The following is a 112015-nucleotide window of genomic DNA, read 5'->3' as shown; positions in this document are numbered from 1 at the left end:
GGCCAAACTAAAAAAGAAGCTGTCATCCAACAGAGACCGAGTCATCAAACTAATGACTTAGGGTGGGAGTGTCAAGCTCATTATATCAAACTATTTATACAGTCTTCAAGTTAGAGTTATGCAGTCCTACAATTACATTTGGCCATTTGAAGGCAGTCATGAGGCTTATGCACCCCTGGTGAACATGAGTTCGACACCCCCCTCTTAGGGGGAATCTCCTCCCCTCTTCTATCACACACACGGTTCCATAGAGATGCAAATCCTACTTGAGGTCATGTTTACATCTATTCCCCACCCACAATAACAGAAAAGAAAGGTACTCTCACATCTGCCTTCATTCACTGCAGCATGAACAAGAGGCACGCACACTTGACACATTGCTAGATGAAGCTATGTTGATAATTACAAGTAAAGCTAAATACATCACTACAAGCATTGAAATCCATTCCTGAGAGCACCTAAAAGTCACTGAGGCCTCAGGCTGGAAGTGTAACCCTAAAGACTCACTCTGGACTATAATATAGGGGGTTTCATTTTAAGAAACAGTCATCACCTCTCAGCAATTCTTCTAATATGTGGCCTACTCATCTCCCACAGATAGGACACCATATGTATAAACACCTTATCATTGTTCTCTAGCTATGACTTCTGAGAAAGAAGAACAGATTCTCTTTTAGCTTCTACTTCATTTTCCTTACAACTAAAACTGTCTGAGATGGTTGAAGGAAGTATTTGCTGCAAAACAACATTCACACTTTCAAATGCAACAACACCATCCAGAAATGGGGAAAACAAACCACAACCTCCAGGAAATGAAGACCTGAAAGAAAGTCTAATTGCAACTATGAACTAAGTCTACATTGCAAACTTACAGGGAGATACAGATGGATAAAGATTTCACACTGGAATTATAAGCTATTCTACACATGGATCACCATTCTACATGCAAACAGTTTAGGATTACAGAACTATCATTGCCTTTCAGGACAGGGAATCCAGAATCACAGCAAACACAGCGCGGGCCTTGTCACCAGCCATGAAATCAAACCATTGCTCAGGCAAAGCCACACTGACCCATCTATTTTCCTGGTTAGAACCCATCCTCACACCCTCCTTGCTCTACACTCACAGCCTCTAGTTGAATCATAGACAATATCCAGTGTTCTGACTGTGTGACAGCCTGAGGTGAAAGAGCATTTCATTTAGTGACACTGTATGGAAACCTAAACATATCAAAGTCTCTGTCCTGGCAGTTGAACTCCTTCAAGGTGCGGGTGGAAACCACTTCCCCAGCTCAACAATTAAAGAGATTGTTTAATCTTTTCAGGGCCACTACACACAACGAGGCCCAGCTCTAGACCTGGACAACAAACAAGGCAAGAATGGGAAACTTAGACAAGGGAAGGAATCATAGCTTAATATTTCAGATTATGTCAACTGTAGCAGGTGCAAAAGAAAGACATCTAGTTGGTAAAAAGTCCACAGAAGCCTCACACAGGATCTCATATCACAGATGGTAGGCACAGTTCCTCAGCTCTTTGAAGAATAAAAAAGGGGAAATACATGAAACCAGTATTGTGGGCCCCATCTAATGACTAGAAAAAACAGAACCTTTAAACCTGTCTTTCAGACACTTTGAACTATACCATAGCAAATGTTTTCACCTGCCCTGTCTCTGGACAGACAGAATTTTTCTCCCTACCCAAGCATCTTGCAGTAGAAAAGACACCTTTACACACAGACACCATTGAAAGAAACGTTGCACATACGGCTTCTCCTGATCTGAGAATAAGGGTCACAATATTGATGCCTGCAGAGACATTCAAGGAAACAGTTAATGTTCTCACACGCATAAGTGACATGCAGGTCAAATAAAGAGCCTGTCATCCAAATATCAGCTCAAAGACACCATCATCCCTATTCAGCACGTGAGTAACTTGGAAGGCTCACGATGCTCAAATTTTAACATATAGTATGTGTGCAATAACTGCCATTCACAGGAAACATCATGCAATAAGAAAGCAAACCAGTGAACCCACAACTTGGCCAGATGGAATGTGAGGAGCATGATATCCAAAAGCAAGACACCTTCAGACTCATTCAAAAGGCCAGCAATAAACCCGGGGAATTGAAAAAACATGCCATCCATACGTTACCAGGTACAAAGGCCCACCTTCCAATCATTATAATAAGCAAGGCAAGAAGATAACACCTCCAGAGGGAAGGGATGACAACAGACTCTTCTATATTATGGCACTTAGAGTAGGTACATAGTTCAGGTATTTAGTAGGTAGTGAATACACAGTTTGCTCCTCCCATTATGACGTTTGTAATAAGTCCCGAATTAAGCTCTTAGTTAAGAAATGATAACGACATGTCAACACACAGGAAGAACATCCCAGGGCTCTCAACAGAGTTGGAGTAAATCCATTCTGTTCTTCAAAAGCCCCTCTCACACAGCTCACACAAGTCTCATCTCCAGCCCTTCACAACTTGTATAGTGTTCTTTGACCCTCTTAATTTACAAGCACATGTCATCAAAAGGCCAGTTGCCCAGACTATTTATCTTCAACACACACCACTATCATACTGTTGCCCCAAATCAGGCTCCTTACCCGGTGTGTAGCAGCACAATATAAACACAAAGTCTTCACAACTGTGGGCGTGATTTTTACTATGAGAATAAGCTAATGATCATTTTTATGTTAAACTCAAATAATTAGACATGTTCCAGGATGTTCAAACTGCAGATCGTTCTTATCTTGTTTAAGGAGAACAATGAGCCCGGACTGGTCCAATCCTTGTATATTCTTAAGTTAGTAATTGCTGATAGGATACATCTCTTTATGTCGGGAAGAGAACCGACGATGCTAATAAAGCAAATTTCAATTTGAAAATAACACAACAGAATCGACGAACCAATAATGAGAGGAAAACACTACTACATATCGCAGGGGAAAGGATGAGAAACGATCAGGCATGTGATAAAAAACCAGTGTCCTGCTCAAACGAAACTCCAGCCAATAGCTGCACCACTTCTCCTGCCTCCAACACAAACTCTGACACTGAGCAACGATCCAACGTTCAACTCCCCGACGCAAGAACCACCAGCACACAGCGCATTGCCGAACAAAGATTTTACCTTCCCTGTAACCAAACCTCACTACGCGGGACGCAGCAGAAGGCGGAAGGAAAAAAGCACAGAAGTAGTAAAAGGGAAGCGTCGCAGAAAAAGGGCGGCCATTGGAACTCACCGGGGGAGCGGCGGGGTCCTCCCCGAGCAGCGGCGCGGGCTCGTCGGGCGGCGGGCGGGCCGGGAGGGTGTCGCAGCAGCTGTCGCCCGAGAAGCGGAGCTGGCTCTTGCGCGAGTCGGCCGTGAGCGACACCTCGTGCGAGTAGGAGTGCAGGAAGGCGCGGACGCCGTCGATGCCCACGAAGTGCGAGGCCGGCACGCCGCGCAAGGCGCCGCTGCCCGCCGCCGGCAGCTGCGAGCGGCGCCAGCGCCGCAGGCGCAGCGCCAGCAGCAGCAGCAGGAAGGCGAGGAAGAGGCAGGACACGGCCGCCACGGCCAGCACCAGCCAGCGCGTCAGGCTGCCGGCCGGCTCGCCCGGCGCCGCCGCCGATGCCGCGCTGCCCAGCTCGGCCAGCAGCTCGGCCACGCTCTCGGCCAGCACCACGGTCAGCGTGGCCGTGACCGACAGCGCCGGCCGCCCGTGGTCCTTCACCACCACCACCAGGCTCTGCCGCGCCGCGTCGCGGGCCAGCGGGAAACGCGCCGTGCGCACCTCGCCGCTGTGCAGCCCCACGCGGAACAACCCCGGCTCCGTCGCCTTGGCCAGCTCGTACGACAGCCACGCGTTCTGCCCCGCGTCCGCGTCCACCGCCACCACCTTGGCCACCAGCGCGCCGGGCTCCGCCGAGCGCGGCGCCAGCTCCACGCCCGCCCAGCCCGCGCCCGCCGCAAGCGGCGCCGCCGGCGGGTACAGCACCTGCGGCGCGTTGTCGTTCTCGTCCACGATCACCAGCCGCACCGACACGTTGCTGCTCAGCGCCGGCGCGCCGCCGTCCTCCGCCCGCACCCACAGCCCCACCTCGCGCACCTCCTCGTAGTCGAACGAGCGCAGCGCGTACAGCGCGCCCGTCTCCGCCTCCACCGACACGTACGACGACAGCGGCGCGCCCCGCACACGCCCCTCCCCCAGCCGGTACCGCACGCGCGCGTTCTGCCCCCAGTCCGCGTCCCACGCCCGCACCCTCAGCACCAGCGCGCCCGCCGCGTTGTTCTCGGGCACACGGGCGCTGTAGCGCGCCTCCGCGAACACCGGCGCGTTGTCGTTCACGTCCAGCACGCGCAGCCACAGCACCGCGCTGCTCCACAGCGCCGGCGACCCGCCGTCCACCGCCCGCACCGTCACATTGTACTCCGACACCTGCTCCCGGTCCAGCTCCCGAGCCGTCACCACGCTGTAGTAGCTGCTCCGCGAGCTGTGCAGCCGGAATGGGACGTCCCCATCCAGAGAGCACCGAACCTTGCCGTTAGGTCCCGAGTCCCGGTCTTGCACGTGCAGCAGGGCCACCACGGTCCCCGACGGGGAATCCTCAGAGACCTCGCTCAGCTGAGACATCACTGTCAGTTCAGGTGGGTTATCGTTAACGTCAGTCACTGTGATCGCAACTTTAGCTGTGTCGAAAAGCTCTCCTCCGTCTCGTGCCTGCACCTCCAGTTCATAAGAGTCACCTTCCTCAAAGTCCAGGCTCCGCACCAGCGTGATCGCTCCCGTTTCAGAGTCTAACTGAAAAATCTGGGAGGCTATCTCTGTGATTTTCTTCAGTGAGTATTTCACGTGCCCGTTCAGTCCCTCGTCGGCGTCGGTGGCGATGACGGTGACGAGGGTGGAACCCACGGGCACGTCCTCCGGCACACGCACCGTGTACTCCGCCTGGCTGAACACGGGAGCGTTGTCGTTGGCGTCCAGCACCGCCACGCGGATCCGCGCCGTGCCCGTCCGCGCCGGCTCGCCGCCGTCGCTCGCCCTCAGCACCAGCTCGTGAAACGCCGCCTCCTCCCGGTCCAGGGCCTTCGCCAGCACCAGCTCAGGACGCTGATCCCCGCTGGGACCCGTCTGCACGGCCAGCGAGAAGTGCTCGTCGCCGCTTAGCTCGTAGCTCTGCACAGAATTCGGTCCCGAGTCCGGGTCGTGAGCCCCAACCAGGGGAAATCTCGATCCTGGGGCTGTCATCTCGCTTATTCTCTCTTCCAGCACAACTTCCTTGAAGCTGGGGGCGTTGTCGTTAATGTCCGTGATCTCCACTTCGATTTCGTAAATCTGCATTTCTCCTTCCACTATCACCTCACAGCGCAGCACGCATTGCTGCACACTCGCGCAGAGCTGCTCTCTGTCTATCCTCTCCGCCGTCACTAAATGTCCCGTCTTCCCGTGCAGGGCGAAATATTGCGTCCTTCCTCTGTCTATGATGCGGACGCCGCGGTCTTGGAGTGTCGGCAGCTGCAGTCCCAGGTCCTTGGCCACATCACCCACGAACGAGCCCTTCGGGACCTCCTCAGGAACCGAGTATCGCAGCTGCCCCCACGCAGCCTCCCACGCCGCCACCAGAACGCCCCATAGCAGGGCTCGCTCCCGCCGGCCCCATCGCCTCCCCCCCGCCCACATCTCCGCCGCGGACCCGCCGGCACCGCACCAACAACGGCAGTTCCCCGCCACCGCCTCCTGCTTCCGACCCCTGTTTCGCTGCTCCCGGCCGCCGCCGCCGGTCCCTCCGCCTCGCTGCAGCACGGCTCCGCACCGCGGGGACACTCGCAGACCGCCCGGACGCCGAGCCAGCCAGAGAGCGAGCGAGCGAGCCGGGCCGTATCGGGCGGGGCTGCCTGCAGCGCTCCGGCCTTCCTCTCGCTCCTCCTCGGTCAACAGCGGCGCCCGCAGCCTCCTCCCGGCACTGCAGCCACCGAGCGCTGCCCAGCGCTGCCCGCCGGGCCTGTCCCACCCACAGCTCGAGGCCACGGGACAGTGGCCACGGTGACATCGCCTTTCTCCAGCAGAGATCTCCTGCTTCGGGTTTTCTCCGAGCTATTTTTTGATAATCGATGTGATTACAAAGAGGAAATAGGAGACCTCCTATGGTTATGTTATTTCCACCGCATGGGAAAAACGCATCTGTGAGGGCCATTTATGTAAAGCAAAATATGACGTGTAGAATATTACGAGTTTTATCCCAGTAGCGTGAAAGCATAATATCTTCCACGAGTCGCAGTTTTTTGTAGCAGTCGTGCTTGCATTATGTTTTTCTCACTCATACTGCAGATGATTCTGTGTGTCATACAGCCCCATTAGTTCCCCCACACCCCGATCAATCGCAGTAATGAAGATACTCCCTTAAATAGACACCTGCGATTTCGGGTTTTCCCTAAGCCGTGCTTTTCAACGGTGCCTGTTAGATTACTTTAGTTTGGAAAAGACCTTCAAGATCATTGTGTCCAACCATTAACCTAATACTGCCAGGTCCACCACTAAACCACGTCCCTAATCAGCATATCTACACGTCTTTTTAATATGTCCAGAGATGGTGACTCCAGCACTTCCCTGGGCAGCCTGTTCCCATGCCTGAGCACTTTTTTCAGTGAATAACTTTTTCCTAATATCCAATATAAACCTCCCCTGGCAAACCTTGGGGTATTTCCTCTTTTCCTAGCTCTTGTACTTCGGAAAAAAGACGCTACAACCTCCTTTCAGGTAGTCGTAGAGAACGATATGATCTTCCCTCAGCTTCATTTTCTCTAAGCTAAACAACCCAAGTTTCCTCAGCTGTTCCTCAGCAGACCTGTGCGCCAGACCCGTTACCAGCTTCGTTGCTCTTCTTTGGACATGCTTCAGCACATCAATGTCTTTACTGCAGTGAGAGGCCCAAAACTGAACACAGTATTATTATATGACACAATATTGTTACGTTATGGTACTGAATAAAGTGTTATTTCTTCTGCGTGGGGAAAGTTACTTGTTAATTATGTTAAATATAAAAAGTAAACTATTTTTTCAGTTCTTATTTTAAGCTACCGAATATTATGGTCTTTTTCTATTTGTACAAAACCATAATTCCCACCATGAATGCTTGTAGTGATTATGTTTGAATGGCTGACACAGGGACAGCAAAAGAAAACTGGTTCTGAAATACAAAATGTGATAGTCACAGCCCCGGAGAACAAGATATATCAGACTCATTAGCCCAAATTACAGGAACTCTTCCTTAAATACTTCACTTTGTACGGAAAACGATCGAAAGTTTCCACCCCATCACTTCGCCAGAACCACTGCTCTCCTAAACATGCAGTGGAAATGGCATTGCGAGTACAGCAAGAAGAATAGCACATATATCTGCCTTGGCTTCTGTACCTATTCTATATCTCGCATTACCCAATGGGGAGTCATGTCAACCATACGACAAACTGATTGTGTCCAACTTCTTCTTACACGCCTGTTAACTGGACGAGAGCAACTGAATTGTACTGAACTGTTGGTGCAGCTACAGATAAAAGGAACAACAGTGTGGGAGACAAATACAGCTGCATAACATAAAATACGCAGACCATGTTCAAGATAATAAGGATGGAAACAATTCCCAAAAACAAACCGTCCACCAGGTTTTTCATCATGCAGGATCATTAATTTAACGCGTGACTACCCAATACAAGCGTTGTAATCAACACCTATCAGCTGAACCCGAACCTGTAAACACCGAAGAAACAAAAAGTGACGCCACGAGATGCTTGCTGTGAGTGGGACACGAATACACCGACCTTTCATTTCTTCACAGAGAGAAGGACTAGTACTCCCCATTCACAGTATTCGGAAAAACCCAGGGGAAACGGGACGAAAATGAAGAAAAGCTCAAGGGAAAACGCGAAAGAGCACGGGCTTACAGACCTGTGGTGCGTCGGGGTCGGCGGGCGGCTCTCCCGCGCCAGCTTTGCTGTTCGGGCTTCTCTTCCCACTGGGCTCCCCGCCCAGAAGCTCCTCCGCGGGCAGGCTGGGCAGCGGCGGTGGCAGCCAAGCGGCCTCGGCCACGGCGCGGCCCGGCGCCACGCACAGGTTGTAGGAGTAGGGCAAGGTGCCCTCGCAGAAGTCGGCCGGGAAGGCGGCGCCGGCCACGGACAAGCGCTGCGAACCCAGGCAGCGCAGGACGGCGGGCGGCCCGGCCCGGCGCAGCCGCGCCAGCACGGCCAGCGCCACGCTCAGCAGGAACAGCGCGGACAGCAGCGCCAGCGCCAGCACCAGGTAGAACTGCAGCTCCGCCGCCGACTCGCCGCCCGCCGCCCGCTCGCTCAGCTCCGGCAGCGCCTCCTGCAAGCTCTCGGCCAGCACCACGTGCAGCGTGGCCGTGGCCGACAGCGCCGGCTGCCCGTGGTCCTTCACCACGGCCACCAGCCGCTGCTTGGCCGCGTCCCTCTCCGACACGGCCCGCGCCGTGCGCACCTCGCCGCTGTGCAGCCCCACGCGGAACAGCGCCGGCTCCGCCGCCTGCACCAGCTCGTACGACAGCCACGCGTTGCGCCCCGCGTCCGAATCCACCGCCACCACCTTGGCCACCAGGTACCCGGCCTCGGCCGAACGCGGCACCACCTCGAACGGCTCCAACGCCGGCGCCGACCCCGGCACTCTCTCTCCCGCTTCCGCCGCCGGCCAGAGCACTCGCGGCGCGTTGTCGTTGCGGTCCAGCACGAAGACGCGCACCGTCGCCGTCGAGCTCCGCGCCGGCTCCCCGCCGTCCTGTGCCCGCACGACCACGGCGAACTCGCGGCACTGCTCGTAGTCGAAGGAGCGCTGCGCGTACAGCGCGCCGCTCCGCGCCTCCACCGACACGTACGCCGCCGCGTCCGCGCTGCCGCCCGCCAGCCAGTAGCTCACGCGCCCGTTGGCGCCCGCGTCAGGGTCCAGCGCGAGTACGCGCAGTACTGGCGTGCCCGCCGCGTTGTTCTCCGCCACGTAGGCGCTGTAGGCGGCCTCCTCGAACACCGGCGCGTTGTCGTTCACGTCCAACACCTCCAGCTCCAGCGCCGTGCTGCTTGACAGAGACGGCCGGCCCCGGTCCCTGGCCACCACCGTTACGCGGTGCTTGGCCGCCTGCTCCCGATCCAGTGCGCTCGCCGTCACCACCTTGTACGAGCCGCCCGACGACGACACGAGTGACAACGGCGCCTCGCCGGACAGCTCGCACAGCACCTCCCCGTTCTCCCTGGAGTCCGGGTCCTTCACGTTCAGCAGGGCCACCACCGTACCGGCCGTCGCGTCCTCGGGCACCGGGCTCGACACCGACAGTATCGTGATTTCGGGAGCGTTGTCGTTCTCGTCCGTGATGTTTATCTGCACTTCGCAGTGACCGGTGAGCCCGCCGCCATCCCTCGCCTCCAGACCGAAGCTGTATTTGCTCTTCTCCTCGAAGTCGAGGGGACCCACCGTCCTGACCTCGCCGCTCTCGCTGTCGACACTGAACAACGCGCGGACGCCGTCTGGGACGTTGCCGAAGGAGTAGGACACCCGCCCATTGGAGCCCGCGTCCGCATCCGTGGCCCGCACCCGCAGCACCGGCGATCCCGCCGGCACATTCTCCCGCACTCGCGCCTCGTAGACGCTTTTAGTGAACACGGGCGCGTTGTCGTTGGCGTCTGTCACGTTGATGCGAACCTGAACAGTCCCGGACCTCACGGGGTTCCCGCTATCCACCGCTGTCAGCACCAACTGGAAGGAGCTCTGCTTCTCCCGGTCCAGCGCGCTCTCCAACACTAATTCCGGATGCTTCTTTCCCCCCGGGTTCTCCTTCACGGCCAGAGTGAAGGCCGGGTTGTCAGTGAGCTGGTAAGTCAGCAGTGAGTTGCTGCCCACGTCCGCGTCTCGGGCCATCTCCAGAGGAAAACGTGCCCCGGGAGACGTGAACTCATTGATCTCGAGGTCCAGAACAGCCTTGCTGAAGGCCGGGGAGTTGTCGTTGACGTCCTGGATGGCCACCTCGACGTGGAAAACGTTGAGTGGGTTCTGCACCAGCGCCTCGAAGCTGACGGAGCAGGACGCCGCCTCGCCGCACATCTCCTCCCGGTCCAGCCGCTCGCCCACGTACAGGTTCCCGTTCTCCCCGCTCACCGTGAAGTATTGTAGCTGCCTTTTCGCGGCAGACGCCAGCCGCAGCTTGCGTGTCGGCAGGTCCGCCGGGCTCAGCCCCAGGTCCCGCGCCAGCGGCCCCACCAGCGAACCTCTGCTCAGCTCCTCGGGGATGGTGTAACGGAGCCGCTCGGCCGCCGCTCGCCAGCACAAGCCCAGCAGCAAAGCAGACAGCAGCACTCGCCCGCCTGCTCGCCGCCGCCTCTGTCCGCTCACCATTCTCGGTAGCACTTGCCACGCTCCTCCCTCCTGCCGGTGTCCTCTCTCCTTTCAGCCCCTTTCCCAATAAGCGCGGGGGCAGCGAGCGATGTGGGCGCCGGCTCGGACGCCGCTGCTCGCCAATCCGCGCCTCCTCACGCCGCTGCTGCCCGTGCCGCTGCCGCTCTGGCCGGCGCCGGGCGAGCCAGCAGCCTGCGGGGGCAGGACGCTGCGGCGGCTCCGGCTGCGGCTCCGGCTCCAGCGCCGCTCCGCCTCGGCCAACAGCGGCACCCGGAGGCGCCGCGACGACACCGCAGCCGCCTGATGCCGGCCGGGGCTTCTGTCCCTGCGCTCCGAGCCGCGCTCTCAGCAGCTGCCGCGAGTCGGTGCCATCGGCTACTGAAAAGCGAGATTCGGATTTCAGTTTGGCGACTTTGATCATATCCCTGTCAAGGCGAACCAGGCAGCTCTGTTCATCGTGGAAGTGAAGAGTCTGGCGGGGAACGTGTTCCCCAGCGGTGGAGGAGTGAGCAGATTTCATACAGCAGAGCACAGGTGCACTGTGCAGTAAATGTCCGACATATATCAACAGCTTCTACTCTTGCTGCAACTCATCTTTCCAACTCTCTTCTTTCAACTGTACGAGCTGTGAGGAGCAGTAGCTGTAGCGTACTTCAGAGGAGAAGCTCTTGTAGAAAGGAAAATCCAGACCTACGTCTTAAAGCAGTTATTCAGAATTACCTCCTTTAGTGAACAAGGTAATTATGCACATCTAGTAACATGGACTTCCAGCAGAAACGTTCCCACCTGCCCAGCATACTACAATTACCAGTCAGAAGGGCAGCACTAGAGAAGGCAGTTTGCTTATGATACCAGTACAACGATTTGCACCCATAATACAAAGGGGTTGTCAGAAAATGGAAAGGGTAAAACCTTTCATCACCTATGAAAAGTACTCGATCCTCCTCCGTACCTCTTTGTACGATAAGAACATCTCTTCTCAACAACCAAAGGAAATCACAGAATGCAAGAGTCTCTTGAAAACCAGCAAATCTTGGTTCATGGCCATGGAGACAGCAGGGCACATTAAGACCAGCTGCACTGTTTCAAGTTCTAGAGAGACCACAAATTTGGAAACTACAGGTACAGTAGACTTCCCTAAACTCTGGTTGATCCAAACAAGAGATGACTCCATGGATGACTACTGTGCTCATTCAGAGGTTCCTGGTGGTAACTCAGTTCCTCATTATGCCACTCTTGCTGCTCCCTCGAAATATACAAATACATGGCCTACAGGACTCAGTTTCTCCTTCACAAGCTTCTTCCACTGTAGCAGTGTAAACTATTGCACAGACATAACATGGCTGTGAAAACAGGCTTTTCATCAGCAACAAGGCTATTCTCACAAAGAACTAGTCACAGTCTACTTCAGATGGAGAGACACAGAAAAGAGGGTCACTTACCCATTGTGTGAGCCAGCACAGGCAGATTGCAAGAACAACCAAAGGCCATGAATGCAACTGCAAAGAGCAGATTTATTCTAGTTAACCCTCTACCAGGGTTCTCCAAAACAGCATCTAAGGTCCTAGCATCTAAAGACATAAGCACAGACACAGGTGCTACAGAATTCAGCCCTGGTAGATCACTGGGCCTGCTGTGTTCGCCTGTATTTCAAGGCCTCAAGCAGGTGCAGTCTTCTGTGCTCTGCTCCTTCTCACAAGAAAGCAGGAATCGCAGGCATAAGAGTAAGGTGCCTTAGAGTTTCTCACATGCCTATGTTGTCTAACAGAGATGGTCTACTTGTCAAGCACATAAGATCCGTAAAACGATGTGTGAATTTATGTGTTTTTTCTCTACTCCAGTCACAGTTGCTTGAGCTTATTTACAATTCTCTTCCTTGCCATTCTTCCACAATTCCCATACACCCATACTAAACAGGTATTTATGAACAATCTCATCCTTCCTCAGAAATTTTGTGGTTGCACTACTAAGGTACTGCTTATATGCATTTCAAATAATTAACAGTAAATCAAAACAAGACAATAGTGTTGTAAGATAATAGTGATAAATAAAGCAACAAACAACAGACTTTTATTAAAATCTTGAATTAATAAGCCATTCACAATGAAAATACCTGTATATATCTAATAGTGCAATCCTGTGAGTAATTCTACCAGGTAAGAAACAAACATTTTGTCAGCATTAGGACATACTGTCGCTACATACTTGGCTACAGACCTCCTCTAACTACACCTCTCTGTAAAAGACATTATGATGAACAGTAAAGCAAATGAAAAGTACACACAGGAGAGTGATGATGCATTGGAGATTAACCCTCCACCGACTGAGGAGGCCACAAGGTGCTCTGTGTGAACAGGCTTCTCGTGGTCAGCAAGTTTGTCCTCACAAAATCCTTCTGTGTGCAGTAAGACTCCAAATGTTCTCACTGGCTGGTAAGGAGCACAGAAGGATAAAACAACCTTTCTAACCAGTAACACTGTTAGGAATGCTTGCTACTCTCTTCCTCACAAATCATTTGCATCAATTTTAAACACTTACCATTGAAAGATCAAGCACTGCTACACGAGGGACAACAATACCAGACAAGCTGTAAGCTGACATAAAAAGCACAAATGAATAACCCTTCACAGCACAAATATCTTGACCTTTCATGAAGTGCCATGCTGTTTGTAATGCCCCCCAGCAGAAACTGTGACAACACTCTCTTCTTTATAACACTTCACCCATAGTTCAAAGGCCAAATAAAAGGTTTATAGAGTCTATAAGAAGAACATTTGGTCTGGAAACATCCAGTTCTCCAACTCCACTCTGTCTTTGGAAGAACACAGTGGTGGATCACCACCAAGGTGACCAACCAGTGGTCATGTGCACACATGTATTTCACAATTCAACACTCAGCAACAAGGAATTGCAAGGAATTGCTCTCCTCCCACCTTCTTCCTCAACAGAATGCTTGGAGCTCACTTGGACTCAACCAAGGAAATTCCCACAAGCAACAGGGAATTTGCAGGGACATGTGGGAATGGCCTCCTAGTTGAGGAAGTAGTACCTCCAATGTGGAAAACACACACTTCATTCTGGTACACAACATTGACACTGCTGTCACTGCTGGCTGAGGAACAGACTGTGTGAGGAACTCTGACACATGAGACAAGTACAAGACCCACCCCAAAACAGGCACAGATGACTCTACCTTGCATTTCCAATAATAGCTTACATTCATCCTAAATAAAAACATTTTAATGAAAAAGCTGTCTTACAAGGGAAGAATGAGAACTAAGTGAAGCAAAGATGGACTTGAGAAAAACATTTCAACTAGCATGCCATTCAAGATATAAATATTTTTGTATTTGTAAAAGGCCCACCTTATAAGTAACACAGCTCACTACCTGGTAAGTAGCACAGAAAAAGAAGAGGACCTCTCTAACCAGTACCTTTATTAAGAATATGTAGTAGTCTTTTTCTCATGCACTACTTTCAACTATAATAGATAATAAACAATATAAGATCAAGTGCTATTATATGGACAGGCAGGTAAGGACATGAAACAAGCAATAAAGCTGCATAAAATTACAAATTATTAACCTGTCAAGGCAAGTTATACATGGGGCCATTAACATTCCATTTCAAGAGCATCTGACCCTACTCAAGAATATGTGTGGCTGGGAAGACATGTGACCCTGCTAAAAACGTAATCTTCCATTTGCTAATAATGCAAGATGTCAATTCAGAAGGGATAATACTGACAGGAAAAACAGTAACCCATGTCATAGAACAAAATGAAAAACAAAGTGACAATAGAATAAGTGCAACAAAACTCAAGTCAGCAGTAGCTCCACTTCTCCTGCCTCCCACACCAGCTGTAACGCTGAGCAGCAGTCCCACAATCACCTCCTTGGACAAAAAGCCACCAGGACACAGGGCGTTGCTGAATGAAGCTTTGCCTTGTCCATAACCAAACCTCCAGGATGCAGAATATGGCAGGGAAAAGGCAGAGAAGCAGCAGAGAGAAGGTGTGTACAGGAATTGCACCTGCACTCAGACATCTAGAACAGAAGTGACCTTCCCCATTTGATCAGACACCTTGGGGTCAAGTTGTAGCTCATGACAACAAGTAAGGGAACAGTTAGAAATATACAAAAGTGAATGGATTCAGGTGGAATAACATTTCTTAGGACAAAGTTATTGAGCAGAAGCCACTCAAATTGAATGGTACACCATATAGGCCCATGCTTGTGTTAAACATGACAAGCAAGGAAACGACCATCTGTTCTTCTATAACACACTACGATCACACCAAGAAGACAGGTACATTTCTCTGCTCACCACCATTCTGAGGAGAAACAAAAATGTTCTAAACCACATGGATGTTAAATGGCCATAGTAAAAGAGGAGTGGTCATCCAACAGAGGCTGGGTCATCATACTAACGGTGTAGGGAGAATCTCTCCCCTCTTCTATCACACACACAGTTCCTCAGAGATGTGACTTCTGCTAAGTCGTGTTTACAATAACAGAAAATAAAGGTGCTCTCACATCTCCTGCCTTTCACATTCACTGTAGCAAGAGCAAGAGACATGGATGCATGACACATAGCTAGATGAAGCTATGTTGATAGTCACACGTAAATCTAAATATATAGGAGACCAGGTACAGAAAAAACAAAAACATTAATCAAACAAGCAATGCAAGGAATCATTACACCAGAAAGTGTAGTCAGACAAACTCACTGGGTGGACTTATAAGACTTCACTACAGGAATTTAAATTCATCCTTGAGGGCACCTGGATGTCACTGAGGCCTCAGACTGGAAGTGGAGCCCCCTGGACTACATTGTTGGGGATTTCATTGTAAGAAATAGTCATCAGCTCTCAGCAGTTCTTCTAATATGTGGCCTACTCATCTCCCACAGACAGGATGCCATATGTGTAATCATCTTATCATGGGCATCGTTCTCAAGCTCAGTCTTCTGATAAAGTAAAATAGATTATCTTTTAGATTCTGCTTCATTTTCCTCACAACTCTGTCTGAGGTGGTTGAAGGAAGTATTTGCTGCAAAACAACACTCACACTCTCAAATGCAAGAGCACTCACCAGATATGGGGAAAACTAATCACAACTTCCAGGAAACAAAGGCCTGAAAGAAAGTCAAATTACAACTATGAATTAACTCTACATCACAATGATCCAGGGAGACAGAGGTGAATAAAGGAGATATTACACAGGAAGTATAAGCTGTGCTACCCATGCATCATCATTCTACATGCACAGCTATTGCATAAACACTGAAAAGTAGAGAACTACCATTGCCTCTCAGGACAAGGAATCCGGAATCACAGCAAACACGGTACAGGCCTTGGCACCAGCCATGAAATCAAATAATTGCTCAGCCAAAAACACACTGACCCACCAATTTTCCTGGTGTTAGTAACAGAACCAGTTTTACAAAATGTTCATGAAAGGATGAATCAGTTTTGTAAACTGTCCCTGAAAGGATGTTCAAGCATATCGTGTTCGAGTATACTCCTGTCTTAACAACCTAGCTTTTATCTTAGCCTAAATACGCATAGAGTGAAGAGAAGTACATGCAGTATCTCCGGAGGTTGAGCAAGTCAGCAGTTATCTAGCTATAGAAGAAGTACGCCTGTGCAGTACCCAAAGGTGAAAGGGACAGAAGTGATGAAGACTACTTACTTCATCCTGAAGACCCCCTGAAAGACCACCAGAGGACACTGCACATGATCAAAATAGTTCCAAGATGTTGCACTCGATGTTGCAATCAATGTTGAGTAACTCTTACGTATCTTAATGAATATACGAATATGTATGTGAATGGACTGTATAAATACTGTGTAACTTAAACTGACCAGCGAAGCCAGCTTTGGGTGCGAACCCCTGGTTTCCCAGCACTGAAATAAAGCACCGCATATAACTACGCCCGTGGTTATGTGTCCTGATTGCTAACACTGGTTGGAATCCATCCTCACACCCTCCTTGCTCTGCATTCACAGCTTGTAGTTGCACCATGGACCACATCCAGTATTTGACTGCATGGCAGCCACAGGTGGGAGACATGTCATTCAGTGATATTTTTGGGAAACAGAAGTATATCAAAGTGTTTGTCCTGGCAGGTGGACTCATTGAAGATATGGAAACTGCCCCCCCTGCTCAACAATTTAAGAGATCTTCTAATGTTTTCAGGGTTACCAGCCACAATGAGACCCAGCTCTAGACCTGGACAACAAACAAGGCAAGAATGGAAACTTGCACAAGTGAAGGAATCATAGCTTAACATTTCAGATTATGTCAACTGTAGTCAGTACACAAGAAAGACATCCAGTTGTCAAAAAGAACACAGGAGACCCAAACAGAATCTCACATCACAGACTGTAGCCACAGTTCCTCAATGTAATTTCTTTGGACAATAAAAATGGAAGGCACATTGAACCACTACAGTGTGCCCCATCTAACAGCTAGGAGAAAGTGAACATTTAAACCTGTCTCTGACATTTTGAATTGCATCACAGCAAACTCTTTCACCTGCCCTGTCTATGGACAGACAGAATTTTTCTTCCTACCCAAACTTCATGCAATAGAAATGTGCCTTTGCAGACAGATACCATTGAAAGAAAGGTTGTATGCACAACTTCTCCTGATCTGAGAGCAAGCATCACAACATGGATGCCTACAAAGAGATTTCTCTGCTCATAACCATAATTTGAAGAAAGTAGAATGTTCTCACATGCGTAAGTCATCCATATATCAGCTCAAAGACACCATCACCCCTATTCAGCACATGAGTAACTTCAAAGGCTCATGATGCTCGAATTTTAACATGAAGTGAATGTGGATGCTCAATAACTGCAAAAAGAAAACAAAATGACGAAACCACAACTTGTTCAGTTGGAATCTGACCACTCTGATAACCAAAAATAAGACACCTTCAAAAGGCCAGCAATAGAGCCGTGGAATGAAAAATACACAGAGCATCAACACATAACCAGAGACAAAGACCCACCTTCAGATCATTACAACAAGTAAGGTAAGTTAACACTTGCTGAAAGGAAGGGATCACAGCATACTTTCCTACATTATGGCACTTAGAGTAGGTACATAGTTCAGGTATTTAGTAGGTAGTGAATACACAGTTTGCTCTTCCCAAAGCTCCCATTATGACGTTTGTCATAAGCCCCAAATTAAGCTATTAGTTAAGAATTGATGACAATATGACAACACAAAGGAAGAACCTCCCAGGGCTCTCAGTACAGCTGGAGTAACATGTATTCTAGCCAAGCTTCTTTGTGAAGATGGAACTCACATTGCAGAGTCTAAAATTCCCTTCCACTCTTATAACAAGCAAGCAAACATGAACAAGGGACCACTCGTTGCCAGCCCATTCCTCCACCCACCGAAAAACATGGCAATATGGAACAAAAAAGAGACATTTCGTTTCTCATCCACATTATCATAGAGAAACAAAAAGGCTGAGAAAAACTGAAACGATTAGCAGTTCTACACGGGGGTCTTATGTTCCGTTTCAAGACACTTTCATCCTACTCAAGCACGTATGCTGTTGGGAAGACAGATGACCGTGCTAATAACGCAAACTTCAATTTGCTACTAACGCAAGACGATTGTTCAGAAGAGCTAACAATGACAGGAAAAACGGTATGACACGTCAGGGGACAAAATGAGAAATGACCTGACGCCTACTAGAGACAGAAAGCCCAGGTCTACCGAAATTCAAGATAACAGCGGCCCCAGTTCTCCTGCCTCCCACACAAACTGTAACGCTGAGCAACGATCACGCGTTCACCTCCCCGGAACAAAAGCCACCGGGACATGGTCTGCTCACTACACTTCCCAAAAGAAACATCAAGATACATCGGTCGTCCAGTAGACTGGGTCAGTGAAAAATGCATAACACGGTGACAACGTGATAAAAAACCCAAAGTCTACTCAAACGAAACTCAAGCCAACAGCAGCCCCACTTCTCCTGCCTCCCACGTTCACCTTCCCGGAACAAGAGCCTCCAGCACACAGCCCGTTGCTGAACGAAGCTTTTCCTTCCCTGTAACCAAACCTCTCTAGCATGTCTTAGGCCAAAATGATTTGGGAAGAAGAAACACACGACAAACCATACTACAGATTGGTACTGAACAGAGCCCCGGCCAAACGAAGCTCGAGCCAGCAACAGTACCGGTTCTTCCCCTTCCCACGCCTATGATAACTCTGAGCAACGATCACACGTTCACCTCCCGAGTGCAAGAGCCACCAGCACACAGCGCGTTGCTGTACGAAGCTTGGCCTTCCCTGTAACCAAACCTCCCTACATGGGACAGAGCAGAACGCAGAGCGGAAAGGGCAGCGAAGCATCAGAGGAAACCGTCTTGGAGAAAGGGCGGTCACTGGAACTCACCGGGGGAGCGGCGGGGTCCTCCCCGAGCAGCGGCGCGGGCTCGTCGGGCGGCGGGCGGGCCGGGAGGGTCTCGCAGCAGCTGGCGCCCGAGAAGCGGAGCTGGCTCTTGCGCGAGTCGGCCGTGAGCGACACCTCGTGCGAGTAGGAGTGCAGGAAGGCGCGGACGCCGTCGATGCCCACGAAGTGCGAGGCCGGCACGCCGCGCAAAGCGCCGCTGTCCGCCGGCAGCAGCTGCGAGCGGCGCCAGCGCCGCAGGCGCAGCGCCAGCAGCAGCAGCAGGAAGGCGAGGAAGAGGCAGGACACGGCCGCCACGGCCAGCACCAGCCAGCGCGTCAGGCTGCCGGCCGGCTCGCCCGGCGCCGCCGCCGACGCCGCGCTGCCCAGCTCGGCCAGCAGCTCGGCCACGCTCTCGGCCAGCACCACCGTCAGCGTGGCCGTGGCCGACAGCGCCGGCCGCCCGTGGTCCTTCACCACCACCACCAGGCTCTGCCGCGCCGCGTCGCGGGCCAGCGGGAAACGCGCCGTGCGCACCTCGCCGCTGTGCAGCCCCACGCGGAACAGCCCCGGCTCCGTCGCCTTGGCCAGCTCGTACGACAGCCACGCGTTCTGCCCCGCGTCCGCGTCCACCGCCACCACCTTGGCCACCAGCGCGCCGGGCTCCGCCGAGCGCGGCGCCAGCTCCACGCCCGCCCAGCCCGCGCCCGCCGCAAGCGGCGCCGCCGGCGGGTACAGCACCTGCGGCGCGTTGTCGTTCTCGTCCACGATCACCAGCCGCACCGACACGTTGCTGCTCAGCGCCGGCGCGCCGCCGTCCTCCGCCCGCACCCACAGCCCCACTTCGCGCACCTCCTCGTAGTCGAACGAGCGCAGCGCGTACAGCGCGCCCGTCTCCGCCTCCACCGACACGTACGACGACAGCGGCGCGCCCCGCACACGCCCCTCCCCCAGCCGGTACCGCACGCGCGCGTTCTGCCCCCAGTCCGCGTCCCACGCCCGCACCCTCAGCACCAGCGCGCCCGCCGCGTTGTTCTCGGGCACACGGGCGCTGTAGCGCGCCTCCGCGAACACCGGCGCGTTGTCGTTCACGTCCAGCACCCGCAGCCACAGCACCGCGCTGCTCCACAGCGCCGGCGACCCGCCGTCCACCGCCCTCACAGTCACGTTGTACTCCGACACCTGCTCCCGGTCCAGCTCCCGAGCCGTCACCACGCTGTAGTAGCTGCCCCGCGAGCTCTGCAGCCGGAATGGGATGTCCCCATCCAGAGAGCACCGAACCTCGCCGTTAGGTCCCGAGTCCCGGTCCTGCACGTACAGCAGGGCCACCATGGTCTCAGGCGGGGCGTCCTCAGAAATCTCGCTCAGTACAGACGACACTGTGATTTCGGGTGGATTATCGTTGACGTCTGTCACGGTGATCGCCACTTTCGTTTTGTCGAAGAGGCCCCCGCCATCGTGTGTCTGCACCTCCATTTCGTAGGAATCGCCCTTCTCGAAGTCCAGGCTCCCTACCAGCGTGATCGCTCCCGTTTCATCGTCCAGCCGGAAAATGTCCAATGCCAAGTCCGTCGCCTTCTTCAGTGAGTATTTCACGTGCCCGTTGGGACCCTCGTCGGCGTCTGTGGCCGTAACAATGACGAGGGTGGAGCCCACGGGCACGTCCTCCGGCACACGCACCGTGTACTCCGCCTGGCTGAACACGGGAGCGTTGTCGTTGGCGTCCAGCACCGCCACGCGGATCCGCGCCGTGCCCGTCCGCGCCGGCTCGCCGCCGTCGCTCGCCCTCAGCACCAGCTCGTGAAACGCCGCCTCCTCCCGGTCCAGGGCCTTCGTCAGCACCAGCTCGGGACGCTGATCCCCGCCGGGACCCGCCTGCACGGCCAGCGAGAAGTGCTCGTCGCCGCTTAGCTCGTAGCTCTGCACAGAATTCGGTCCCGAGTCCGGGTCGTGAGCCTCGTCCAGGGGAAACCGCGATCCTGGTGCTGTCATCTCGCTCATTCTCAGTTCTGTTTCTCCCTCTCGGAAGGTGGGGACGTTGTCGTTAATGTCCGTGATCTCCACTTCGATTTCGTAAACCTGCATTTCTCTCTCCACTATCACCTCACAGCGCAGCACGCATTGCTGCACAAGCCGGCACAGCTGCTCTCTGTCTATCCTCTCCGCCGTCACTAAATGTCCCGTCTTCCCGTGCAGGGCGAAATACTGCGTCCTACCTTTGTCCAAGATGCGGAGTGCGCGGTCACCGAACGCCGGCAGCTGCAGCCCCAGGTCCTTGGCCACGTCACCCACGAACGAGCCCTTGGGCAGCTCCTCGGGAATCGAGTAGCGCAGCTGCCCCCACGCCGCCTCCCACGCCACCACCAGCACGCCCCACAGCAGGGCTCGCTCCCGCCGGCCCCAGCGCCTCCCCGCCGCCCACATCTCCGCCGCGTCCCGTCGACACCGCACCAACTATGGCAGCTCCCCGCCTTCCGACCACGGCTCGTCGCTCCCGGCCGCCGCCGCCGGCCCTTCCGCCTCGCTGCAGCACGGCTCCGCACCGCGGGGACGCTCGCAGACCGCCCGGACGCCGAGCCAGCCAGCCAGCGAGCGAGCCGGGCCGCAGCGGGCGGGGCTGCCTGCAGCTCTCCGGCCTTCCTCTCGCTCCTCCTCGGTCAACAGCGGCGCCCGCAGCCTCCTCACGGCACTGCAGGCACCGAGCGCTGCCCAGCGCTGCCCGCCCGGCCTGTCCCACCCACAGCTCGCGGCCACGGGACAGTGGACACAGAGATGTCGCCTCTCTCCAGTGATCTCCTGCGTTGGCTCTTCTCTAGCCGAGCCGTTGTTGTGTGAATTTTATCGCAGGGGAAAAATATTTTTGAAATGGTGGCCATGATACATAGATTTAAGCTTTCTTAGTGTAATGTGTAGAATATTACAGGGCGTATCCCCTTTTTCTGAAAGCACAATCTCCTCTGCGGATTTCACAGCTTTTTGTAGCACTCGTCTGTGGATGACTTTTCTCTCACCCTTTCTGCAGAGTAATACAGCCTCGTACTGGAACACCACCAGCCACATTTTTCAAATCCTGGCCAAGACAAGACAGCATAACGCATCAATCCTCCTTTAGAAGGAGTCCCTTCACTGTTGGTCTGCTCTAAATCAGCCTCAATTTCTCCCCCTTCTCCAACAGGTTTCTGTATAATCTTACACTACAAGCCGTGCTTTCAGTGAGGAATTAATATTCCATTCCATTAATTCTATTCCATTAATATTCCATTCCATTGATACACACAAAAAGAGAACAGAAAATCAACGAACAAACTAGCATAAAGACAGTGCTTCTTATTAAACAAAGGAAAACCTTTTGAGAAAAAAAAAAAGTGGATACAAAGACATCTGTAGGAAAAGACAGATCAGAAATAGAAAAAATAAATTAAAAAAAAAACACAAACAAACAAAAAAACCAAACAAACAAAAAAGAAGGTACTGCACAGACAACTCAGAGAAATCATGCCTGGAAAAAATCAGTCAGAAGTTACACGACAAAGGAATAAACTGTAACTTCTCCATTCACGGAATCCCATGCACTTTCCCTTGGGAGTCCAAAACCAAAACAGCATCGAACAAATGGGTTTGTTCAGGTCCAAAAGGTCAAGCAGGCCCAAATACGTAACTTCGGGGAAAAAAGCAATCAGGAAAGAAAAATGTCACACACCAAACATCAACCCCATTTCCCTGACCCCAATTGTGTAGAGTTAATGGATCTCATTATAGACTCAGGGTTCACCATTCACCATTGTTGACCCTTCAGACAACACAGGCTTTGTAATCAAAACTGAACCTGAACCTGTGACTGCCAGTGAACCCAGAAGTGTCAACACCTAGTGCGTACTCTGAAGGGAATGCGGAAACCCAGGAGAAACAGGATGGACGTTCAGAAAGGCCCAGAGACATCATTCAGCACAGAAAAGAGAGTTCTCAACCAATATTAACGCATACTATTTTATATAGCACAAGTTGTGGAGCCAAAACTTCTCAGCTGGACCTGAATGCATGATGAACCAAGAGTGACACCAATAACTGCCTGCTCTGAACTCTGAGTGAAAAATGAAAAAAGTCTTTCTTTTTTTATTTTCCCCTTGTGGACGACTAACATCAGCAGAGCTCATTACACTTAAGAGTTTCACCATGCATCGTCAATTTTGGCCAACAAATAATAATTAATACACATATCTCAATAATCGATGCACAAGGTAAATTGCTCATGAGCACCACTCCCATGCAACTGATTTCAGAGTAGAGATACGGAATTAACTATTCTGCCACAAATGACTGAGATTAGTTATTTAAAGGCGGAAGAAGGTAGGGTTAATCCGCTGAAACCGAGTATCTCACTCTCAGTCAACAGGGAGGGAGTAGTAAATGTAGACCATGTTCCATATAACAACTCCTGAGGAGGGGAGGTTGCTCAGGCAACATCACTAAAATTCTTGGAATACCTGAAAATGCAACTAATACTAAGAAAGGAAAGTTAACCGACAGGATTTCCCTTTTCATTATGATATGGAAAATCAGGGTGTGTATAGTTTATATGCAATTACTCAGAAAAATCATGCTTGGATAATATTTATCCATCCCATTAATGCTGCAATTACTACAGCAGCCATCTACCAAAAAAAAAAAAAAAGAGAGCACAAGGAGGAAGGCTAGAACATTAAATAGGAAGGAACTATCTTTAATTTCTCCATTCATGGACCTATATGCACCTTTCCTTTAAGAAGCCAACGGTATTGTATGCAGTTTTCAAGCAAGATCAAGTGCAATTTGGGAAAAAAGTGACGTAGAAGGAAAATTCTCTAATATAGTGGATCCATCACAATTCTCATGGTGTACAATCATTCAGTTTCCACGTTCCTAACTCAAATGAGATTTCTAGTCAACACCTCTCAGATGAAATTGTATTTTTGATCAATGAAGAAACATGAATTGAAGCCATTACCTGCCTGCTATGAGTCAGAGAAGAACACATCGATATTTCATTTTTTTCACGGAGACGAGGAGAAGCACTCCCTATTCTCACCACTCGGGTAAAAAACAGGGGAAAAGGGAAGAAAGTTCAGAAATGCTCATGGAAAAAAACGGGAGACCGCGGCCTTACAGACCTGTGGTGCGTCGGAGTCGGCGGGCGGCTCTCCCGCGCCAGCGCTGCTGCTCGGGCTCCGTTTCCCGTTGGGCTCCCCGCCCAGAAGCTCCTCCGCGGGCAGGCTGGGCAGCGGCGGCGGCAGCCAAGCGGCCTCGGCCACGGCGCGGCCCGGCGCCACGCACAGGTTGTAGGAGTAGGGCAAGGTGCCCTCGCAGAAGTCGGCCGGGAAGGCGGCGCCGGCCACGGACAAGCGCTGCGCGCCCAGGCAGCGCAGGACGGCGGGCGGCCCGGCCCGGCGCAGCCGCGCCAGCACGGCCAGCGCCACGCTCAGCAGGAACAGCGCGGACAGCAGCGCCAGCGCCAGCACTAGGTAGAACTGCAGCTCCGCCGCCGACTCGGCGCCCGCCGCCCGCTCGCTCAGCTCCGGCAGCGCCTCCTGCAAGCTCTCGGCCAGCACCACGTGCAGTGTGGCCGTGGCCGACAGCGCCGGCTGCCCGTGGTCCTTCACCACGGCCACCAGCCGCTGCTTGGCCGCGTCCCTCTCCGACACGGCCCGCGCCGTGCGCACCTCGCCGCTGTGCAGCCCCACGCGGAACAGCGCCGGCTCCGCCGCCTGCACCAGCTCGTACGACAGCCACGCGTTGCGCCCCGCGTCCGCGTCCACCGCCACCACCTTGGCCACCAGGTACCCGGCCTCGGCCGAACGCGGCACCACCTCGAACGGCTCCAACGCCGGCGCCGACCCCCGCACTCTCTCTCCCGCTTCCGGCGCCGGCCAGAGCACCCGCGGCGCGTTGTCGTTGCGGTCCAGCACGAAGACGCGCACCGTCGCCGTCGAGCTCCGCGCCGGCTCTCCGCCATCCTGCGCCCGCACGACCACGGCGAACTCGCGGCACTGCTCGTAGTCGAAGGAGCGCTGCGCGTACAGCGCGCCGCTCCGCGCCTCCACCGACACGTACGCCGCCGCGTCAGCGCTGCCGCCCGCCAGCCAGTAGCTCACGCGCCCGTTGGCGCCCACATCCGCATCCTGCGCGAGTACCCGCAGTACTGGCGCGCCCGCCGCGTTGTTCTCTGCCACGTAGGCGCTGTAGGCGGCCTCCTCGAACACCGGCGCGTTGTCGTTCACGTCCGACACCTCCAGTACCAGCGCCGTGCTGCTCGACAGCGCCGGCCGGCCCCGGTCCCTGGCCACCACCCTTACGCGGTGCTTGGCCGCCTGCTCCCGGTCCAGCACGCTCGCCGTCACCACCTTGTACGAGCCACCCGACGACTTTATAAGCGACAGCGGCGCCTCATTCGACAGTTCACACGACACCTCCCCGTTCTCGCCGGAGTCCCGATCCCGCACTTTCAGAAGCGCCACCACCGTGCCAGCTGGCGCGTCCTCGGACACCGGGCTCGACACCGACAGCATCGTGATTTCGGGAGCGTTGTCATTCGCGTCCGTGATGTTTATCTGCACCTTGCAGTGACCAGTGAGCCCACCGCCGTCCCTCGCCTCCAGGCCGAAGCTGTATTTGCTCTTCTCCTCGAAATCGAGGGATCCCACCGTCTTGACCTCGCCGCTCTCGCTGTCGACACTGAACAACGCGCGGACGCCGTCTGGGACGTTGCCGAAGGAGTAGGACACCCACCCATTGGAGCCCGCGTCCGCATCCGTGGCACGGACCCGCAGCACCAGCGATCCTGCAGGCACATTCTCCCGCACTCGCGCCACGTAGACGCTCTTACTGAACACGGGCGCGTTGTCGTTGGCGTCAGTCACGTTGATGCGAACCTGGACAGTCCCGGACCTCACGGGTTCACCTTCATCCACCGCCGTCAGCACCAGCTGGAAGGAGCTCTGCTTCTCCCGGTCCAACGCTCTCTCCAACATTAATTCTGGCTGTTTGCTTCCATCTGGACTCTCTTTCACGGCCAGAGTGAAGGCCGGGTTGTCAGTGAGCTGGTAAGTCAGCAGTGAGTTGCTGCCCACGTCCGCGTCTCGGGCCATCTCCAGAGGAAAACGTGCCCCGGGCGGGATCCATTCACCGATCTCGAGGTCCAGAGCCGCCTTGCTGAAGGTCGGAGAGTTGTCGTTGACGTCCTGGATGGCCACCTCGACGTGGAAAACGTTGAGTGGGTTCTGCACCAGCGCCTCGAAGCTGACGGAGCAGGACGCCGCCTCGCCGCACATCTCCTCCCGGTCCAGCCGCTCGCTCACGTACAGGTTCCCGTTCTCCCCGCTCACCGTGAAGTATTGCTTGTCCGCGCTGAGCTGCAGCTTGCGTGCCGGCAGGTCTGCCGGGCTCAGCCCCAGGTCCCGCGCCAGGGGCCCCACCAGCGAACCTCTGCCCAGCTCCTCGGGGATGGTGTAGCGGAGCCGCTCGGCCGCCGCCCGCCAGCACAATCCCAGCAGCAAAACGGGCAGCAGCACTCGCCCGCCTGCTTGCCGCCGCCTCTGCCTCTGCCCGCCCGCCATTCTCGGCAGCGCTCGCCGCGCTTCTCCCTCCTACCGCTGCTCTCCCTCCTTCCAGCCCCACTCCGCAAAAAGCGCAGGGGCCGCCGGAGGTCAGCGAGCGATGTGGACGCCGGCTCGGACGCCGCTGCTCCCCAATCCGCGCCGCCTCTCGCTCCTGCTGCCTGTGCCGCTGCCGCTCTGGCCGGCGCCGGGCGAGCGAGCAGCCTGCGGGGGCAGGACGCTGCGGCGGATCCGGCTGCGGCTCCAGCTCCAGCGCCGCTCCGCCTCGGCCAACAGCGGCACCCGGAGGCGCCGCGACGCCACCGCAGCCGCCTGATGGCCGGGCTCCTGGGGACTCGGGCTCCTCAACAAGGATCGGTGCCTACACTCGCCTTCGGGGTCTCACTTTCATTAGAACTAGAAAGCTCAAAAGCTTTCGCTTGCTGCAACTCCAAGGTCGGTTAGGACAGAGTGACGTTGTCGATCGCTGTTAGGCTATCTCCTTGAGTCGCAATGGTCAGCTGTAAATATTTGCAGCAGAGCAAGCAATAAAGGAACTCATCTATGTTTATTAAAAATCAAGATGGAACCGTATAGTATAGCTAGGGAAGAGCTTTTTATCACTGTCAGGTATTTTGAATTCTGCTTTCCTTACCTAGGATAAATACCGAGAACAAACATTCATAATAGACAAATTAATATGCAGTCAGAAACAGAATGAAGCAAAGGGTTGCAAGGCCTGCAAAGGGTTTCCATCTTCTCTGGTTTTTTGTTTGTTTTTGTTTGTTTTTCCATAAGTCAGAGACTTATGTGGTGATTTCTATTTTAGGGAGAAGAAAATCTATTGCGTTTTGTCACATGCACTGTTGTACAGAGATGTGACTTCTACTTAAGGTTATGCTTTCATACATTCCCTACCAAAAACCAGGACACATAGGTACCCTCAAATGTCCTGCTTTCCACACCTGCTGGACCATGAGCAAGAGGCACTAGACCACAATGGATTTATAAACGAGGATACACTGCTACTTAAAAATAAACCTACATAGATAGGAGAACAGGAAAAAGACCAAAATCAGACAAGTAACTCAACAAAATCTTAAAAAGAAAGTGTTCAGAGTAACTCACTGAGAGGATGTCTTGGTCTTCACTGCAGACAAGGAATTGATCTCTGAGAGCACCTGGACGCTGTCTATCTCTAAAGCTGCAAGTGGACTACATGCTAAGAAGTAATTATCAGCTCTCACTAATTTTTTAATACCATGTGCCCTCCTCCTCTCCAACAAATATGAAGCTGTAAGTTTAAATGTCTTATCACCTCTTCCTCAAGCTCAGTCTTCTGAGAAAGGGTAACAGAATCTCTTTTAGCTTCTGCTTCATTCTCCTTACACCTAAAATTCTGTCTTGGATGGCTGAAGGAAGTATTTGCTGCAAAGCAACACTACACTTTCAAATGCAAAAGCACTGTGAAGAAATGGCGAAAATGAACCACAACCTCCCAGAAAACAGAGGCCTAAAAGAAAGTGTAACTACAAATATGAAGAAATTCTACACCACAAAGCTTTCACACAAGAATCATAAGCTGTCCTACCCATGAATCACAGTTCTGTGTACACACTGAAGCTCAAATAGTTTATTATGAGAGGACTACCATTGCCTTTCAGGACAGCAAAGCTAGGACCACAGCATGAATCATAGTATCATAGAATCATTTCACTTGGAAGAGACCCTGTAACCTAACTCTAGCCCTAAACCATGTGCGTAAGAACTTTGTCTATGCACCTTTTAAACACCTCCAGGGATGGTGACTCCACCACTGCCCTGGGCAGCCAGTTCCAATGCCTGACAACCCTTTCTGGGAAGAATATTTTCCTAATATCCAATCTGAACCTTTCCTGGTGCAACCTGAGGCCATTTCCACTTGTCCTATCACATGCTACTTTGGAGAAAAGACCAATGCATTCCATGCTACAACCTTTCTGGTAGTTGAAGACAGCGATAAGGTCTCCCCTCAGCCTCCTTTTCTCCAGGCTAAACAGCTCCACTTCTCTCAACCACTCCTCATAACACTTGTGCTCTAGGCCCCTCAATAGCTTTGTCACCTTCCTCTGAACTCTCTCTAGTACCTCAATGCGTTTCTTATAATGAGGGCCCCAAAACTGAACACAGTATTCAAGGTGAGGCCTCACCAGTGCAGAGTACAGTGGCACACTCACTCCTCTAGTTCTGCTGGCCACACAATTCCTGATACAAGCCAGGATGCTGTTGGCCTTTTTGGCCACCTGGTCACACTGCTGGCTCATATTCAGCTGCTGTCAATCAACATCCCCAAGTCCTTTTCCATCAGGCAGTTTTCCAGCCACTCTTCCCCAAGACTGTATCATTGCAGGGGGTTGTTGTGACCTAAATGCAGGACCTGGCACTTGGTCTCATTAAATCTCGTATAATTGGCCTCAGCCCAATGATCCAGCTGGTCCAGGTCCCTCTGTGGAGCCTTCCTACCCTCCAGCAGATCGACGTTCCCACCCACGGTGTCATCTGCGTAGTTATTAAGTGTGCACTCAATGCCCTCATCCAGATCATTGATAAAGATACTAAACAGAAGTATTGATCCCTGGGGAACACCACTCATGATCAGCCACCAACTGCATTTGACTCCGTTCACCACAACTCTTTGGGCCTGGCCCTCCAACTAATTATTTTATCCATGACAGAGTACTCCCATAGAGGCCATGAGCTGCAGCTTATCCAGGAGAATGCTGTGGGATACAGCCTCAAACGCTTTACTGAAGTCTAGGTACACAACGTCCACAGTCTTTACATCATCTGCCTTTCATAAACCCATGCTGACTGGGCCTGATTGTTATCTCATATGTGCCACGTGACAGCACTCAGGATGATCAGCTCCATGACCTTCCCTGGCACTGAGGTCAGACTGACAGGCCTGTATTTCCCTGGATCCTCCTTCTGGCCCTCTTGTAGATTGGTGTCATGTTTGCCAACTTCCAGTCAACGGAGACCTCCCCAGTTGGACAGGATTGCTGATAGATAATGGAAAGTGACTTCATCACCTTCTCTGCCAGCTCCCTCAACACCCTTGGATGGATCCCATCTGGCCCCATAGATTTGTGGGTGCCTAACTAGTGTAGCAGATCGCATTTCCCCTTGGATTACTGGGTCTTCATTCTGCTGCCCATCCTTGCCTTCTGGCTCAGGGGGCTGGGTACCTGAAGCACAACTGGTCTTAAATACTAAGGCAAATAAGGCATTTAGTACCTCAGACTTGCCCTCATCTTCTGTCACTGTGTTTCTCCCTGCATTCACCAGAGGATGGAGACTCCCCTTAGCTCTTCTTTTGTTGGTGATATATTTATAGAAACATTTCTTGTTGTCTTTTGCAACAATATCCAGGCTCAGATCTCATTGAGCTTTGGCCATTTTAATTTTCCCCCTTCATAACTTCACAGCATTCTTTAATCCCTCTTGAGCAGCCTGCCCCTCCAAACAACCATTCTCCTTTTATTCCTAGGTTCCAGCGACAGTTCTCTATTCAGCGAGGCTGGCCTCCTTCCCTGCTGGCTTGCCTTTCAGCACATGGGAACAGCATGTTACTGTTCCTTTTGTATTTCCACCTTGAAGAGAGACCAGCCTCCCTAGACTCCTTTGTCCTTCAGGACTGCCTCCCACGGGACTCTGCCAACCAACCTCCTAAACAGACGAAAGTCTGCCCTTCAGAAGTCCAAAGTAGCAGTTCTGCTGGCCACCCTCCTTACTTCTCCAAGGATGGTAAACTCAATAATTTTGTGATCACTATGCCAAATGCAACCTCCAACAAACATGTTACCCATGAGTCCTTCTCTTGGCAGCAGGCATGAAATCAAACCATTGCCCAGCCAAAACCACATTGGTCCACCTATTTTCCTGGTTGGAATACAGCCTCTCACCCTCCTTGCTCTGCATTCACAGCATTTGGTTGCACCATGATTGTCCGAATTTTGTCTCTATGTCGGTCACAGGTGAACAAGCACTTCATTCAGCAACATTTCTGAGAAACAGTGGTGTAGGAAGTCTTTGTCTTGACAGCTGAACATCTTCAAGGTATGGGTGGAAACTGCTCCTGCAGCTTGATAATTTTAACAGATCACTACTTTAAGAACTATCAGCCAGAATGGGGTCCAGTTTCAGAACATGAGAAGAAACATAGAAGGAATAGGAAACCTAGAGAAGCAAAGGACTCGTAGGTTAATATTTCAGATTATATCGGCTGTAGCTGGTACACAAGAAGGGTTTCTAGTTACTAAAAAGCAGATGGGAGGATCACACAGGAGTTTGCACCAAACACTATAGCCACGGTTGTCCAAAGAATTTCTTTGGACAAAAAGAAAAGGAAAATGCACAGGAGCAGAACTATGGGTCCCATTTAACAAGCAGGAGAACATTAGCATTTATACCACCGCTTTTAGACATTCCAAACTATAGCAGAGTGAGTTGTGGCACTTGCCCTGTCTCTTTACAGACTGAATGCTTCAGTGTGCTCCATCATGACACAACAAGGAAGAAAACTTTGCAGACAAACACCACTGACACAGATGTTGCACATGCAGCTCCTCCTTATGGAGAACAAGGCTCACAACATGAATGCATGCATAGAAACTTCTCTGCTCACCACACTCATTTCAAAAAATAGAAAAATGTTCTCAGGGCACTAGAAACACTTCAGTTCAAGTAGTTCAGTTAAAGGCTCAGTCATCAGTATAAGATCAAAACACCATCATGAACATAAGTAGCTTGGAAGAGATGTGACCCTGCAACCAATACTGCAATGTCTTTCTCTATGCCAAATGATTACCGTTCACAAGAAAAGTTGTACTGGACATGACAGTGCATAAAATTAATTCCTTCCTTGCACCAACTTCAAATAATATAATAAGACTGAACCCAGAAATTCCTGAAGAAAATACACTCCCATCCCCTACATTCACAACACTTTTAATGCTGATGAAACATCAGCAGTTACTTCGTAGGAGCAAGAGCCATTAATAATATCTGAAGGCTAGTCAAAGCTGGGGATAGTTTAATACAACCAGGATGAAAATGCACATCACAATCTTATAAGCACATATATCTGGAAAAGGGACATTTCACACAAAAATTACTAGAAACAGTACCTCTGAGTCATGTACCATTGAGTACTCCCGTATCTATTACTTACAGAACAACTTGTCACAAGATTGTCATCCTCTTTCAGAAGGCAGGAGAAGGGCTGTAGTGTAAGTGGCAGAGGCCTCGGCACTGGGCGTGACATTAAAGCACTGCCCAGACAGATGGAGCACACAACCCTCTCTTCTCCAGATTCCAGGTCACTGTCTTGCTGATCCCGCACTGACTTCTTGCCATGTGTATGTGACAAGCAAGGGCAGTAACTCCAGTGATTTTTTCAGGTGCATGATCAGACACAAAGAGCCCCACCTCTACCTCATCACAACAAGCAAGGCAAGCCTTCAAATACCATTCACAGGGAACAACATGCCATAAGAAAGAACAATGATGAACCTACAGGAGGTCAGTCTGACCAAGATGATAATAAGACACCTTCAGACACATTTTCAGAAGGTCAGAAACAATTCTTGGGAATCGACAAAACACATGTCAGATCTCCATACTTCCTCACACACAGCACCCTCAAAACTCTCCTCAAACACTTCACAGCTCACATGGTTATAAATGGTGTTCATCATTTGCACATGCACTCCACCTAATGGAAAGCTGCACAGAAATCTTCTCCATTCCATGGATGATATTTGACATGTATGTGACAAGCAAGGGCATTTTTTCTAGTAACATTTTAAAGAAAAAGGTCTATGGAAGTCTTTCTCTTTACAGCTGTAAACATGAAAGATACACAGGTGACACTCAAGCAAACTCTTTTTCCCTTTAACAGCTCCCACGACTATTGTTTCCAAACCTTCCCAACTTTTCACATACGTATCTTTTACATCTATGCAAAGATGAGTTGTCTCTTCACTGCACTTCAGAGAAGAAATATTGATAGTATAAAAGTAATCAAGAAGGGATCCTCCATGAGAAAACTGGGTCAGTCAACAACATGTAAGACCGTAACCACGTGATAAAAACAGAATGCCCTGAACTAATGAAACTTAAGCCAGCAGTAGCCCCACTTCTCCTGCTTCTCACATCAACTGTGACCCTGAGCAATGATCCCACATTCACCTCCACAAAGCAAGGGCCACAAGTATGCAGTGTGTTGCAGAAAAAAATACATGTGAAGTATAAAGGCCAAACTAACCTGGGAAAAACAAACTCACGTGGAAACATACTATACATGGCCAATGAACACAGAAAGAAGCAAACTGTCTCACTTCTGTCCTGTCAAGAACAGCTGCAGGACTCTGTCATCCAGCCTTTCACAACTGGAATAATATACTTTGACCATGATGATTTGCAAACACTTTTCCTCAAACGGGCTGTTGTCCACATCCTTACTCTTCTGAATGCGTCAGGATCATGCCATGGGTTTCACATTAATATTTTTACATCTCTATGCAATGAAAGCGATACATTGTCTTCTCCCTACAATTCAGAGAAGAAACAACAAGACACATCGATCTTCCAGTAGACTGGGTCAGTGAAAAATGTGTAACACAATGACAACGTGATAAAAAAACCAAAGTCCTACTCAAACAAAACTCAAGCCAACAGCAGGCCCACTTCTCCTGCCTCCCACACGAATGGAAACTCTGAGCAAGGATCACACATTCACCTCCCCGGAGCAAGACCACCAGAACACAGCACGTTGCCGAACGAAGTTTTTCCTTCCCTATAACCAAACCTCCCTAGGCAGGACGCAGCAGAACGCGGCAGGGAAAGGGCAGAGAAGCAGCAGAGGGAAATGTGGCGGAGAAAGGGCGGTCACTGGAACTCACCGGGGGAGCGGCGGGGTCCTCCCCCAGCAGGGGCGCGGGCTCGTCGGGCGGCGGGCGGGCCGGGAGGGTGTCGCAGCAGCTGGCGCCCGAGAAGCGGAGCTGGCTCTTGCGCGAGTCGGCCGTGAGCGACACCTCGTGCGAGTAGGAGTGCAGGAAGGCGCGGACGCCGTCGATGCCCACGAAGTGCGAGGCCGGCACGCCGCGCAAGGCGCCGCTGCCCGCCGCCGGCAGCTGCGAGCGGCGCCAGCGCCGCAGGCGCAGCGCCAGCAGCAGCAGCAGGAAGGCGAGGAAGAGGCAGGACACGGCCGCCACGGCCAGCACCAGCCAGCGCGTCAGGCTGCCGGCCGGCTCGCCCGGCGCCGCCGCCGATGCCGCACTGCCCAGCTCGGCCAGCAGCTCGGCCACGCTCTCGGCCAGCACCACCGTCAGCGTGGCCGTGGCTGACAGCGCCGGCCGCCCGTGGTCCTTCACCACCACCACCAGGCTCTGCCGCGCCGCGTCGCGGGCCAGCGGGAAGCGCGCCGTGCGCACCTCGCCGCTGTGCAGCCCCACGCGGAACAGCCCCGGCTCCGTCGCCTTGGCCAGCTCGTACGACAGCCACGCGTTCTGCCCCGCGTCCGCGTCCACCGCCACCACCTTGGCCACCAGCGCGCCGGGCTCCGCCGAGCGCGGCGCCAGCTCCACGCCCGCCCAGCCCGCGCCCGCCGCAAGCGGCGCCGCCGGCGGGTACAGCACCTGCGGCGCGTTGTCGTTCTCGTCCACGATCACCAGCCGCACCGACACGTTGCTGCTCAGCGCCGGCGCGCCGCCGTCCTCCGCCCGCACCCACAGCCCCACCTCGCGCACCTCCTCGTAGTCGAACGAGCGCAGCGCGTACAGCGCGCCCGTCTCCGCCTCCACCGACACGTACGACGACAGCGGCGCGCCCCGCACACGCCCCTCCCCCAGCCGGTACCGCACGCGCGCGTTCTGCCCCCAGTCCGCGTCCCACGCCCGCACCCTCAGCACCAGCGCGCCCGCCGCGTTGTTCTCGGGCACGCGGGCGCTGTAGCGCGCCTCCGCGAACACCGGCGCGTTGTCGTTCACGTCCAGCACCCGCAGCCACAGCACCGCGCTGCTCCACAGCGCCGGTGACCCGCCGTCCGCCGCCCGCACCGTCACATTGTACTCCGACACCTGCTCCCGGTCCAGCTCTCGAGTCGTCACTGCGCGGTAGTACTTATCAAACGACTTCTCCAAGCGGAACGGGAGACTCTCGGCGATGCTGCACCGCACCTCGCCGTTGACTCCCGAGTCACGGTCTTGCACGTGGAGAAGGGCCACCACGGTCCCCGACGGGGCATCCTCAGAGATCTCGCTCAGTACAGACGACACTGTGATTTCAGGCGCGTTGTCGTTGACGTCTGTCACGGCGATCGCGACTTTTGCCGTGTCAAAAAGTTCTCCCCCGTCATGTGCTTGCACCTCCATTTTATACGAGTCGCCTTCCTCGAAGTCCAGGCTACGCACCAGTGTGATCGCTCCCGTTTCACCCTGCAGCTGGAAAATTTCTATCTCCGACATTTTCTTCAAGGAGTACTTCACATGCCCGTTAAGTCCCTCGTCGGCATCCGTGGCCGTGACGGTAACGAGAATGGAGCCCACGGGCACGTCCTCCGGCACACGCACCGTGTACTCCGCCTGGCTGAACACGGGCGCGTTGTCGTTGGCGTCCAGCACCGCCACGCGGATCCGCGCCGTGCCCGTCCGCGCCGGCTCGCCGCCGTCGCTCGCCCTCAGCACCAGCTCGTGAAACGCCGCCTCCTCCCGGTCCAGCGCCTTCGCCAGCACCAGCTCGGGACGCTGATCCCCGTCGGGACCCGTCTGCACGGCCAGCGAGAAGTGCTCGTCGCCGCTTAGCTCGTAGCTCTGCACAGAATTCGGTCCTGAGTCCAGGTCAAGGGCGCGGGCCAGAGGAAACCGCGACCCTTCTGTTGTCATCTCGCTCATTCTCAGTTCTTTTTCTGTCTCTCGGAAGCTGGGGGCGTTGTCGTTAATGTCCGTGATTTCCACTTCGATTCCGTAAACCTGCATTTCTCCCTCTACTATTACTTCACAGCGCAGCACGCATTTATCCACCAGCCGGCACAGCTGCTCTCTGTCTATTCTCTCCGCTGTCACTAAATGTCCCGTCTTTCCATGCAGAGCGAAATATTGCGTCCTACCTTTGTCCAGGATGCGGACGCTGCGGTCGCGAATCCCAGGCAGCTGCAGCCCCAGGTCCTTGGCCACGTCGCCCACGAACGAGCCTTTGGGCATCTCCTCGGGAACCGAGTAGTGCAGCTGCCCCCACGCCGCCTCCCACGCCGCCACCAGCACGCCCCACAGCAGGGCTCGCTCCCGCCGGCCCCAGTGCCTCCCCGCCTCCCACATCTCCGCCGCGTCCCGCCGGCACCGCACCAACAGCAGCTCCCCGCCACCGCCCGCTCCGGCTCTTTTCGCCGCTCCCGGCCGCCGCCGCCGGCCCCGCTCCGCCTCGCTGCAGCACGGCTCCGCACCGCGGGGACGCTCGCAGACCGCCCGGACGCCGAGCCAGCCAGCGAGCGAGCGAGCCGGGCCGCAGCGGGCGGGGCTGCCTGCAGCGCTCCGGCCTTCCTCTCGCTCCTCCTCGGTCAACAGCGGCGCCCGCAGCCTCCTCCCGGCACTGCAGACACCGAGCGCTGCCCAGCGCTGCCCGCCGGGCCTGTCCCACCCACAGCTCGCGGCCACGGGTCAATCTCCACGGAGAAATCGCTTCTCTCCAGCGGTGATCTCCTGCGTCGGCTTTTCTCCACCCGAGCTTTTCTTTGTTCCTCTATCCACAACCAGGGAGAAGGCAGATTCTTCCCGTACCTCTGTTACTTTTACCGCACGGGTAAAATAGAGGTTGGCTTTAACTGTTTTGTTGGGGGCGGGGAGGGGAAAGGTTTTAAATGGTAGTATAATTTAGAGGAAGAAATTTTCTTATTCTGTCTTGTAGAATAATACGAGGTGTATCCCCTTATTCTGAAAGCACAATATCCTCCACGGTTTGCACAGTTTTTTGTAGCAGTCGTCCTTGAATTATTTTTCTTTCGCCCTTTCTGCAGACTAATACAGCCTCATAATGGGCCATCAAGAACCACATTTCCCAAATCTTGACCAACATCACAAGGCAGCAGTGAAATCCTCCTTCAAAAAGAGCCCTCCTTAGGGACGGCCCTTCACATTTGAACTTATTACTTTCCGGCTGCATATCAAAGGCTACTCTAAATCAGACTCCATCTCTCCCCCTTCTCCAAGAGGTTTCGTTGTAAGCTTATACTACAGGCCATGCTTACACTTAGGACTAATTCTAGACTAATTAAGCAGCAGGCAGAGATACACATACAAAGAGAAAAGAAAACAATTAGTCATCCTCAGTAGTGCTACCATTTAACAATGGCTTTCCTTCAAAAGACCTGAGGGTACTCGTCCGAGAAATAATCGGTATCTTTTCCTTTCACGGAGCCACATGCACTTTCTTTTGAGAGTCCAAAAGTCCACGAAGCAGCAATAAAAAGGGTGTTTGTTCAGCAGTCCACCAGGTCCAAGTACATAATTTCGGGAAAAAGAGATCAGAAAGGAAAAGTCAAGCGTCAACCCCATTTTCCCGACTCCGCTGTGTAAGATTAGTGGATTTCATTGTAGAGTCAGGATCCACTACCATTACCACTACGTGCGACTGCCAATGAAGCAAGAAGTGCTCCGAAGGGAACAGGGTTATCCTGTTCCGTCTTTAACGCCCTCCACTACTAGCGCATACCATCTATAAAGCACGAGTTGTGGAGCCAAAACTTCCCAGCTGAATCTGAAGGCTCAATAGCTTTCTGCTCTGAGTGGATTTTTTTTTTTTTAACTTGTGGAAGACCAGCATCAGCAAGAGCTCCTTAGTTCAAACAGCTTTACCACACCTTTAAATTTTGTCCAGCACAAGTTGAATGGCAAAAACCTCCCCATGGACCCCATGTGAGGCACAGCTGAAGAAGCAGAAAGTACTAGTCCACACTGCCTGCTGCCAAAAAAGCAGTGGTATAGGATTAGCTCATTCCTTCACGGAAACACGGATTGACATCAACCGCCAGAGCAGATAAACCGAAAGCAAACAGCCCACTGCCTTCAGCATGAAGAAAACCCCAGGGAAATATGGACGAAGCTACAGAAAAGTTCACGTGAAAGAGCGAGAGCTCATAGACCTAGAATTTTTTTCAGACACATGATCAGACATCGCAGCAATCAAGGCAAACCCCTTGACAGGGAAATGCAATAAAGAAACACACTGAGGAACTTTCAGGGGGCCAGTACAAGCAAGGTGGTGTTCAAATATAAGACACTTCAGACCCATTTTTAGAATGCCAACAACAAAACCTGGCTATCATACACAGCACACCCAACGGTCTCCCCAAACACTTCCCAGTTCATGTTGCTGTCAACGATGGTCATAATTTCCTCATAGGCTCAGCGTGTTATACAGTAACGGCGTGATAAAAACACTAAGTCCCGTAACAGAAAGTGGAGAAGGAGATCAGCACTCCCCATGCTCACCACTCGTGAAAACCACGGAAACAGGGAAAAAGGTTCAGAAAAGCTCAAGGGAAACGCGAGAAAGTGCGAGCCTACAGACCTGCGAGGCGTCGGGGTCGGCGGGCGGCTCTCCCGCGCCGGCGCTGCTGCTCGGGCTTCTCTTCCCGCTGGGCTCCCCGCCCAGAAGCTCCTCCGCGGGCAGGCTGGGCAGCGGCGACGGCAGCCAAGCGGCCTCGGCCACGGCGCGGCCCGGCGCCACGCACAGGTTGTAGGAGTAGGGCAAGGTGCCCTCGCAGAAGTCGGCCGGGAAGGCGGCGCCGGCCACGGACAAGCGCTGCGCGCCCAGGCAGCGCAGGACGGCGGGCGGCCCGGCCCGGCGCAGCCGCGCCAGCACGGCCAGCGCCACGCTCAGCAGGAACAGCGCGGACAGCAGCGCCAGCGCCAGCACCAGGTAGAACTGCAGCTCCGCCGCCGACTCGCCGCCCGCCGCCCGCTCGCTCAGCTCCGGCAGCGCCTCCTGCAAGCTCTCGGCCAGCACCACGTGCAGCGTGGCCGTGGCCGACAGCGCCGGCTGCCCGTGGTCCTTCACCACGGCCACCAGCCGCTGCTTGGCCGCGTCCCTCTCCGACACGGCCCGCGCCGTGCGCACCTCGCCGCTGTGCAGCCCCACGCGGAACAGCGCCGGCTCCGCCGCCTGCACCAGCTCGTACGACAGCCACGCGTTGCGCCCCGCGTCCGCGTCCACCGCCACCACCTTGGCCACCAGGTACCCGGCCTCGGCCGAACGCGGCACCACCTCGAACGGCTCCAACGCCGGCGCCGACCCCCGCACTCTCTCTCCCGCTTCCGCCGCCGGCCAGAGCACCCGCGGCGCGTTGTCGTTGCGGTCCAGCACGAAGACGCGCACCGTCGCCGTCGAGCTCCGCGCCGGCTCCCCGCCGTCCTGTGCCCGCACGACCACGGCGAACTCGCGGCACTGCTCGTAGTCGAAGGAGCGCTGCGCGTACAGCGCGCCGCTCCGCGCCTCCACCGACACGTACGCCGCCGCGTCAGCGCTGCCGCCCGCCAGCCAGTAGCTCACGCGCCCGTTGGCGCCCGCATCCGCGTCCCGCGCGAGCACGCGCAGCACCGGCGCGCCCGCCGCGTTGTTCTCCGCCACGTAGGCGCTGTAGGCGGCCTCCTCGAACACCGGCGCGTTGTCGTTCACGTCCGACACCTCCAGCACCAGCGCCGTGCTGCTCGACAGCGACGGCCGGCCCCGGTCCCTGGCCACCACCGTCACCCGGTGCTCGGCCGCCTGCTCCCGGTCCAGTGCGCTCGCCGTCACCACCTTGTACGAGCCGCCCGACGACGACACGAGTGACAGCGGCGCCTCGCCCGACAGCTCGCACGACACCTCCCCGTTCTCCCCGGAGTCTCGGTCCCGCACTTTCATCAGCGCCACCACCGTGCCGACCGGCGCGTCCTCGGGCACCGGGCTCGACACCGACGTCAGTGTCACCTCGGGCCCGTTGTCATTCACGTCCAGCACCTCCACATCCACTTCGCAGTGTGCCACCAGACCACCCCCGTCCCTTGCCTCCACCAACAGCGTGTATCCTCGCGTGTCCTCGAAGTCCAGCGTTTCTTTCAGTGTGATCGTCCCCCTTTCCACGTCCACCACGAATTTCTTAAGCACCTTGGCCGGCATTTTTCCGAAGCCATACGTGATGCGGGCGTTGGTCCCGGCATCCGCATCAGAGGCGGAGACGTTCAATACCGTCGACCCCGGCGGCGCGTCCTCCCGCAGGCTCGCGCGGTACCGGTCCTGCGTGAACACGGGCGCGTTATCGTTGGCGTCGGTGACGTTGATGCAGAGCTGGGCGGTGCCGCTCCGGGGCGGGTCACCGCCGTCCAGCGCCGTCAGCACCAGACGCAGGTTCGGCTCGCGCTCCCGGTCCAGCGCGCGGCGAAGCACCAGCTCCGCGAACTTGCTGCCATCCGGACTCTCCTTCACCTCCACCGCGAAGTACCCGTTGGTCTCCAGCTCGTAGCCCTGCAGCGAGTTGCTGCCCACGTCCGCATCTTCCGCCTTGCCCAGGGCAAAACGGGCGCCAGGAGAAGTCAATTCGTTGATCTCCAGCTGGAAACTGTCTTGAAGGAAGTGCGGCGCGTTGTCGTTGACGTCCTGGATGGCCACCTCGACGTGGAAAACATTGAGTGGGTTCTGCACCAGCGCCTCGAAGCTGACGGAGCAGGACGCCGCCTCGCCGCACATCTCCTCCCGGTCCAGCCTCTCGCTCACGTACAGGTTCCCGTTCTCCCCGCTCACCGTGAAGTATTGCTTGTCCGCGCTGAGCCGCAGCTTGCGTGCCGGTAGGTCCGCCGGGCTCAGCCCCAGGTCCCGCGCCAGCGGCCCCACCAGCGAACCTCTGCTCAGCTCCTCGGGGATGGTGTAGCGGAGCCGCTCCGCCGCCGCCCGCCAGCACAAGCCCAGCAGCAAAGCGGGCAGCAGCACTCGCCCGCCTGCTCGCCGCTGCCTCTGCCCGCCCGCCATTCTCGGCAGCGCTCGCCGCGCTCCTCTATCCTGTTGCTGCCCTCCCTCCTTCCAGCCTCTCTCCGCAAAAAGCGGAGGGGCCGCCGGAGCAATGTGGGCGCTGGCTCGGACGCCGCTGCTCCCCAGTCCGCGCTGCCTCTCGCTCCTGCTGCCTGTGCCGCTGCCGTTCTGGTCGGCGCCGGGCGAGCGAGCAGCCTGCGGGGGCAGGACGCTGCGGCGGCTGCGGCTCCGGCTCCAGCGCCGCTCCGCGTCGGCCAACAGCGGCACCCGGAGGCGCCGCGACGCCACCGCAGCCGCCTGATGCCCGCGCTCCCTGGGACCCGGGCTCCAGTGTTTGGTGCCTGCATCCAGCTGCGGGGTATCGCTTTCATTAGAATCACTTAGTGCAGAAACTCTCGCTTGCTGCGACTCCAAAGTCGTTTAAAACTAAGGGACGCTGTCAGGTGATTTTAGGCCATCTCCTTGAGGTTCAGTGAATACTAATCTGTAAATATTCACGGCAGAGCAAGAAATAAAGCTGCTCATTATAATCCAGATGACACCGTTTTAGCACTCTGTAAGGTATTTTAAATTCTACTTTCCTTACCTGCGAGAAATAGCTAGGAAAAAATATATATATATTGGAGTAATCAATACACAATCAAAAGCAGAAGAAAGCAAAATTAATTTCAATCTTTTCAGCCAAGGCCTGACAAGGGTTTCCTCTTCCTTTTGGTCATCTAAGTCTCTGTTTTGTTGTGTTGTGTGTTTTTTTTTTCTGTTGTAAATTTTTATTTTAGGGAGAAGAAAATTATATTGAGAACTATAGAACTCAGTGTTGTGTAAAGCTCTAGGCTGAAATAGCAGAATAATTTTCCTATTTTTTTCTGACACACAAAGTTTCTTGTTTTCCATCTCCATAGTACAGTTGCTGACAATGGGAAAGTGCAGAGTTATGTTGAGTGTTTCACAGAATCATGGAATCATCTGGGTATGAGGGGACCTTTGAAGATCATCTAGTCCAACTCTTTTACCATGGCAGAGGCATCCATCAAATGATCAGGTTGCTCAAAGCCCCATCCAACCTGACTTCGAACCTTTCCAAAGACAACACATCCGTAACTTCACTGGGCAACTGATTTCAGTGTCTCGCCACCTTTATCATAAACATTTCACCTTATGTTCAATTGAAACCTCAACTCTTTAAGTTTAAAACCATTGCCCCTTGTCCTTTTATGACAGGCCCTGCTAAAAACTCTTTGTCTTTCTTACAAGCCCCCTTTGTATATTGAAAGGCCACCATAGGTCTCCTCAGAGCCTTCCCTTCTCCAGGCACCTCAACAACTCTTTTACAGTTCAATGAATTTTCTGGCCCTCCTCTGTACTCACATGTTTTTCTTCTATAGGCCCAGAGATGGATGCAGTACTTCAAGCAACATTGCCAGCTTGTGTCCCGTTTGTCTCCCACACGTACTTCCAAGTCCTTCTCTGCAAGGATGCCCTAAATGTGTGCCTAAGGGAGTAACCATGACTAGCAGGAAAATGACCATTTCTTTCTCTACACACTGCTCCTGCCAAAAGAGCTCCCCCAAATTTTCTCTCCAACCCTACACAACTTGCATGTTTGTTTCTGACTCTCAGAAGACACAGAAATATACCAGGAGAGGATAATATACTAGCATCACACCAAGAAGGGAGATGTATTCATCTGCTTCCCACCATGCTGAAGAAAAACAGAAGGATTCTAAAGCACATGAATGATAAATGGCTGAAGTAAAACAAGAGCAGTCATCTAAGAGAGACTGGATCATCAAAAAAATGCCTTAGGGACAATCTCTCCTCTTTTATCACATGCACTGTTCTACAGAAATGCAACTTCTACTTGAGGTTACACTATCATCTACTCTTCCTACCAAAAAACAGAACACATCTCCTGCTTTCCACCCCTGCTGTACCATAAGCAAGAGGCACTAAAACCCAATAAATTGATAAATGAGGATATGTACCTACTTAAAAATAAACCTGCATACACAGAAGACCAGGGAAAAGACCAAAATCAGAGAACCAACTCAAGAAAGTTTTAAAAGGAAAGTATTGACAGAGAAACTCACTGGGAGGATGTCTTAGTGTTCACTGCAGACATGGAAATTTGTCCCTGAGAGCACCTGTAAATTGTTAATCTCTAAAGCTGCAAGTGCAACCCTAACATTTTACTCTGGCCTACATAGGAAGAAATACTCATCAGCTCTCCGTAATTATTTTATACTAAGTAGCCTCCTTATCTCCTGTAAATATGAAGCTGTAAGTTTAAATATCTTATCATGGCCCTCTTTCTCAAGCTAATAAAGTGTCAAAAATTATCGTTCAGCTTCTGCTTCCTTCTCCTTACACCTAACAGTCTGTCTGAGGTGGCTGAAGGAAGTATTTGCTGCAAAACAACACCCACAGTGTCAAAAGCAATAGTACTGTCCAGAAATGAGGAAAATGAGCCACAACCTTCCAGGAAACAAAGGCCCAAAGAAAGTGTAACTACAAATGTGAAGGAACTCTACATCTCAAAGATACAGGGAGATACAGATGGATAAAGAGGTTTTACACAGGACTCATAAGCTCTTCTACCCATGCATCATAGTTCTAGGTACATACTTAAATAGCTTATTATCAAAGGACTACCATTGCCTTGCAGGACAGGGAATCCAGGATAAAAGCATGAATAGTACGGGCATGAAAATCACACCATAGGCTAGGCAAAAACATATGGACCCATTCCTTTTCCTGGTTGGAATCCAATCTCTCACTCTTCTTACTCTGCATTCACAACATTTGGGTGCACCATGGATAATATGCAACTTTTGTCTCTGTGTTGGCCACAGGTGAAAGAGCATTTAATTCAGCAACATTTTGGGGAACCAGTGGTCTAAGAAAGTCTTTGCCTTGACAGCCAAACATTTTCACTGTATAGGTGAAAAGTACCTTCCCAACCTGACAATTTTAACAGATCTCTACTTTTAAAGACTGTCAGTCACAATGTAGGCCTGGTTTTAGAACATGAGAAGAAATAAGGAGGAAATGGGAAATAGACAGAAGTGAGGGAATCATAGCTTATTGTTTCACACTATGTCAATGGTAGTAGGTACATGAGAAGGATATCTAGTTGGTTAAAATGTACATGGGAGGATAACACAGGAGTTCACACCAAAGACCATAACCACAGTTCCCCAAGTAATTTATGAGGATGATAGGAAAAGGAAAATGCACAGGACCACAACTGTGGTTCCCATTTAACAAGTAGGAGAAATGGAACACTTATACCTCCCTTTTAGACATTTCAGTCTATGCCACAGTGAGCTCTTCCACCTGCCCTGTCTCTGCACAGGCCAAATGCTTTAACATGCTTCAACTTCACACAACAAGGAAGAAAACTTTGCAGACAGACACCATCAAATAAATGTTGCACCTACAACTTCTCCTGATGCAGAATAAGGATCACAACATGGATGCACACATGAAGACTACTCTGCTCATTGTGCTCATTAAAAGAAACATAAAATGCTTTGAAGGGCATAAGCGATACATAGGCTTAGTCATCAGTATCAGCTCAAAACATCACCATTCTTCCTCAGCCATGGGCAATTTGAAAGAGATGTGACTCTGTAACTGTTAATACAATATTTACCTCTATGCCATTCGTAGGAAAATCTGTACTGATCATGATAGTGCAAGAAAATTAGTATCTTCCTTGTACATACTTCAAATATGAAGCCCCACACCCACAAATTCCTAACAAAAATACCCTCCCATCCCCTACACTCACAGCAATTTTAAGGCAAAAAAAACAGCAACAGTTACTTCATTAGACCAAGAGCCATTATAACATTGGAAGGCTGGTCAAGGCTTGGAAAGGCTTAATAAAAAGAATGTGAAACTCTACATCTCAGTCTTATAAGCTCATGTATCCAGAAAAATTACATTTCACACAGCAGTTACTACAAATAGTATCCCTGATTCATGTTTGCACTTTCTTGGCTATTACTTGCAAACCAGTTTCTCAGAAAACTGTCATCCCTTTTCAGGACATGGGAAAAGGTGTCTCAGCATAAGTGGCAGGAAAGCGTTCAGAGAAACTCACTGAGAGGGTGCTTTGGTCTTCATTGCAGGCCTTGAAATTCAACCCTGAGAGCACCTGGAAATCGTTCACCTCTAAAGCTGAAAGTGCAACCCTAAAGGCCTCTGGATTACATAGGAAGAAATACTCATCAGCTCTCAGTATTTTTTTTCAGTATCTGGCCTCCTCATCTCCCACAAAAATGACGCCATGAGTGTAAAGGCCTTAAAATGGGCCTTGTTCTCAAGCTCATTCTTCTGAGAAATTACAGCAGAATCTCTTTCAGCTTCTGCTTCATCTTCCTAATAACTAAAATTCTGTCTTAAGTGGTCGAAGGAAGTATTTGCTGCAAAACAACACCCACAGTTTCAAAAGCAAAAACACTGTCCAGAAACTGAGAAAAAGAAGCACAGCCTTCAAGGAAACAATGGTCTGAAGAAAGTGTAACTACAAATATGAAGGAACTCTACACCTCAAAGTTAAAGGGAGATAGAGATGGATAAAGAGGTTTCACACAGCAATCGTAAGCTGTTCTCCTCATGTTCCGTATTTCTAGGTACATACTTAGACTACAAATATGAATAAATTCTACATCAAAAAGTTACAGGGAGATACAAATGTGTAAACTAGGTTTCCAAGAGGAATCACAAGCTGTTTTACCCATGCATCATAGTTCTAGGTACACACTTAAGCTCAAATATTTTCTTACCAGAGGACTACCATTGCCTTGCAGGACAGCAAAGCTAGGATCACAACACGAATGTCAAAGGCACAAAATCAAACCATTGCCCAGTCAAAACCACATAGAACCACATCTTTTCATAACTGGAGCCCACTATCTTAGCCTTCTTGCTCGGCATTCCAAAACTTGGGTTGCACTGTGGACAATATCCAACTTTTGCCTCTATGTTGGCCAAAGAGCATTTCACTCAGCAACATTTTTGGGAAACAGTGGTCTATCAAAATCTTGGCAGCTGAACACCTTCAGGTTATGGGTGGAAACTGCTCCTGCAGTCTGATAATTTTAACAGATCTGTACTTTAAGGACTATCAGTCAACTGAGGTCCAGTTCTAGAATATGAGAAGAAACACAGAAGAAATGTGAAACCTATAGAAATGAAGGAATGAAAGGTTAGGATTTCAGATTATGTCAGCTGTAGCAGACACACAAGAAGGGTTTCTAATTGGTAAAATGTACATGGGAGGATCACAGAGGAGTTTATACCAAAGACGATAGCCACAGCTCTCCAGGTCATTTCTTTGGGCAATAAGAAATGGAAAATGCCCAGGAACACAACTATGGGCCCCATTTAACAACTAGGAGAAAATGCATATTTACACCTCACTTTTAGACATTACAAACTATACCACAGCAAGCTGTGCCACTTACCTTGTCTCTCTGCAGACTGAATGTTCCAGTGTGCTCCAACATAATACAAAAAAGGGAAGATAACTTTGCAAATAGAAACCACTGAAATAAATGTTGTACATGCAGCTTCTCCTTGTGGAGACCAAGAATCACAATGTGGATGTATGCATGGAGACTTCCCTGCTCATCACAAGAAAATAAAATGCTCTAAAGGGCATATACAACATGCAGCTCAATTAAAGACTCAGTCATCAGTGTCAGCTCAAAACACGATCATGCACATGGGCAATTTGGACAAGATGTGACTCTGCAACTGTTATTGAAATGTTGGCCTCTATACCCCAATGATTACCATTCACAGGAAAATCTGGATTGGACATGACATTGGACAGTGTATAAAATGAGTACCTTCCTCACACCTACTTTAAATTACAAGGCCCAAAACCAGAAATTCCAGACAAAAATACACTCCCATCCCCTACATTCACACCACTTCTAAGGCTGAAAAAACATCAGCAGTTACTTCATAGCAGCAAGAGCAATTAATAACATCAGAGGGTTGGTTTATGCTGGGAAAAGCAACCAGGATGAAACCCAACATCAATCTCACAAGCACATGTATCCAGAAAAAGGACATTTCACACAGCAATTAGGAGAAATAGTCTCCCTCATTCATGTTTGCACTTCCATGGTTATTACTTGCAGACTAGTTTGTCAGAAGATTGTCATCCCCTTTAAGGGTGGGGGAAAAAGCCTCTAGCGTAAGTGGCAGAGGTCTTGGCACTAGGTACGATACTAAAGCACTGTCCAGAAACATGGAACACACAACCCCCTCTTTACCTGCTTCCAGGCCAGTCTCTTGCTGATCCTGTGCTGACTTCCCACCATGTGTATGTGACAAATAAGGGCATTACTTCCCGTGATTTTTCAGACACATGATCAGACACACAGAGGCCCATCTTTGCCTCATCATGGTAAGCAATCCAAGCCTTTAAATACTATTGACAGGGAACATTGTGCAACAAGAAGGAACACTGATGAAACAAGATGGGGCCAGTCCAAACGATGTGATATTCAAAACTAAGCCATCTTCAGACCCGTTTCCAGAAGGCCAGTAATAACCCTAGGAGTCAACAAAACACATACCAGGTATCCAGCAGTCTCCTCAAACACTTCACAGCATGCGAGTCTCTCACTTCTGTTCATCATTTGCACGTAGACTCCACCTAATGAAAATTTACTAAGACATTTTCTCCTTACTATGGATAACATTTGACTTTAAAGGATGTGTAAAATACAAACAAGAGTATTTCTTCCAGTGTCATTTGCGGGAAACAGGTCTATGGAAGTCTTTATCTTTACAGCTGTAAACACGAAAGACACGTAGGGGAAACTCAGGCAAATGTAACAGATGGGATCTTCCACTCGCTATTTAGTAAAGAATGAAAAGCCATTCGCTTCTACACATTTATGATTAATACTTAACTAAACCATTCGCACCTGCAATATATAATTAGTACATAATTAAGATATTCGTTAACTGCAACACGGTAACATGCAGGAAGAATAAATTCACGTTGCGAGATACTGCAGATTGGCACTGAACAGGAAAAGGAACAAAACAGATTTCTTGTGTCCTTCAAGAGCCCCTAACATATAGCTATCATGACTTTTGTCTCCAGCAACTTCTATAGTGTGCTTTGACCGAGATAATTTTCATGCACTTCTCATTAAACAGCCAGCTGCTCAGACCATTTCTCTCTAAAGTGCACCAGGATCACCCCACAGGCTACACACACGTAAAATGTCAAAGCTCCTTTGACTTCTCACTACAGTTCACAAAATAAACAACAAGGGTCTAAAAGTAAACGACAAGCTGTCATACAGAAGAAAACTCGGTCAGTCAACAGCGTATAACAGAGTAAAGACGGGATAAAAACATATACGCCCGCTCTGAAGAAATTCAAGATAAGAGCAGACCCACTTATGCTGCCAACCACACCAACGGTAACACTGAGCAACGATCCCAAGTTCACCTCCCTGAGGCAAGAGCCACCAGCACACAGCGCGCTGCCGAATGAAGCTTTGCTCTCCCTGTAACCAAACCTCCCTAGCCAGGACACAGCGGAACGTGGCGGTAAAATGGCGGAGAAGCAGCAGAGGGAAGCATCGTGATCACTGCAAAGGGCGGTCATTGGAACTCACCGGGGGAGCGGCGGAGTCCTCCCCGAGCAGCGGCGCGGGCTCGTCGGGCGGCGGGCGGGCCGGGAGGGTGTCGCAGCAGCTGGCGCCCGAGAAGCGGAGCTGGCTCCTGCGCGAGTCGGCCGTGAGCGACACCTCGTGCGAGTAGGAGTGCAGGAAGGCGCGGACGCCGTCGATGCCCACGAAGTGCGAGGCCGGCACGCCGCGCAAGGCGCCGCTGCCCGCCGGCAGCAGCTGCGAGCGGCGCCAGCGCCGCAGGCGCAGCGCCAGCAGCAGCAGCAGGAAGGCGAGGAAGAGGCAGGACACGGCCGCCACGGCCAGCACCAGCCAGCGCGTCAGGCTGCCGGCCGGCTCGCCCGGCGCCGCCGCCGATGCCGCGCTGCCCAGCTCGGCCAGCAGCTCGCCCACGCTCTCGGCCAGCACCACCGTCAGCGTGGCCGTGGCCGACAGCGCCGGCCGCCCGTGGTCCTTCACCACCACCACCAGGCTCTGCCGCGCCGCGTCGCGGGCCAGCGGGAAGCGCGCCGTGCGCACCTCGCCGCTGTGCAGCCCCACGCGGAACAGCCCCGGCTCCGTCGCCTTGGCCAGCTCGTACGACAGCCACGCGTTCTGCCCCGCGTCCGCGTCCACCGCCACCACCTTGGCCACCAGCGCGCCGGGCTCCGCCGAGCGCGGCGCCAGCTCCACGCCCGCCCAGCCCGCGCCCGCCGCAAGCGGCGCCGCCGGCGGGTACAGAACCTGCGGCGCGTTGTCGTTCTTGTCCACGATCACCAGCCGCACCGACACGTTGCTGCTCAGCGCCGGCGCGCCGCCGTCCTCCGCCCGCACCCACAGCCCCACCTCGCGCACCTCCTCGTAGTCGAACGAGCGCAGCGCGTACAGCGCGCCCGTCTCCGCCTCCACCGACACGTACGACGACAGCGGCGCGCCCCGCACACGCCCCTCCCCCAGCCGGTACCGCACGCGCGCGTTCTGCCCCCAGTCCGCGTCCCACGCCCGCACCCTCAGCACCAGCGCGCCCGCCGCGTTGTTCTCGGGCACGCGGGCGCTGTAGCGCGCCTCCGCGAACACCGGCGCGTTGTCATTCACGTCCAGCACCCGCAGCCATAGCACCGCGCTGCTCCACAGCGCCGGCGACCCGCCGTCCACCGCCCGCACCGTCACGTTGTACTCTGACACCTGTTCCCGGTCCAGCTCTCGAGTCGTCACTAAGCGATAATAATTATCAAACGACTTCTCCAAGCGGAACGGGAGGCTCTCGGCGATGCTGCACCGCACCTCGCCGTTCCCTCCCGAGTCGCGGTCTTGCACGTGGAGAAGGGCCACCACGGTTCCCAACGGGGCGTCCTCAGAGATCTCGTTCAGCACCGATCTAATCGATATCTTGGGCACATTGTCGTTGACGTCTGTCACTGTGATCGTGACTTTCGCCGTGTCGAAAAGCTCTCCTCCGTCTCGTGCCTGCACCTCCAGTTCATAAGAGTCACCTTCCTCAAAGTCCAGGCTCCGCACCAGAGCGATCCCTCCCGTCTCGACGTCCAGCTGGAAAATCTCTGATATCATGTCCGTTGCCTTCTTCAGTGAGTATTTCACGTGCCCGTTCAGTCCCTCGTCGGCGTCGGTGGCAGTGACGGTGACGAGGGTGGAGCCCACGGGCACGTCCTCCGGCACACGCACCGTGTACTCCGCCTGGCTGAACACGGGCGCGTTGTCGTTGGCGTCCAGCACCGCCACGCGGATCCGCGCCGTGCCCGTCCGCGCCGGCTCGCCGCCGTCGCTCGCCCTCAGCACCAGCTCGTGAAACGCCGCCTCCTCCCGGTCCAGCGCCTTCGCCAGCACCAGCTCGGGACGCTGATCCCCGCCGGGACCCGTCTGCACGGCCAGCGAGAAGTGTTCATCACCGCTTAGCTCGTAGCTCTGCACGGAATTCTGTCCCGAGTCCGGGTCGAGAGCCTCGGGCAGGGGAAACCGCGACCCTGGGGCTGTCGTCTCGCTCATTCGCTCTTCCACCTCTGCTTCCTTAAAGCTGGGGGAATTATCGTTAATGTCCGTGATCTTCACTTGAATTCCGTGAACTTGCATTTTTCCCTCCACTAGCAATTCACAGCGGAGCACACATTTCTCCACCAGCCGACACAGCTGCTCTCTGTCTATCCTCTCCGCTGTCACCAAATGTCCCTTCTTCCCGTGCAGGGCGAAATACTGCGTCCCACCATCGGAGACAACGCGGACTCCGCCTTCTCCGAGTGCTGGTAGCTGCAGCCCCAGGTCCTTGGCCACGTCGCCCACGAACGAGCCCTTGGGCAGCTCCTCGGGAATCGAGTAGCTCAGATGCCCCCACGCCACCTCCCACGCTGCCACCAGCACGCCCCACAGCAGGGCTCGCTCTCGCCGACCCCAGCACCTCCCCACCGCCCACATCTCCGCGGCGGTCCCACCGGCACCGCACCAACAACGGCAGCTCCTCGTCGCCGCCTCTTGCTTCGGTACCTTTCGGACGCTCCCGGCCGCTGCCGCCGGCCGCTCCGCCTCGCTGCAGCACGGCTCCGCACCGCTCGGCCGCCGAGACCGCGAGCGAGCCGGGCCGCAGCGGGCGGGGCTGCCTGCAGCGCTCCGGCGTTCTTCTCGCTCCTCCTCGGTCAACAGCGGCGCCCGCAGCCTCCTCCCGGCACTGCAGACACCGAGCGCTGCCCAGCGGTTCACAACCAGAAGAAAGGCAGATGCCTCCTGTTTTGTTATTTCTAGTGGAGGGAAAAGATTTTCTTTTAAATGCCGGTCTTCTCTAATATAGAGGTAGAATCTTTCTCAGTGTGACGTTTAGACTGTTATGAGGCTCAACCCATTAGTCTGAAATCACAATCTCCTGCACTGATTTCACAGCTTTTTGTAGCAGTCATCTTCGAATGATTTTTCTCTCACCTTTTACGCAGACTTATACAGCATCATATTGGAACGTTTCCAGCTAGATTTTTCAAATCCTGACCAACAAAAGGCAGTGCAAGGCAGTGATTAATATCCTTCTTCAAAAGCAGTCCCTTCTCTCTTGATCTTGTCACTTTACAGCTGTATATCGGAGGCTGCTCTGTATCAGCCTCAATTGCTCCCCGTATTCCAACGGGTTTTGTTATAATTTTATACTATAGGCCGCGCTTACAGTTGGGAGTTGTTGTTCCATTCTAGAGTAATTAATCATCAGGCAGCAATACATAGGCAAAGACAAGAGAAAATTAATAAACAAATAAATAAAACTAGCATAAAGCAAATGCTTCTTGTTAAACAAAGTAAAACCATTTGAGAATAAGAGGATACAAAAACCTCTCTAGGAAAAGACATCTCAGAAACAGAAAAAAAAAAAAGAGGGAACAGAAATTAAGTTGACAGCCTAACCTAATGTTAACATTCCTCCAATGGCCTTCCCTCAAAAGATGGGAAGGTACACAGCAGAGGCAAACGAATAATCTGTAACTTCTCCACCACTGGAGTCACATGCACTTTCCTTTGGTAGTCCATCACTGAAAAAGCATTAAAACAAAGGGCTTTTGTTTAGCTCTCAACCAGCTCCAAGTACATAACTTCGGGAAAAACAAATAGGAAGGAAAAATCTTCAACACCAAGTGTCAACCCCATTTTCCCGATCCCACTGTGTAGAACTAGTGGGTCTCTTTGTAGAGTCAGGATCCACCATTCACCGTTACTGACATTTCAGACAACATAAGCTTCATAATCAAAAACTGTCAGCTGAACCTGAACCTGCGACTGACAATGGACCAAGTAATGCCAACACCTACTTAGTACTCTGAATGGAAAGGGTTAATACTGTTCCTTCTTTCATTCCTTCATGGACACATAAATCAACACTTCCGCTCCATATCACACAGGGAAACCCGGGAAAAACAGGAAGGAGGCACAGAAAGGATCTTGGTCAACCAGTACTTACGCATACTACTTTATACAGCACATGTTGTGGACTCAAAAATTCTCAGCTGAATCTGAATGCATGATGAACTAAGTGTGTCACCAATAACTGCCTTGTGGACGACCAGCATCAGCAGAGCTCCCACAAATCTACAGTTTTGTTCAGCAAATAATAATAGTAATAAATACATAATTTCAATAACCAATCCAAAAGGCAATATCTCATGAACACTGTTCCCATGCAACTGATTTCAGAGCAGAAAGGAGCAGTCATGCTTGATTGACTTCATCCTCAGCCTTTCTGCAGACCAAAAGAGCACCATGGAGTAAGAGAACTACTCATGAAGTCAGAACGGTCGGTCCCTGGATCCTGCAGTATAGGGATTCCCAAACGCTTACCCGTACCACAAGGCAGCAATTAAGATCCCCCCGTCAAAAAGAGAGTCTACCCTTCTCTCTTGATTTTGTTACTTCTCACCTCAACATCGAGGCTGGTCTGATTGATAGTCCATTTCTCCCCTTTCTCCAAACACCATTTCGAATTTGTTAATAACAAGCTTACACTACCGGCTGTACTTCCTCCTACAGTAAGTCAGCAGTAGGCAGGGGTGCACTCTTTATAGGGGAGATCATTACAAAAAAAAAGAGGGACATCTCAAGCAACATCATCAAATTGATGAAACATGATACATAAATTTAGGGTTTGGATAGTTTATACGCAATTACTTGGAAAAACAATGCCTGCACAACATTTATCCATCCCATTAATGCTGTCATTTCAGCAGCAACCTTATTCCAAAAAATAAGAGAGCACAGGGAGGAAGAGGGAAACATTCAATAGGGAGGAACTAATTGTAAGTTCACAATTCATGGAGCTACGCACACCTTTCCTTTAGGAAGACACCGGTTTTGCATCCAGTTATCAAGCAAGTTCAAGCACATGGATTTGGGAAAACAGAGATGAGGAAGGAAAATTCTCTAACACAGGGGGTCCATCACATATCTCATCATGTAGACTCAATCAATTACCGCGTTCCTAACTTATATGAGAATTGTAGTCAACACCGCTCAGACGAACCTGTATCCGTGACCGATGAAGAAACATGACATGACACCATGACCTGCCTACGATGATTCGGAGGGTGACACCCCGATCATTCATTTTTTCAGGGAGACGCGGAAAAGCGCTCCCAATGCTCACCACTCGGAGAAAAAAAAAACAGGGAACAGGGAAGAAGGTTAAGAATACTTCAACGAAAATTCCGAGAGAGCACGGACTCACAGACCTGCGGTGCGTCGGGGTCGGCGGGCGGCTCTCCCGCGCCGGCACTGCTGCTCGGGCTCCTCTTCCCGCTGGGCTCCCCGCCCAGAAGCTCCTCCGCGGGCAGGCTGGGCAGCGGCGGCGGCAGCCAAGCGGCCTCGGCCACGGCGCGGCCCGACGCCACGCACAGGTTGTAGGAGTAGGGCAAGGTGCCCTCGCAGAAGTCGGCCGGGAAGGCGGCGCCGGCCACGGACAAGCGCTGCGCGCCCAGGCAGCGCAGGACGGCAGGCGGCCCGGCCCGGCGCAGCCGCGCCAGCACGGCCAGCGCCACGCTCAGCAGGAACAGCGCGGACAGCAGCGCCAGCGCCAGCACCAGGTAGAACTGCAGCTCCGCCGCCGACTCGCCGCCCGCCGCCCGCTCGCTCAGCTCCGGCAGCGCCTCCTGCAAGCTCTCGGCCAGCACCACGTGCAGCGTGGCCGTGGCCGACAGCGCCGGCTGCCCGTGGTCCTTCACCACGGCCACCAGCCGCTGCTTGGCCGCGTCCCTCTCCGACACGGCCCGCGCCGTGCGCACCTCGCCGCTGTGCAGCCCCACGCGGAACAGCGCCGGCTCCGCCGCCTGCACCAGCTCGTACGACAGCCACGCGTTGCGCCCCGCGTCCGCGTCCACCGCCACCACCTTGGCCACCAGGTACCCGGCCTCGGCCGAACGCGGCACCACCTCGAACGGCTCCAATGCCGGCGCCGACCCCGGCACTCTCTCTCCCGCGCCCGTTGCCGGCCAGAGCACGCGCGGCGCGTTGTCGTTGCGGTCCAGCACGAAGACGCGCACCGTCGCCGTCGAGCTCCGCGCCGGCTCCCCGCCGTCCTGTGCCCGCACGACCACGGCGAACTCGCGGCACTGCTCGTAGTCGAAGGAGCGCTGCGCGTACAGCGCGCCGCTCCGCGCCTCCACCGATACATACGCTGCGGAGTCCGCCGCACCCGCGCTCCCGCCCGCCAGCCAGTAGCTCACGCGCCCGTTGGAGCCCGCGTCCGCGTCCCGCGCGAGCACGCGCAGTATCGGCGCGCCCACCGCGTTGTTCTCCGCCACGTAGGCGCTGTAGGCGGCCTCCTCGAACACCGGCGCGTTGTCGTTCACGTCCGACACCTCCAGCACCAGCGCCGTGCTACTCGACAGCGACGGCCGGCCCCGGTCCCTGGCCACCACGGTCACCCGGTGTTTGGCCGCCTGCTCCCGGTCCAGTGCGCTCGCCGTCACCACCTTGTACGAGCCGCCCGACGACGCCACGAGTGACAGCGGCGCCTCGCCTGACAGTTCGCACGACACCTCTCCGTTCTCCCCGGAGTCCAGGTCCCGCGCTTTCAGAAGCGCCACCACCGTGCCGGCCGGCGCGTCCTCGGGCACGGGGCTCGACACCGACAGCATCGTGATTTCAGGGACATTGTCATTCTCGTCCGTGATGTTTATGTGCACTTCGCAGTGACCCGTGAAACCGCCGCCGTCCCTCGCCTCCAAGCCGAAGCTGTATTTGCTCTTCTCCTCGAAATCGAGGGGTCCCGCTGTCCTGACCTCGCCGCTCTCACTGTCAACATTGAATAACGCGTGGCCGCCGTCCGGGAAGTTGCCGAAGGAGTAGGACACCCGCCCGTTGGAGCCCGCGTCCGCATCCGTGGCTTGCACCCGCAGCACCAGCGACCCCGCCGGCACATTCTCCCGCACTCGCGCCTCGTAGACGATCTTACTGAACACGGGCGCATTGTCGTTGGCGTCTGTCACGTTGATGCGAATCTGGACAGTCCCGGACCTCACGGGGTCCCCACCATCCACGGCCGTCAGTACCAGCTGGAAGGAGCTCTTCTTCTCCCTGTCCAACGCTCTCTCCAGCACTAATTCTGGCTGCTTTTTTCGACCCGTATTCTCCTTCACGGCCAGAGTGAAGGCCGGGTTGTCAGTGAGCTGGTAAGTCAGCAGTGAGTTGCTGCCCACGTCCGCGTCTCGAGCCATCTCCAGCGGAAAACGTGCCCCGGGAGTGATCCATTCACCGATCTCGAGCTCCAGAGCCGCCTTGCTGAAGGCCGGGGAGTTGTCGTTGACGTCCTGGATGGCCACCTCGACGTGGAAAATGTTGAGAGGGTTCTGCACCAGCGCCTCGAAGCTGACGGAGCAGATCGCTGCCTCGCCGCACATCTCCTCCCGGTCCAGCCGCTCGCTCACGTACAGGTTCCCGTTCTCCCCGCTCACCGTGAAGTATTGCTTGTCCGCGCTGAGCCGCAGCTTCCGTGCCGGCAGGTCCGCCGGGCTCAGCCCCAGGTCCCGCGCCAGCGGCCCCACCAGCGAACCTCTGCCCAGCTCCTCGGGGATGGTGTAGCGGAGCCGCTCGGCCGCCGCCCGCCAGCACAAGCCCAGCAGCAAAGCGGGCAGCAGCACTCGCCCGCCTGCTCGCCGCTGCCTCTGCCCGCCCGCCATTCTCGGCAGCGCTCGCCGCGCTTCTCCCTCCTACCGCTGCTCTCCCTCTTTCCAGCTCCTCTCCGCAAACAGCGCAGGGGCCGCCGGAGGGCAGCGAGCGATGTGGGCGCCGGCTCGGACGCCGCTGCTCCCCAATCCGTGCCGCCTCTCGCTGCTGCTGTCCCTGCTGCTGCGGCTCTGGCCGGCGCCGGGCGAGCGAGCAGCCTGCTGGGGCAGGACGCTGCGGCTGCGGCTCCGGCTCCAGCGCCGCTCCGCCTCAGCCAACAGCGGCACCCGGAGGCGCCGCGACGCCACCGCAGCCGCCTGATGCCCGCGCTCCCGGGGACCCGGGCTCCTCAACAGGGTTTGGTTTCTGCATCCAGCTACAGGGTCTCACTCTCTTTAGAATCGGGAAGTGCAGAAGCACGCAATTCTTAACTATTCATTTTGGCACTACTAGACGTCTAATACTGAAAAGGTTATGTGTAGCTGCAATAGAGTTTGAAAATATTACACTTGTCAAGGACTTCTATCTTCTGTGGCCTGAGTTGGCATGAAAACTAAGAAGGAAATTTGTGTGCCACAGCAATACTGTTGTTCCTCGTGCACAGTCAGAGAACTGAGGCAGAGATCTGAAAAGATGTTTGATTAGACACTCTGCAGCTTATGTATATCAGTCATAACAGAGACATGGTTTGTCCAGAACCCATGAGAAAAGGGAATCTTGGTGATAAACACTGTGTAGAGTCTGAAAGAGTCAGCAGACTGGTTTGGGTAAAGCCACGTGCCTAGTTGGAAGGCTGAGAGGCAGAGGGAAATACTGTAAGATCCGGGTGATGCTCTTTCTCATTTTCCAAACCCACTCAATCATTTCATGGCAAACCTCAGGTTTTATTCTGATTTAGAAGAACTATTAACAGTGATAGAAAATCATGAAGCCTAAAGGTAGTGGATTTGAACTCTGGCCAATGTCACAGACAAAATGTACAGACCTGACAGAGAAAAAGGAAGTGCAAACCAGCATAGGATCTTTGCCCTGTGCACATCCTAACACTGACTCCTCTTCCATCTAGAAAAACCTTTAGTGTGACAACTTGGTGGAAACTCCAAATTCCAAGGCCTGCCATAAGAATTGATCTCCCATTTCTCTCTCTGTCCCTTCATCTGGCCAGCCCACCTAAGAACAGCCTGACGAGCTGGAAGCTTTTCAATTATTTCTGATTATCAATATGCACAAGCAAAACTTCCACCTGACCTCACTGGGGCAGTTATATCAATCCTTTAGTTTTCAGCTTCTTTGCCACAACTTTGCCTTAAAAACTCATCCCTTGAGCACCTGAGAAGTCATGGAGGTCTCAAGATGTAAGGTAGGCAATTCACAGTGATTAAGAGGGGCTGCTAGGTCTCTTTTGCCCCTACTGAATGACTTTGCTAAGCTTGAGATCTTTCTTTTATCAGAACAACAAAACTCCCTGGCACCAAATCCAACCAAAGAAGACAAACCAAATACCTCCCACTGACCCACACGGGGCTGTTCATTCACTGCTGTGACACATCCAGGTCTGCGCAGTGTAGGAAGTCACACAGAAGGGCACGTAGTCTCTTAGTCCCCAAAGATATAAGAACAAACCACAGGTAGGTGGGACTAGCCAGCAAGACACTACAGTCTGCACTGTGTTCCTGAGCTTGCCAGAGGGGTATCAGGGGTGGCTGCTGCTATCCAGTAATGCTCACTCATCTTGTTTAATGCTTGCTAACCACTTTATGTAAGCAACAGGTAGGGGTGTAGGCAAGTGTTTTCCATTAAGTCCTTCTTGAAAGCAGAAGCTCAAAGATCTTGGTCGTTTCTGAATATTATGAAATTAAACCAAAACTTCCAGCTGGACCCCGTGAGGTAAATACTTGACTCCTGGAATGCCCAGATGCTTTGCCATATCTCTGCCTTGAAAATTCATTTCCCAGAGTACCTGGAAGTCACTGAGGTCTGAACCTGCAAGCAAGGCCCTGAAGTCTTAATTGGAACTACACAGTCGGAGGGTTCACTTTTGGAAATTCATCAGTTTGAGTATTTGCTGCAAAAGAACACTCACAGTTTCAGATACAAAAGAACTGTATGCAAATGAAAACCATGAAGCAAGACCTTCCAGCAAACAATGCCTGAAGGATGAGAAAATGTATTTACGACTTGGATAAAATTCTCCATCAAATCACTACAGGGAGATATACATGGCTAAAGGTTCCACACATGAATTATAAGCTGTTCTGCCCATATGTGATTGTTGGGGAAACAGAGGTGTATCAAAAAAATTGTCTCAGCAGCTAAACACCTTAAAGGTATGGGTGGAAACTGCCTGCCCAGTCTAACAATTTTAATGGATCTCTACTTTTACTGACTATCAGCAAAGCTGAGGCCCAGTTTTAGAACATGAGAAGAAACATAGAAGGAACAGGAAACTTAGAGAAGTGAGGTTAATATTTCAGTGTGTCAACTGTAGTAGGTACACAAGAAAGGTACCTAGTTGGTAAGATGTACATGGCACATCACAGAGGAGTTTACAGCAAAGACCATAGCCACAGTTCCTCCAAGGGATTTCTTTAGACAATAAGAAAATGAAAATGCACAGAATCACAACCAGGGGACCAATTTAACAAGTAGGAGAAAAGGATCCTTTAAACATCCCTTTAAGACATTTCATAATATAGCACAGTGAATTCTTCTAACTGACTTGTCTCTTTGCAAACCAAATGCTTCAGTGTGTGCCGCCATCACACGATAAGGAAGGTAACTTTGAAGACAGACACCATTAAAGAAATGTTGCACATACAACTTCTGATGCAGAATGAGGATCGCAACATTTATGCATACAGGGAGACTTCCTCGCTCACCACACTCATTTCAAGAAATAGAAAATGTTCTAAGGTCACAAGCAACATGCAGCTCAGTTGTTAGTATCAGCTCAAAACTCCATCATGCACATAAGCAGCTTAGAAGACATGTGACTCTGAAACCATTACTGCAATGTTTGCCTTTATGTCCAATGATTACCATTGACAAGAAAAGTTGTACTGGACATGATAGTGCATAAAATTAGTACCTTCCTTGCCCCAACTTGAAATAATAAGACCAAACCCAGAAATTCCTGAAGAAAATACACTCCCATTCCCTACATTCACAGCACTTCTAATGCTGATGAAACACCACCAGTCACTTCATAGGAGCAAGAGCCATTAATAATATGTGAAGGCTAGTCAAGGCTGGGGAAAGCTTAATACAAAGAGGATGAAATTGTACATCACAGTCTTACAAGCACATGTATCTGGAAAAGGGACATTTCACACAGCAAATACTAGAAATAGTACCCCGGAGTCACTTTTACACTCCCATGTCTATTACTTACAGAATAACTTGTCACAAGATTGTCATCCTCTTTCAGGAATGCGGGAAAAAGGCTGTATGCTGGACATCTTGTCCAGGAAGAGACTGTGAGGGAGAGTATCAAAGGCTTTACTGAAATCCAAAAAGATCACATTGACAGGCTTCCCTTGGTCATCTAGGTGGGTAACCTTGTCATGGAATGAAATTAAGTTTGTTAAGCAGGACTTTCCCCTCATGAACTCATGCTGGCTGGGACCAATGACTGTGTTGTTGTTCAGATGTTTTTTGATAAATTCCAGAACAATCTTCTCCATGATTTTGCCAGGAACAGAAGTGAGGCTGACAGGCCTGTAGTTGTCAGGGTCATCCCTGTTGCCCTTCATGTAGATTGGGAAAATGCCAGCTCAAAGTCATCTGAGACCTCTACAGATTCCAAGGAGTGTTGAAAAAAACCACTGAGGTCTCGCAATAACATCAACCAGCTCTTTAAGTACTTTTGGATGAATCACATCAGGCCAAATTGACTTGTAGGGATCTAGCTGGAATAGCAAATCCTATACAAATTCTGGACTGACTGGGAGTTTATTGTTCTTGCAGCCATGGTTTTCTGACCCAGACTTATTGGGGCTCCCAAGTCCATCTTCAGTGTTGAAGACAGAGATGAAGTAAGCATTAAATATCTCAGCTTCGTCTACGTTTCTGTTAATAAGCTGACCACGCTCATAATGGACCAATGTAATTTCTTGTTTGCCTTTTTTATTGTCCTTGACCATACTGGCCAGCTTCAATTCTAATTGAGCTTTGGTAGCGTGAATTTCTTCCCTACAGTGGTGAGCAGCACTGTATATACATGGGGCCATTAACAGTCAATTTTCTCATCCTACTCAAGAATATGGGCAGTCAGGAAGACATCTGACCCTGTTTCCATTTGCTAGTAATGCAACACATCCATTCAGAAGAGCTAATACTGTCAGGAAAAAGAGTATTACACATGTCAGAGGACAAAGAGAGAAACAATCTGGTGTGTGATAAAGAAACCATGCCTTGCTCCAGTGAAACTCAAGCCAGTAGCAGCTCCACATTTCCTCCCCACCACACTGTCTATGATACTGAGCAATGATCCCACGTTCACCTCTCCAGAGCAAAAGCCACCACTACACAGCGCATTCCTGATAGAAGCTTTGCCTTCCTTGTAACCAAACCTCCTTATACAGGAAGCAACAAAATGCAGTGGGGAGAGGGCAGAGAAGGAGCAGACAGATGGTGTGTACACGAACTGCACCTGCACTCAGACAACTAGAACAGATGTGACCTTCCCCATTTGATCAGATACCCTGAGGTCGAGCTATAGCTCATGACAAGCAAGGGAAAAGTTAAAAACACAGAAAAGTTAAGGGATCAGTTGGAATAATGTTTCTTAGGCCAAAGTTATTGAGCAGAAGCAACTCAAATTGCATGGTACTCCATTAGATACATGCTTGTGTTAAGCAAGACAAGCAAGGAAATGATCATCGGTTCTTCTCTAGCCACCCACACAGAGCTCCCCTGACTTCTCTCCAACTCTACACAACTTGCACGTTTGCTTCTGACCTTCTCAGAATTGGCAAAGACATGACATGAGAGGATAATGAACTACGATCGCACCAGGAAGGCAGGTACATTTGTCTCCTCACCACCATTCTGAGCAGAAACTGAAGGATTCCAAAGCACACAAATGAAAAATGACAAAAGTAAAAGAGGACTGGTCATCCAACAGAGACTGGGTCATCAGTTTAATGGCTTAGTGGGAATCTCCTGTCTTTTATCACACGTGCAGTTCCACAGAGATGCAACTTCTACTTGAGATCATGTTTACATGTATTCCCCTCTGACAATAACATAAAACAAAGCTATCCTCCCATCTCATCCCTTTCACACTCACAGTAGCATGAATACGAGGAACAAACAAACAGTGCATTGTGAGATGAAGCTATGTTGATCATTACAGACAAGCGAAATAAGGAAGTATTAGAAGAGAAAGCATTGTCAGAGAAAATCACTAGGAGGACTTCAAAGACTTCACTACGCTCATTGAAATTCATCCCTGAGAGAACCTGGAAGTTGTTGAGGTCTCAAGCTGCAAGTGTGGCCCTAGAGTGTCACTCTGGACTACATTGCTGGGGGTTTCATTTTAAGAAACAGTCATCAGCTTTCAGCAGTTCTTCTAATATGTGGCCTACTCAGTTCCCACAGGTAGGGTGCCATATGTGTAAAACGCTTCGTTCTCAAGCTCAGTCTTTTGAGAAAGGAGAACAGATTATCTTTTAGCTTCTGCTTCATTTTTTTCACAACTAAATTTATGTTTTAGGTGGCTGAACGAAGTATTTGCTGCAAACCAACACACTTTTAAATGCAAAACACTGTCCAGAAATGGGGAAAATTAACCATGAACTTCCAGGAGACAAAGGCCTGAAAGAAGGTCTATGTACAACTGTGAACTAACTCTACATCACAAAGTTCCAGGGACACAAAGATAAATAGAGGAGACACTTTATCATTAGAGAACTACCATTAACTTTCAGGACAAGGAATTCAGGATCACAGCAAAAATGGCGCAGGCCTTGCCACCAGACATGAAATCAAACCATTGCTCAGAAAAAAACCACACTGACTCAACCATTTTCCTGGTTTGAATCCATCTACACACCCTCCTTGCTCTGCATTCACAGCCTTTAGTTGAACCACAGACAATATCCAGTGTTTTGACTGTATGGCAGCCACAGGTGAAAGAGCATTTCATTCAGGGACATTCAGAGTGTTTGTCTTGGCAGCTGACCACTTTCAAGGTATGGATGGAAACTGCTTCTCCAGCTCAACAACTGAAGAGAGCTTTTAATGTTTTCAGGGTTACCATCCACGATGAGGCCCAGCTCTAGAACTGGACAACAAACAAGGCAAGAACGGGAAACTTGCAGAAGTGAAGGAATCATAGCATAATGTTTCAGATTATGTCAACTATAGTAGATATACAAGAAAGGCATCTAGTTGGTAAAAAGAACACAGGAGTCTCACACAGAATTTCACACCACAGACCCTGGTCACAGTTCCTCAATATAATGACCCTGCTCATCACACTAATTCGAAGAAACATTAAATGTTCTCACATGCATAAGTGACATGAAGCTCCAATAAAGACCCAGTCATCCAAGTATCAGCTCAAAGACACCATCATCCCTATTCACCACATGAGTAATTTGGAAGGTTCACGATGCTCAAATTTTACTATAACGGTGTATGGGTGATAACTGCCACTCACAGAAAACAGAAAAGAGATGAATGCTCAACTCAGCCAGCTAGAATCTGATAAAACCACCAAACGAGCACACCTTCTTCACAGTACTTATGTAATTTATAATTTCGATTTTGGTTAGTACCTCCCCACGTTTCCACCCCCTTTCCAGCATTCACACATGGTTACACAATGATTTTCTTGTACTATGTATGCTCATGGGTTAGGGTCCTGTTTCGGACAGGAGTCTTCTCATCGGTGGATGTGATCTTTAGTATTAGAATGAGCTTACAATGAACAAAGTTAATCTAAAGGACACTCTGACAGTTTTAAGATATATGCTAAAGAATCTCAACTAATTACACATGTTCCAGGATGTTCAAACTGCAAGGAGAGGAACTCCCTCAGCTCAGTCTATGTTTAGGGAGCAGACTGACCCGATACTGGTCCACTGCTTATATATTCTTAGGGTAGTAATTGCTGACAGGATTTAAACATCCTCAGGTTCGTAATTACTGAAAGGATACATCTCTTTACTTCCTAACGACTACAATGTCTTGTCATGCCCAGGCACATCCAGCTTCGTTTGAAATAAATCAACCAAATCAACAGAAATCGACAAAAAAAAACTATCTCCCGTTTCCTCCAATACCCCTTCACTCGCAGCCACCTAGACACTCTAAAATAGGCACAACTTGTACGAAACTCTTGCTTCTTCATAACAGCCAGGCATACACCGACAAGGGGCCACTTGTTGCCCATTCCTCCACCCGCTACAAAAACATGGCAGCAGAAACCAATACAGAGACATTTCGTTTTTCATCCACGTAATCATGGAGAAACAGAAAGGCTGAGAAGCGTGGAAAGGATGAGCAGCTATGTTCTACACGGGGACCATAATGTTCCGTTTCAAGACACACATCATTCTCAATAAATCGTTAAGAAGAGCTAACAATTACAGGAAAAAAAAAAAAAGGTATGACACGTCAGGGGGCAAAATAATACAGACAATACAGACAAAAGCCCCACTCTGATGAAACCAAAGGCAGAAGAAGTGTAACTTCTTCTGCCTCCCACACGAGTTGCGACGCTGAGGAACACTCCCACGTTCACCTCCCCGGAGTAAGAGGCACCAGCACACAGCGCGCTGCCGAACGAAGCTTTGCCTTCCCTGTAACCAAACCTTCCTACGCGGGATGCAGCAGAATTCGGCGGGGAAAGTGCAGAGAAGCAGCAGAGGGCGGTCATTGGAACTCACCGGGGGAGCGGCAGGGTCCTCCCCGAGCAGCGGCGCGGAGAAAGGGCAGTATGGACCAATACAGAGACATTTGGTTTCTCATGCACATTATCAAGGAAAAATAAAAAGGCTGAGAAGAGTAGAAACGATGAGCAGCTCAGTTCTACATGGAAGCCTTAATATTGCCTATTAAGATACTCTGATCTTACTCAAGCACATGTGCTGTCGGAAAAACATCTGACCCGGCTAATAACGCAAAATTCCATTTGCTAATAACGCAATACAACAATTAAAACAATATTACACATCTAAGGGGGCAAAACGAGAAACGACCTGACGCCTAAAACAGGCAAAAGGCCCTGCTTTAACGAAATTAAAGATAACAGCAATCCTAATTCTCCGGCCTCCCACACAAGCAGTGATGTTGAGTGACGATCCCACGTTCATCTCCCCAGAGCAAGAGCCACCAGCTCACAGCGCGTTTCCGGACGAAGGTTGCTTTCCCTGTAACCAAACCTCACTACGCGGGACGCAGCAGAAGGCAGAAGAAAAAAGGCACATAAGTAGTAAACGGGAAGCGTCGCAGAAAAAGGGCGGCCATTGGAACTCACCGGGGGAGCGGCGGGGTCCTCCCCGAGCAGCGGCGCGGGCTCGGCGGGCGGCGGGCGGGCCGGGAGGGTGTCGCAGCAGCTGGCGCCCGAGAAGCGGAGCTGGCTCTTGCGCGAGTCGGCCGTGAGCGACACCTCGTGCGAGTAGGAGTGCAGGAAGGCGCGGACGCCGTCGATGCCCACGAAGTGCGAGGCCGGCACGCCGCGCAAGGCGCCGCTGCCCGCCGCCAGCAGCTGCGAGCGGCGCCAGCGCCGCAGGCGCAGCGCCAGCAGCAGCAGCAGGAAGGCGAGGAAGAGGCAGGACACGGCCGCCACGGCCAGCACCAGCCAGCGCGTCAGGCTGCCGGCCGGCTCGCCCGGCGCCGCCGCCGATGCCGCGCTGCCCAGCTCGGCCAGCAGCTCGCCCACGCTCTCGGCCAGCACCACCGTCAGCGTGGCCGTGGCCGACAGCGCCGGCCGCCCGTGGTCCTTCACCACCACCACCAGGCTCTGCCGCGCCGCGTCGCGGGCCAGCGGGAAGCGCGCCGTGCGCACCTCGCCGCTGTGCAGCCCCATGCGGAACAACCCCGGCTCCGTCGCCTTGGCCAGCTCGTACGACAGCCACGCGTTCTGCCCCGCGTCCGCGTCCACCGCCACCACCTTGGCCACCAGCGCGCCGGGCTCCGCCGAGCGCGGCGCCAGCTCCACGCCCGCCCAGCCCGCGCCCGCCGCAAGCGGCACCGCCGGCGGGTACAGCACCTGCGGCGCGTTGTCGTTCTCGTCCACGATCACCAGCCGCACCGACACGTTGCTGCTCAGCGCCGGCGCGCCGCCGTCCTCCGCCCGCACCCACAGCCCCACCTCGCGCACCTCCTCGTAGTCGAACGAGCGCAGCGCGTACAGCGCGCCCGTCTCCGCCTCCACCGACACGTACGACGACAGCGGCGCGCCCCGCACACGCCCCTCCCCCAGCCGGTACCGCACGCGCGCGTTCTGCCCCCAGTCCGCGTCCCACGCCCGCACCCTCAGCACCAGCGCGCCCGCCGCATTGTTCTCGGGCACACGGGCGCTGTAGCGCGCCTCCGCGAACACCGGCGCGTTGTCGTTCACGTCCAGCACCCGCAGCCACAGCACCGCGCTGCTCCACAGCGCCGGTGACCCGCCGTCCGCCGCCCGCACAGTCACATTGTACTCTGACACCTGCTCCCGGTCCAGCTCCTCAGCAGTGACCATGCGGTAGTAGTCCTCGAAGGACTTCTCCAGCCGGAACGGGAGGTTCTTAGCGATGCTGCACCGCACCTCGCCGTTCGGCCCCGAGTCCCTGTCCTGCACTTGCAGCAAGGCCACCACGGTCCCCGACGGGGCATCTTCAGAGATCTCATTCAGAGCCGACTGTGTCAAAATGTGGGGCGCGTTGTCATTAACGTCTGTCACGGAGATTACGACTTTGGTGGTATCAGAAAGGTCTCCTCCGTCTCGAGCCTGCACCTCCAGTACATGTGAAGATAATTCTTCAAAGTCCAAATTGTCCTTCAGGGATATTTCTCCTGTCTCAGCGTTCATATTGAAAATCTGCGATGCCCGGACTGAAATTGTATGGAAACTGTATATCACGTACCCGTTGAGCCCCTCGTCGGTGTCAGTGGCGATGACAGTGACCAGCGTGGAGCCCACGGGCACGTCCTCCGGCACACGCACCGTGTACTCCGCCTGGCTGAACACGGGCGCGTTGTCGTTGGCGTCCAGCACCGCCACGCGGATCCGCGCCGTGCCCGTCCGCGCCGGCTCGCCGCCGTCGCTCGCCCTCAGCACCAGCTCGTGAAACGCCGCCTCCTCCCGGTCCAGCGCCTTCGCCAGCACCAGCTCGGGACGCTGATCCCCGTCGGGGCCCGTCTGCACGGCCAGCGAGAAGTGCTCGTCGCCGCTTAGCTCGTAGCTCTGCACAGAATTCGTTCCTGAGTCCGGGTCATGAGCCTTGATCAGGGGAAACCGTGACCTCGGGGCTGTCGTCTCGCTTATTCTGAGGTCTTTTTCTTCCTCTCGGAAACTGGGGGCGTTGTCGTTAATGTCCGTGATCTCCACTTCGATTCCGTAAACCTTCATTTCACCCTCCACTACCACGCCAGATCGCAGCATGCATCGGTGTACATTCTCGCAGAGTTGCTCTCTGTCTATCCTCTCCGCTGTCACTAGATGTCCCGTTTTCCCGTGCAGAGCAAAATACGGTGTCCTACCTTTGTCCAGGATGCGGACGCCGCTGTCGCTGAGCGCCGGCAGCTGCAGCCCCAGGTCCTTGGCCACGTCGCCCACGAACGAGCCTTTCGGCATCTCCTCCGGAATCGAGTAGCGGAGCTGGCCCCAAGCCACCTCCCACGCCGCCACCAGCGCGCCCCACAGCAGGGCTCGCTCCTGCCGGTCCCAGCGCCTCCCCGCCGCCCACATCTCCGCCGCGTCCCGCCGGCACCGCACCAACTTCGGCAGCTCCTCGTCGCCGCCTCTTGCTTCGGCACCTTTCGAACGCTCCCAGTCGCTGCCGCCGGTCCCTCCGCCTCGCTGCAGCACGGCTCCGCACCGCGGGGACTCTCGTAGACCGCCCGGACGCCGAGCCAGCGAGCGAGCCGGGCCGCAGCGGGCGGGGCTGCCTGCAGCGCTCCGGCGTTCTTCTCGCTCCTCCTCGGTCAACAGCGGTGCCCGCAGCCTCCTCCCGGCACTGCAGCCACCGAGCGCTGCCCAGCGCTGCCCGCCCGGCATGTCCCACCCACAGCTCGCGGACACGGGACAGTCGCCACGGAGACATCGCTTCCCTCCGGCAGTGATCTTTTGCGTCGGCTTTTCTCCACCCGAGCTCTTCTCTTACACTCGCGGTGATCACAACCAGGGAGAAGGTAGAGGATTCCCGTGGTCGCCGTATTCAGTACGGAGTGGTCGACCGCACAGGAAAAATGACCGAATTTGCCTATATATGTAAAATAAAATATGACGCGTAGAATATTACAAAGCTTATCCCAGTAGTCTTAATGCGCCATCTCCTCCACGAATTGCACAGCTTGTTATAGGTGTCGTCCTTGAATGACTTTCTCTTACCCTTTCTGCAGATCAAAGGTACATCATACAGACCCATTAGTTCCCCACATCCCTACCAATAGAGGAAAGCAGCAGTGCCAAGTCCCTAAGCACCACACATATACATCTGTTTATACGTCCTGAGATGGTGACTCAGCCACTTCCCTGGACAGCCTGTTCCTGACAACCCTTTCACTAAATAATTATTTCCTAATATACAATGCAAACCTCCCCTGATGAAACTTGGAAACATTTACTCTCGTTCTATTGCTTGTTACTTGGGAGAAGAGACCAGCACCCACTTTGCTACAACTTTCTTTCAGGTAGCCGTAGAGAGTGATAAGGTCTCCCTTCAGCTTCCTTTTCTCCAGGCTCAATAACCACAGTTATCTCAGCCACTCCTCATGAGACTTGTGCCCTAGATGCTTCACCAGCTTCGTTGTAGTGAGGGGCCCATAACTTAACACAGTAATGTTATGTTATATGTTATGTCATGTCATGTCACTGAACACAGTGCTATTTATACTTCATTGAAATATTCCTTGCTAATAACGATATACATAAAATATTTTTTCTTATTTTATGCAAAACCACAATCCACACCATGATTTTTTGTCATGCCTAATGCCCGGTACAAGGGTAACAAAAGAGAACAGGTTCTGAAATACAAACCGTGATATTTATGCTCCCGAGGAACCAGAGAGATCAGGCTCAATATCATATCAGGGTTCAAGCAGCAGGAACCCTTCTTTAATAGCTGGAACGACTGGGGAAGGGGCTTTTCTATTGTCAGAAATAATGATGTAAAGGATTGCAACTTGTTCATAAAATATTCGCCTGATCCTTGAGTTTTTATGTTGATAGGACAACTTTTAAACAAAATACTCCAGGTCACAGCAGGACTACGTGGACCAAGTGCCTAATCGCTGTCATTTTCTATATCTCTTTGTCTCTTTAGATGTGTTCTCAGGGTGAGTATAGCTTCTCCTAGTAAAACAGACAGACATAACAAGGATTGCAGAAAGTTGCAGAGAGACTTAATTCCACGTAATCAACCAGGACCAAGAACCCCTGTTGGGAAAAGGCAATCGAAAAGAGCACAGGGCCTGAAATAATAATGCGATATTTTTCCTTGAGATCTCATTGTACACCTTCACCTGTGTATGAAAGACAGATCGGGAAGGGTGAAAAAGAGGGACCTACCATCCAAAAAGGAATAAGGAGGAAAAACAAACAAACATATATATATAATCATAGATAGATAGATAGATAGATAGATACACAAATACATATGTATATATGTATATATAAAAAAGTAATTGCAAACAGAAAAAATGCCTTGACGAATTTTACCTGTCACATTTGTGCTACCTTTTCTGCAGAAGCCTCACACCAGAAGACTGGCGACAGTCTCCTCTTCATCAAGGAGAAACAACCCATAACTTCTCCTTTCATGGAGAAAGCACGCACGTTTCAGGAAAGAAACACCTCTAACACCAAGCGTCAATTTCAGTCTCGCGACACCATCATGTCGAATCAGTGGATCTCATTCTACGTATCAAGGATCCGTCATAACCTTTAAAATTGGAAATAACTGCACTAAGAACTGGGAAAAATCTTGCGTGGATAATGTTTACCTGTCCCATCGATGCTGCCATTTCTGCAGCATCCTTGTTCCAAAACCCGATAAAACACACGGAGGAAGAGGGGAACATTCAATAGGGAGGAACTATCTGTAATTTCGCCACTCATGGAGCTACACGCACCTTTCCTTTGGCAAAACAACGGTTTTGCATCCAGGTGCAAGTACATCAGGTTGGGGGAAAAACGATGAGAAAGAAGAAATCTCTAACATAAAGCGTTCATCACATTTTTCATCTTGCCCAGTCATTAATTTACCGCGTTACTAACTCCTATGAGAGTAGTAGTTAACACCTCTCAGTCGAACATGGAAGCACCAAAGAACTGATAACTGATGCCACGAGCTGCCTGCTTTGAGCGGGAGGGGGGTATTTGGATTATTCATTTCTTGACGGAGACATAGACCAGCACTCCTCATTCTCACCACTCGTGAAAACCCAGGGGAAACATGGAAGAAGGTTCAGAAAAGGTCAAGGAAAATACCGACAGAGCGTGGGCTTACAGACCTGCGGTGCGTCGGGGTCGGCGGGCGGCTCTCCCGCGCCGGCACTGCTGCTCGGGCTCCTCTTCCCGCTGGGCTCCCCGCCCAGAAGCTCCTCCGCGGGCAGGCTGGGCAGCGGCGGCGGCAGCCAAGCGGCCTCGGCCACGGCGCGGCCCGGCGCCACGCACAGGTTGTAGGAGTAGGGCAAAGTGCCCTCGCAGAAGTCGGCCGGGAAGGCGGCGCCGGCCACGGACAAGCGCTGCGCGCCCAGGCAGCGCAGGACGGCGGGCGGCCCGGCCCGGCGCAGCCGCGCCAGCACGGCCAGCGCCACGCTCAGCAGGAACAGCGCGGACAGCAGCGCCAGCGCCAGCACCAGGTAGAACTGCAGCTCCGCCGCCGACTCGCCGCCCGCCGCCCGCTCGCTCAGCTCCGGCAGCGCCTCCTGCAAGCTCTCGGCCAGCACCACGTGCAGCGTGGCCGTGGCCGACAGCGCCGGCTGCCCGTGGTCCTTCACCACGGCCACCAGCCGCTGCTTGGCCGCGTCCCTCTCCGACACGGCCCGCGCCGTGCGCACCTCGCCGCTGTGCAGCCCCACGCGGAACAGCGCCGGCTCCGCCGCCTGCACCAGCTCGTACGACAGCCACGCGTTGCGCCCCGCGTCCGCGTCCACCGCCACCACCTTGGCCACCAGGTACCCGGCCTCGGCCGAACGCGGCACCACCTCGAACGGCTCCAGCGCCGGCGCCGACCCCGGCACTCTGTCTCCCGCTTCCGGCACCGGCCAGAGCACCCGCGGCGCGTTGTCGTTGCGGTCCAGCACGAAGACGCGCACCGTCGCCGTCGAGCTCCGCGCCGGCTCCCCGCCGTCCTGCGCCCGCACGACCACGGCGAACTCGCGGCACTGCTCGTAGTCGAAGGAGCGCTGCGCGTACAGCGCGCCGCTCCGCGCCTCCACCGACACGTACGCCGCCGCGTCCGCCGGGCCCGCGCTGCTGCCCGCGAGCCAGTAGCTCACGCGCCCGTTTGCACCCGCGTCCGCGTCCCGCGCAAGTACGCGCAGTATCGGCGCACCCGCCGCGTTGTTCTCTGCCACGTAGGCGCTGTAGGCGGCCTCCTCGAACACCGGCGCGTTGTCGTTCACGTCCGACACCTCCAGCACCAGCGCCGTGCTGTTCGACAGCGACGGCCGGCCTCGGTCCCTGGCCACCACCGTCACCCGGTGCTCGGCCGCCTGCTCCCGGTCCAGGGCACCCGCCGTCACCACCTTATACGAGCCGCCCGACGACGACTCAAGTGATAGCGGCGCCTCACCCGACAGCTCACACGACACCTCCCCGTTCTCCCCCGAATCCCGGTCCCACGCTTTCAGAAGCGCCACCACCGTGCCGGCTGGCGCGTCCTCGGACACCGGGCTCGACACCGACAGTATCGTGATTTCGGGAGTGTTGTCGTTCTCGTCTGTGATATTTATCTCCACCTTGCAGTGAACAGTGAGACCGCCGCCGTCCCTCGCCTCCAGACCGAAGCTGTATTTGCTCTTCTCCTCGAAATCGAGGGGTCCCGCCGTCCTGATCTCGCCGCTCTCACTGTCGACATTGAACAAATTGCGGATGCCATCCGGGACGTTGCCGAAGGAGTAGGACACCCGCCCGTTCGAGCCCGCGTCCGCATCCGTGGCTTGCACCCGCAGCACCAGCGACCCCGCCGGCACATTCTCCTGCACTCGCGCCTCGTAGACGATCTTACTGAACACGGGCGCGTTGTCGTTGGCGTCAGTCACGTTGATGCGAATCTGGACAGTCCCGGACCTCACGGGGTCCCCACCATCCACCGCTACCAGCACCAGCTGGAAGGAGCTCTGCTTCTCCCGGTCCAACGCTCTCTCCAGCACCAGTTCCGGCTGTTTGCTTCCATCTGGGTTCTCCTTCACGGCCAGAGTGAAGGCCGGGCTGTCAGTGAGCTGGTAAGTCAGCAGTGAGTTGCTGCCCACGTCCGCGTCTCGGGCCATCTCCAGAGGAAAACGAGCACCTGGAAGAGTCAGCTCAGCAATCTCGAGGTCGAGAGCCGCCTTGCTGAAGGCCGGGGAGTTGTCGTTGACGTCCTGGATGGCCACCTCGATGTGGAAAACGTTGAGTGGGTTCTGCACCAGCGCCTCGAAACTGACGGAGCAGGTCGCTGCCTCGCCGCACATCTCCTCCCGGTCCAGCCGCTCGCTCACGTACAGGTTCCCGTTCTCCCCGCTCACCGTGAAGTATTGCTTGTTCGCGCTGAGCCGCAGCTTGCGTGCCGGCAGGTCCGCCGGGCTCAGCCCCAGGTCCCGCGCCAGCGGCCCCACCAGCGACCCTCTGCTCAGCTCCTCGGGGATGGTGTAACGGAGCCGCTCCGCCGCCGCCGGCCAGCACAAGCCCAGCAGCAAAGCGGGCAGCAGCACTCGCCCGCCTCCTCGCTTCTGCCTCTGCCCGCTCGCCATTCTCGGCAGCTCTTGCAGCGCTCCTCCCTCCAGCCGCTGCTCTGCCTCCTTCCAGCCCCTTTTCCAAAAAGCGCAGGGGCCGCCGGAGGTCAGCGAGCAATGTGGGCGCCGGCTCGGACGCTGCTGCTCCCCAATCCGTGCCGCCTCTCGCCGCTGCTGCCAGTGCCGCTGTCGCTCTGGCCGGCGCCGGGCGAGCGAGCAGCTTGCGGGGGCAGGACGCTGCGGCGGATCCGGCTGCGGCTCCGGCTCCAGCGCCGCTCCGCCTCGGCCAACAGCGGCACCTGGAGGCGCCGCGACGTCACCGCAGCCGCCTGATGCCCGCGTTCCCGAGGGACCCGGACTTGTCACCGGGGTTCGATGCCTACACTCGCCTTCGGGTCTCGCTTTCATTAGAATTAAAAAGTGCAAAAGTTCTCGCTTGCTGCGACTCCAGAGTTGGTTAGAACAGAATGACGTTTTCGATTGCTTTTAGGCCATCTCTTTGAGTCGCAATGAATAGTCAGTGTTAAATATTTGCAGCAGAGCAAGTAATAAAAGGAAATCAGCTATGCTTAATAAAAATCAAGATGGAACAAGAACTGGTAGCATAGCTAGGGAAGAATTTTTTAGCACTCTGTCAAGTATTTTGAGTTCTGCTTTCCTTACCTGCGATGAATACCAAGAACAAAATAGAAATAATAGAGTAATAAATACGCAATCAGAAACAGAATGAAGCTAATGGTTGCAAGGCCTACAAAAGGTTTCCATCCTCTCTGCTTTTTCTTTTTTTTTTTTTCTTTTTTTTTTTTTTTTCATATAAGTCTCTGACTTACATGGTGATTTTCATTTTGGGTGAGAAGAAAATCTCTTGTCTTTTATCACATACATATTATGCAGAGATGTGACTTCTACTTAAGGTTATGCTTTCATATACTCTCCCTACCAAAAAAACAGAACACAAAGGTACCCTCAAATGTCCTGCTTTCCACACCTGCTGGACCATGAGCAAGAGGCACTAAACCACAATGGATTTATAAACGAGGATACACTGCTACTTAAAAATAAACCTACATAGATAGGAGAACAGGAAAAAGACCAAAATCAGCCAAACAACTCAACAAAATCTTAAAAAGAAAGTGTTCAGAGAAACTCACTGAGAGGATGTCCTGGTCTTCACTGCAGACAAGGGAATTGATCCCTGAGAGCACCTGGACATTGTCTATCTCTAAAGCTGCAAGTGAAAACTTAAGTCTTGCTCTGGACTACATGGTAAGAAGTAGTTATCAGTGCTCAGAAATTTTTGAATACCATGTGGTCTCCTCATCTCCGACAAATATGAAGCTCTAAGTTTAAATGTCTTATCATGGGCCTCTTTCTCAAGCTCAGTCTTCTGAGAAAGTGCAATAGAATCTCTTTTAGCTTCTGCTTCATTCTCCTTACACCTAAAATTCTGCCTTGGGTGGTTGAAGAAAGTATTTTCTGCAAAGCAATACCACACTTTCAAATGCAAATGCATTGTGAAGAAATGCGGAAAATAAACCACAACCTCCCGGGAAACAAAGATCCAAAAGAAATATGAAGAAATTCTACATTCAAAAGGTTTCACACAGGAAACATAAGCTGTCCTACCCATGAATCACAGTACTGGGTTCACACTAATAATAGTTTATTATCAGAGGACCTTTCAGGACAGTGAATCTAGGACCACGGTATGAATCATAGAATCATTTCATTTGGAAGAGTCCCTCAACACCATCAAGTCCAACTGTAACCTAACCCTAGCCCTAACCCATGTGCCTAAGGACCTCGTCTATGCACCTTTTAAACACCTCCAGGAATGGTGACTCCATCCCTGTTCCAATGCCTGACAACCCTTTCTGGGAAGAATATTTTCCTAATATCCAATCTGAACCTTCCCTGATGGCACTTGAGGCCATTTCCACTTGTTCTATCACTTGCTACTTCGGAAAAAAGACCAAAGCATTCCATGCTATAACCTTTCAGGTAGTTGTAGACAGCGATAAGGTCTCCCCTCAGCCTCCTGTTCTCCAGGCTAAACAGATCCAGGTCCCTCAACCACTCCTCATAACACTTGTCCTCCAGGCTCTTCACCAGCTTCATCACCTTCCTCTGAATTCACTCTACTACCCCAAGGTCTTTCTTATAATGAGGGCCCCAAAACTGAACACAGTATTCAAGGTGAGGCCTCACCAATGCAGAGTACAGTGGCACATTCACATCACTAGTCCTGCTGATCACACAATTCCTGATACAAGCCAGGATGCTGTTGGCCTTTTTGGCCACCTGGTCAAACTGCTGGCTCATATTCAGCTGCTGTCAATCAACATGCCCAAGTCCTTTTCCGCCAGGCAGTTTTCCAGCCACTCTTCCCCAAGCCTGTATCATTGCAGGGGGTTGTGATCCAAATGCAGGACCTGGCACTTGCTCTTGTTAAACCTCATGTAATTGGCCTCAGACCAATGATTCAGCTGGTCCAGATCCCTTTGTGGAGCCTTTCTACCCTCCAGTAGATCAACACTCCCACCCTCGGTGTCATCTGCATACCTATTAAGTGTGCACTCAATCCCCTCATCCAGATCATTGATAAAGATACTAAACAGAAGTATTGAGCCCTGGGGAGCACCACTCATGATCAGCCACCAACTGCATTTGACTCCATTCACCACAACTCTTTGGGCCCAGCCCTCTAGTCAATCGTTTTATCCATGAAAGAGTACACTCATCAGGGCCAGGAGCTGAAGCTTCTCCAGGAGAATGCTGTGGGATACAGCCTCAAAGGTTTTACTGAAGTCTAGCTACACAATGTCCACAGCCTTTACATGCAGGTCACTTTGTCATAGAAGGAGATCAGGTTGGTCAAGCAACCTGCCTTTCATAAACCCATGCTGACTGGGCCTGATTGCTTGGTTGTCTTGTATGCACCATGCGATGGCACTCAGGATGATCAGCTCTATGGCCTTCCCTGGCACTGAGGTCAGACTGACAGGCCTGTAATTCCCTGGATCCTCCTTCTGGCCCTTCTTGTAGATCGGTGTCACATTTGCCAACTTTCAGTCAACAGAGACCTCCCCAGTTAGACAGGATTGCTGACAGATAATGGAAAGTGGCTTCATCATAACCTCCATCAGCTCCCTCAACACCCTTGGATGGATCTCATCTGGCCCCATAGACTTGTGGGTGCCTAACTAGTGTAGCAGATCATTAACCATTTCCCCTTGGATTACCGGGGCTTCATTCTGCTCCCCAGCCCTGTCTTCTGACTCAGGGGGCTGAGTACCTGAAGCACAACTGGTCTTACTATTAAAGACTAAGTCAAAGAAGGCATTTAGTACCTCAGACTTGCCCTCATCTTCTGTCACTGTGTTTCACCCTGCATTCATCAAAGGATGGACATTCTCCTTAGCTCTCCTTTCATTGCTGATACATTTACAGAAACATTTCTTGTTGTCTTTTACAGCAATATCCAGGCTTAGGTCTCATTGGACTTTGGCCCTTCTATATTTTCCCCTTCATAACTTCATAGCATTCTTGAATTCCTCTTGAGTAACCTGCCCCTCCATCCAAATGTTATAAATTCTCCTTTTATTCCTAAGTTCGAGCCACAGTTCTCTATTCAGCCAGGCTGACCTTCTTCCCCGCCGGCTCACCTTTCACCACATGGGGACAGCTTGTTCCTGTGCCTCTAAGATTTCTGTCTTGAAGAGAGACCAGCCTTCCTGGACTCCTTTGTCCTTCAGGACTGCCTCCCAAGGGACTCCTAAACAAATCAAAGTCTGCCTTTCAGAAGTCCAAAGTAGTAGTTCTGTTGACCACCCTCCTTACTTGTCCAGTAATAGAAAACTCAATCATTTCATGATCACTATGCCAAATGCAACCTCCAACAAACATGTTACCCATGAGTCCTTCTCTTGGCAGCTGGTATGAAATAAAACCATTGCCCAGCCAAAACCACATTTGTCCACCTATTTTCCTGGTTGGAATACAGCCTCTCACCCTCCTTGTTCTGCGTTCACAGCATTTGGTTGCAGCATGGACAATATCAAAATTTTGTCTCTGTGTCAGTCGCAGGTGAGCAAGCACTTAATTCAGCAACATTTTTGGGAAACAGTGGTGTAGGAAGTCTTTGTCTTGGCAGCTGAACATCTTCAAGGGATGGGTGGGAACTGCTCCTGCAGCTTGATAATTTTAACAGATCACTACTTTAAGAACTATCAGCCAAAAGGATGCCCAGTTTCAGAACATGAGAAGAAACATAGAAGGAATAGGAAACCTAGAGGAGCAAAGGACTCGTAGGCTAATATTTCAGATTATATCAATTGTAGTTGATACACAAGAAGGGTTTCTAGTTGGTAAAAAGTAGATGGGAGGATCACACAGGAGTTTACACCGAACACTATAGCCACAGTTCTCCAAATAATTTCTTTGGACAAAAAGAAAGGAAAATGCACAGGAGCAGAACTATGGGGCCCATTTAACAAGTAGGAGAAAATTAGCATTTACACCTCCCTTTTAGACATTCCAAACTATAGCAAAGTGAGCTGTGCCACTTGCCCTTTTTCGTTGCAGACCAAATGCTTCAGTATGCTCCAACATCACACAAGGAAGAAAACTTTGCAGACAAACACCACTGACACACGTTGCACATGCAGCTCCTCCTTATGGAGACCAAGGATCACAACATGAATGCATGCATAGAAACTTCCCTGTTCACCACACTCATTTCAAGGAATAGAAAATGTTCTAAGGGCACAAGCAACATGCAGTTCAGTTAAAGGCTCAGTCATCAGTATCAGATCAAAACACCATCATACACAGGAGCAATTTGGAAAAGATGTGACTCTGCAACCATCGGTACAATGTTTGCCTGTATTCTCAATGACTACAATTCACAGGAAAAGGTATAGTGGACATAACAGTGCGTAAAATGAATACCCTCCTTGCACCTAGCTCAAATACCAAGACCAAATCCAAAAATTCCTGACAAAAATACACTTTCACTCCCTACATTCACAGCACTTTTAATGCTGATGAAACATCACCAGTCACTTCATAGGACTAAGAACCATTAACAATATCCGAAGACTGGTCAAGGCTGGGGAAAGTTTAATACAATGAGGATGAAACTGTATATCACTGTCTTACAAGCACATGTATCTACAAAAGGGACATTTCACACAACAAATACTAGAAATAGTACCCCTGAGACATGTTTGCACTCTCATGCCTATTACTTGCAAAACAACTTGTCACAAGATTGTCATCCTCTTTCAGGAGGCAGGAAAAGGGCTGTAGTGTAAGTGGCAGAGGCCTTGGCACTAGGCATTACATTAAAGCACTGCCCAGACAGATGGAGCACACAACCCTCTCTTCTCCTGCTTCCAGGCCAGTCTCTTGCTGATCCTGCGCTGACTTATCTCCATGCGTATGTGACAAGAAAGGGCATAAATTCCAGTGATTTTTTCAGGTGCCTGATCAGATACAGAGCCTCACCTCTACCTCATCTCAACAAGCAAGGCAAGCCTTCAAATACCATTCACAGGGAACATCATGCCATAAGAAAGAATAATGATGAACCTACAGGAGGTCTGTCTGAGCAAGGTAATAATAAGACACCTTCAGACACATTTTCAGAAGGTCAGAAACAATCCTTGGGAATCGACAAAACACATGTCAGATCTCCACCCATACTTCCTCACACACAGCACCCTCAAAACTCTCCTCTAACACTTCACAGCTCACATGGTTATAAATGGTGTTCATCATTTGCACATGCACTCCACCTAATGGAAAGCTATACAGAAATGTTCTCTTTACCATGGATGATATTTGACTTCTCAGCATGTGTATGTGACAAGCAAGTGCATTTCTTCCAATAACATTTTTAAGAAAAGTGTCTACGGAAATCTTTCTCTTTACAGCTGTAAACATGAAAAGCACATAGGGGACAGTCAGGCAAATGTAGCAGATGGGACATTCCACACATTGTCAGAGACAAAGACCCATCTTCAGATCATTACAATGAGCAAGGCAAGAAATTATTACCAGCAGAAAGAAAGGTATCACAAAATACTCTTACAGATTATGGCTCCTGGTGAAGTAACATAACCCACGTATTTAGTAGGGAATAAATAATCATTTGGTTCCACCAGTTACCGTTAGTACATAGCCTATCCGTACATAACATTTATAATAAGTACATACTTAAACTATGAATAAAGTACATCCGAACAACCTGCAAACACACAGGGTTCCCAATACACCTGGAGTAATGTGTCTTAGACCAAACTGACCTGGGAAGAAGAAACTCAGACATGAACTGAACAGTGAAAGCAGCAAAACAGAACTCTTTTTCCCTTTAACAGTTCCCACTATTATTATTTCCAACCCTTCCTGACTTTTCACATACATATCATTTACATTTCTTCCTTACGTCCAATCTAAACCTACCCTCTTTCAGCTTAAAATCTTTACCTCTTGTCCTGTCATGACAGGGCCTGCTGTCAGGTGCAATAACATCTGCTGAGAGCCTTCTCCAGGCTGAAGAACCTCAACGGTCTCAGCCCTCTTCACAGTAGACATGTTCTAGACCATTGACGATTTTCATAGTACTTCTCCGGATCTACTCTAACAAGTCCATGTCTTTCTTGTAGTGTGTGCTCAAGACTTGCACACAGTACTCCGGGTGGGTTCTTGCAAAAGCAGAGTAGAAGGGGAGAACCACCTCCCTTGACCTGCCACTCACACTACTTGTTATGCAGCCCAGGATACAATTGGCCTTCTGGGGTGTGAATACACATTTCCAGCTCATGTCCCATTCATCACCCACCAGTACCCCTGAATCCTTCTCTGCAAGGCTGCTGTCAATCCATTCATCCCACTGTCTGTATTGAAACTGGGTATTGTCCCGACCTGGGTGCAGGACCTTGCACTCGGTCGTGTTGAACTTCATGAGGTGCACATAAGAGCCCACTTCTCAAGCCTATCAGAGTCCCTCTGGATGACATCTCTTCCCTTGAGTGAATCAACCGCAGCACTCACCTTGGTGTTGTCTGCAAATTTGCTGAGGGTGCACTCAATCCCACTGTCTCTGAAGGTACTAAATAGTACTGGTCCCAGTATGGACTCTTGAGGGACACCATATGCTACTGGTTGCCAGCTGGACATTAAACTATTGATTATAACTCTTGGGATGTGGATGTCCAGCCTGTTCTTTCTCCATCCAACAGTCCACCAGTCAAACCAATATCTCTCCAGTTTAGCAGTCAGCATGTTTTGGGGGACTATGTGGGAGACATCCTGTAGACGTTCCGCCACTGATCTCTAGCTTGTTCATGGAAACCTTGACTGGGCTGGGTTGCCGCTCAGTGCTTTGAGGACTGCAGTACAAATGGTTTTGCTTTCTTTCGCTAGAGACAAGTGTGTTTCTGGAAGCACACATATGTTTATGAAAGCCTTCCTCTCCACAGCTGTAAAAATCAAAGGTGCGTATGGGAGTGAGCGCAGATAAGACTTTCCAAATATGATCAGATACCCTGAGGGTAAGGTCATGACAAGAAGCAAGGGAAAAGTTAGAAACATACTGAAGTGAATGGATAAAGTGGAATAATAACATTTCTTAGGTCAAACTATTCAGCAGAAGCAATGCAAAGTGCATAGTACTCCATTAGGCACATGCTTGTGTTAATTGTGGCAAGGAAGGAAATGACTGTCTGTTCTTCTATAGGCTGCTCTGTTTTCTCTCCAACCCTACACAACTTGCAGGTTTGCTTCTGACATTCTCAGAATTGGGAAAAACATATCATGAGATGATAACGTACTACGATCACACCAAGACGAGAGGTACATTTGTCTGCTCACCACCATTCTGAGGAGAAACGGAGGATTCTAAAGCACACAAATGCTAAACAGAAAAACAGCTTAAGTTGGATCCCTTCTTTCATGACAAACAACGCTCTACAGAGATATGACTTCTGTAGTAATTCTTTCATCTACTATCCCTATCAAAAACGTAAAACAAAGGCAGCCTCACATCTCCTGCTTTTAACACCCGGTATAGCATGAGCAAGACGCAAGAACACACAACACATTGCTAAACCAGGTATGCCGATAATTAAAGTAAACCTTAATAGCTAGGAAACCAAGAGAAGAAAAACAGAACCAGAAACCAGCCAACCAATATAAGGAAGGATTAGACAATAAAGTGTTGTCAGAGAAACTCATTGGAAGGATGTCTCAGGATTCACTACAGATGTGGAAATTAATCCCTGAGAGCATTAGAAGTCATTGTGGTCTCACACTGCAAATGCAATCTTACAATCTTACTCTGGACAACATTGCTGGGGGTTTCTTTTTAAGAAATAGTCATTGGTTCTCCTCACATCTGCTAACATGTGGCCTACTCATCTCCCACATATATGAAGCCATATGTGTAAACACCTTATCATGGGCCTTATTCTCAAGATAAAAGCTCCTGAGAAACTACAACAGATACTTCTATATCTTCTGCTTCATTTTTCTCACAAAAAAAAAAATCTTTGGTATTTGAAGGAAGTAGTTGCTGCAAAACAACACACGTACTCACACTTTCAAATGCAAAAGCACTGGCCAAAAGCAGCCAAAAAAAAAGACCTGAAATCAAGTGTAATTACAACAGTGGAGCAACTCTACATTGCAAAGTTATAGAGAGACAGAGATGGAAAAAGGAGATTTTACACAGGAATTATAAGCCGTTTATGCATCATCAATCTACATGCACAGTTATTGTGCAAATACTTTACAATTAGAGAATTACCATTGACTTTCAGGACAGACAATCCAGGATCACGGCAAACATGGCACAGGCCTTGGCACCAGGCACAAAATCAAAGCAACATTAACCCACATACTTCCAGGGTTTTAAGCCACTCGCTCACCCTCCTTACTCTGCATTCACAGCCTTTGCTTGAATCAAAATCACTGTTTTGACAATATGGTAGCTACAGGCAAAAGAACATGCCATTCAGTGACATTTTAGCGAAACAGAGGTCTATGACAATCTTTGTCTTGCAGCTGAACACCTTCCAAGTATGGCTAGAAACTGCTTCCCCAACCAAACGACTATAAGAGTTCTTTCCATGTTTTCAGGGCCACCAGCCACAATGAGGCCCAACTGTAGACCTGGATAAGAAAAAAGGCAAGAATGGGAAACTTGCACAAGTAAAGGAATAATAGCTTAACATTTCAGATTATGTCAACTGTAGTAGGTACACAAGACAGGTATCTGGTTGGTAAAAAGTCCACAGGAGACTCACACAGCATCTCACACTGTAGACACAGTTCTCCCATGCAATTCATTCAGACAATAGAAAAGGGAACATGTGTGGAGCCACAACTGTGGGTTCCGTTTAACAAGTAGGACAAATTGAATCATGAAACCTACCTTGTAGGCATTTTGATTATACCACACCACATGTTTTGACCTGCCCTATCTCAAAATAGTCTTTGCCCTACCCAAACATCACAGTAATTCAAATAAATGCTAAATGCAGCTCTAATAAAGATACAGTCATCAAATCTTAATGTAAGTTGTCCATCTGTGCTCAATAACTGCCATTCACGGAAGACATCATGCAACAGGAAAGCAAACTGATGAACCCACAGCTTGGTCAACTGAAATTTGAGCAGTGTGATATCCAAAATCAAGATGCCTTCAGACTCTTTTTTTGTAGGCCAGCAATTAACCTTGGGAATTAACACACACAGCACCCCAAAAACTCTGCTCAGGCACTCCACAGATCACATAATTGTCAATGATTTTCATCACTTACACATGGATGACAACTAATGAAATGCTGCACAGACAGATTCTGCTTACCATGGAAAATATTTGAATTCTCAGCTTGTGTATGTGACAAGCAAGAACATTTTTTCCAGTAACATTAAAAAAAAAAAAAAAAAAATCTATGGAAATCTTACTCTTTACAGCTGTAAACCTGAAAGGCATGTAGGTGAAAATCAGGCAAATGTTGCAGATGGGATCTTCCACACTTTGTCAGAGACAAAGGCCCACCTTCAGATCATTACAACGAGGAAAGGAAGAAGAAAGGAGGGGATCAGAGCATCTTCTATATTATAGATCTTTGTGAGGATACATAACCCAGGTATTTAGTAGGCAAAAAATAAATATTTGGCTCAACGCATTTCTACTTAGTACATAATTAGGCTATTCGTAGATGGCATTTATAATTAGTACATCATTAAACCATTACTACGTGCACTAGGATCACATAAAGGGCTTCATATAAGTTTATTATAAGTCTATGCACAGATGAAGCTACATTTTTCTCCTCACTACATGAAGGTTCTAAAATTAAACGAGGTGTTGTCCTCCAGCAGAAGACCAGGTCACTCAACATCCTGTAATACAGTAACGACGTCATAAAAATACACAGTCCTCCGCTAACGAAGCTGAAGCCAAGAACAGCACCACTTTTCCCACCTCCCACGCCTACGGTAACTCTGAGCAAGGATCCCACATTGACCGTCACGGAGCAAGAGCCAACAGCAGACAGCGCGCTGCCGAATGCAGCCTTCCCTGTAACCAAACCTCCCTACGCAGGACGCAACAGAACGAGACGGGGAAAGGACAGAAAAGCATCAGAGGGAAGCGTCTCGGAAAAAGGGCGGTCATTGGAACTCACCGGGGGAGCGGCGGGGTCCTCCCCGAGCAGCGGCGAGGGCTCGGCGGGCGGCAGGCGGGCCGGGAGGGTGTCGCAGCAGCTGTCGCCCGAGAAGCGGAGCTGGCTCTTGCGCGAGTCGGCCGTGAGCGACACCTCGTGCGAGTAGGAGTGCAGGAAGGCGCGGACGCCGTCGATGCCCACGAAGTGCGAGGCCGGCACGCCGCGCAAGGCGCCGCTGCCCGCCGCCAGCAGCTGCGAGCGGCGCCAGCGCCGCAGGCGCAGCGCCAGCAGCAGCAGCAGGAAGGCGAGGAAGAGGCAGGACACGGCCGCCACGGCCAGCACCAGCCAGCGCGTCAGGCTGCCGGCCGGCTCGCCCGGCGCCGCCGCCGATGCCGCGCTGCCCAGCTCGGCCAGCAGCTCGGCCACGCTCTCGGCCAGCACCACGGTCAGCGTGGCCGTGGCCGACAGCGCCGGCCGCCCGTGGTCCTTCACCACCACCACCAGGCTCTGCCGCGCCGCGTCGCGGGCCAGCGGGAAGCGCGCCGTGCGCACCTCGCCGCTGTGCAGCCCCACGCGGAACAGCCCCGGCTCCGTCGCCTTGGCCAGCTCGTACGACAGCCACGCGTTCTGCCCCGCGTCCGCGTCCACCGCCACCACCTTGGCCACCAGCGCGCCGGGCTCCGCCGAGCGCGGCGCCAGCTCCACGCCCGCCCAGCCCGCGCCCGCCGCAAGCGGCGCCGCCGGCGGGTACAGCACCTGCGGCGCGTTGTCGTTCTCGTCCACGATCACCAGCCGCACCGACACGTTACTGCTCAGCGCCGGCGCGCCGCCGTCCTCCGCCCGCACCCACAGCCCCACCTCGCGCACCTCCTCGTAGTCGAACGAGCGCAGCGCGTACAGCGCGCCCGTCTCCGCCTCCACCGACACGTACGACGACAGCGGCGCGCCCCGCACACGCCCCTCCCCCAGCCGGTACCGCACGCGCGCGTTCTGACCCCAGTCCGCGTCCCACGCCCGCACCCTCAGCACCAGCGCGCCCGCCGCGTTGTTCTCGGGCACGCGGACGCTGTAGCGCGCCTCCTCGAACACCGGCGCGTTGTCGTTCACGTCCAGCAACCGCAGACACAGCACCGCGCTGCTCCACAGCGCCGGCGACCCGCCGTCCGTCGCCCGCACAGTCACGTTGTACTCTGACACCTGCTCCCGGTCCAGCTCCTCAGCAGTGACCACGCGGTAGTAATTATCAAACGACCTCTCCAAGCGTAATGGGAGGTTTTCTGCAATGCTACACCGCACCTCGCCGTTTACCCCCGAGTCGCGGTCCTGCACGTGCAGTAGAGCCACCACTGTCCCCGGCGGGGAATCCTCAGAGATCTCGCTCAGAGCCGATGACACTGTCAGTTCGGGTGCATTGTCGTTGACGTCTGTCACCGTTATCGCGACTGTCGCTCTTTCTTGAAGTCCCCCGCCGTCCCGTGCCTGCACCTCCAGTTCATGTGAGGATAATTCTTCGAAGTCCATGTCATCCTTAAGGGATATTTCTCCTGTCTCAGAGTTCAGATGGAAAATTTCGGAGGCCCGACCTGAAATTTTATGGAAAGTGTACTTCACGTGCCCGTTAAGTCCCTCGTCGGCGTCGGTGGCCGTGACGGTGACAAGGGTGGAGCCCACGGGCACGTCCTCCGGCACACGCACCGTGTACTCCGCCTGGCTGAACACGGGCGCATTGTCGTTGGCGTCCAGCACCGCCACGCGGATCCGCGCCGTGCCCGTCCGCGCCGGCTCGCCGCCGTCGCTCGCCCTCAGCACCAGCTCGTGAAACGCCGCCTCCTCCCGGTCCAGGGCCTTCGTCAGCACCAGCTCGGGACGCTGATCGCCGCCGGGACCCGCCTGCACGGCCAGCGAGAAGTGCTCGTCGCCGCTTAGCTCGTAGCTCTGCACAGAATTCGGTCCCGAGTCCATGTCCTGAGCCTCGGCCAGGGGAAACCGCGAGCTCGGGGCTGTCGTCTCGCTCATTCTCAGTTCTGTTTCGTCCTCTCGGAAGCTGGGTGAGTTGTCATTAATGTCCGTAATTTCCACTTCGATTCCGTAAACCTGCATTTCTCCACCCAATATCACCTCACAGCGCAGCACGCATTTATCCACCAGCCGGCACAGTTGTTCTCTGTCTATCCTCTCCGCCGTTACTAAGTGTCCCGACTTCCCGTGCAGTGCGAAATACTGCTTTCTACCTTTGTCCAAGATGCGGACACCGTTGTCGCCGAGCGCCGGTAGATGCAGCCCCAGGTCCTTGGTAACGTCGCCCACGAACGAGCCCTTCGGCATCTCCTCGGGTATCGAGTAGCGGAGCTGCCCCCACGCCGCCTCCCACGCCGCCACCAGCACGCCCCACAGCAGGGCTCGCTCCCGCCGACCCCAGCGCCTCCCCGCCGCCCACATCTCCGCCGCGTCCCGCCGGCACCGCACCTACAACGTCAGCTCCCCGCCACTGCCCGCTCCGGCTCTGTCTCGCCGCTCCCGGCCGTCGCCGCCGACCCCTCCGCCTCGCTGCAGCACGGCTCCGCACCGCGGGGACACTCGCAGACCGCCCGGCCGCCGAGCCAGCCAGCGAGCGAGCGAGCGAGCCGGGCCGCAGCGGGCGGGGCTGCCTGCAGCGCTCCGGCCTTCCTCTCGCTCCTCCTCGGTCAACAGCGGCGCCCGCAGCCTCCTCCCGGCACTGCAGACACCGAGCGCTACCCCGCGCTGCCCGCCCGTCCTGTCCCACCCACAGCTCGCGGCCACGGGACAGTGGCCACGGAGATATCACTTCCCTCCTGCGTCGGCTTTGCTCCAGACGAGGTATTCCTTGGTCCTCGAAGTGATCACAAAGTGGAAGTATGAGACCTCCCGTGGTTGTGTTATTTGTAATGGCGATTTATGTAAAGTAAAACATGACGTGTAGAATATTACGAGTCTTATCATAGTAGCACAAAAACATAATCTCCTCCACGAGTTGCACAGCTTTTCGTAGCACTCGTGCTTGCATTAAGTTTATCTCACCGTACCCCACATCCCGATCAACAGAGGAAAGCAGCAAGGAAGATACTCCCTGAAATAGAGAAAAAACGATGCAAGAAATCACAGGTGTGTAAGTCGTGCTGTCTAACGGTGCCTGTTAGATTCGGAAGAGACCTTAAAGATCATTGTGTCCAACTATTAACCTAATACGGCCAAGTCCACCACTGAACCACGTCCCTAACCAGCACATCTACACATCTTTTAAATATGTCCAGAGATGGCGACTCCACCACCTCCCTGAGCAGCCTGTTCCAATACCTGACCACACTTTCATTGAATAATTTTTTCCTAATACGCAATGTAAACCTCCCCTGGTGAATCCTGGGGTATTTCCTCTTTTCCTAGCTCTTATACTTGGGAAAAAAGACCAGTCCCCACGTCGCGGCAGCCTCCTTTCCGATAGTTGTAGAGAACGATATGGCCTCATTTTCTCTAGGTTAAACAACTCCAGTTCCCTCAGCTATTCTTCATCAGACTTGTGCTCCAAACCTGTCACCAGCATCGTTGCTCTTCTTTGGTCATGCTTCCGCACCGCCATGTCTTTCTTGTAGTGAGTGACCCAAAACTGAACATAGTCTTATATGTCAATTATACTATGTTATGTTACTAAACACTGTTTTTTCTTCTTCATGGAGAAATTCACTTGTTAATGACGATATATATGTAAAAAACAATTTTTTCTTATTTTACGGTGACGAATATTACAGTATTTTCATATTTGTGCAAAACCATAATCTCCACCATGAATGTTTACAACGGTCATGCTTGAATGGCTGAAAAAAGGACGGCAAAAGTAAACTGGGTCAGAAATACAAAACATGACAGTCACAGGCACAGAGAACAAGATATATCAGGATTATTAGCCCAAGCAGTAGGAACTCTTCTTTAAATACTTCACTTCGTAGGGAACATGATCGAAATTATCTACTCCATCACTCGGCCAGAACCAATGCTCTCCTCAAACTGCAGTAGAAATGGCAACCCGAGTACAGCAAGAAGAATAACAGATAACATCTGCCTTGGTTCCTGTGGGTATTCTACATCTCTCATTACCAAAACGGGGAATAATGGCAACTATACGACAAAAGTGATTTTGTAAAATTTTGACTTATGCGCCTGTTAACCCGATATTCGTCCGTTCTCAACGGTATTCTTGAACTGGACGAGAGCAATTGAATTGCATTCAATTGTTTGTACAGCTACAGATAAAGCTAACAATACTGTAGGAAGTCAAGAGACAAGTAAAGCTGCATACCCTAAACTACGCAGACCATATTATGGTTATGAAAAAGAAAACATCTCGAACACCGAGCGTCCACCACGTTTTTCACAATGCAGAATCATTAATTTAGACCGTGTCTAAAGCACAGGAGCGTTGTAGTCAACAGATCTCAACTGAACCTGAACCTAAGACCAACGGAGAAAAAAAAAGTAACGACACTAGATATTTGATGGGAGGTAGAGGGGGATACCCGGTTCTATAATTCCTTAACAGACACACGGAGCAGCACTCCCCATTCACCACTCGGGAAAACCAATGAGAACAGGGAAGAAGGTTCAGAAAACCTCAAGGGAAACGCGAGAGAGCACGGGCTTACAGACCTGCGGTGCGTCGGGGTCGGCGGGCGGCTCCTCGGCACCGGCGTTGCTGTTCGGGCTCCTCTTCTCGCGTGGCTCCCCGCCCAGAAGCTCCTCCGCGGGCAGGCTGGGCAGCGGCGGCGGCAGCCAAGCGGCCTCGGCCACGGCGCGGCCCGGCGCCACGCACAGGTTGTAGGAGTAGGGCAAGGTGCCCTCGCAGAAGTCGGCCGGGAAGGCGGCGCCGGCCACGGACAAGCGCTGCGCGCCCAGGCAGCGCAGGACGGCGGGCGGCCCGGCCCGGCGCAGCCGCGCCAGCACGGCCAGCGCCACGCTCAGCAGGAACAGCGCGGACAGCAGCGCCAGCGCCAGCACCAGGTAGAACTGCAGCTCCGCCGCCGACTCGCCGCCCGCCGCCCGCTCGCTCAGCTCCGGCAGCGCCTCCTGCAAGCTCTCGGCCAGCACCACGTGCAGCGTGGCCGTGGCCGACAGCGCCGGCTGCCCGTGGTCCTTCACCACGGCCACCAGCCGCTGCTTGGCCGCGTCCCTCTCCGACACGGCCCGCGCCGTGCGCACCTCGCCGCTGTGCAGCCCCACGCGGAACAGCGCCGGCTCCGCCGCCTGCACCAGCTCGTACGACAGCCACGCGTTGCGCCCCGCGTCCGCGTCCACCGCCACCACCTTGGCCACCAGGTACCCGGCCTCGGCCGAACGCGGCACCACCTCGAACGGTTCCAACGCCGGCGCCGACCCCGGCACTCTCTCTCCCGCTTCCACCGCCGGCCAGAGCACCCGCGGCGCGTTGTCGTTGCGGTCCAGCACGAAGACGCGCACCGTCGCCGTCGAGCTCCGCGCCGGCTCCCCGCCGTCCTGCGCCCGCACGACCACGGCGAACTCGCGGCACTGCTCGTAGTCGAAGGAGCGCTGCGCGTACAGCGCGCCGCTCCGCGCCTCCACCGACACGTACGCCGCTGCGTCCGCGCTGCCGCCCGCCAGCCAGTAGCTCACGCGACCGTTGGCGCCCGCGTCTGCGTCCCGCGCGAGGACGCGCAGCACCGGCGCGCCCGCCACGTTGTTCTCCGCCACGTAGGCGCTGTAGGCGGCCTCCTCGAACACCGGCGCGTTGTCGTTCACGTCCGACACCTCCAGCACCAGCGCCGTGCTGCTCGACAGCGACGGCCGGCCCCGGTCCCTGGCCACCACCGTCACCCGGTGCTCGGCCGCCTGCTCCCGATCCAGTGCGCTCGCCGTCACCACCTTATACGAGCCGCCCGACGACGCCACGAGCGACAGCGGCGCCTCACCCGACAGCTCGCACGACACCTCCCCGTTCTCGCCGGAGTCCCGATCTCGCACTTTCATCAGCGCCACCACCGTGCCGGCCGGCGCGTCCTCGGGCACCGGGCTCGACACCGACGTCAGTGTCACTTCGGGTGCGTTGTCGTTCACATCCAGTACCTCCACATCCACTTCGCAGTGAGCCACCAGACCTCCTCCATCTCTCGCCTCCACAGCCAGGCTGAAGGATCGTGTGTCTTCGAAGTCAAGTGCCTCCTGCAGCGTGATCACCCCGCTTTCCGCGTCCACCATGAACTTCTGAAGCACCTTGGCCGGCATTTTCCCGAAGCTGTACGTGATGCGGGCGTTGGTCCCGGTGTCCGCGTCGGAGGCAGAGACGTTCAATACCTTCGACCCCGGCGGTGCGTCCTCCCGCAGGCTCGCGCGGTACCGGTCCTGCGCGAACACGGGCGCGTTATCGTTGGCGTCGGTGACGTTGATGCAGAGCTGGGCGGTGCCGCTCCGGGGCGGGTCACCGCCGTCCAGCGCCGTCAGCACCAGACGCAGGTTCGGCTCGCGCTCCCGGTCCAGCGTGCGGCGCAGCACCAGCTCCGCGAACTTGCTGCCGTCCGGGCTCTCCTTCACCTCCACCGCGAAGTACCCGTTGGCCTCCAGCTCGTAGCCCTGCAGAGAGTTGCTGCCCACGTCCGCATCTTCCGCCTTGCCCAAGTAAAAGCGTGCGCCGGGAGAAGTCAATTCGTTGATCTCCAGCTGGAAATTGTCTTGCAGGAAACGTGGCGCGTTGTCGTTGACGTCCTCGATGGCCACCTCGACGTGGAAGACGTTGAGCGGGTTCTGCACCAGCGCCTCGAAGCTGACAGAGCAGGACGCTGCCTCGCCGCACATCTCCTCCCGGTCCAGCCTCTCGCTCACGTACAGGTTCCCGTTCTCCCCGCTCACCGTGAAGTATTGCTTGTCCGCGCTGAGCCGCAGCTTGCGTGCCGGCAGGTCCGCCGGGCTCAGCCCCAGGTCCCGCGCCAGCGGCCCCACCAGCGAACCTCTGCCCAGCTCCTCGGGGATGGTGTAGCGGAGCCGCTCCGCCGCCGCCTGCCAGCACAAGCCCAGCAGCAAAGCGGGCAGCAGCACTCGCTTGCCTGCTCGCCGCCGCCTCTGCCTCTGCCCGCTCGCCATTCTCGGCAGCGCTTGCCGTGGTCCTCCCTCCTGCCACTGCTCTGCCTCCTTCCAGCCGTCTCCCAAAACGCGCAGGGGCCGCCCGAGGTCAGCGAGCGATGTGGGCGCCGGCTCGGAGCCGCTGCTCCCCAGTCCGCGCCGGCTCTCGCCGCTGCTGCCGCTGCCTTTCTGGCCGGCGCCGGGCGAGCGAGCAGCTGGCGGGGGCAGGACGCTGCGGCGGCTCCGGCTGCGGCTCCGGCTCCAGCGCCGCTCCGCCTCGGCCAACAGCGGCACCTGGAGGCGCCGTGATGACACCGCAGCTGCCTGATGGCCGCGCTCCCGGGGACCCGGTCTGCTCAACGGGATTTGGTGCCTGCCCTCAGCTGCGGGTTGTCACTTTCATTAGAATTAGAAAGGGCAGAACCTCTCGCTTGCTGTGAATCCGAAGTCGTTTAAAACTAAGGGACGCTGTCAGGTGCTTTTAGGCCATCTCCTTGAGGTACAATGAATACTGATCTGTAAATATTCACGGCAGAGCAAGAGATAAAGCTGTTCAATTAAATCCAGATGAGACTGTAACATCAAGATACTATTGTATAGCTACAGGAGAGCTTTTTGGCACTCTGTAAGGTATTTTTAATTATACTTTCCTTACCTGTGAGAAATACATAGGAAAGAATGTAGTGGAGTAATCAATACACAATCAGAAGCAGAAGGAAGCAAAATTAATTTAAATCCTTTTAGGCAAGGGCTGTCAAGGGTTTCCTCTTCATTTTCGCCACCTAAGTCTCTAGCTTTTTTTCTGTAGTAAATTTTTATTTTAGGGAGAAGAAAACTATATTGAGAACAATAGAACTCAGTATTGTGTAAAGCTCTCGGCCAAGATAGCAGAATACTCTTCCTATTTTTTTTCTGACCCCCAAAGTTTCTTGTTTTGCATCTCCGTAGTACAGGTGCTGACAATGGGAAAGTGCAGAGTTATGTTGAGTGTTTCACAGAATCATGGAATGGTCTGGGTTTGAAGGGACCTTTGAAGATCATCCAGTCCAACTCTTCTGCCATGGCAGGGACATCCATCAAATGATCAGGTTGCTCAAAGCCCCATCCAACCTGACTTCGAGCTCTTCCAATGATGACACATCCATAACTTCACTGAGCAACTGATTTCAGTGTCTCGCCACCTTTATCATAAACATTTCACCCTTATGTTCAATTGAAACCTCAACTCTTTCAGTTTAAAACCATTGCCCCTTGTCCTTTTATGACAGGCCCTGCTAAAAACCCTTTGTCTTTCTTACAAGCCCCCTTTGTATATTGAAAGGCCACCATAGGTCTCCCCAGAGCCTTCCCTTCTCCAGGCTGATGCACCTTCACTACTCTTTTACAGTTCAATGAATTTTCTGGCCCTCCTCTGTACCCACATGGTTTTCGTTCTGCAGGCCTCAGGGGTGGATGCAGTACTTCAAGTGCACATTGCTAGCTCATGTCCCATCTGTCTCCCACAAGAACTTCCAAGTCCTTCTCTGCAAGGATGCTCTTAATGCATGATACCACAACTGTGTGCCTAAGGGAGTAACTATGACTAGCAGGAGCAGGAAAATGACCATTTCTTTTTCTATGCCCCACTCCTGCCAAAAGAGCTCCCTCAAATCTTCTCTCCAACCCTACACAACTTGCATGTTTGCTTCTGACTCTTATGAGAGACAGAAATATACCATGAGAGGATAATACACTGCCATCACACCAAGAAGGGAGGGGTATTTGTCTTCTCCCCACCATTCTGAGAAAAAAAATACAAGGATTCTAAAGCACATGAATGATAAATGGCCAAAGTAAAACAAGAGCAGTCATCCAAGAGAGACTGGATCATCAAACAAATGTCTTAGGGACAATCTCTCTTCTTTTGTCAAATTCCATGTTTTACAGAAATGCAACTTCTACTTGAGGTTATGCCATCATCTACTCTCACTACCAAAAAAAAAACCCACAAAGGTACGCTCACATCTGCTTTCCACCCCTGCTGTACGGTGAGCAAAAGGCACCACAACCAAACAGATTAATAAATGAGGATATGCACCTGCTTAAGAATAAACCTACATACACAAAAGACCTGGGAAAAAAAAACAAAACCAGAGAAGCAACTCAAGAAAGGATTAAAAGGAAAGTGTTGTCAGATAAACTTGCCGGGAGGTTGTTTTAGAGTTCACTGCAGCTATGGAAATTTATCCCCGAGAGCACCTGGAATTTTTTAATCTCTAAAGCTGAAATTGCAACTCTAACATCTTGCTCTGGTCTACTTGCAGACCAGTTTCTCAGAAGATTGTCATCCATTTTCAGGACACGGGAAAAGGCGTCTAAGTGTAAGTGGTAGAGGCCTTGGCACTAGGCCTCACATTAAAGCACTGCCCAGACAGATGGAGCACACAACCCCCTCTTCTCTTGCTTTGAGACCAGTCTCTTGCTGATCCTGCACTAACTTCTCACTATGTGTATGTGCACAATCAAGACCATGACTTCCAGTGATATATTCAGATGCATGATCAGACGTGTAGAGGCCCAACTTCACCTCATCATGACAAGAAATCGAGCCTTTATGAGCAAGATGATACTCAAAAATAAGACACATCCAGATTCATTTTTGGTAGGACAACAATAAATTCTGAGTATCGACAAAACACATGCTTCATCTCCACCAGTACTTCCTAACACACAGCACACCCAACAGTCAAACACTCACAGCTCATATGGTTGTCAGTGGTGTTCTTCATTTGCATATAGACTCCACCTAATTTAACATTGCACAGACAACTTCTCTTTACCATGGATAATATTTGACATCTCAGTATGTGTATATGATAAACAAGATAATTGCTTCCAACAACATTTTAAGGAAACACAGCTGTGGAAGTCTTTCTCTTTCCAGATGTAAACATGAAAGGCACATAGGGGACAGTCAGGCAAATGTAACAGATGGGATTTGCACACTTTGTCAGAGACCAAGGCCCACCTTCAGATCACTACACGGACCCTGCAGAAAGGAAGGGATCAGAACATACTCTTCTGACTTATAGCTCTTGGTGAAGATTCATAACCCAGGTATTTAGCAGGAATGAATACTCATTTGGCTCCATGCATTTATGCTTAGTACAAACTTAATCTATCAGCTAAGTACAGCATGACAACCTGCAGCCTGGAACCTTACAGGGCTACCAATAGAGCTGGAGTAATGTCTTAAGCCAAAATGACTTGGGAAGAAGAAACTCAGGATAAATGATCCTACAGATTGGCACTGAAAAGAGCCACAAATGAACAAGCTGCCACATGGAGCAACGATCCCACGTTCACCTCCACAAAGCAAGAGGCACCAGCACACAGCAAGCTGCTGAACAAAGCTTTGCCTTCCCTATAATCAACCCCTCTACAAAGGAAGCAGCACAATGCAGGGGGGAAAGGGCAGGGATGCAGTAGAGAGAGGGTGTGTATGGGAACTGCACCTGCACTCACACAAACAGAACAGATGTGACCTTCCCCAATCGATCAGACAGCCTGAGGTCGAGCTACAGCTCATGACAACAAGCAAAGGAAAACTTAGAAACATACAGAATTGAATGGATCAGTTGGAGTAACATTTCTTAGGCCAAAGTTATTGAGCAGAAGCAATTCAAATTGCATGGTACTCAGTTAGGCGCACAGTTGTGTTAACCATGACAAGCAAGAAAATGACCATCAGTTCTCTAGCCGCTCCCCCACCCCGAGCTGCTCTGTCTTCTCTCCAGTCCTATGCAACTTGCAGGTTTGCTTCTGACCTTCCCAGAACTGGCGAAGGTATATCATGAGAGAATAATGCACTATGATCGCACAAAGAAGAGAGGTACATTTGTCTCTTCACCACCATTCCAAGCAGAAACTGAAGGATTCCAAAGCACACAAATGAATAATGACCAAAGCAAAAGAGGAGTGGTCATCCAACAGAGACTGGGTCATCAATCTAATGGCTTAGTGACAATCTCTCTTCTTTTATGACATGTGCAGTTCCAAAGAGATACAACTTCTACTTAAGGTCACGTTTACATGTATTCCCCATTGACGGTAACAGAAAATAAAGGTATCCTCCCATCTCCTGCCTTTCACATTAACAGTAGCATCAGTAAGAGGAACAAACACACAATGCATTGCTAGAGGAAGCTATGTTGATCATTACAAGTAAATATATATACACAGGAGACCAGGGAAAGAAAGACAAAAGGAGGCAAGCAAGGCAAGGAAGCATTAGAAGACAAAGTGTTGTCAGAGAAACTCACTGGGAAGACTTCACTACAGTCAAAGAAATTCATCCCTGAGAGCAGCTGGAAGTCACTGAGGCCTCAAGCTGCAAGTGTATCCCTAAAGTCTCACTCTGGTCTACATTGTTTGGGGTTTCATTGTAATAAATAGTCCTCAGCTTTCAGCAATTCTTCTAATATGTGGCCCACTCATCTCCCACAGATAGGATTCCATATGTGTAAACACCTTATCATAGGCTTTGTTCTCAAGCTCAGTCTTCTGAAAAAGTAGAACAGATTCTCTTTTAGCTTTTGCTTCATTTTTCTCACAACTAGAATCCTGTCTTAGGTGGCTGAAGGAAGAATTTGCTGCAAAACAACACACTTTCAAATGCAAAACCACTGTGCAGAAATGGGGAAAATTAACCATGACCTTCCCAGAAACAAAGGCCTGAATGAAAGTCTAATTACAACTATGAAGTAACTCTACACCACAATGTTCCAGGGACACAGAGATGAAAAAAAGATATTTCACACAGAAAGCATATAATATTAGAGAACTACCATCGTCTTTCAGGGCAGTGAATCCAGGATCACAGCAAAAATGGCACAGGCCTTGGCACCAGCCATGAAATCAAACCATTGCTCAGTCAAAACCACACTGACCCATCAGTTTTCCTGGTTGGAATCCATCCTCACACCCTCCTTGCTCAGCATTCACAGTCTTTATTTGAACCATGGACAATAACCAGTGTTTTGACTGTATGGCAGACACAAGTGGAAGAGCATTTAATTCAAGGACAATTTAAGGAAACATCACAATGTTTGTCTTGGTATCTGAACACCTACAAAGTATGATTGGAAACTACTTCCCCAATCAAACGATTATAAGAGATCTTTAAAGGATTTCTGGGTCACCAGTCACCATGAGGCCAAGCTCTAGACCTGGACAACAAACAAGGAAAGAATGGGAAACTTGCAGTGAAGGAATCATAGCTTAACATTTCAGATTATGTCAATTGTAGAAGATACACAAGACAGGTATCTGGTTGGTAAAAAGTCCACAGGAGACTCACACAGCGTCTCACACCATAGACCACAGCCATACTTCTTCCATGTAATTCCTTCAGACAATGGAAAAGGGAAAATGTATGGAGCCACAACTGTGGGCCCCATCTAACAAGTAGGACCAATTGAACCATGAAACCTACCTTGTAGGCATTTTGATTATACCACAGCACATGTTTTGTTTAGTTTTGACCTGCCCTTTTTCAAAACAGACAGAAATCTTTACCCTGCCCAAACATCACACTAATTCAAAGGAATGCTGAACGTTGTCATAGCATGCAGCTCTGATAAAGACACAGTCATCAAAGTATCATCTCAAAGACACCATCATTGCTATTCAGTACATTGGAAAACTTGGAAGACAAGTAACTCTCATATCGTAATGGAAATTGTCCATCAGCGTTCAATAACTGCTGTTCACAGGAGACATCATGCAACAGGAAAGCAAAATTATGAACCCAGAATTTGGTCAACTGGAATGTGAGCAGCGTGATATTCAAATCGAGACACCTTCAGACCCATTTTCTGTAGGCCAGCAATTAATTCTGGGAATTAACAAAACACACAGCTTGTCTTCACCGGTACGTCCTTACACGCAGCACTCAAAAATCTCTGCTCAAACATTTCACAGATCACATCATTGTCAATTGTCTTCGTCACTTCCACATAGACGACACCTAATGAAAGGCTTCACAGCCAAGTTTTCCTTACCAAGGATAATATTTGAATTCACAGTATGCATATGTGACAAGCAACATAATTTTCTCTGGCAACATTTTAAGGAAACATATCTATGGAAGTCTGTCTCTTTCTAGCTGTAAACATGTCTGGCAAATGTAACAGAAAGGATTTTCACACATTTTCAGATACAGAAGCCCACCTTGAAGACATTACAATGAGCAAGGCAAATAATTAACGCCTGCAGAAAGGAAGGGGCCAGAACATAATTTAATTCTTGGATGAAGATACATAACCCTTGTTTTTAGTAGGAAAAGAAGAAAAATCTGGCACCACCCATTTCTAATTAGTACATAATCAAGCTATTAGTGCATGTACTAGGATCGCATCATAGGCTTCCTATCTTTTACACGTCTATGCATAGGTGAAGTTACATTATCTCCTTACTACATCAAGGTTCTAAAAGTAAAGGAGGTGTCCTCCAAGAGAAGACTGGGACAGGCAACAGTAATACAGAAACGGCGTCATAAAATCAGCAAACCCTGCTCTAATGAAACTCAAGCCAAGAGCAGCTCCACTTCTCCTGCCTCCCACACAAACTGTGACCCTGGTCAACGATCCCACCTTAACCTCCACGGAGCAAGAGCAAACAGCACACAGCAGGTTCTTGGACAAAGCTTGGCCTTCCCTGTAATCAAACCTCCCTACACGGGACACAACAGAACGCGGCGAGGAAGGACAGAGAAGCATCAGAGGGAAGCGTCTCGGAAAAAGGGCGGTCATTGGAACTCACCGGGGGAGCGGCGGGGTCCTCCCCGAGCAGCGGCGCGGGCTCGTCGGGCGGCGGGCGGGCCGGGAGGGTGTCGCAGCAGCTGGCGCCCGAGAAGCGGAGCTGGCTCTTGCGCGAGTCGGCCGTGAGCGACACCTCGTGCGAGTAGGAGTGCAGGAAGGCGCGGACGCCGTCGATGCCCACGAAGTGCGAGGCCGGCACGCCGCGCAAGGCGCCGCTGCCCGCCGCCGGCAGCTGCGAGCGGCGCCAGCGCCGCAGGAGCAGCGCCAGCAGCAGCAGCAGGAAGGCGAGGAAGAGGCAGGACACGGCCGCCACGGCCAGCACCAGCCAGCGCGTCAGGCTGCCGGCCGGCTCGCCCGGCGCCGCCGCCGATGCCGCGCTGCCCAGCTCGGCCAGCAGCTCGGCCACGCTCTCGGCCAGCACCACCGTCAGCGTGGCCGTGGCCGACAGCGCCGGCCGCCCGTGGTCCTTCACCACCACCACCAGGCTCTGCCGCGCCGCGTCGCGGGCCAGCGGGAAGCGCGCCGTGCGCACCTCGCCGCTGTGCAGCCCCACGCGGAACAGCCCCGGCTCCGTCGCCTTGGCCAGCTCGTACGACAGCCACGCGTTCTGCCCCGCGTCCGCGTCCACCGCCACCACCTTGGCCACCAGCGCGCCGGGCTCCGCCGAGCGCGGCGCCAGCTCCACGCCCGCCCAGCCCGCGCCCGCCGCAAGCGGCGCCGCCGGCGGGTACAGCACCTGCGGCGCGTTGTCGTTCTCGTCCACGATCACCAGCCGCACCGACACGTTGCTGCTCAGCGCCGGCGCGCCGCCGTCCTCCGCCCGCACCCACAGCCCCACCTCGCGCACCTCCTCGTAGTCGAACGAGCGCAGCGCGTACAGCGCGCCCGTCTCCGCCTCCACCGACACGTACGAAGACAGCGGCGCGCCCCGCACACGCCCCTCCCCCAGCCGGTACCGCACGCGCGCGTTCTGACCCCAGTCCGCGTCCCACGCCCGCACCCTCAGCACCAGCGCGCCCGCCGCGTTGTTCTCGGGCACGCGGGCGCTGTAGCGCGCCTCCGCGAACACCGGCGCGTTGTCGTTCACGTCCAGCACCCGCAGCCACAGCACCGCACTGCTCCACAGCGCCGGTGACCCGCCGTCCGCCGCCCGCACCGTCACATTGTACTCCGACACCTGCTCCCGGTCCAGCTCTCGAGTTGTTACCACGCGGTAGTAATTCTCAACGGACCTCTCCAGCCGGAATGGGAGAGTCTCGGAGATGCTGCACCGCACCTCGCCGTTGGCTCCTGAGTCGCGGTCCTGAACGTGCAGAAGGGCCACCACTGTCCCCGATGGAGCGTCCTCAGAGATCTCACTCAGCACCGACGATACTGTGATTTCAGGCGCGTTGTCATTGACGTCTGTCACGGTGATCACTGCTTTCGCTGTGTTGGAAAGACCCCCACCGTCCCGTGCTTGCACCTCCATTTCGTAGGAGTCGCCTTCCTCGAAGTCCAGGCTACGCACCAGTGAGATCGCTCCCGTCTCAGCGTCCAGATTGAAAATTCTCGAGGCCTTCTCCGTGATCTTCTTAAACAAATATGTCACATGCCCATTGAGCCCCTCGTCGGGGTCTGTGGTCGTGACGGTGACGAGGGTGGAGCCCACGGGCACGTCCTCCGGCACACGCACCGTGTACTCCGCCTGGCTGAACACGGGCGCATTGTCGTTGGCGTCCAGCACCGCCACGCGGATCCGCGCCGTGCCCGTCCGCGCCGGCTCGCCGCCGTCGCTCGCCCTCAGCACCAGCTCGTGAAACGCCGCCTCCTCCCGGTCCAGCGCCTTCGTCAGCACCAGCTCGGGACGCTGATCCCCGCCGGGGCCCGTCTGCACGGCCAGCGAGAAGTGCTCGTCGCCGCTTAGCTCGTAGCTCTGCACACAATTCGATCCCGAGTCCGGGTCGTGAGCCTCGGCCAGGGGAAACCGCGTCCCCGGCGATGTCATCTCGCTTATTCTCTGGTCCAGCTCAGCCTCCTTGAAGCTGGGGGCGTTATCGTTGATGTCCCTAATCTGCACTTCGATACCATAAATCTCCATGCCTCCTTCTACTATCACCTCACAGCGCAGCAAGCATTGCTGCACACTCTCGCAGAGCTGCTCTCTGTCTATCCTTTCCGCCGTTACTAAATGTCTCGTCTTCCCGTGCAGGGCGAAATATTGCGTCCTTCCTCTGTCTATGATGCGGACGCCACTGTCGCCGAGCGCCCGCAGCTGCAGCCCCAGGTCCTTGGCTACGTCGCCCACGAACGAGCCCTTCGGCATCTCCTCGGGTATCGAGTAGCGGAGCTGCCCCCACGCCGCCTCCCACGCCGCCACCAGCACGCCACACAGTAGGGCTCCCTCTCGCCGGCCCCATCGCCTCCCCACCGGCCACATCTCCGCCGTGGCCCCGCCGACACCGCACCTACAACGGCAGCTCCCCCGAGTCTCCGGCTCCGCCTCCGGTCCCTGCTCGCCGCTCCCGGTCGCTGCCGCCGGCCCCTCCGCCTCGCTGCAGCACGGCTCCGCACCGCGGGGACGCTCGCAGACCGCCCGGCCGCCGAGACAGCGAGCGAGCGAGCCGGGCCGCAGCGGGCGGGGCTGCCTGCAGCGCTCCGGCCTTCCTCTCGCTCCTCCTCGGTCAACAGCGGCGCCCGCAGCCTCCTCGTGGCACTGCAGGCACCGAGCGCTACCGAGCGCTGCCCGCCCGGCCTGTCCCACCCACAGCTCATGGACACGGGACAGGGCCACGGAGACATCGCTTCCCTCCAGCGGTGATCTCCTGCGCCCGCTTTTCTCCACCCGAGCTTTTCTCTGATTCTTGAGGAGATCACAACCAGGGAGAAGGCAGACGCCTGCCGTGGGCGCCGTATTCCGCACAGTCTGGTCGACCACATGGGAAAAATACCCGATTTGGGCTATGTATGTAAAGTAAAATATGACGTGTAGCATTTTACCAATTTACCCCAGTAGTCTGAAAACACATTCTCCTCCACGAACTGCACAGCATTTTATACGTGTTGTCCTTAAATGTTTTTTTCTCTCACCCTTTCTACAGATCAAAATTATGATATACAGACCCATTAATTCCCCACATCCCTACCAATAGAGGAAAACAGCAATGAAGATACTCCCTCAAATGGAGACCGATGATTTCCCATATTGGTTTTTCTCTAACTGTGCCCGTTAGAATAATAGAATCCTTTAGGTTAGAAAAGACGTTCAATATCATCAAGTCTAATTGTTAACTTAACAATGCCAAATGCCTAAGCACCTGTTACTAACAATCTGTTAGTACGTCCTGAAATGGTGATTCAGACACTTCCCTGGACAGCCTGTTCCCGACAACCCTTTCAGTAAATAAATTTTTCCTAATATCCAATGTAAACCACCCTTGGCACATCTTGGGGACAATTCTTCTATCGCTTGTTACATGGGAGAGCAGCACCCACCTCACTATAACCTTCTTTCAGGTAGCCGTAGAGACTGATAACGTCTCCCCTCAGCTTCCTTTTCTTCAGGCTAAATAATCACATTTCTCTCAGCCGTTCCTTATGATACTTGTGCCCTAGATGCTTCAGCAGCTTCGTTGTACTGAGGAGCCCATAACTTAACACTGAAATGTTACGTTATATGTTATGTTATGTCATGTTACTGAACACAGTGCTATTTCTACTTAATGGAAAAATTCCTTGCTAATTACGATATACGTAAAGAAAAACAACACAATCCCCACCAGGATTTTTTGCCATGCCTGAATACCTCGTACAAGGGTAGCAAATGAAAAAAGGTTCTGAAATACAAAACGTGATATTTATGCTCCCGAGGACCCAGAGATATCAGGCTCATTAACCCAAATAGCTGGAACGACTGGGAAAGGGGCTTTTCTATTGTCAGAAATAAAAGTGTAAAGGATTACAACTTGTTCATAAAATATTCATCTGATCCTTGGGTTTTTATGTTGATAGGACATCTTTTTAACAAAATACTCTAGGTCACAGCAGGACTACGCCTACCATATGCCTGAACGCTGTCATTTTGCAAATGTCCTTGTCTTCTTAGATGTGTTCTCAAGATGGGTATAGCTTCTTCTAGTAAAACAGGCAGACATAACGAGGATTGCAGAAAGTGGCTGAGAGACTGAATTCCTCACAATCAATTCCTCGATTTAGTCAATGCAATCAACCATGTCCAAGCACCCCTTGCTGGGACTACATATATATATATATATATGTGTGTGTATATATCTACATATACATATATGTAGATATATACACACACATATATATATATGTATATATACATATAAAGTAATTGCAAAGAGAGACAATGCCTGGAAGATTTAACCTGTCACACCTGGGCTACCTTTTTTGCAGAAGCCTTACAACACAAGATTAGTGACGCTCTCCTCTTCATCAAGGAGGAACAACCTGTAAGTTCTCCTTTCATGGAGAAAGCACGCACGTTTCAGGAAAGAAACATCAAGCGTCAATTCCAGTCTCCCGACCCCATAATGTAGAATGAGTGGATCTCCTTCTTCACAGCAAGGATCCGTCCTAACTGCTAACATGGGAAATAACTGCACAAAGAACAGGGAAAAATCTTATGTATTATTCTTGCTGTTATTTCGACAGCAACCTTCTTCCAAAACCTGAGAAAGCACACGGAGGAAGAGGGGGAACATTAAACAGGGAGGAACTATCTGTAATGTCGCCCACCTTTCCTTTGGCAAACCAACGGTTTTGCATCCACCTATCAACGAGGTTCAAATACATCAGGTTGGGGAAAATATGATGAGGAAGAAGAAATCTCTAACATAAAGCATCCATCGCATTTTTCATCTTGCCGAATCATTAATTTACCGCGTTACTAACTCCTATCAGAGCAGTAGTTAACACCTCTCAGTTGAACATGAAAACACCAAAGAACTGATAACTGATGCCACGAGCTGCGTGCTTGGAGCGGGAGGGTGGTATTTGGATTATTCATTTCTTGACGGAGACATAGACAAGCACTCCTAATTCTCACCACTCGGGAAAACCAAGAGGAACAGGGAAGAAGGTTCAGAGAAGCTTAAGGGAAAACGCGAGAGATAGCGGGCTTACACACCTGAGGGGCGTCGGGGTCGGCGGGCGGCTCTCCCGCGCCGGCGCTGCTGCTCGGGCTTCTCTTCCCGCTGGGCTCCCCGCCCAGAAGCTCCTCCGCGGGCAGGCTGGGCAGCGGCGGCGGCAGCCAAGCGGCCTCGGCCACGGCGCGGCCCGGCGCCACGCACAGGTTGTAGGAGTAGGGCAAGGTGCCCTCGCAGAAGTCGGCCGGGAAGGCGGCGCCGGCCACGGACAAGCGCTGCGCGCCCAGGCAGCGCAGGACGGCGGGCGGCCCGGCCCGGCGCAGCCGCGCCAGCACGGCCAGCGCCACGCTCAGCAGGAACAGCGCGGACAGCAGCGCCAGCGCCAGCACCAGGTAGAACTGCAGCTCCGCCGCCGACTCGCCGCCCGCCGCCCGCTCGCTCAGCTCCGGCAGCGCCTCCTGCAAGCTCTCGGCCAGCACCACGTGCAGCGTGGCCGTGGCCGACAGCGCCGGCTGCCCGTGGTCCTTCACCACGGCCACCAGCCGCTGCTTGGCCGCGTCCCTCTCCGACACGGCCCGCGCCGTGCGCACCTCGCCGCTGTGCAGCCCCACGCGGAACAGCGCCGGCTCCGCCGCCTGCACCAGCTCGTACGACAGCCACGCGTTGCGCCCCGCGTCCGCGTCCACCGCCACCACCTTGGCCACCAGGTACCCGGCCTCGGCCGAACGCGGCACCACCTCGAACGGCTCCAACGCCGGCGCCGACCCCGGCACTCTCTCTCCCGCTTCTGCCGCCGGCCAGAGCACGCGCGGCGCGTTGTCGTTGCGGTCCAGCACGAAGACGCGCACCGTCGCCGTCGAGCTCCGCGCCGGCTCCCCGCCGTCCTGTGCCCGCACGACCACGGCGAACTCGCGGCACTGCTCGTAGTCGAAGGAGCGCTGCGCGTACAGCGCGCCGCTCCGCGCCTCCACCGACACGTACGCCGCCGCGTCCGCGCTGCCGCCCGCCAGCCAGTAGCTCACGCGACCGTTGGCGCCCGCATCCGCGTCCCGCGCGAGCACGCGCAGCACCGGCGCGCCCGCCGCGTTGTTCTCCGCCACGTAGGCGCTGTAGGCGGCCTCCTCGAACACCGGCGCGTTGTCGTTCACGTCCGACACCTCCAGCACCAGCGCCGTGCTGCTCGACAGTGACGGCCGGCCCCGGTCCCTGGCCACCACCGTCACCCGGTGCTCGGCCGCCTGCTCCCGGTCCAGCGCGCTCGCCGTCACCACCTTGTACGAGCCGCCCGACGACGCGACGAGCGACAGCGGCGCCTCCCCTGACAGCTCGCAAGACACCTCCCCGTTCTCGCCGGAGTCCCGATCCCGCACTTTCACCAGCGCCACCACCATGCCGACCGGCGTGTCCTCGGGCACCGGAGTCGACACCGACGTCAGTGTCACTTCGGGCGGGTTGTCATTCACGTCCAGCACCTCCACATCCACTTTAGAGTGAGCCACCAGACCACCCCCGTCCTTCGCCTCCACAAGCAGCGTGTAGCTTCGCGTGTCCTCGAAGTCAAGCGCCTCCTGCAGCGTGATCACCCCGCTTTCCGCCTCCAGCCTAAACTTCTGAAGCACCTTGGCCGGCGTTTCACCGAAGCCGTACGTGATGCGAGCGTAGGTCCCGGCATCAGCGTCAGAGGCGGAGACGTTTAGTACAATCGACCCCGGCGGCGCGTCCTCCCGCAGGCTCGCCCGGTACCGGTCCTGCGCGAACACGGGCGCGTTGTCGTTGGCGTCGGTGACGTTGATGCAGAGCTGGGCGGTGCCGCTCCGGGGCGGGTCGCCGCCGTCCAGCGCCGTCAGCACCAGACGCAGGTTCGGCTCGCGCTCCCGGTCCAGCGCGCGGCGCAGCACCAGCTCCGCGAACTTGCTGCCGTCCGGGCTCTCCTTCACCTCCACTGCGAAATACCCGTTGGCCTCCAGTTCGTAGCCTTGCAGAGAGTTGCTGCCCACGTCCGCGTCTTGAGCCATGGCCAATGCAAAACGGGCGCCAGGAGAAGTCAATTCGTTGATCTCCAGCTGGAAACTCTTTCTCAGGAAGCGCGGTGCGTTGTCGTTGACGTCCTGGATGGCCACCTCGACGTGGAAAACGTTGAGTGGGTTCTGCACCAGCGCCTCGAAGCTGACGGAGCAGGACGCCGCCTCGCCGCACATCTCCTCCCGGTCCAGCCTCTCGCTCACGTACAGGTTCCCATTCTCCCCGCTCACCGTGAAGTATTGCTTGTCCGCGCTGAGCCGCAGCTTGCGTGCCGGCAGGTCCGCCGGGCTCAGCCCCAGGTCCCGCGCCAGCGGCCCCACCAGCGAACCTCTGCCCAGCTCCTCGGGGATGGTGTAACGGAGCCGCTCCGCCGCTGCCCGCCAGCACAAGCCCAGCAGCAAAGCGGGCAGCAGCACTCGCCCGGCTGCTCGCCACCGCCTCTGCCAGCCCGCCATTCTCGGCAGCGCTCGCCGCGCTCCTCCCTTCAGCCGCTGCCCTCCCTCCTTCCAGCCCCTCTCCACAGACAGTCCAGGAGGGCAGCGAGCGACGTCGGCGCCGGCTTGGACGCCGCTTCTCCCCAATCCGCGCCGCCTCTTGCCGCTGCTGCCCGTGCTGCTGCCGCTCTGGCCGGCGCCGGGCGAGCGAGCAGCCTGCGGGGGCAGGACGCTGCGGCGGCTCCGGCTGCGGCTCCAGCTCCAGCGCCGCTCCGCCTCGGCCAACAGCGGCACCCGGAGGCGCCGCGCCGACACCGCAGCCGCCCGATAGCCGCGCTCCTGAGGACCCGGCTTCTCACGGGGGTTTGGTGCCTTCACTCTATCGCGGGGGCTCGGTGTCATTAGAACCAGAAAGGGAAGAAGCTCTCGCTTGCTGCAACACCAAAAGCGTTTAAAACGGGTAGAGTCTGTGAGGTGTTTTTAGGTCATCTCCTTGAGCCGCAATGAATACTCAGCTGTAAATATTTACAGCTGATCAATAAATAAAGGAAGTCAGCTTCTATTAATAAAATCAAGATGGAAGTATAAGTGCACGACATGGAAGTGTAGGTAGAGAAGAGCTCTTTAGCACTCTGACACTATTGTGAATTCTGCTTTCCTTATCTAGAACAAATGCCACGAAGGAAATATTCGTACTGGAGTAATCAATAATTAATCACAAACGGACTGAAGCAAAAACAGTTTCAGTCCTTTCAGGCAAGGCCTGTAAAGGGGTTCCATCTTCTTTCTTTTTGTTCCTTTTTTATCTAAGTCTCTGACTTTTGTCCTGTTTTTACCGTTTTTTCCTAGGTAGAAGAAAATTACACTGAGACTATGTCACCCTAACATTAATGCATTAGGCTTCATGCTGGGACAGCAGAATAATGTTTCCTTTATTTTTTTCTGATGCTCGAGGTTCCTTCTTTTGCATCTCCATTCTTGAGGGGCTGACAATGGGAAAGTGCAAAGCCAGGCTGAGTGTTTCACAGAATCAGAATATTTTGGCTGTGAAGGGACCTTTAAAGATCATCTAGTCCAAACCTTGTGCTATGGCAGGGACATCTGTCAAAGGATCAGGTTGCTCAAAGCCCCGTTCAACCTAACCTTGAAACCTTCCAATGATGACACACACATAAGTTTTGTGGGCAACCTGCTCCAGTGTCTCCCCACACTTATTTTAAAACATTTCATTCTTATGTTCAGTTGAAACCTTCACTCTTTAAAAGCACTGGTTTAAAACCATTGCCTCTTGTCCTGTCACAAGAGGCTCTTCTAAAACTCTTCCTCTGTCATTCTTACAAGCCTACTTTATATATCAAAAAGACACCATAAGGTCTTCACAGAGCCTTCCCTTCTTCAGGCTGACCCACCTCAACTCTTTCAGCCTTTAATGATTTTTCTGACCCACTTCTGGACCCAGAAGTAGGTTCCAGAGATGGATGCACACATCGCCAGCTAATGTCCCATTTGTTACCCACCAGTACCCACAAGTCTTCTGTGCAAGGCTGATCTCAATCTCCCAGTCTGTATTAGAATTGGGGATTGTCCCGACCAAAGCATAGGACCTTGCACTTGGCTGTGTGGAACTTCACAAGGTTCAAAGACACTCACTTCTCAAGTCTGTCAAGGTCCCTCTGAATGGCATCCTATCCCTCAAGCAAATTAATTGTACCACTTACCTTGATGTTGTCTGCAAATTCACTGAGGGTGTACTTTATCCAATTCTCTGTGTCACTGGTGAAGATATTACACAGTACTGGTCACAGAATGTGGCCATCCAGCCAGTTCCTTCTCCATCTAACAGTTCCATATCTCTCCAATTTAGCAGTCAGCATGTTTTGAGAGACACCATGCATATGTTCTGCCAGTGACCCCTGGTTTGTTCATGGAAACCTTGCCTGGGTTGAGTTGCCACTTGGCACTTTGAGGACTATAGGAGAGATGGGTTTGCTTTCTTTCACTACAGCACATGTATGTCTATGAAAGCCATCCTTTCTACAGCTGTAAACATCAAAAGTGTGTACAGGAACTGCCTCTATACTCTGACATTTAGAACAGATGTGACCTTCCCCATTTGATCAAACACCCTGAGGTCAAGCTGTAGCTCATGCAACAAGCAAGGCAAGAACATATAGAAACACGTGGAAATTAATGGATCTGGTGGAATAATGTTTCTGAGACCAAACTTATTGATCAGAAGATACTCAACTTGCATGGTATCACAACAGTGTGCCTAAGGCACAAATTATGAGAAGCAGGGAAATGAGCCTCTGTTCTTCTACACCCCACTTCCACCAAAAGATCTCCACCAAATCATCTCAGCAACACTACACAACCAGCAGGTTTGCTTCTGACTCTCATAAGGGGCAAAAACATATCAAGAGAGGATAGTACACTACAATCACACCAAGAAGAGAGGTGTATTTCTTTGCTCACCACCATTCTGGGGAGAAGCAGAGGGATGCTAAAGCACATGAGTGATAAATAGCCAAAGTCAAAGAGCAGTCATGCAACAGAGACTATGTCCTCAAACTAATGGCTTAGGGACAATGTCCCCTCTTTTATCACATGCACTGTTCTACAGAAATGCAGCTTCTACTTAAGGTTTTGCTTTCACCTACTCTCCCTACCAAAAAATGGAACACAAAGGTATCCTCACATCTCTTGCTTTCCACACCTACTGTATCATGAGCAAGAGGCACTAAAACATAATGCATTGATAAATGAAGATACACTGCTTAAAAAGAAATCTTCATAGGTAGAAGAACAGGAAAAATATAAAAATCAGAGAAGCAACTCAAGAAAGAATTAAAAGGAAAATGTTGTCAGAGAAACTCACTGGAAGGATTAGTGTTCACTGCAGATGTGGAAATTTGTCCCTGAGAGCACCTGGAAGTTGTTCATCTCTAAAGCTGCAAGTGCAACTCTAATCCCTTCCTCTGCCCTACATACCAAGAAATAGTATAAAATAATCACTGAGAGCTGATGACTAAGTAGCCTCCTCATCTCCTGTAAATATGAAGCTGTGAGTTTGAATATCTTATCACGGGCCTCTTTCTCAAGCTAAGTCCTTTGAGAAAGTCTAACAAATTATCTTTTAGCTTCTGCTTCCTTCCCCTAACATGTAACATTCTTTCTTAGGTGGCTGAAGAAAGTATTTGCTGCAAAAATAACACAGACAGTTTCAAAAGCAAAAATGCTCTCCAGAAATGGAGAAAATGAACCACAACCTTTCAGGACACAAGTCCTGAAGAAGGTGTAACTACAAATATGAAGAAACTCTACATTTCAAAGTTACAGGGAGATAGAGATGAATAAAGAAGTTTCACACAGGACTCATAAGCTGTTCTACCCCTGCATCATAGTTCTAGGTGCCTACTTACGCTCAAATAGTTTATTATCAGAGGACTAACATTGCCTTGTGGGACAGAGAATCAAGAAACACAGCATGAATGGCACAGGCATGAAGTCAAACCATTGACCAAGCAAAAATGTACGGACCCATTCCTTTTCCTGGTTGGAACCCAGCCTCTCACCCTCCTTGCTCTGCATTCACAACCTTTGGGTGCACCATGGATAATATGTAACTTTTGTCTCTATGTTGGCCACAGGTGAAAGAGCATTTAATTCAGCAACATTTTGGGGAACCAGTGGTCTAGGAAAGTCTTTGTCTTGGCAGCTGAACACTTTCAAGGTATGGGTGGGAACTACCTCCCCAGACTGACAAATTTAACAGATATCTACTTTTAAAGACTATCAGTCACAACATAGGTTTTAGAATATGAGAAGAAATAAGGAGGGAATAGGAAACATAGAAGTGAGGGAAACGTAGCTTAAAGTTTCAAATTATGTCAATAGTAATAGGTATACAAGAAGGGTATGTAGCTGGTAAAAATGTACGTGGGAAGATCACACAGGAGTTTACACCAAAGACCATAACCACAGTTCTCCAAATGATTTGTTTGGACAATAGGAAAAGGAAAATGCACAGGACCACAAATACAGTTCCCATTTAACAAGTAGGAGAAGTGGAACACTTACACCTCCCTTTTAGACATTTCAGTCTATGCCACAGTGAGCTCTTCCACCTGCCCTGTCTCTGCACAGGCCAAACGCTTTAACATGCTTCAACTTCACACAACAAGGAAGAAAACTTTGCAGACAGACACGATCAAAGAAATGTTGCACCTACAACTTCTCCTGATGCAGAATAAGGATCACAACATGGATACATGCATGGAGACTTCTCTGCTCATCACAAGAAACATAAAATGCCTTGAAGGGCATAAGCGATACATAGCTCAGATAAAGGCTTAGTCATCAGTATCAGCTCAAAACATCACCATTCTTCCTCAGCCATGGGCAATTTGGAAGAGATGTGACACTGCAACCATTAATACAATGTTTACCTCTACGCCAAATGTCTACCATTTGTTGGAAAATCTGATCATGACAGTGCAAAAAAGGAGTATCTTCCTCGTACACACTTCAAATAAGAAGCCCCAAACCCACAAATTCCCAACAAAAATACACTCCCATTCCCTATATTCACAGCAATTTTAAGGAAAACAAAACATCAACAGTTACTTCATTAGACCAAGAGCCATTATAACATTGGAAGCCTGGTCAAGGCTTGGAAAAGCTTAATGAAAATAGTGTGAAACTGCATCTCTAGTCTTATAAGCTCATGTATCTGGAAAAATTAGATTTCACACAGCAATTACTACGAATAGTATCCCTGATTCATGTTTGTACTTCCTTAGCTATTACTTGCAGACCAGTTTCTCAGAAGATTGTCATCCATTTTCAGGACACGGGACAAGGCATGTAAGTGTAAGAGGCAGAAGCCTTGGCACTAGGCCTCATATTAAAGCACTGCCCAGACAGATGGAGCACACAACCCCCTCTTCTCTTGCTTTGAGACCAGTCTCTTGCTGATCCTGCACTAACTTCTCACCATGTGTATGTGCACAATCAAGAGCATGACTTCCAATGATATATTCAGATGCATGATCAGACGTGTAGAGGCCCAACTTCACCTCATCATGACAAGAAATCGAGCCTTTATGAGCAAGGTGATACTCAAAAATAAAACACATCCAGACTCATTTTTGGTAGGACAACAATAAATTCTGAGTATCGACAAAACACATGCTTCATCTCCACCAGTACTTCCTAACACACAGCACACCCAATAGTCAAACACTCACAGCTCATATGGTTGTCGGTGGTGTTCTTCATTTGCATATAGACTCCACCTAATTTAACATTGCACAGACAACTTCTCTTTACCATGGATAATATTTGACATCACAGTGTGTGTATGTGAAAAACAACATAATTGCTTCCAGCAACATTTTAAGGAAACACATCTCTGGAAGTCTTTCTCTTTCCAGATGTAAACATGAAAGGCACGTAGGGGACAGTCAGGCAAATGTAACAGATGGGATTTCCACACTTTGTCAGAAACCAAGGTCCACCTTCAGATCACTACATGGACCTGGCAGAAAGGAAGGGATCAGAACATAATCTTCTGAACTATACTTTTTGGTGAAGATACATAACCCAGGTATTTAGCAGGAATTAATACTCATTTGGCTCCACCGATTTATAATTAGTACAAATTTAATCTATCAGCTAAGTACAGCATGATAAACTGCAACCTGGAACCTCACAGTAACATGTCTTAGGCCAAAATTATTTGGGAAGAAGAAACTCATAATAAATGATCCTACAGATTGGCACTTAAGAGCCCAAATTGAAGAAGCTGCGACACTGAGCAACAATCCCACGTTAACCTCCACAAAGCAAGAGGCACCAGCACACAGCACGCTGCCAAACAAAGCTTTACCTTCCCTATAACCAAACCCCTCTACGAAGGAACTAGCAAAAAGCAAGGGGGAAAGGCAGGGATGCATCAGAGAGAGGGTGTGTATGGGAACTGCACCTGCACTCACACAAACAGAACAGATATGACCTTCCCCATTTGATTGGACAGCCTGAGGTAGAGCTACAGCTCATGACAACAAGCAAGGGAAAAGCTAAAAACACAGCAAAGTGAATGGATCAGTTGGAATAATGTTCCTTAGGCCAATGTTATTGAGCAGAAGCAACTCAAATTGCATGGTACTCAGTTAGGCACATGCTTCTGTTAACCATGACATGCAAGGAAATGACCATCTGTTGTTCTATAGCTGCCCCCCACCGAGCTGCTCTGTGTTCTCTCCAACCCTATGCAACTTGCAGGTTTGCTTCTGACCTTCTCAGAATTGGCAAAGGTATATCATGAGAGGATAATGCACTGCGATCACACCAAGAAGGGAGGTACATTTGTCTCTTCACGACCATTCTGAGGAGAAAAAGAAGGATTCCAAAGCACACAAATGATAAATGACAAAAGCAAAAGAGGAGTGGTCATCCAACAGAGAATGGGTCATCAATCTAATGGCTTAGTGGCAATCTCCCCCTTTTTATCACATGTGCAGTTCCACAGAGATGCAACTTCTATTTAAGGTCATGTTTACGTGTATTCCGCACTGACGATAACAGAAAATAAAGGTATCCTCCCATCTCCTGCCTTTCACATTAACAGTAGCATCAGTAAGAGGAATAAACACATGATGCATTGCTAGAAGAAGCTATGTTGATCATTACAAGTAAATATATATACACAGGAGACCAGGGAAAGAAAGACAAAAGGAGGCAAGCAAGGCAAGGAAGCATTAGAAGACAAAGTGTTGTCAGAGAAACTCACTGGGAAGACTTCACTACAGTCAAAGAAATTCATCCCTGAGAGCAGCTGGAAGTCACTGAGGCCTCAAGCTGCAAGTGTATCCCTAAAGTCTCACTCTGGTCTACATTGTTTGGGGTTTCATTGTAATAAATAGTCCTCAGCTTTCAGCAATTCTTCTAATATGTGGCCCACTCATCTCCCACAGATAGGACACCATACAAAGTCAAAGGCAACTCAGACACGATCTCACACCACAGAGTGTAGCCATAGTTCTTCCATGTAATTCCTTGAGACAATAGAAAAGGGAAATAGTCTGGAAACACAACTGTGGGCCCCATCTAACAAGTAGGACCAATTGAACCATGAAATCTACCTTGTAGGCATTTTGATTATCCCACAGCACATGTTTTGTTTTGACCTGCCCTGTCTCGAAACAGACAGTCTTCATCCTCCCCAAATATCACAGTAATTCAAAGAAAGGTTAAATGTTCTCATAACATGCAGCTCTGATAAAGATACAGTCATCAACTCTTAACAGAAATTGTCTGTCTGTGCTCAACAACTGCCATTCACAGGAGACATCATGCAACAGGAAAACAAACTGATGAACCCACAACTTGGTCAACTGGAATTTGAGCAGCGTGATACCCAAAATGAAGACACCTTCAGACACATATTCGGTCGGCCAGCAATTAACCTTGGCAATTAACAAAAAATATGCCTTGCCTCCCAAAGTACCTCCTTACACACAGAACCCCAAAAACTCTGCTCAGACACTTCACAGTTCACATTATTGTTGATGGTCTCCGTCACTTACACATGGATGACAACTAATGATATTTGCACGGATAGATTCTTCTTGGCATGGATAATACTTGAATTCTCAGCATGTGTATGTGACAAGCAAGAACATTTTTTCCAGTAACATTTTAAAGAAACACATCTATAGAAATCTTTCTCTTTACTGCTGTAAACATGAAAGGCATGTAGGTGAAAATCAGGCAAATATTGCAGATAGGATCTTCCACACATTGACAGAGACAAAGGCCCACCTTCAGCTCGTTACAAAGAGGAAAGGAAGAAGAAAGGAGGGGATCAGAACATCTTCTTGTATATTATAGATCTTTGTGAGGATACATAACCCAGGTATTTAGTAGGCAAGGAAGAAATATTTCGCTCACGCATTTCTACTTAGTACATAATTAGGCTATTCGTAAATGGCATTTATAATTAGTACGTCATTAAGCTATTACTACGTGCACCAGGATCACAAAAGGGGCTTCACATAGCTATATTTTAAACGTCAATGCACAGAGGAAGCTACGTTTTCTCCTCACTACGTCAAGGTTCT

At 51.9% G+C, this 112015-nt stretch overlaps 7 protein-coding genes across 7 annotated transcripts; all 7 read right to left on the bottom strand.

Moving 5' to 3' along the window:
* Window positions 1–1795: 1795 nt before the first annotated feature.
* LOC309445321 (uncharacterized protein) lies at window positions 1796–10385 on the bottom strand (the record flags this gene model as incomplete). The annotated part of the gene is given in 6 exon segments (XM_082063960.1): window positions 1796–1810; window positions 3255–5744; window positions 5746–6086; window positions 6740–6906; window positions 7696–7739; window positions 7926–10385. Coding segments are annotated over 6 exon segments (5517 nt in total).
* Window positions 10386–18713: 8328 nt separating this feature from the next.
* LOC309445320 (uncharacterized protein) lies at window positions 18714–26386 on the bottom strand (the record flags this gene model as incomplete). Its single annotated transcript, XM_082063959.1, is given in 4 exon segments — window positions 18714–21232; window positions 21235–21372; window positions 21375–21609; window positions 23945–26386. Coding segments are annotated over 4 exon segments (5334 nt in total).
* A 6833-nt stretch (window positions 26387–33219) lies between these two features.
* On the bottom strand, window positions 33220–36007 carry LOC309445319 (protocadherin gamma-A10-like; the record flags this gene model as incomplete). Its single annotated transcript, XM_082063958.1, has 1 exon — window positions 33220–36007. Exon 1 carries the CDS (start codon window positions 35719–35721, stop codon window positions 33220–33222), a length of 2502 nt encoding a protein of 833 aa, XP_081920084.1. The 5' UTR covers window positions 35722–36007.
* A 1383-nt stretch (window positions 36008–37390) lies between these two features.
* On the bottom strand, window positions 37391–55706 carry LOC309445318 (uncharacterized protein; the record flags this gene model as incomplete). The annotated part of the gene is given in 6 exon segments (XM_082063957.1): window positions 37391–37501; window positions 37970–40756; window positions 48064–50516; window positions 50519–50617; window positions 50620–50801; window positions 53254–55706. Coding segments are annotated over 6 exon segments (8085 nt in total).
* Window positions 55707–63045: 7339 nt separating this feature from the next.
* Window positions 63046–71844, bottom strand: LOC309445316 (uncharacterized protein; the record flags this gene model as incomplete). Its single annotated transcript, XM_082063945.1, is given in 5 exon segments — window positions 63046–63102; window positions 64178–66606; window positions 66609–66630; window positions 66633–67011; window positions 69341–71844. Coding segments are annotated over 5 exon segments (5355 nt in total). The 5' UTR covers window positions 71809–71844.
* Window positions 71845–81758: 9914 nt separating this feature from the next.
* On the bottom strand, window positions 81759–84905 carry LOC309445315 (protocadherin gamma-A2-like; the record flags this gene model as incomplete). The annotated part of the gene is made up of 2 exons (XM_082063944.1): window positions 81759–81779; window positions 82488–84905. 2 exons carry the CDS (start codon window positions 84903–84905, stop codon window positions 81759–81761), a joined length of 2439 nt encoding a protein of 812 aa, XP_081920070.1.
* A 2175-nt stretch (window positions 84906–87080) lies between these two features.
* On the bottom strand, window positions 87081–104294 carry LOC309445314 (uncharacterized protein; the record flags this gene model as incomplete). Its single annotated transcript, XM_082063943.1, has 3 exons — window positions 87081–89870; window positions 96348–99251; window positions 101454–104294. The coding sequence occupies 3 exons, from the start codon at window positions 104292–104294 to the stop codon at window positions 87081–87083; spliced, it is 8535 nt and encodes a 2844-aa protein (XP_081920069.1).
* Between the last annotated feature and the right edge of the window lie 7721 nt (window positions 104295–112015).

The sequence above is a fragment of the Streptopelia decaocto genome (genome assembly GCF_964273445.1).
Source record: "Streptopelia decaocto genome assembly, chromosome: 12".
NCBI classification, from domain to species: domain Eukaryota; kingdom Metazoa; phylum Chordata; class Aves; order Columbiformes; family Columbidae; genus Streptopelia; species Streptopelia decaocto.
Note: the sequence above shows the minus strand (reverse complement) of the source record. Positions and strands in the feature narration are given on the sequence as shown.